The sequence below is a fragment of the Ascidiella aspersa genome, chromosome 7 (assembly GCF_963924565.1).
Source record: "Ascidiella aspersa chromosome 7, kaAscAspe10.2, whole genome shotgun sequence".
Classification (NCBI taxonomy): domain Eukaryota; kingdom Metazoa; phylum Chordata; class Ascidiacea; order Phlebobranchia; family Ascidiidae; genus Ascidiella; species Ascidiella aspersa.
The window spans coordinates 1,374,769-1,518,947 of NC_139453.1; the positions used below are offsets into that span (position 1 = coordinate 1,374,769).

Consider the following 144,179-nt stretch of genomic DNA (forward strand, 5'->3'; position numbering starts at 1 on the left):
CCACAAGAACCGCCGCGCGCTCCAATTGTTGCGAAACAATGCTGTGAGCGCGCAAAACTTCAAACAGAGAAAGCCAAACAAACCCATCTCTCAACTCACGTGAGCCGTAGCGCAGTCGGGGCTTTCCCTCCCGGGTATTCCCCCGCGCTCGCTACTGTGGGAATGTGTCACTGATCTGAGGTTTATATTTATCCGCGCATCGCGAACTTGCGCGTGTCTTGCATCATCGCGCGCTCACCATTGTTACGCAATAAACGGATTCAATCGCTTATTTTTTGCGGGTTGACAATACGTTTCGCTTCTAAGCATTTTTCGGACACGGGTCGTTTTGCCGTAATTTCGAAATCGTGTTTTTGGCGCAAGATTAGTCCAAGGGTCGCGAGTTCGAAACTCATTGAACACTAGATTGCATTTTTGCAACTTAGTCTGTTTTTATTTCATTAATAATTCATCATAGGAACTTTTTTCATCATTATTTCATAAACGTTTTGTACTTTTATTCAACTTAAATAATTATGCGAACTTATGCTTTATTTTGAATACTTGGTTTTATTTTAAATTAGATAATGAGAATAAAATTAACGTGTTAGCACTTTTGATTTATTTAATGCAGAAACAGGGCACATATGAACTCGACGAACTAGCTCCATCACCTTTGCAATACACCTCCGCACAAAATTATTAGTTTATTACTTAACTTCAGACTGCGACCTGCTAATATTTGATTTTTTAAGTAGTTTCGTATATTATTATTCATTGCACAAATCACAGAATAATTGTTCAATTGTATTTGTAACTGCAAAATACAACAAAGCATTTCCAGATTGTCCTACAAATTAGTGCTTTAAATATGTTTGAATACTATGCTTTACTCAACAAATCGAATAATTTAAACCAATGTTGTGGAGTCGGTTAAAAAGAAACCGCTCTTAATGCATGTCAGATTCAGGTAGATTTACGTGGTCTTACTTCGACTCCAGTAAAACAAACCGTCAAGTCCCGAGTCCGACTCCACAGCCTTGATTTAAACACTTGACAGGTTTAGGTAAATGTAAAGAAACAACATAAGTTTTAAGTTTTATGGCAATTTATTGCAATTCGACTGAGCACAGAAAACGAGAGAATCGGCCGCCAGCAGCCGCACGAAAAAGGCAAAATATCCAAAGCGGAAGAGTAAATGCAGCAAAAAACACAAAAGAAGCAAAAGCGAGAGATACATTAACAGCGGAATAATAAAGTGCAAATGCTCTGAAAAAAACGACAAATCTCGAAAAGGGAAGTGCTTTGTCGGTAACTTAATAAAGAAATAGATTATTTTTATGAGATACAGTCAAAAAGTTTTGGCAATTTTTCGTTTATCCACCTTATTTAAGTGCGATAAAAGTAAAACTAAGATTACATATTATCAGTAGAGTTGTAAATTAATGGGTTATCGACTTATATCTCGTTTATTTAAATAATTAATAACATAAAAGTATTATAGAAGCTTCGACTAAATCTGGTTAACAAAGCAGAAATTCTGCAACAAATAGTGTACATAGGAATCTACTACAAGGGTTAGTGCTTTAATACATCTGCTTGAGTTATAAATATTTTATATAATACCGGACAAGACAACATAAGTACGGCCACATTAGCATTGAAATGCACAACATAGAGGTTTAAGTGGGAAGTATAATACTGACGGGAAATGATGACCGACGCAAATGTACATTCCTAACATTTATTGACTAGGAATTACAAGTTCCACGTTTGAATGGTTGGAGGTTGTAACAAAACGTAGTAAGAATATCAAAGCCCATACACAAGTAGGTAGAATATTTAAGGATGATGAATATGAATAAAGATATATTCGACACGTTCAAAATGCTTCCTTCTACATGGGCGTTGATACTCTTACTAGGTTATACCCTTTAAAGTTTAAAAGATTAAGAACACTGGCAGACTGACTTATTGTAAAGCGACAGCTGTTTTAAACGTTACTTTTGAGCTCTTATTATGACAAACAGGATTATGAAGGCGCAGCCGCAACAAAAGTAGAGATTATTTGCAACTTTTAAACGTTCTGATAACTGTAATATACATTGGTCGAAATTAAAACGTGTGAAGCGTTCAAAACTTTAAGGGAATGTCGAAAAAACGCGAAAAGGAATGAACTTCAATCAGCAACAACAGATATAGCAACATATTATGCGTTATAAGATTAGCCTTCTTATATGCGACAGATTTGGAGCCTAATGATTATCTGTTACAGTTGGTGTGCAACAATTTTGTTACGCATACACAAATTAATAACTTTGTGTTAACGTTTCGAAAAAAAAACTTTTATTTTAGCCATGATACAGGGTTGCCAGACTATTATAGGGCTTTTCAAAGAAAATGTGTGGATTTAAAGACCAAAAGCATAAAGCAAAGAGAAAATGCCATGGTCAACATTAATTTAAAAACAGTTTTTATGTCTTTTTAACATCACTTTTTAAACACCTGGACATAAAATAAATCCAATGGCTATTAGACATAAGATTTTTAAATCTGTAAATCAATTCAAATATATTCAAAGATTAAAATACCTTGTAGCAACCTTGTGGTCGTAACGTGATGGTCAGTGCTGTACAACCAACTCCATTAGGCTCAATATTTTTATAGGTTTGCGTCATTTATTGGTTATGGAATGCTGGCAATTAAATATTCCATCAGTTTTGAGGTAGGCAAGATATTAGCAAATCTTTACATTCTGCAGCTTTACATTCTCAAGTCGACTCTAAACTTGCAAAGAAACGAGACGTGACATCACGTTTGGCAAAATACTTGGCGTAGAACATTGACCAAAGCTAAATTTAGTTGTTGGCATTTATAAAATCGACAGGACCGGTTTAAACCTGGAAATAACGTGTATTTGGTGAGCGAAACCAGTTCGCACACAAACGCGTTGCCAGCGTTAACGGCAAATTTCGTCGCTTCTAACCGAAAGCGTCAAAGTTGAAATATTTTAACTTTCCGCAACCGAAACACGATTTTATGTGCCGACGTTTTCCGTTAGAACAAACGTTGACGCTTTGCTATATTTTGTTCCTAACTTATTTATCTTTAATCTTCCAGACTATGGATGTTGCGGTGGTTGCTAGGCAACAAACGAATTATAGCTTTCCTGAGGCTTTTCCGTTAAAATCTAATCTTGTCGTATTTATGTTCTAAAAACTCCAGGACCTCGGATGTAGCCGTGGTTGCTAGACAACAAGCGCGCATCACATCTCGCTGGAAGCTTCGTAAGCATAAAACCCAGTTCCCTCCACGCCATCTCCCATGAATGGTGTGACGTCATCTTCCCTGGATAGTATGACGTCATCTTTCTTGGAATGTGTCACGTCATTTTCCCTGGATGGCGTGACGCCATCATTCCTGGAAGCTGTGACGTCATCTTTCCTGGATACTGTGACGTCATCTTTCCTAAACGGTATGACGTCATCTTTCCTGGATCTTCCTGAGGACACGAGTGATGAGGACCTCTCCAGGATGGGAGGTTCTTCCAGGGAGCAAGGTTGGCATGGGAGGTAGTATTCATCGGGGAGCCGGATGTCGTACTTGTTGTACAGGGAGGACACGATTTCGTTGAGATGTGGAGGTTGAGGAAGATGAGGAAGATCTTCTCTCATGGCTAACATCTCGAACCACGACTCAAGCTGCAGGAACGATGGCCTGGAACAATAGGATAGTTGATTTTTGCAAGTGACACTAAGGAAGTAATTTTTCTTCAGTAGTCAATATTTTCATGAAAATTCACCTACTGTCCTTCACCAAAAAGCAAATTTTCTTATATACAGGGTTGTCACACAATTTTACGAAAAACACTCGAAGACATTCAAAGAAAAATCCTGTCTTTTTTATGACCTAAACTTAGATCGCTTGACGATATTTAATTATAATCAAAACACACGGCAGTAAAAAAGCCATAGACAACACAATTACAAATAGTTTCAAACCTATTTTAATAAGACACTTTCAAAATACATAACATGACTTAAAATCCATTCAAAAATTATTAAAAGACTTTAGGGAAACCCTGTTTATAAATCTAAAACGTCCAATTAAAAATCCGTTTCAATTCAAACCCCGCCTCTGAGAATATTCACATATTTTTGAAAAAAAAAACAGGGTTTAAGAATTTAAGTAGATCAATTCAAAAACGTTGTTTAATTTTTTTTCGGTTAAACATTCTGAACTAACACCCCGCCTCTAGGCCTCCATGGAAGCATTATTACAAAACATCGAATATAAAAAGATGTTTTAGTTAAAACGTACCTCTCGTCCTGATCAAGACTGCTGCATTGCGCTGCTATTGCGAAGAAGAAGGGCGGACAAGTATCGCAAAACTTGTTGTGGAAAGTGACAACTGCCAACCCGAAGTCGTTGCTCCTGGGGAGGTAGTCAGGGTTGGCTTCCACACGCCCGATGATCTCACACAACACAATGCCTGGGAAAACGTGAATTTTCTACACTTTACCAAACAAATGGGGATTTTATTGACGAGTTGAAATACATTTTTTTCTTGCGGGTATGAAATTAATAATATGGAGGTGCTTGATTTTTACTTAAAAATTAATTTTTTTGCACTTTTCTATGAAAAACTGGCAAGTAGAAATGTTTGTTGCCTTTGCAAAGGGAAAGATTGTTTACTAAGTGTTTTTTTTACACAATGATAGCAAGGCTTAGAAATACCTCTTTTTTATTACACCACCGACAAAGTCGTTCTTGCGATTAATGGAAATCATTTTTTATCGCTGGTTAAATAGGAGTAAAATAAAGCTTAAAACGATCGTTCTTTTGTACTTTTTGGAAGAAAGTGAAAACTTATCTTTAAACTCGTACTAATGGCACTAAAACCTTAAAAAAACGTCCACTTACTCGCAAACTCACAATAATCTACTCGCTACTCACCGAATGAGAAAACGTCGACTCTTTCGTCGTACATATTTCCGTTCAGCATCTCAGGCGCCATCCAGTAGGGATTCCCCACCACAGTGTATCGTTTGCGTCTGCCCAGTGAGGCGGTTGAACGGGGAAGCACCCTTGCCAGACCGAAGTCCGCCACCACGACAGTGCCGTCCTGCGGCGAGAAAGCAGCTGTTACATGTCCGCTAGACGTCGGTAAAGGGTAATGCAGGTCAACCGAGAAACAGATTTTTTAGTAATGCTGAACCTGGTCTGGTGTGATTTTCAACACAAAAGTGCCGTTTTGCGCCATTTTGTGACTTTTCAATTACATTTCCCTATCCGCTAGATGCCGGTAAAGAGCCAAAAGCAACAAAATAGTTAGTCGCTTTAAAAAGCCATTAAGAGTAAGAGGCGTCTTAAATTAAAAAAGTTTAATTTAAGTAAAAATGTTTTAATCAGTGGTACTGAGAGATATCTTTGGTATCAGTAATTATTATCCCCAAAATGCACAAGATTATTCCTTTTCGACTTGGGATCTTAAAGTGGGAAAACTGAAGGATCTGAAACACGACTTTCAAGTTTTAAGGTCACATTTACAAAAACCTGCGCCTTACGATAATTGCAATTGTTCAAAATGCTCGAAAATCGCCTTAACGTGCTCGAAACAAACACCCCAACCCAATGTTGACAAAAATTAGGCAAGAAAAAAGTGATTTCGTGTTTTGGGTAAAATAGCTACTTTTAAACTGAATCTAAACAAAAAAATCCCCAAAACGTGTGGTTTTCCCCGGGGTATTCCCCGCCACACACAAACTGCTGAGTCATGCTTACCTCCTTGACGAAGCAGTTTCCTGAGTTGAGGTCCCTATGTATGATGTGCATGGAGTGGAGGTAAGACATCCCTGACGAGATATCACGCGCCATACGCGTGCGCTGTTGCCACGGTAACAGCTCCTGCTCGTTCTCAAGGAGTTCTAAGAAGGAAAAATTGAGAGAGTGTATTTCAACAATAGTTTAAGAGTTACTTAAACTGTTCAACATGCTTCCTATTTCTGTATAGGTTTTGATATTCTTACTACGTCTAACTACAACCTCCAACCATTATTTTAAGATTTAATTGAATTTTCAAACGGGTACAGAATCGAGTGTTTTTGCTGGTATTGGAAATTCAAAACAATGAGTCGTTCCTAGAAGGTTTATATTTTATTCGGATACACGATATTTTGGGCGATCCAATCTAATACCGAATGACGTCACTACTTTGCTCAAACAAGCTAAACTGAAAAAATTAAAACGTTTGATGGAATTATGTACTCTATGCACGGATCTGTAATGTAGCTTGATAATGAAATGCAAAGCCAAAAAGTTCGAGTAAATCGACATCATCTTGATTAAGATGTTTCCATACGAACTAGTATCATCTTCAGTTAATGTGACTGAGAAGGAAATCAAAACCTCACTTGTAAAAGGTTGAACGCACAAAAGAATGGAATTATTTCAAAGTTTGTCATTTCACCTTTCAAAGTCCCACACTCGACGAATTCTGTGATGATGTTCAACCTTCGTTCTTTGTAGAGAACCCCAATAAACAAAAGGACGTTCGGGTGGCACAGATTGCGCAATACCTTCACCTGCAATTGTGAGGTCATACATAAACAATCAACAAAGCTTCAGATGCGCAACAAACAGACTATGCTTGGGTTAGAGTTATTGAGATTGGTTCTGAGAAAGATTTATTCAATTTTAAGAAAATTGCGGAAACAATAGAAAGGAAATGATTATATTAATTAAATTCTAAGTTGTTGCCAATATATTATGTATTGCTCGCTTACAAAACGTTCAGTTGGGAGAATTTGGTCGCCGAAGCTTCGCTGTTAGAATTACGCTTAATATACGGTTCGCTGAGAAAAAGGTTCAGAAACATTCTTATTTTCATGATATCCATATTTAATCATTAGGCGTATGTCTAGGGCAGGGATGTGCAACCTTTTAGCCGAATGGGCCGCATTGCCACTTTAAAAACTTCGATAGGCTGCAAAACCTATCAAATTAAATGGGTGACGTCATAAGTTACGTCATACATTGACGTTATAAAACAACTTAACTTTAAACCGCTGAACCCGTGCTTAAATATGCAAGTAAATATCGCCATGCCGTATCATGTCATGGTACGACACCTTTGGGCTGATATATTTCCTTAAAAAGGTCCGCAAAAATACACATTCAGAAAAAGACCAATTTTGCTGAGCAATAATGGTGGACAAAAGTGTTCGATGGATGTTGAAATGCGACATTAGACTCGATTATATTCTTAACAAAAATAAGAGTAGGTCTACTTTAAACACTGCTAGTTCTACACGTTTTGAATATAGTGACAACAATTGCTACTGAAAGTGAGAATAAGTGGTGGGCCGCTCGTAAACATCAGGCGGGCCGCGGGTTGGACATCCCTGGTTTAGGGCATCAAGGAAACAAGCCGTTAAATTCTTCTCAGGGAGCTTTATTTCCTACCTCTTTGAGGAAGGATCGCTCTATTTCTTCCTCCAGTGAGTTCAGCTCCTTAAGCACCATAACCTCCCCTGTATCTCGGTGCGTCACTTTGATCGCTTTGCCGAAGAAACCTTGACCCAGAACCTCACCGTGGATCAAGTCGCAAGGTCGAAACACTCTGGGTGGGAAAATACAAATGTTCGTTAAAAACAACGTAAAAATATTTTGTTAGAGTAAAAAAACACAAAAATTTGGCTTATTTGGTTAAAAATACACGAAAAAACACACAAATTAGTTTATTTGGGTGAAAACAGATGAAAAACAATTTATTGAGGTAAACAAACCCTTAAAATTAGCTTATTTGATAAATAATCGTGAAAAAAAATTCAAAATTAGTTTTGTTTATGACGTGTCTTGGGTGTAAAAGCAGCATTATTTTGTTAGGCTTACAAAACAAAAATAATAAAAAAAAAACTTAGAAATGCTTTAGCAAGTAAAAAAGAACCTGGGATAAAAATGAACCATATTTATTTGCGTAAATATTCAATTTATTAAGTTCTCCCACCTGTGTGTTTGACTGACGTGTGCCCCATGCAATCTCATGGACTCAGACCTACTGAGATCAGCGCCACAAGGTCTCGGGTATTGGTGGAACGACACCGGGTTCTGGCGACTGCTGTACACTGACAAGGTTGATTTGGAAGAACTTACTGTAAGCTTGGATCTGTTGCAAGCAGAAGAAGTGGTTAGAAAAGCAAAAAAACAAAAAGCCGTCGCAGTAAAAAACTCAAAGCGCACAGAAGTAGGTTGCATTTTGAACGTTACGAATAAATCTTAAGATAATTGCTGGAGGTTGTAGTTATAGAATGAACATCAAAGCCCATACAAAAGTGGGTCGGTAGCATTTTGTAAACGTTTCGAATATCTCTTTATTCATTTTCAACATCTACTTCTGCATGAGTTTTGCTATTCTTATACGCCTTACTACAACCTCAACCAATATGATCCAAAAGTCGTCGGTTTTTAAGTTTTACCCTTGGCGTATTTATTACAAAACAATACTAGATTCAATAAAATACTTAAGTCATAATATTTGAAAAATCGATATTTCGTTGTTCACAGACGTTTCGGCAATAACTCATGCCTATCATCAGTGTAAAAATCAAGTGAAGATAAAAGCGATAAAACACAAAAAATTACTTGAACTTTTTAAACTTATAAAAAATTCTAGTGATTATTAAATGACTGCGAAACAATGAACGCTTTAAAGTGCGCTCAAGTATCAAAGGTTGTGAGCTACAATCGGAAAGTTAAATAATATTTCAGCACAACTGACTTTTCTCAATTCTTAACAGCATTTAAAACCATTTCAATTATCACAAAGTGTTTTTATAATGACTACAAACCTTGGCGATGTTTTCCTCATGATCACACTCGTCCCGTCATTACGCACAGAGTTGCTCCTCCGCGCCGGGGATTCCCCCTTCTTCGTGGTCACAATGACGTCATCGACCTGTACGGCCTGACCTTTGACCCCGTTCCGCTTGGCTGCCTCCTGTGCTGCCACCGCCTTCATGAGTTCCTCGACCCTCGCTGGTTTCCGCTTCACTCCCCCGCGCCTGCTCCGTGGCGACACCGGTGGACGGGTGACGTCATTTCGAACGGGAGTGACGTCATCTTGAGAAGGCGTGACGTCAGAGTTGTCGCTGGGGGGCGTTATGCCATTTTCACGTTTTCTTGCGTCTTCGACAATTGTGACTTCGTGATTTTGGGCTTTTACGTCATCGGGTGAAATTTCGAGGGGCATTTGAGCGATGTCGTCATCAGAGTACGTCATAATGACGTCATTATTCGCTTGCTTCGGTGTAGGTAGTTTAGCGGGAGATGATTGTACGCTATTGTCCGAGAGAATTTCGTCATCACTTCCGATCGAACTCACCTCAACCGAGCTGCCTACGTCATCATCACACGATGATGTATGCGACACGTAACACGTGACGTCATCAAGGTTCGTTACGTCACGTGTCTCGACCTCGAAAGAGTTTTGCGAGCAACAAACGTCGCCGGCGAGGAAAGGCGAGCACGTGACCGACACGTCATCGTCTGACGTCATCAGCAGAGGTTGTTGTGACGTCATAGGCGACGTCTCGCGACTGTGGGGTTGTCGGGAAAGCACAGGGGGAAGGGGGGCTGTGAGGATCTCAATCTTTAGCGACCTCCTGTGGCCGCACCCCCCGCTTTTTGTGACGGCATCCATGGAAAGTGTGACGTCACGCTGCACCGTCATCTGCAGGGGAATTCCCGGGTCTGCGAGCCGGTCGATCTGTAAAAGCGGATTTTATTAAAGTTTGACAAATTAAATAAAAATAATCAGATTTGCACTCGCCCGCTAAAAAAATGGGGACATGAAATATGTATATAGCTGTAGTAACAAAATAGAAAGTCACGTTAAGTTAAGTATTGGAAAAAAATCAATTCGATAGCAATACTCGCAGACGGTCTGTCGTCTTTTTCCGAGTGTTATTTCGCCCAGGCGAGTTGCGATTGTAAGACACCCTCCCAAATGGCGAGTGCATATTTATTTTTAATCTGTGTTAAACCCACCAGATCAAGTGCGTTGTGGTTGACCGTGAGTCCGTTCACTTGAAGCAGCTTATCGCCAACTTGCAGGGAATTCCCCTCACTTGGACTAGAAAGTCTGTCGAAAGGTTAAAAAAGTTTTAAAATGTCACCTGGTGTCGTAGGTCTGGTTGCGAAATAAACTTTTTAGGGGTGTTACTTGCAGAAGCAGTATATCTTAAATCATTATGAGGAAAAATAATAATAGATAAACATCAGGTACATTGTTTGAATTTTTTTGGGAAAAATAAGTTTATGGGTATTGCAATTTACATTCTAATATAAAATTGTAATTTGATATTTAAAAGCATTTATATTTAGGACAACAAATTAGAAGACCTGTAAGAATACGAAAATATAACTATTCTGTCCAACATAAAGTAATATTTTACATTTAGGGCTCTTTTATTAAGAACTGCTGAAATAACTAAATTAAAAGAAGGACCGTTCGTCTTTAAGTTTAAAGTTTCTCAGGAATAAACCTCCTTTATAATTTTGTTGATATCTGTTATGAATTTAGCATTACAAGTTCCAAACAATTTTTTATTAGGAAAACCAATAAAGCGAAAACAAAGCTACAAGTTAATTTCCAATAAATGAGTAAAAATGCGAAATATAAAGTATTTGTATCGAAACAGGGGCTTACCCGCACACAATCTGACCCACTACTTGAGCGCTGGCGCTTTCCGGTTGAACTATGACCGGAAGGTCACGAACTTTGACCCCATAACCTTGGGAAGGTGAAATGGCTGAAGAATAAAAGTGATGTTGAATAATAATATATATAAGTTGCGGTAGGGGTTATTTGGGTTGATGTAAATGTCTTGTTACGGCATATTTGAAAACATTTAGATCAGAGTCAGTTAATATAAGAAAATAGGAAAATGCTAATACCTTGGTTCAGCAAGCGCAGTGTTTCTCAACATTTTTTTCGCATCGAAAACTGAAGCGCAAGTAACAGCGAAGCTTTTGCGGCCCATTTTTATGTAAACTTTTTCTTTTAGTGAACAAAACAAATAGTATAAATCAATTCGGATTGAACCATGCCCTCGTATGTGTCCTACAGTTTTCTCAACTTTTGAAGAAATCACGCTCGAAATAAACAAATCCCAATAAATCTAAGCATGTAAACTACTTCAGTCGGCGGCCCAAGCAATCAAACCGCCACACAATTTCGGGCGTGGACCCATGGGTTTCGAAAAACTTGGCTAGTAACTTAAAATGTATAATGGTATTTTCACACAGGACAATAATATTCAAAACGTACAAACTATTACCTACTCCTCTATGGGTTTGCATGAATATGCTGGTGTACCAGGCATAGTACTATAAATAGAAGCTCATTTACCGTACGGTAGTTGTATAATGACCGGAAGAGCGTCTTTTTATAATAGGCATTCATATTTTCAGAATGACTGGTTAAAATTACCAGGGGTGTAGATAGATATAATTTGTCAGACAAAAATAACTTAAATTCGGTGAAAATAGCGGACTTTAAACAATAAAAAAGTTTTGTGACAGTAACGTCCAGTGTTTTATCTCATTGAATGTTCTAGTTACGTCAGTATAGCGGGTACATGACAACACGTGATTTTCGGATAATCAGTCATGGTGTAGCTGTAGCTTGCATATTGCTTCCTATACTGGTAAGTCTTGTGAGCCTTAGATAAACAGGAAGTGTCTCTAAAAGTTGCCAGTCTTGTGGCACCCGGTATGTTATCACAAGTATGCCTTAATGCTTGTTCAGTGCTACTGTTTGATCACAGTATATGCCAATGATCATTAATGGTTCAGTTTTTACAATGCTAAGGGGTTAATTACGTACAATCCATGGGCTACAAAATATAACTGTGGTGCCACATATATGCATGGAAACACTGGTCTGAAAACAAACATATATTTGACAAGTGCGTATATGGCTTTGTCCGGCAATTCTATGATTAACGCTATGTCAAATTGTATCGAAAACATTATTATCATGGAACACTATGTACGGATCTGTTCATAAGTTTAATGGTGAAAATAACGGCCCAAATAGACATAAAAAGCGACATGCTTTATTATTCAAACGTTGGCATGAGTATTTGCCGAAACGTTTGAACGACAAAGCATGTCGCTTTTTATTTCTATTTGGGCCGTTATTTTCACCATTAAACTTATTATCATAGTAGTCATTAAAAATTTAGTACTGGAAAATTCAATGTGTTCCCGTTATGATCTTGACACAGGATTATAATGCTTAATGACCATGGGAATAAGTCAGTGTTTCTCAACGTTTTTTCGCGGCGACGCAAAATAAGGCGTCAGTGTAACAACGAAGTTTGGCGGCCAAATTTTCCTGACTAAAGTTTTTGTAAGCGAACAAACACAAGACATCAGTGTAAACAAGGTAGAATTTAATTGCTGCAAGCCATGTCTTTGCATTAGTTTCTAAATTCTCTCAAATATTGGAGAAATCTTGCTCTGGACCGATCTCAATAAATCTAACCATGTGAGTTCAGTGGGCGAAGCAACCAAAAAAACGGGGCCAAACTATCTTCACTGAACTTTTTTAAGCGATAAAATGTGAGACAAATGGCATAAATACATTCGAATCTAATAAATGTATTTTCTAATTTTTTTGAGAAGTCTTGCTAAGGACCAATATTAAATATTAATACATCTATAAAACTACTGCAGTCGACGATCCAACCAAACACAACAGCCACCCAATAAAGGGTTGCCACCCATGGAATCTTTGGAAGACAAATAGCCTAAATACAATCGAATCTAATAAAATATCATATTTTTTTATTGGGGTAGTGAAATTGTAATTCTTTTTTTATTGGTGTTACGATTTCCCCAATGGTTTTGCCTGATTATAGCAGTTCTACTTCAAGTGTGCATTCACTTGCAATAAAAAAAAAACAATTTCTAAAGGACTTAAAGTTAAACACTACGACTGATTTGCTCTGGGTTAAAAAAAAGATTAGGAACTAACTATATAAAAACTGCCTAAAACTATTCATTAAGGTTTAATAAATTCCAATAAGTTCATGCAAAAATAAAATTTAATTTCCAATTTTTTGAGAAGTCTTGCTAAGGACCAATATTAATACATCTAACCGTATACAAATAGTACAGTCAGCGACCCAACCAAACCGAACAGCCGCCCAATGAAGGGTTGCCACCCATGGGTTGGGAATCTTTGGAACAAGAACTGTATTACCTTTAACTGGGAGGAAGTCTACCACCATGACCACCAGGCAGTTTTGTAGTGGTTGTGAGTCCGGGTTGTTCTTGCTGGTCTTTGAGCTCCATTCAACAAGTCCCTGTTGGAATATAAAGTATAAATCAACCTGTTTCAGGGGTAGGGTATAAATATTCGCTCAAAAAATCATAAACGTCAAAAGTTAAAATCGGACTGAAAAGAGTATTAACAAATCTTTCCAGTGTAAAAAATTCTGTTCGATATCTTATTTAGTTCTGGAGATATTACGCGGTGAAATTTCGAGCTGCGTGCTTCCCTTTGGTTAGCTTAGCTAACATGTTTACACAAAATCAGGCGTTCTTAGCTTGTTAAGGTGATATGGTGTTTTCTGGAGTGGAGGTAGTTTGATATTTTCAGGGGCAACTTTTACCGTGGTATTATATGTGGTATGTAGATGTTTACTGCTTAATAACCAAACAATAGTTGTAGCATTACAGTCTTTATATATTATAGGTGTAAATGCAAAACTAAATTTATTATATTTTTTTTGGAGGCATTGAAATCTATTTCCTTCGTCTCGGCGACTTGACTTGAGTCTTTCAGACACATAACTTGGGTTGAAATAAAGTATTTTTATTAGACAAATTCTCATAAAATTGGTTATTTTTTAAAACAATGTGGTAACGCCATTCCGACGCGCCCCCACCGCACAACACCCCTATAGTATTACCTGGTAGCAGTTCTGGCAGAAGAGTTTCGAGACGTGCTTTGTTGTGTCTTGTGTGAGAACAAGTGAGTAAAGGTCGCCATCAGAAATGCACTTCTTACAACATCCGCACTCGAAGCACTCAGGGTGGAAACGATAATTGCCTGCGATCTGATGATATTTGGGAGCCATTAGTTTTTGCAGCGCAGTGGCTTCCAACTAGTAGCGTCCGATATTATCGGATATAAGCCGATGTCCAATACGAAATGGTATTATCGGTAGAGATCGACCGATATCACTTTTTTGGACCGATACCCGATACCGATTTTTTTATATACCCGGAAATGTTTAAAACTTGATTTTTTTAATTTAAAATCAAAACCGTTTTAGTTTGCAACTTTATTAATTATTAAACAATTATTTTGCATATTAACTTGGCGTGATGCTAAAACTCAAAATGGGGAAGCTGTTTGTTGTACAGGAAAAAATTATTTTGTACTAAAAGATCGGCGAAAGTATCGGCCTACATTTACCGATACCGATATATCGGTAAAAGCCAAATATCAGCCGATACATATATCGGTAAACCGATACATAGGTCTATTTCTAATTATTTGTACATCCGATACTATGACAGGAGTAACTAAGGTTATGGCATTTGTTTAAGGACATTATTGTTTGTTGTGGCTTATCTATAGTTTGCCACGCAGAAATCACACACCTCTACATGAACTGCTTTCCCACACAAAACATTCGCTGTGCATATCAGCCATATGTTCTAGTGTTATGTATACAACAGAAGTAAATGTAGAATTTGCACGTAACGTTCTGCAAACCTATTTGAATAGTTTAACAATCACGCCAATAAATAAAGCTCGTTCAGGACAGGTAAATGACAATTTAAATAAGATGTTTAAGTTTTAAGCCAAATATTTTGCGACTTTTGTAAACACACAAACAATTAAAAGGACATTTTACGATATTTATTTTGCTATGTTATTCAACCTCACCACTCTAAGTATGCCACAAATGATCTTTTAACCGAAGCCTTTCCTATTTGACAAGAGCAAACGTGTAGCGAAGATATGGTGAAATTGATAACGGTTGCTTTCAAATAGCCAAACTATGTCCTATTAAAATCTCTTCTTCGTTCGTAAAATTAAATCCCTCTGAACAAAAGGCGTCAGAAATAAACAATTGTTCGGCGTACGCTTACCGAGTAAGTTTCAATATTCGTTTAAAATGGTATCATGGCTCGTATTTAAACTGTTATCTTCAATATCAAATATAGGCATTTAATATCTTGGTAGAATTTTTTTCTTTTTTAGAAGAGCCACTACAAAACGTTGTATTCGCAAAAAGCTCTCTTAGGATCGATTGATGACGATTTCCTAGCATTGTAAGCGGCCAACCAAGTCGTACATTATTTATGGCAGCGCTGCTTAATGGAAAAGGTGGCAGCTTTTAATCCACATGAAGACTTAATACACGCCTACTAGATGCAAGTCTTGTGTACTTGTGTAAAATTAACTGACACAAGTTAGTGTAACTTTAAACCTTGGATCAGAATGGTTCGAGGTTGTAGTAAGGGTAAGTAAGTAAGTTTTATTTGCCACGCATAAAGATAAGCACAAACAAGCAACCGTCGAACAAAAAAGTTAAACTGCATTCTCAACATTAAGGTCGGCTCAGCGAGGTACGAAAAAGACCTTCGTAGTAAGACGCATTAATAAACGTTACCTACCTCTACCTTTGATATTCTTCTACGTCTAACTACAACCTCCAGCCATTATTTTAGAATGTACTTAATACGTTTCAAATGTTACCTACTTCTATATTGGCTTTAATATTCATTTCAAGTCTAACTACAACTTATAAAGCCATTATGCTCCAAAAACTGTTATAAATGCATTTTAGTCGCATACAAAGTGTCAGCCAGCTTACCATGATAGGCCCAGTTATGATCCCACCACAACCCTTACAACGTTGTCCGAACTTATCCCAGTAATCTTCCTCGCAGTATAATGCGTTGTCCTTCTCGTACAAGTAGTTACTGAGGTAGCAACCGCACACGATGCATCTGAAAACACATAAAAAGAAGTGCAAAATGGTTCTTTGCAGCCTAAATGTTTAACTGGTTACATGTTGATTCATTTTTCGTTAGATTTTAAAAACTCGGAAATAACTCTTTTGAATTTTCGTTAGTCTTAACTGTAGGAATGCTCAAAGTAGAATATCGAATCCTTTTATTATCATATACAAATGTTAGAAAATTGTTTGGGCGATTTATTGCTGTGATTGAGGGCCCTGTGGGGTAGATTAAGATTCATCCCTTCCCCAAACAAAATTAAGGTTAAATAATTTAATAAAAATATACTAGGATTCGCTACTCTGGATTCGTTATTCTAGATTCGAAACCTATTATTCTAGAATACCTTGGGATTCTACTTTGAACATCCCTAGTATTAAGGTATTTTGCGTAAAACGGATTAGTCAACACTTTGTACGTGATTTTAGTCAACATATTTTCCGTTTTAGGAAAATAAATCTGCGTTTTGGAGTGTTCTAAACGAAGCAAGTCATTTCTCTCGAAAAACTATAGTCAAGTCACTGACTTAAGTCATTACCAAACTGACGTTTCCGAATGATCAGTATGTTTGGAACATTACAGTTATTTGGGAGAAAATTAATTTTTAACGAAAGTATAGTAAAGATATAAAACGGTGTTAAAAAATGTACCGCACAGCAAAAAACGTCTGTAATATCATCGACATAGATGGGAGACAATACAACACAGATATTTGATCGTTTCGAAACAGCATGGGAACATCGTTCCCACGCATATACACCACCTCTACGGAGAAAATGTCCTCAAGGTTTAGAGAACTTACGCCCGCCCACCAAAGCACTGTACAAGGAAGTTACGTAGAAACGCTGAAGAGAAAGGCTTGTAACATCGAACATTAAGCTCTACGAAGCGCCAAACCGCCCATGGCGGTTAACTTTATTATATTGCGGTCATTGAAGTCCATATTAAACCGATAGTGACTGTTTCTAGAAGCTCGCATGAACAATACCATAAACATGTAACGAACTGAACTGGACAAATCATAAAAGGGTTTCAGAAACGTGAGAAAGCACTGCAAATCCTTCAATTTTGGGACAAAATTTAGAGCCTTACGTCTAGGCTTGTAGTCCAATAAGACGGGCAGGTTAGGGCAACTGTGACTCAGATGCACAAGCTATCGCCTATAACTTAGTACGGGATTCAAGTATTCGTATATTTTGTTTAATAATTTCAAGGATTTGTATTCAAAAATCCTGTCTAGTACTCTTCTATTCATTTTTAATTTATAAAAAAATATTGTGCTGGCAAAACGGATAATTGGTTTTCGTGAGAAATTATTGACGCCAGCCAACATTAGTTTTATTCCAAATTCTCACCTTTTTTCTTGCAGCGATTTTGTGAAGTGCTTCTTTTCTCGTTTCTGCCAAAAGCTCTGCACAGCATTAAACTTTATGTTGGCTGGTTCCGAGTAGTTTCTCACAGGGGAAGTATTGACTGATGCTGGAGCCGAAACTGAAGGTTGAGCTTCTGATTCTATCGATAAAAACTTGTTTGGCTTCATTTGAGGCTGGTCTTGATTCTTTTTGGGCGAAACGAGTCCAGAATAACCCGACTTATCGGTAAATCGGTTCACCAAGGCGTTTACCGTCTTTATACCGCTGCCCGAACGGTCCGCCATTGTTTCCGCTTCTTGCGAAACAATGGGTGATTCTTTAAGCTGTTCTAAAGCGGCGTCGTTTGAATTTGCGAGTTTAAATCTTGCAGCTGAATTATTAGCCTCTTCAATGCAGCGCTGATCGCCAATAGACGCTACACTTGCATCCCTTTCTCGATGCAGCCTTCGACGCTCTGACGTCAGCGCCTTTTTTCCGCCGCTGCTCTGTGTGACGTCATAGTGGGTTCGCTTTTTTAGAGAGTCTGAATTCGTTGGTTGACTGTGCGTCGGAAGTGTTGTGCTGCTGCGCGGTGTAGGGATGTTTTGAAGGTGTTTGCCGACTTTTAGGGGTCTGTCGGTGCTTTTTTGCTGTACCACCGGGGCCTGGGGCTTTTGGGGCTCCTTGCGTTGACCCCCTGACCCCAAACGGGACTCCCAGAATTTCTTGATGTCCCCAAATCGCATTTTTCAGTTTTAAATGTTTTTGTTTTAATTTTTACATCAGTACATAGTTTTAATTAGTGACCTGAAATTAAAATAGCTTGTAGTTAAACATATCTTTTATCATTTAACTTGAGCAACGCATTGTTTCGAACAAAAACAGGCTGCAAGGCCTTAAACTTAAATTACAAAATATGCATTAAGTAAATGGCATTTATTCAAATGAATCTGTCGGAGGGCAGGATTCTGTTGTTGAAGAACATAGTAAGGTTATGTTTAATCACATATTTTAATCCACATTTCAAGTTTCTTTCTTGGGTTTAGCTTGGTGAACGCTAAAAATGTTCAAGAAAATGCAACTATTTGATTAAAGTATATAAAAACAATTATACCTGTAGATACAGTTAACATATTTTAATCGTGCGAGAAACAAATCGTTTTGGTCTCTTAAACCACGTTAAATAACATTGCATTTGTAAATTCATCCCAAGTATAACCATTTATACATCAGTATTTATTATTTTATATATTACTAAATGCAGCCGTAGTACTAGCCTTAATTGTAAAATTGTTCTTCCGACACATATTTTCTTTATTAAATGTACCGGCGTTTCGATAACCTATACATATACGGGAAATCTTCACCGGGGTAATGATATTGCAGCTGGGAGAAAATAGATATTCATTTAAAGCCTTAAATGTGACGATATTGATACACAGCGTATTTTCTCACATGCGCCACATCTTTAACCTCGAATAACCCGCTGTTTTCAAGATGTGTTTTTTATTAAAGCTAATGCGCTTTTTCCAGCAGCGCCATATTCAACTGCTGTGTTGTTCACTCCTTCGCTTTGATAACTGCACTTCACCTAATTCGACTTAATGGAGATAAATCAGCTAGAGGCGGGGTTGAGTTGGTCTATTTACGCCAACCTCAGGCAACTAAATTAAATCTCCAATAGCGTGGGCGAGTCAAGAGCCAATCAATTACTTGCGCCATTCGTTTAATGCAATTAAATCTGGTGACAGAGCGTTACGGAAATACACCGACATAAATGACAAACTTAAGTCGCACCTGTGCAACATATGGCTAGGTATTTCAGCATGGTTAACCCAGAAAGACGATTTCAATTAACCAATTCTAAAAAGCAACAAATATAAATACAAATATGATATACAAAAAGTTGAACAATTAAAAACATACTAAGACGTAATAATTTAAAATACACAATAGCTAAAAACATTAAGTCACATCTATAGAATATATAGCATTAGTTTTATTTTAATAGATGTTATTATCCCTAAATATATATATTAATTCGTAACTTACTATTTCAAACTCGCTATTATTAAATTAGACAACACAAAAAAGCCTGTAGTAATTTGCATAAAGCTGTCCATTTAAAATTTATACACTTGGAAGGCTGATACTATATTTTGCTGTATAATTGTAAAAATTACCTTTAAAAACGCCGAATTACCCTTGAGAGCCCGTTACCGACTGTTCAAGGAAACTTTGACGCAGATTTAACTTTAAGCTAGATGTGCTGGTTATAACTTTAACCGAAATGCCTCATGTTTGGCTCAAGGGCATCCATCTGTGATTTGACGCGCCTTGAATCTATTTTCGCGCATTTAGATTAAACCGAGTAATTTGTGGCACTTTGGCAACATGGATTAGAAGAAATCATCATTTGAAATAGCGCACTTAGCTATACAGCTTACGCGATGTAGTTATAACGCTAAATATAAAGACAGCTGTAATGCAAAATTCACACGTTACTTTTAATCATCGTTTTAAATTTTTACTTTTAAACCATCCTTTTTCGAAAGCAAACTCAGATAACTGTCTGAACGACTGTCTATTCAAGTAATACACAAGCAGTAAAACGCGACATGTTAAGTATTTTAACATTGTTGGCAGCTGGTTTTATTTTGGTTATGAATTCAGACAAACATAGTTAGTCAGTCCACGATTTGCAAACGCTTTAATGCAACTAGAATGCCCACTTACACTATACGCTAGTTATTTTTTTTTTTAGCTTGTAGCATACGATAAAAACGTTTATTGACAGTTTATGGTCATGCGGCAGTAGCGCTTTTAACCTCACTGTATGAGGATTTTTTAGTGTCTAGTTATCAGGATTACAAACGTCACTTTATTAATGTTTTTAACAAAATTAAATAAGTCTTAATCAGTCCGTAGATTCGAATGGTACCTATTTAGTGCTGTGGGCCTCATAAATTGCGTAACATTACAGAATGCAAGTGTTGATTCTGAAAGAAGTTTGACGTCATTGTGATTTGAAATGGAGGTATGTTGAATAAAAATGGCCGATTATAACGAAGTACACTTAAGGTTATATATCCATGCATAAACGTCTAATGCTTTTGGTGCTTTGCACACTTCAGACCAAAAATTTTACCTGGAGAACATTTTAAAACGTTTTCTTTGGAAAGTATTACGTGATTAAGAAACCAAAAATCTAAAAATGACGGTCCAACTAAAAAAGCAACGCCGCTGCACTTTTATCAACATGAGTGCTAAAAATAGAAAACCAGACTTCCACGCCCAATTAATCGCCTTGAGACCGGTTGTTAGTTTCTTCAAACAACGAAATAGTAAGAAAACTTTTCACATACTTATCCAATTATTATAGCCACTGCTTATATCCCAATAAATTATCTACAGTATAAGTTCTGTTAGCCCTGCATAGTGTTTTTCCGAACCGGTTACTCAAATATGTCCAACAGTACTTGAAAAAACTTGCCCTGCAACTGGTAATTGTGCTGCAAAATCAGCTTAAACATAACGCGAAGTAGCGACACAATTTGCGGAAAGCCTTCGTTGAAAGTACTCAGCAATTCGCTCATAATACCAAGCGATAGGAGCCGCCCATTCATAAGGAAACGTCTGCAACTTTCGACGACGATTGAAGTTTGAATGGAAGGACGTCGCGTAGACTGGCGGGCATTTCAATACAAATATTCGCGGGAAATATAAAATAAAATTATTTATTATAACTGGAATAAAGAATACATAAAACAGAGTGCTAAAAACATCAAGGAAACAAAATTTTGTATTTTTTTGCAAAACGTTGAGCATTTGTTTTCCATGTTGTTTTGCGACTTGTATTTAAGAATAGTTCGCATAAAAAGAGGTTGCTACTGTGTGTTCCAAAAATCGGGCTCTATGTTTTCCAAAAAGCATGATTTCTTCAAAAAACTGACTAGTTCTAATGTTTTTAAATATAATTACGTTCGCTTACCACAAATCCTTAAATACGTCTTCGTATTTTTCCAACAGCTGTCTCAAACTTCAAAGAAATATCCTCAAAAACTTATCTCAAAAAATCTAACGGTGTGGACTACTGCAGTCGGCGACCCAATCAAATTAAACTGCGAACGAATTCGAAAAAAACTCGGCTACAACGATATAACTTTGCAGTTGGTACATGCGATAACCCCCCTCTTAATACAATCTCACAACCCCTGCAGGAAATGTGTTCCACCGGAAAGTAGGGAAGCCAGACGTTTCACAGAACGGTGAATGTTGTTTTGAGAAAGCGGAGAGCAGATTTCCCACACAGAGCCAACCCTAGCCTCGCCTAAATGTGAATGGATTGGTTGCCTAGTGTTCCGGTGGTTCAATATGAAAGGAGATTCACAAGACAGTCATTTGTTGGAGCGTTTATATAAGTGTATCGTTAAGCCAGGGGACATTTTTAAGCTAAAAAAACGCTGCTACAGAAAATGTAGTTTGTTACCAAAATATCAGAACGCTTACATAGAACATTTAATAAACCTAATTATACTATTTTTTACGCATGACAATTGACTTCATAAAAGTTTTCAAGCAGATAAATAAAAACGTAGGTTTAAAAGGTTTACAAAATCAACAGTGTCAAAAAATGACGTCATAAGTGCAAAACCGCCGACACAAAATGTTAGCACCTGCTTAAAGATTAACCAACACACATAAAACTTATCATTATCACATTTCTATACATGTAAATTTCTTCTTCTTAGGTCCATACCTGTACACAAAGGCTGACAAATATATCTTAAGAATAAGTCAAGTGTGAACAAATATTTGCGCGTTTTTTAGCGCTAAGCTAGGAACCGCTAAGGCTGGCGGCTTGGCGTCAAATTGAACAAGTTACGTCATGTTTCTTCAATCGGCCGCTGACGCGACGTGATCACTGGACCGTGACACAATAAGCTGCACAGCAACAACAAATTGACTGTGAGAAAACGACAGGCTTTCCTTAGGCTTCAAGGGAACCACTGGAAAAATAGGAACTAAAAAGACTTATGGTCAAATCAAACTTGAAATATACTCTAATTTTACAAATTGTGGCAAAACGACGTTTTTTAATAATTTGTAAACGAACAAGTCAAACTAAGCGGCGGAAACGCACGAAAAGTGCGTTTTACCTTTTAAGCTTAAAACTATATTTATTACAATACAAAATACATTTTTACAATATAAAAAACAAATAATAACATGGACGTAATTCGTAAGGATTTAACCTTATCTAAACTTAAACAATAAAAAATGTGGGCCGAACATTAAGTGGTAACAAAAGTAAACTCGTATCAACGAACCGTTGTAAATGCTCTCATCCCTCTCAGTATATCGTAAAAAACTTGCGGTTTTATTAAACTTAGCTGCTGTAAGTCTGTATTTAGACTGTAACTTTTGTGAATAGCTTCTAGAGTTACCATAGTGTTGTTGTTGCTTTGTACAAATATTGACTGGCACTTATGCAGCTCAAAGGGTGAACGGTTGCCTATTATTCCACTGACAGCCTGGTGACCCTAAAATCACTGAATGGCGATAATATCAAAGCGGTAGGGTTCTGTTGTTGCGCATTTATACGTTAGGTCATTCTTAAGCAGTGTTTCTCATCATTTTTTCGCTGTCCCAAATACTCAGCATAAGTATAACAGCTAAGCTGTGGCGACTAATTTCACTTCACTAAACTGTTTTTATAAGCTAGCAAACAAACCACAATTAAGAAATTAACATAAATAAGTTAAAATTTCATTGATGTGATAACCTACATGTCTTCATGTTGTTTGTGCAATATTTTCTAGTTTTGTAAAACTCTTGCTTAGAACCAATGTTAAATCTAACCTTGTAAACTACTGCAGTCGGCGACCTAACCGAACTAAACGGCCATAAAACTCTAGATCACGATTCAAATACAATGTGTTAAAGGGTCTGGAATTTGGCTTACACTTAAGAATTTTAAAGCTATGGCATAACGGCATATTGAAAGCACGTTTATTAAATTATTATCTATAAAATAACCACTGAAATATATTCCAAGGCTAGTTCAATAGTGTTTATGTTATTACTTATCCAAAATAGTATAGAACTAAACCTACAGTGATACAATTTTCACCGCAACTTATTTACTTTTAGCAATACTGTCATCTCCCAACTATCACCTTTAAGTAATGCCAGAACATTTGTAGCATTTCGTCAAAACGATGAATGCAAAAACGCCTTAAGCAACTTAACATTTCCTGGCGTGCCACTTAGACGTTATTCCATCCATTCTGGCTAAAACATATCAATTAATCGATTTAAACTTGGACTGTTTGAACGTTGCGCAAACGGTACCCAGTAGCTTTCGCGACAGAAAAAGTCATTTTTCACCTTATATACGTCTTAGATGTTCTTCTAAACTGCTCGGTAATTTCAATATAGTAGCTTTCAAAACAGATTGCAAACCTGTATTTAGTTTGAAATGTTAAAAAACGCACCTAACTTTGCCTAATGCCATCAGAAAAGAAAAAGAACTTTTGGATCTTACACACAACCGAGTGTGGCCCTAAACCTGAATATGTGGGCTTTAAAACCAAAATTCACGGGTATTTTCCACTGTTCATAGAAACATAATTACCCTCCAGCCAAACTTAACTGAACGACAACATTTAAAGCACATATATCGTTTACAGCGGTCAAATTACGCTAAATGCTGCACTTTGGCAATACAAAACCACTTGTAGGTTTATGTTCATCTTGAAAAGTGCCAGCCCACAGTCAAAACGATGAAGGATTGAGCAAATTACAGCGGTGGGCGGAATAGTGAAAGTGGCTGGAGTCTAGAAAGTAGACAAGCCGGAAATCAAACTAGTTTTGGCCGCAATTTAAAGAATCAAATTGCCCTCGACTGAATTTCTGGGATAAAGCCAATTCTAAACAGATTCAAACCTTTTTGCTCATGTCCATAATAATTATTACTGGAAAATGTTTAAGTGTTTTAATTATTTTTTGACAACTAGATGAAATATCCGGCGTTGCCCAGGTTAAATAGATTTTCTAACTGATAAAAGTCTAATATAGCTGTACCGGTAAAGCACGATAATTTGCGAAATCAACCTGCATTTTTGAGGTTAAACAAAATAAAACAAGTCAATATGCTGTGGTCCGTATTGCATATTACGTTATTCTCAGGTAGACTTAATAAAGAGGTGGTAACACATGCGACATATATCGCCTTTAACGTTAGCGACTTTAACGTTGCACTACATAGCGACTTTATTTGGTTTTAATTAATTTTTTTTGTAGGTCACCCTCTTAATTTAAAACTTGCTAAGTTAAAGTAACAAATGTGAATAAGTCTGTAAACGAAGCTTTAGATACATTTGCTCTATCCGAAAGTATTTTATAAACGTACTTACTAAATAGTTGTGCAACCAACAGCAGTTAAATGTAGTATTAGTCACCAATGTTATGATTAATATCTACATTTGCACTACAAGTGATAAAAAATGCGTTGTGCATACAGTTACTTGACTTCGCTCTAATTGAAAATTCGCATAAAAATACGCCTAAATACAAGTTAAAACCGTCATTTCAGTTACAAGTGACCCAGAATTTACAACAGACCGAATCAGTTAATTAAAATCCATCATCCTACGAAAAGGGGTGCAACTCTTTTCGTGAAATAAGTCGATTCGAGCAAGAAAAAGCCAACTCTTCCCGATATTTGATGAGGCCGCCAGATAAGTACTTCGGTGTAGGATTTAAAATTGAAAACTCAACTTGTTATTGCGGCAACTGTGACGCAATAGTGGCATGATTGATGTATCGAATCCCGCCATTATCTCTGCACGTGCGAGCATGAAAGGCTGAAACTGCAATGTTAGTTAGATGGGTTTGCAGATAACGTTTGCTGTGTGAAGGCAAGTATTAACAAAACGCACTTGAAAGAGAAGCGGTATTTATTGAGTAAACATCGGAAATGACTGTATTAAATTAAATTCTTTACATGATGCTGATAAGATAAGGCAACGTTAAACTGACGTTGCAAGATAAAGCACTGTTTCAATATGAGAGGCAACATTTTAAAATAAATTAAACAGCAACAAATTTACTTAAACAAGAACTGCCTTGAAATAATATTTAATTATTACCAGAATAAACCTTTTACAAAACAAAATAACGATTATTGTGGGTAGCCGTATGTGTCCAATTCTATGAAAACCAAAAAAACATACTTATTATTTTCAATTTGCTTTCTAAATGACAAGACTAAAACTGTATTAGGACTTTTAATTAAATCGCCAGAGTAAATAAAAGCTAGACTGCATTAACTGACTGCAAAAATCAAAAGTAACAATACTCTAGAAACATTTATACCAATTCAACTTAGGTAGAATTAATATCTACGACATGTAAAGTACCTTTCTCGACTCCACCAAACACTGTTTGCAAAATAAACCCTTATGTACATTTCAATTAGGCCGACTGATATCTACGAGCAATAACTTCCCAGCACTCGTGTTGAGTAGGCGGATATGTTTCCAAGATAAGAAGTAACAGCAAGTTCAAGCGATGTAGCAGACAAGCATTTAGTGCATCCGAACTAAGATAACATTTTCCTTCGGACAATTTAATACAAGTTCTTAGTAACCACGACACGCTTTAATACAGCGCTTTTAGGCAGACTACGCGAAATGACAACAAAACTATACAGATCTGTGTTTGACTTTCACGATACAGTCATTTGATCACAGTTTACGATGCTCTTTAATGCATTTTAAGGAGACTCTCTGTCGTTGGTAGCTATAACTTACAATAGGTTAAATAACAACTGAACAACATAAACTTGCTTAATTATTCTTTTTTAAAGCAAAAAAAATGTTGTTTAAACTAACATTCTGCGCATAAGTTTATGAACCTAAGTATAAATACATTTACTCTTTCCAAAATCCATTTTTAAATTTAACTTAATGTTTCTCAACATTTTTTCGCGGCGAAACTTTGTCGACCATATTACTTTTGTAAATGGTAAAAAAATACATAGAAGGCACTTTTTGTAAGTGAACAAAAACTTAAAAATTAGCGACAACCAGTGCGAATTAATTAATACGAGCCATATGTCTTCGTAGTGCTTCCGCGATTCTCTCAAATTTCGGAGAAATCCATCTCAATAAATCTAACCATATATAAAACTGCTGTAGTCGGCGACCCAACCGAATGGAATGGCGACAAAAAATAGGTCGCACAACTAAATGCTAACATTTAAATTGGTGTGTTTAACATATTTACATGTTGATATCCTTAAAACGACGCTTTTAAAAAGAGAAAACGATATTAACTAAGGCCATACGAGGACCACGCTGTCAATAGGCTTAGTTAGCTTTACTTAATGCACCACAAGTTAGAAGTGTGACCGGCTTGTTTGTTGTATTCTCGTGATTGCATTATATGTAAAGCAGCTTTCCGTCTTGTGCCTTGTGGTGCATTCAAGTTAAAGCACTTCACATTGTATCAAGCTCTTTATGTATTATAACAACACGAGCGAAACCCCACAAACAATAAACAATATATCCTTTAAGACCTAGTAGAATGAATATTAAAGCCCAAGGCGCAACTATCATTTTGTTAACGTTTTCGAATATCTTTATTCGTTAAGATGTTCGAAACGTTCAAAAAGCTTTCTACTTCTGTATGAGCTTTGATATTTATTCTACGTCTAACTACAACCTCCAACCATTATCTTAAGATTTTACTAATTCGATGCAATTCAACTGAGAATTAGTTGATCACACCCTCTCGGTAAAAAAGAACCACTGCTGGTCTCAAACAAAAAAGTGCATTGGAAGCTTTGCCTTGTAAAAAAACACTTTCTATCGAGATGAATTTGCAAAACAACAGCAATTTTTAGAAAAAAATAATGGATATTCAAAGCAGTGTCATATTAGATCTCAACAACTTCGACAAATAAACCGATAAAAATGTTTTATCTCTGGCAGAGTGAATTCTACCTTCATTTTTTACCTACCTCTTGATCGAAATTCTTTCCAAGGCCCTTGGCTCCATTTTTACTGTGATAAGTGACAAGTAGAGCCCTTGGAACAGGACAAGAGTGCTGCTTTATTCGCTCACAATCACCTCTCACGACTTTCAAGGGCGCTTAATGACATCACAATGCGACCCGTTCATCCGTCACAAACGCGCCGCATTCTTGCCAAGGACGAATATTTGACCTTTGGAAGCACGGGGCGAATTGGAAGCACGGGGCTTCACTGTGAAACCAAGAAAAGGAATAACAGGTTTTGGCGAAAAAAACAAACAAAAAAATAAATTGTTGACTGATAAAAATATTCTTATACTCGTACATCGGACATACAACCGCACTAAAGTAACAAAACGAATCGCGAAATTTTGGGAAATTAATTGCATGTTGACTATTGAGGTACACAGCAATACAGATAACCAACTTAAATGGCGATGTAACGGCTAAAAAACAAGAAATATATTTTTTAAACGCTTTACTCGCAAACCCTTCAACTCGTTGTGCAACCCAATTTAGGAAGCTTAACCTTAAAACATTAGCGCTTGGGATGTCCGATACTTGACCGTTATTCCGATACCCGATATTTTTAACAAAAAGTATCGCGATCTGCCCGATACCAAGTGACGTCATTTCTATGCTAGAACAAAAAAAATAGAACACATTTAAACGTTTAAAAATTATTTTTGTAGGTTATTAGGCCAAAATTTGCTTCATCGCTGAGAAGTTTTTTTTTTATTTTTAATCCAGCATTTCTTGTTAAATTTACCATTGAAGATAGAAACAATTCCTTAGATCAAATTGCGACTAACATTCCTCTATTAATTTGGTATCGAATCGGTGCTGATATCACTCTATTATCGGACGAGTACCGATACTACCACTTGGCATCGGGTATCGGCTCCGATCCGATATTATCGGACATATTCAATTATCACTAAACCTTTTCCATCTCCGTAAAAAGATACGTCCTCGCGCTTTTTGGCAAGCTTGCGGATGGTACTCTCCATCTTGCGTAGAGTGCTTCTTGTATTTTCTCCATGGATGACAATAAACTTTGGAGGTTGTAGCAAGACATTGGAAATGAATAAAGAGTTATTCGAAACGTCCAAAATGATACCTACTTGTGCAATTCTGCATGGGCTTTAATATTCTTATTACGTCTTAATACAACCTCCAGCCACTCTGCTTCAAACTTTTCTATCTCGCTTCTTACAGTACGCACTCACGCCTATAGTAACACTCATAACTTTCTCCTCATGGTAATGCTGCAATCGAAGTAGTGCGGGTGATTTAACAATTTATCCCTAATAACGCACAACACACATCACAAGCCAAATAAAACCCAATGACGCCAATGAATTCGGCTGCGCGCGATGCGTCTTTATGACGTCATAAACATTCTGGATCGCGCGCAAATCGTGAATCAACATAACCGCATCACGCCTGGCTGCTCCTGGCGACGCGATATGTCCATTATGACGTCAATTAGCGTCAATAAAGGTTGTTAAGTCAACCTGCCAACTTAACGCAACCAAGACAGACGTGATTAGTAAACGTTGTAAAGATCTGTTTCTCATATAACCAGCAATAAAGTCATTATTATCGTTGTGTTATCGCGTCAAGAGTTATAGGTGTGTACATAACTCACATTCTAGATTGCGCATAGCGCAGTTTTAAGTTTAAATTAATTTAGTGGATTCAAACATGAACCTATAGTCAATATAAAAAGACTGTTTTAGAAATTTTAGCGTTTAAATAAAAAGAATGGAAATAAAGAGTAGACCGTTTTTATTGAGCTGGTTTTCATCCCATATAAATCGTTATCGTGCCAAGACTGCTAAATGTGTACACAAGTTCCAGACCGATCGGAACAATATTAGTAACTTAAGTATTTGGGGCAAATTTTTTACTTCAAACATACATTGGCAATCACCAAATAAGCCTAAAATAATATATAGATTTAAAACATAAACAAGTAAGCTGTTTAACAACGCTGATGTAGCTTCATTTCAATAAGTCGTGAATCTGATTGGTAGCCGGGTAACACTAATTTACGGAATGATGAATGGTCGGAACGCTCACAGTATTATTATTAAATATAATAACACTTGACCCACCTTCACCCAAACGCTAACCCCCACCCTAACCCAAATAATGTGCGTTGGTTTAATAATTGTTTTAACGGGGTAAGACTTAAATTAGTGAGCGTTCCGACCATTCATCATTCCGTAAATTAGTATTACCCTTTAGAATCCTACCATAGTTTTTTACGCAAAGAATACATTTTAGGCTAAACATTATACAATCAAAAGGCAACAACAACTACAAACGGTAATTTGCAGTTGCTAAATACACTCGTGTTTTTAACAATAACCCAGTGGTTCCCAACCTTTTATGTCTAGCGGCCCCCCTCAGAAATAATAAAAAGATTATGGAACCCCTACAAGATATTTTAGTTAATTCACTAGAATGTCGCAACAAACGGAACTGGGACAACACACACCAGCTCTTCACAACGTAGGAAGTTATAATTGGATTTATTTCACTCTAATCTCTACAAAAAAGTTGTAAGATTTGAGCAAAAATCAGAAATTAAAAAGTTCTCAAATATCTATCGTCGCCCTGAGTATTAGAAACGGCACCCCGGTTGAGAACCACTGCACTAACCTAATACAATTGTCAAACTACACAATTCTGCAAATCAAATCCGACAATCTCTGCAGAACCGTGCAAAACATAACTTATTCACTTGGTTGATGTCAGTGACGCCACTTGAATATTTTCCAACAACGCCCTGAAACAATAAACAGCACAACATCTCCAAGGCTGGACGTACGTACCTGTCATCTGTGCGTTTATAAAGTGGTTAACAAACACCAAGGTAGGAGGGGAATGCGTTTGTGTGCAAAGAGTTGAGGAGAAACTCCATTTGATTTTCGTACTTTAGGCCAATTTACAAGGACACTGGTTTGTGGGCTTTCTTATTTTCTTTAACCAAGTTTTCCTTTTTTATTAAGTTTTGGCTACATGGCTCATTTTGAGAAATATGCTCGGTTTTTTAATTTGGTTTTATTAAATTAAATTTTTGTCCAGTTTACATTTAGGAGCATCAAAAATTAACCAAACATAAACCAGTAGTAGCTAATCTTCTTTATAGCAAAAGTTTCGTTTCAAAAAATGAGCTGAAATATTTTATCCAACATAAAAAAGAAAAGCTCATTTTCTAACTACCTTTCTAGTGTTTTTATTCTGTATTTTTCCCTTTCGTTCTATATTTGTTGCACTTTTTAACGCAGTCGCGGTCCTTGTAATAGCGCCACATTTTCCTGCTCTTAGTGAACTGCATTTTTGCACATTTTTGATCTTTCGGCCCTGACGGCACCAAATGGGGGCTTAAAAACAGGGCCGGCTACTTTGTAAACGACCAATAAAGCTGGCCATTTGCGAGTCGCCGTCGTTCTCTCAACTCAGCAAATAACGATGGCTCGTATTGGCGCTTCAATAAACATTTGTAAATCAGGTCGTGCGTTGCTAATCAATTGACACGAGTGTTTGATTAAACTGTTACCCATTCGCAGACTAATAAAACGATCTCACCCATAAAAAATGAGTTCGGGGTCATGACGTCATTTAAATGGTGCGATTTATCTGTTGTTGAAAAGTAGAAACGGATATAAGCGCAGTGTAAAAAATATTTTGATTCTGCAGTGTCGGTTTGAATGACTCAACTTCCGAGGTATAAAGGTTTGTCTGAAACGTTTTCTCTTTGAACGACTCTCGTGTTGTTTTCCGCTACTTTTTTGGCTTCGTAGTTCATCACAGATTTAACAAACATATGAACCACTTCACTTCTAATAATCGCTTAAAATAAAAAAATATTACTATTTGAAACTATTTGCTTGTCTAACAACTACGCACGTGTAAAGAAAATGACATTTGTCGAGAGCATTTTCGGAAGATGCTTGAATGAAAGTTTTTATCGTGTAACATTTAACGATTTTAAACGGAAATAGTTTAAATCGCAATTTTTTTTTTGTATATTAGGTAAAATAGTGAAACAGTAATTAAAACAGTAACTTCGACCCGTAAGCAGGGACAAAATATCGGCGGTTTAGTCAAAAATTATATTTTAGAAACAACTTTGGAACACAATACACGTTTTTTAGTAATTTTATTAAAACTATCAAAGCAATAAAATTCGATATTATGGCTTTAATATTTTTATTAAAGAAACAGCTTATTCTTTACAAAAAAAAATAAAAGAAATGATACTTCAGGTGTAATTCACAGCTACGGAATCCTAGACATCTTATAGTGGTTCGCTCTGTTAAAATCTACCTACACTTTAAATTCAACAAACGAGTGGTAAGCATTTATTTATCGTTAGTTTCCTATAATATAAAGTTAGGAAGTCACTTAAACTAAATAGTTCAGGTCAAATAGCGTTTTGCTTCTGTAAAATAGAAAGCAAGACGCCGGTTTTTATGGAGTTTAGACAGTCAACTTAAGTTTCTGCAGCTAAACATTTATTTTTTATTTTTTTATAAAATCAGTAGCTATACAACTAGTTACAATTTGACACATGCGTCCATAAGTCAGTATCTTTCTTATACAATTGACTTTTTCTTAATCTTTTTTACCTCACGGCGCAACTTGCACACTTAAAAAACGTGGTGGCGCCACTAGCATGCTCGATTTTAATTGTTAGACCGGTATTTCTTATGAATTGCTTGCAAGTTTGTAATTCGTTAACCTCATAGTCGACTTATAACTGTAAGATAAAGGTATACATTTCGGCGCTGGTCTAGAATCCTACAAAAGCGTTGAAACAACAATTATTATTAAGGCACATTATTTGGGTTAGGGTGTCGATTAGTGTTTGGGCTAGGGTGGGCAAAATTTTAGTATTTAGTATGCTTAACCTACCCAAAGCTAAACGCTCACCCATACCCTAAGCCAAACAGTTTGCATTGTGGTAGGATTCCATAGCAGCGCCCATTTTTTCTAACTTGTACGCGGCGCACCAGTGAAGAAGCGCTGACTTCTACCTACAACACCAGCTTATGTTGTTGAATGACCAGGCGGCCCAGAACAACTATTACGAAACGACGAAGCAATGCTTGAGTGACTTTAACGACTCTCGATAGCTCCATTGGGTCGCATTCCACCTAATGACGTAATGCCCCTCAATGAACCCTGGGAGAAAATAGAGTTGTTCGCTGGGAAACATAACACCGCGATACACCGGTGGACATCTCGGACATCTGTGTTGTGTTTAGTTCACACAACAATAAAGAACACCTCGCTAAAGAATTTAATAGCGAGTCAACATATCTTAGTTCATAATCACTCTAAACTTCAACAATAAAGTTGCGATTATATCGCCGCACACATAAGTGAGTTCAACAATATACTTCAACAATTTCTTCACACAACAATAAGGAACACCTTGCTAAAGAATTTAATAGCGTGCCAACATAGTTTAGTTCTTAATCACTCTAAACTCGGCCCAGTAGGTTATACTTCTTAAGCGTTGCGCACAAAATAACTTATTTATATTTAGTGCTAATTGGGCATGGTAATCTGCTATGAAGCTTTTGATAACTCGGTAACCTTAAAGACTTAATACTTTTACATATGTGTATATAGGCCTATGTGTTTAAATTTTTTTGCCAAGTTAAACAGGTTGAGTAAATTGACATCTTAATAAAGACGATTCCACACGTTAATTGATGGTGATAGAAGTGCGCATCGAAACGTCTTTATCAACACAATGCTGATCAACTCGACTTACTCGGGTTCATTATTCAATTTCGAGTTACATTTCAGACCCGTGCATAGTGTACTTAAATATATTTATTTGTTGTTGTGCATGTTCTATTGCTTTGAAGTGTTGAATAGCGTGTCGCCATAGCACAATAATCAATCACTTAAACATCAAAATGCACGTATATTAATTTACGAACAAATTACATAATATTCACATAGCTTATCCTTGTTTTTGCCTCAATTTGAATGTGGATACACTTCATTCTAACTGAATAATAAATCTTGTGAAATAGCTAATTCAGTATAGAAAGCTAAGTGCAAGCGCAAATGACTCGATGATGCTGCGTATTTGCGCACCTTTGAGTGAACACTGACCACGTGTTTCCCGCTGGTATATTGCAGGCGTGGTCAAACTGAATTTGACATGTATTTTGGACTCTTTTATTCGAAGAACGACATTAAAAACGTCTTTAAAGAAGACAGTCTGTGGAAAACACTTGATATTTATTATTCGTTAGCTAGTTTTGATAAACTTTAATCTATTTTATGCGCTTCTTCAAACTTGTGAATTTCAGACAGGGGCTTGTGTTCTTAAAAGTTTGCGCACCCCGGGTGTGTAGTATGGAGGATTTTGTAAGCTGCTGTCACAAATCTACTGAAGTATGTACGACGCATTGCTTATCAATGAAAGTTACACACGTATACGTGTTTAACGACTGTGATCTAACCCTTCTGAGTCGTTTTTTGACCAACGATAACGGCTTATGTATAATAACAAAATAACGACGTAAGTGGATAAACAAAGCATGTGGATGTAGCAACAAATTAAACAAGAACACATAAAGGCATAGACAAGAAATAACGCTTTAGTTAGAGCTAGAGTTAGTAAATTTCCATTGCAAAACATTTCACTGTCTAAGTCACTTAGTCAAATATTTTACACTTTCTAGGTCTGCTTTTAGGTTTTAACTGTTTTATTTTACTTTATTTACAAGCAATTGAAATTTTTTAGATATTTTAAAACCTAGAAAATACAAAACTGTTTCTACATTCCTTTATAAAACATCTCAAACTGATTTCTACACAGCTTGATGATAGGATGTTAAAACACATTTGCTTGGCCTAGTTTAGCTGACCTATCTAGCACTCATTTGATGCCAGAGTGCAATTTAATTTAAATGCATGTAAGCAATCTGAAATGAAAGTCTAATCTGTATTTACACAGAACAGAACAATTAAGTTTTTACATCAGAGAAAAAAATAAAAAAATAATGCATTTTAACTTTTATAAAGCAAAATAACTTATTATACATTACATTTTAATTGATCAAATCTTACAATATTTAAATACAAATAAATATGGTATATATTAATTTAAATATATATCAATTTGTATTTAACTATTCTTAGAATTGACTGTGGCTTAAAGTAATGCTGCACAAATAATAAAACAGGCTTTGTGACTTACAGCAAAAATGACAAATCTAAATATCTCTTATGATAAACAAGGTTTAAAGCCACGGCAAAAAACATTGTTGTAACTATTAAACATTAACCAACTACTTAAAAACAGCAATACGATAAAAGTCAAACACACAAAAGGCCTTAGAAGTGTCATCAACTGTTTATTTTAATGGAGCCTCTGGTATGTAATGTTAAATTTATTGATTAAAACTTGAAACAAATGTTATAAAAACAATTTTACTGCAGTTTTTTATATTAAAAAATAATAATTAAGTTGAATAACAATTGGCAAAATATAAATATTAAAAAGCGTTATATCAAACTTTTACTAAATGATTAACTTTATAAAGATAATTGTAAGGTAAAATGTGCAGCGTCAAATTTCCAAGTGCGCAATATCCAGATTATCCTACCACAACTTAACAACAGATGTTAACTAAGTATAAATTTTGTAAATACACATGTGTAATTGATTTAGATGTGCACCAAAAGTGTATTCAATGAATCTTAGTTGGCACCTTCCACAGAATATAAACTGGCTGAAAAGTACATAAGATCAAACAATCACACTCAGCCTGCATTTCATGGCACTTCACGCCGAGATATCAGGAGTGTGCCTGCCACACAATGCAGACTGGGATCACAACAGGTTTTACACTTGAATGCAACTTGAATTCCTAATAAAAACAACTGTCGGTATAGATGGTTTGCCTTGTAAAATGTAGGCGGTTGTGATAGTTAAAAACTTATAGTTTATATATCGATTTAAACTACTTTATTGTCCGGGTTAATAGCCCCTTCCTATTAACCTTTATACAAAACTAAAGCATAATTTCCATGCTGACTGTTACATGCAAATATTTAACGAGGATCTTGTTACTTTTGCATACAAAACAAAGCGACAGGTTAAAACAAACTACCACAAGAAAACAATCTTTATACGCAAAGAACTAATTACTTTAATTACTTTGCAACTATAAACTTTAACTTTTTACAAGAATTAAATTTGTTTACATTTGTCAGCGACGTCATGGTAGTTAAATCCAATGAGGGCGACGCAATTTTATAATAGTTGTTTTTTCAAAGCAAGTTTAGTGGTTCATAGGCTTGATTTAAATCTCTTTGGTGTGTCAAATAAAATCAAAACTAGCACAAAGTAACTAAAATAATACAGTTAAAAACGTTATACTCGTACTTAACATATGAAACTACGAACAAAAATATGTAGTTGCCAATAAATATTTACTTTTATTCAACGTAGTGTAACGATTTTTGGCAAAATGTCTTATTTTTGACGTTATTATCGGCAAAATATCTGTCATTTATTTGCTCATTTGCCAATTAAATTGTGAGATTGTAGGGCTGATATGATGTTAGCCTTTTAATGTGTTGTGTAGGAACAAAAATCCAATTTTGGAAACTGGTTCGTAGCGTTTTAGTGACATCCAGTGGTAACATCTAAAAATATTTATTACTAAATCAAAATTGGACAAACAATCGTCAATTAGTTTATTTTGGCGCTTTATGTCATTGTTATTAAAAATCAAAATAAACAAACAAAACCTTCCTGTTGAGCCAAACTTTTGCTGTAGAACCTTGACACATTAGAAATGTCTAATACTTATGGAATGCACCTTTAAATAATTCTGCATAAATTTTATAAAGACTAAAATATTCCAATAGTTTTATTTAAAAATGAGAATATAAAACACGTGGAGATGAATATACTTTGAAAAAACAAAAAAAGGGTTTGAAATAAATATAGCACCTAGAAAAAGCAGCGAACAATTAACAAAATATCATGTACCCCTTAAATGTGTGGATTTGAAACGGTGATATTTGGCACATTTTGGCACGTTATATAATAAACAGAACACAACATTGGCAATTGATAAAATACACAGTAAGCTGACATGTCTTTCTTTAAATTCGGATTGGTTGGTGGCATTTGGCATCATTAAATGGCGTAAAATAAAGTAGAAAAGTAAGTAGTAAACGGCATTCATTCGTATAACTATAGGCCTATGTCGTATCGTCCATAATAAGCAATCGTAAGTACAAATAAATCATTAGAAACAATAAAAAAAATTAGCAATAACAAAATGTGTCATTTTAAACAAGAAATGATGTAAACCTAGTTCAATAATGTGTATAAAATGACATTAAAGTCTCGCACACAAGTAAAAAAACATACTGGAATCACTAGAAATGCGAAGCCATATATAAATAAAGAAACAGTTATATATCTAGAACGCGTGTAACAAAACAACAAAAATGATGCAAAACTTTAGGGTAATTAAGGAAAAAAAATAGCGTTCAAACTAAAATGGCGAACAAAAAAAAAACTTTAAAGAAGAGTTGCACACCTATAGCGTAATTGAAAGAAGTGCTGAAAAATTTGACTTAATTGCATTAAAATGCCTAAAAATAACGTTTAAACTAAAAGCATAAGAATGATTTAAACTAGAAAAAAGTGAATGAAATAAAATTAATAATGTAACCCTATTGCATTCAATAACATCAAAAAGAAATAAACAAACACTTTGGCCGCACCCCGACACTAAAAAAAAACATCAATGCTGCCGTCCAGTGGTGCGATTAGCATCTGGATTTTTGACACACTGGCAACTGATTGGAATCAACAGAAGGTGCGTTGAGCCGTCACGGGCCTCGAATATTACGCCACGAAGGTCAAACCTGACCGCGTATAGGCGCCGGGATAGGTGTCGGGCCCGGTGAACCGGGTCATGGCACCGTTCCTTGCACGTCACGGTCCCGTACACATCGGGATTGACGTCATCGCAGATCAGTGTTGCGTGACTGAAGTGAGCGAACCCACGATGGTTGTGCTTGTGACGCCTCGTTACTCTACAGTTGTGGTCGTGGAGAAAACTGTAAAAAATATGCTTAAAATTATTTATAGGACGATAATGATAGTATAAATGTAACATTTCTTAGCAAAAAAGAGATATTTTTTTTATAAAAAAGATTCTGTAAATACCTTTTTAAGATTTTGATACAATTTGTCTTTATATAGTGCCGTATCAGTGGATCACCCTACTACGGTCATTTACAAAGATTATGTAGATACCTTCAAACCAGAATTTGATCACGCCGTAATAAAATGGTTTGCTGTACGTTACAATTAGAACCATTTTGTTAGCCAAATTTAGATACTTTTAAAATATCTTAAAATTGATACATTCTGCGAACATTTAAAGGTCAATTATTTTAACATTATATAGCACAATATTATAAGTACAAAGTAATACTCCTTCGATTTGGTAATTTTGCTTTCGTAGCCTTATTATTCAGAAATTGTTAAGAAAGACCTTTTGATTAAAGTTGATTAAACCAGCATACAGGGCCTGGGCAACACATGAACTTCCGAAATCTCCCAAAACAACGAACCACTTACCTTAAAGTCCTGTTGTCGTCTAAACCGAAGCGCTTCCATTTGTCAATTGCAATGTTTTTTGACTTTCCAAGAGCTGGACTTGCAAATATAACCACCAAACAGAAAACAGCCAAAATAATCTGCAATGGGACAGCAATGTTAAAATGTAGCAATCATAAGGGTTGTTGTAAAATATGTTAATCAAAGCAACTTGTAGTGTCTTTATGCAACCCCACAAAAAACATAATAATTTTATTATAGTAACTCAATATTGAAATCTAAGTCAGCACTTTGGCGTCAAAAAAGTTGAACTATTCGCGCAATTGATGTTTTAATTTTGTCACTGTTCATTCTTTACTAAGTGATATCTCACACTAAATTTTAAAGTTTTCTCAATCTGTTTCAAAGCACCTGGCTCTGTTCGTCACAGCATGAAATGTGATAAAAAAAAATTTAACGCGTAGGAAATTATTAAAAGTGAATAGACGGTTGCTGCCAGGAATTAAAGCCTATCAATTGTAAAATGTTCTCACCATTTCTTCCCTTGCTGGAAGAGCAAGTTTTAAATTAAAATTATAATAAATGGGCCATTTAACATATCGAAATAACCAGAATTAAGTTGGGAAATTTAAAATAACGACTTATTCCATTAAAACATTACTAAAAAAAGTTTAATCCAAATTTAGCGCAGCTTCTTACCTTGATTGACATCTTTGCTTAAAATACTTCCTAATTTTATTTTCACACAAATAAATAGCTTTGCTCTTGCTGTTGTTCGTATAAACTTTCACCGAAAGATCTGGTATAATTTCCATGGCTGCAGCTGTCCGTATATATCCTTTATCCACCAAACCGAGATTCTAATACCGTTCCAGGGAAATTTGAAGCTTTTGTTTTATTTTCAGCAATTAATGAGGAAAAACACCGAGGAGCAGCAATTAACCACACACAGAACCACCCACGCTACTTGTAATGTTTGAATGCACCGGGCATTCTTTATTATGGACTCTCCAGCTGTTATGTGTTCTTGCATGCCGGCCTGTATTTGTATTAGCTACATAACGACTGTTTAAATCAACACGGCCTCGGTAAGCAGCGTGAGATCGTGAAAATCCAAGCACAACGAACTGGCTCTCGGGTCCAGCTATTGACACCTTACGTTTTGTGACCTGTTGGATTTGTTGCGTAATTTTATCGGGCAAGAAACAGAAGCGGGTCTAGGGGGAAAGGGATTTTTCACAAATGACGTAAAACCATGACGTCAAATAACTTAAATTAGTTGACGGTGCCTAAAGAAACTTCAAAAAAATAAAAAGTAAAATATCAAATTTTATTTTTTAATTTTATTTTCTTGGGTGGTATACAAATTCATCGATCCACCCTTATAAAAAACAATGGCTTAAATAAAACAAAGTAGGCTAACAAGCTTTTTTATATCATAAAAGTTTTTATTTCGACATTACCTGTACAGTGTAGTTAGCCATTGCTAAAAAGTTTGAAATGGCAGTTTTGCCCAGCTTCAGTCTGTGCACAAGTCTGTCTTGAGAAATTCCAAAGTGTGCCGCGAAACTTTTTGGAATATTGGAAAATAAATTATTCGTATATTACAAATGAACATGCACATTAGCATGGAAGGCTTGAATGGACACTATTGATGGGATAACTGATATGGCATTTATAGGTTGCTTTGTCGTGTAGTGAGGAAATTAAAGTAACTTGGTTAGGCAGAAAATTGGCCGTGTTGTTTTTATTTATTTGCAAGCAGGAAATTTTACCAGCGCTGTTTCAGCAAAAAAATCAAACAATGAAATTTATTTCTACCGCTACGAGCGCTATTTTAACAAAATATTTTTCGTTTAAAATCTAATTTATTAGTAGAAAATGTTTAAATCTTAGTATTTTTAAACTTTCTTAGCAAATAGTTATAAATTCCCTGATAATTTCAGATTTATAGTGATTTAGTTTTTCTGTCATTTCAGTTTTAAAAGTTTTGATAACAAATGTGTAAATCGAAGCCATTATGCTTGCCGGACGTTTTGGCGGTAAATTTATTCTGCAAATCCTTAAAAATGTAAACTTTATCCCAAATTTACACAATTTTGATTAAAAATCGAAATAATTTCTACCATAGCAAAATATTTATGTTGTAAAACACAAGGCCGTGAACACGTGATCATCAAACTGGAGGGTCATTGGTTGAAATCCCGACCAAGATGGCGACTCTGTCTGGCTTCGAACCAGCGATCCAATAACTTGCGTGCGATGTGAGTTTATGGGTGTTTTTCAAGTGTTTTAACCGTTTTTTGTGGCGATTTGCATTGATTTGGAGAATAAAATGTATTTAAATACACTTAAAGTGGAGATTTTTTTGATATTATGTTAGATTTAAGTTATAAAACACAATTTTAGCGTGCATGTAATACAACTAGCAGTATTACAGCATATGTTGTCTGTTTAATTTTTATTGGCCAGCCTTACTTTTTATTTTAAATTATGTTTGATTGGCAAAGAACAACAAACTGTTTAATTGTTTAGCAAAATATTGCTGAAATATAACTTTTATTTAAATAGATACAATTCTAATCTACAATCACAGTTTTTTATATTGCAGTTTTTCATTTATATCTTCTTGTATCATTGTAAGCTGCACAACATTATTACAGAATGATGGTCAAAATCTCCATGTTTTGAAGTGCAATTATTATTACAATCACTTTTTAAAAAATAAAATGTTTTTATATCATTTTTCTAGATTTTAATACAGATTCTTGATAGAACAGCTACAAGGAATGTCATGTGCTGATTAAACCCTTTAAATGTACAACTAACTTTCAAAAAAACTTCTGCCTGGAACTTAATTGCAGCCTGTCTTTCAAACATGGATATCTTTCAAATTTGTGTTGAAGAGGTTGCATTAGAAGGATTGGACGGTATTACATTTCCATCTTTGTGGAAAAGATTTTCGTCAAGGGAACCCACAATCACTGTTGTTTTATCGGACTCATTGAAGCAACATTTGTGGAAATATTTAGTTGATAACAAAGACTTCAGGTTCTATGTGCTAAATGAAAAAAGACCAGACGCGATTATTTTCAACAGGTAGGCTCAGTGTTTATTGTTGTGTTTAATTTGTTAATTTATTTGCAGATTGATTTAAACAGGGCTTCATAAACATAATAACCTGTAGCCATAATTTATGATTTACTAAAACTTTATGTCACTCATGCTAAGTCAGTTAGAAAAGTTCAGCTTTTGTAGAGAAAATAGAGTTCAGTGCAGAGTCCAGCTTCAGCTAAATTAACCGTCCCCATAGAGTCTGTATTACCCAGAGCCCTGCTTTTTGTTACCCTTCAGACTTCAAAACCTTGTTGTTACATGTATTAGTTGTTAAAATAGTACAATTTTTTAGTAGTAGACTTGATTTGCATTCATGTTTACAGATTTCAGTGAAATAAAAGATCATAGATAAAACATAAAAATAATGTAGCTCTTGGGTACACTATGCACGGATCGGTAATGTAGCTTAATAATAAATTTCAAAGCCAAAAAGGTGGAGTAAATCGACATCATCTTGATTAAGACGTTTCGATACGAACTTGTATCATCTTCAGTTAGTAACTAACTGAAGATGATACAAGTTCGTATCGAAACGTCTTAATGTATCTCTACAGGTGAATTGTAAGACTTTTGCGCGACCCCAAGTTTGTGAATCCCTTGAGCTTTAACCATACAAATATAATTAGGTTCACAGGTCACGACCCCTTAACTGGCAACAGGATTGCAGTCGCTCCTGATGAATTGGACGTAGCTGTTGAGGTTTACACTGTGAAGCCTATTGATGACATTGTGTTAAAAGTCAAGGTACCTATAAATGGCAATGTGGTGTATTTTGTTTGGTTTGCTTAACCCATTGATGCTAGTCGCATATCTTGGTAAACAACGAATGCCTATCTATACCACTTGGCATCAAAATTCATTTACAATCTTACACAACAGATATATAATATAAAATAGTTCAAAAATAGATTGCTATTAAAACATTCTCGTATAAAATTAATTCTTACAGAAGGCTGGGCAAGTCTGTTAAACAACCACTAGTGTAGTAAAAACATTTTTTAGGTAAAATGATTAAATAACTACCATTTCCCCTTATTATATATTCATGCGGTAATATGGTAATTATTTGTAAAATTAGTCAAAATAAACACATTTAAAATTTAAAAGGGTTCATGCAAAGAATACAAAACAAGAATGGATGTAACTGATATTCTCAAGAAAGAAAAAGTGGATTTAAAAACAGCGATGGATCGGTAAGCCACTGAAACGGTTAAATTGCTCAGAATAATTAAAACATAAATAAGAGACTGGTAACAATTATCTAAATAGAACTTTCAATTGTCCAAAATCTAAATCCTCACCAGAGTTTTCGTGTTCGATTGCTTTTTATTTCACAAAAATAGAATTATTTTTCAGACATGTTTGTTTGTATTCAGCAGTATGTTTAAGTAAATTTGAACAATTTTATTATTATTTGATCAAGGAATTTAATTTCTCGTAAGATTAGCTGTAATCTTTTTAGATTTGGAGCTCAATCTCTAGTCGTCGTTGCTTCACAAAGTGTGCGAGAATATTACTTGCTTCCTCCAGGACATAACCCACAGGTTTAAATCTTGTTCTGTTTTTAAAGGGATGTATGTTTTGCAAAGATAGCCTTATTGTTTCCCAAAAGTACTACTTTTATCTTGATTAATTGTCTAATATGTACTTAAAATATAAATGAAAAAAATAAATAATTTTGGAAATTTTAACTGATTGCTTCGTAAAAGTATTACTTGCGTTTCAAATAATCGTTTATCATAGAAAAAAAAAGGAATTAAAAAATTGTAACCTAAAATAACTAATATAACTGCAATGCTTTGAAATGATACTAGTTTACTCAGTAAAAAAGTATAAAAAGATGTTTCAATATCAACTGAGCCAGAGCTTTATTAAATTGCTTTTGTTTTTTAGTTGATAGAGAATTTATCTGAGATTGAGTATTGCATTCTGGAGAGGATCGGTCGCTCAAGATGGCAGGGCGAATTACAAACATATTTGAACACCGTTGTTTTTAAGTGAGTTTATTGGTAAAACTAACATAATAATTTTACGGTTAGCTGGAATTGGATCAAATTAATAAATATACATACATTTTTCAGTATATATATTTTTATACAATTTTATGTTAAGTAATAACGATGTGTTGTTGTCACTTAATGTGAGTTATTTGTGTTGTGATTTACCCATTACTAGCAAACTCTTTCATTTAGTTATAAAGACCTAACACCATTGTAAATCTCATACTTGCATTTAAGGCCAAAATCCTAATAATTTTAACATCTACATATTGTTTATCTAAACATAAGTTGTCATTTCAAAGTAATATGTTTTATTATTACTTTGCTTTGCCATAATTTTAGTGAAATTTGAAATCATAAAGCACAATGTGTTACAAAACATTAAATTTACCTAATTTATTTATTATTTTCTCCCCAGGAACCAAAAGACCTCCCATATCCATTACATTATGAAGTCTCTCTACAGTAAGGGGATTGTATGCAAGCAGAACTACAGCTACGAAAGGTAATGTTGTGTTCTACACATGCAGATGTCTGGAAACTTTGACTAACCAGTCATAATAATTATGTTGAGTCACGGTGTCTTAATTTGATCCATTTCTTGATAAGAAAGGTGCAGTGGTGTTGAGGCCAGTGACATTTTAGCACTTGCATATTTTTTTCACAGAAATACGCAAAAAAAACAAAAAAGGTAATTGTTATTTTTTTAAGTTTAGAACGCCAATTTTCTCATTTAGCTTTTGTTTGCCGACATCTGCATAATCTAGGGTTTCTGAAACTGGGTTCTGTGAACCCGTTTTGGGAACATAGACTAGTTTTAGGGAAGTCAAATATGTTTTTTCAAGGGTTGTGGTTAAGAAGTTTAAGAATCCTGGCAACCAACTAAAATATGTGTTTAAACAAACAATGATTTAAACCTGTAACCTTTTTTAAATTACTAGAAATAAGGGTCATTATCCCAAGGTCTGGATTATTGCTGTTATTCTGTTTTTTAATAGTTTATTTACTCACAGAGGCGATAAAGCGAATAAGCTCTACCAGCAAGTCCTTCTCAACCTGAGCCACTATAAGCCAGACGTTCGATCAGGTTCGGACAGAAAGACCGATGAGATTTGTAGTTTACTCGAAGCTGCTCCAAACCAAACCATGTCTGTGTTCACCATAAAAGCAAGCATCGTAAGTCTGTCTGTTCGCCACTTTTCAGTTTCGTTAAATTTTCTAGTAATTTTTAATTTGGTGGAACCTGCTGTGAGAAAATTTTTCAGGCCATTATATTGTTTCATATAAATGTTTTTATGTGTTGAATAGGTATTTGTGCTATGACACATTCAACTCTTATCCTTCTAGAAGAATAACCAAAGTTTTGGCTGTTTTTACCTGAGCCATTTTGTTTTAGTACTGCATTATAATTTTGTTGAACGGGTTTACAATTACAGCCTATAGAAATGTCTTTTTGGGGAATTTTTTTATTTTTTTATATAAATTGTTGTCATTCTGTGTTTTTGCAGGAAATAAGCGACTCGACTTTCAAAAAGCTGAAACGAAAGCTGCTATCGCTCGGAGTTCTTAAAGTTCTCCCTAAAGGAAAAGAGAAACGGAAAAGGGGCGACGTCGACCTGCAGCTTATTAAGGTGACGAAAATGATACAAACATAGAATTTCTAATGTTACCAAATTGCTGCACCAGGCTTTCAGTTTGGGTCAGTGGTCAGGTTCATCCAAGTCACCAGTTCTAAATGTTTAGTTACCTTCAAGTTTCAAGCAGGTTAAATCAATTTGAGCTATTAACATAAATGATGTCATTCGGACTTTGGTTTTCAGAACGTTTTTATTATTTTATATATTGCAATGTCAAACGTTTTATAAAATTTCATGCTAAAGGTTTAACTGAGGATGGATTTGGCTTTTCAGTTTGGCTTCCCACAACTCTGCCTTTAAGTTAATATAGTAATATCAGTAATTTCCTGAGGATGTTGTAGGCGCTACTGCTTTGTCCCAAAGTTTATTTGGAATGAAATGTTTTATAAAGTTTGCTTATATCAGGCTTCAGTAACCTATTTTAGTTTACTGATTTTAATTCTTTGAAGTGGAAGTAATATTACATTAATGTAAAATGAATATCAAAGCCCACACAGATGTACATCACATATTTTTAATGTTTTCAAATAAATCTTATTTTATCCAACATCAACATTTACACTTTTATCCTGTAAAATTTCCATTAGGAATTTTCAAACAAAAAACTTTCTTTTTTTGTGACAGTGGCCGACAAATGTGAAACAAGAAGAAGTAGAAAATGACGAGGACAATGACCTCTCTGTGGTGGCCTCTAGTGGCAGCGGACCAGGTCTTGTCGCTGAACTTCCAATTGTCTTGCAAGGATTCAGATATCGTAAGTAAAAAAAAAATGTTTTTTTCATATGGAAATTTTTCCAACCTGTGTTTAAAAAAATAGGTGCAATTGCTTAGTCCTATTGAAAATATTAAAACAAAATGTAAGAAATAAGCAGGGCTGCTGAGTCGGACTCGGGACTCGAGTAAGACCGCGTAAAACTACCCGAGTCCTGAGTCCCGAGTCCGATATGCGCATTCGCAGTACCAAATTTTAAAGGTGAAATTGCCGCCAACGGTAAATGGTAAAGGTTGGAATAGCATATTGTGGATATTTTCCATGTATTGTGGGTGGATGAATTTTATGAAAACCCTATGATTGGTTTGCTGAATATCCACTTTATTAAGGCAGTCGGACCTGGGACTTACAAAGTCACACATTTGGTCAGAGTTGAACTCTGGACTCCGCAGCCCTGGAAATAAGTGCAAAACAATATTGTTTTTCAATCGTTTTATTATGCCGTTTTTCAAAAATGGTGGTGAAAGGTGCATTAATTCATATGATTAATTAGATGCCAAATTCACCGCCATATAACAACAGTACAGGGCAAGTTATACCATCAACATTACCATTCCTATTTGTTTAATTTTCAGTTGTTTCCACGGGTGAGGAGGGATGTTCACAAGTTCAGATGCTCAATGTACTGAAGGGATACGGATCTCTGGAGGGAAGACACATCTGTAGAAAGATTGAGAAAGCTGGGATCGTTAATGTGAGGATATAACTGGTTAAATTGCCAAATATTTTGTTAACAGCTGTTTAAATTACCGCGACTCCTTAGAAGTGTGTACTACATTATTACGAAGAGTATGATAATAGCAAATACTTTGCATTTGTAAATTCGTAATTGGCGAAGATGTTTCCTATGAAGCACATTTTACTATTTTTAGTAGGTTAAGTGCTGGTCAAAATGAACTTTACACATACATGTACTAAACAATTGTAAACTAGTCCTTTAATACTTGTTTTTGACCAACGATAACGGCTGATCATAGCACTCGGTAGGTGACGGTCCCGGAATGGTCGAGGTCAAAGTGTTTTTTGTATTATTTTTATAAATGAAAAAAAGGAAAACAGTTTGTAATTTTGTATCGAATTTTTTTTTTCATTTTTTGTGTATTTTTAGACGATAATGGTGGAGCAGGGCAAACAGCGTGTTCAGAAATACATCGCCAAGCACTTCGCAAGCAACAGTTTGCTCACCAAGCAGTTTCAAGCAGAGAAGATAAAGATGCAAGCGATGTTCGAAACTTCAGGTTCAACTATTAGCGGTTTATTAAAATACGTTGCTTACTAAAAATTTTTATACACACGAAAAATATAAAAACATGATTTAAAGTTACTCTCGCGCTTAGACATTAATTCTCATCAAAAACTTATCTTAACCAAAAGGCTTCTTGATGTTGTAACTTGTAAAACGGGTCAGTTTTTTTTACTCTGTTTAATAAATTAAAAGACGGATAAAAAATGTTTTTTTGTAAAAGTTGGAGAATGGTGAAATAATATTTCTGCAAATATTCAGTGTACTAATATAAATCACGCTATTTCGGCCTTAAATCTATTTATTTACTTTTTTTTTAATATTTTAAATCAACTTTTTTTACTAAAACCTATTTTTTCGTTTGTTTTCAGTGATGTCAGCGATAAGCGCGGGTGAAGAAGAAAGTCAAAACGCGAGCGAACTTCAAGCCATTGTTCTGTCACAATCACAAGGGGAAACTCCCTCTCAGAACGATGATACGACAGGGATTACGTCGTGAGTCGATTAGCACTTTGAATATGACATCAGACGATAGTTTATATATTTCGATAGTTTATATATTATTCCTTCTTGTTTGATTCTGTGAATATACTGTTGCTGCCAGGCATTGTATTAATTATAAAGGGGTTCTTCTGACAAATATTGATCGCCGACGTTTCGATCACCTATACGGGTAATCCTCTTCAGGGCAATAAACTTGTAATTTTGTAGAAAGGTGTATATGTATACAGGGAGTCAAAAGATAAACAACAAGGTGGCAAAAAACAAGGCTAAAAAAGGAAACCCGTATAGGTAATGGAAACGTCGGCGCTGAATACATATTTGCCTGAAGAACCCCTTTATAATTAATTAAATTGATTGATTCTGTTATCAATAGTTTATTAAAGGAAATGTTTGCCAGATGCGAATTAAAGCTAAATTTTGTTGCAATTTTAAACTAATAGACATTTATAAAGCTCACTATATATTTTGATAAATAATTTTTTACGATCTCTTTGTTTAATCAAGTAGAATAAGTGTGAAACAATTTTTAAATTATTAATTTTTTATTGTTGTAAATTATACCAAGTTACGGATAAAATAAATAAAAAGGAATAAATATAGCGGGTCAAAAAATAAGAACTTTTTTTACTTGGTTATTATTAAACGAAGGAAACATAAAATAATGGCGGACAAAATAATGTGTCGCTTAGTTTAACATTTCATTTAAAAGTTAGTTTAGATTTGCAACCGACAAACATTTTCGTTAATAAACTATTTATGCAGGTATTTTATTTTCATCTGGGCAAAATTCCGCGGGTCGTATCTTGCAGTAGTTTGGTGACCAATGCTTAGCTAAATTCTTAATAAAATTAACATTTTTAAAATTTAATTCTTTATTTTTAGTTTCAGCGAAAGTTCGATGGCCCTGATGTGTGTTAACTCTTCAATTAACGACAGCACCACTTCGGTGAGTAAGCGGTGAAAAAAATTGTGGTTAAGCAAGATTCGAACTAACACCAGTAGTGTTATTTAACATATATGTTTAATTTGCACATGTTTGCACGACAATTTAAACCAAATGAAAAATCTGGAAGTTCCACAAAATCTACTAATTTTTACAATTTATTTATTTTGTTCGGTGATTGTACTGCAACCGCCTTGTATTTTTAATTTGTAGAATTTGGACGATTCGATTTCAAGCCTCGTCACTGGAAAACAAGGCGGTTTTATGGTAAAATTCTTGTTTAAAATAATTAAAAAATTCCCTTTTAACTTGATGATAATCATCTAAAACATAATCACTGCTAGTTTGACAAACATATTGCAATACTCGATTTTTTGTCACAATTTCAGTGGAATATAACTACGTCTACAAGAATATTAAAAAAATCATTTTTTCATTTAAGTAAATATAGCTTTAAGATTTATTACATATATAAATTTATGTAGTTTTTATTGGGAACTAGTGTTTTCACAAATAAAACAATTTTTAAAACAATATTTAGTGCTCGTTTCTTTTGTCCCCAAGGATCGAAATAATTATTTTGTTTTAACATGGAAATTTGGCAGTGTTCTGGTGTTTCTGATAATTTACAAAACAAATCCGCTTTAAACTTTTTGTAATAAAAAATCAACAAAAAATAAAAAAAAAGTCGTGTATTTTACCAATTCATCGATTCCAACAAATAAACCTGTTTTAATTTCTCATTTTTTTATAAAACAACCAAGCCGACCAAATGTTACTGTTGTACCGCGCAAACTTACGCTAAGTCCAGGTCAGTGTATTTTCACAATGTATTTTCACCCAGGACTCCCCCCTATCGTGCGGGGTGAGGGGAAACCACCTAACCGCCCGCAAGATGCGACGCACCAACCTGATCCTGGGTTACGTGAACGAACAGAAAGTGACTGAAGGCTTATTCCCGATCCAGAAGTATCTCATCACTGAGGAAACTAGATTGGGTGAGTGGGAATAATTGTAGATGGATGGGCGGTAATACCGGATAGGAGACGATACCCAATATACCAAGTGGTAGTATCGGTGCTCGTCCGATAATATCCCCGATGTAATGTGAAAGTATTGGCACTCGTCCGATACTACAGTTTGGTTGATTATTTGGTATTTACATGAAAGTTGCTTACGTACCGATAGTGGTCTGAACGAAATACTAAAAACTAAATTGGGTAGGTGGTAATGCTTGTTGATGGATGGGCGATAATATCGGATCCCGATACCAAGTGGAAGTATCGCTACGCGTCCGATACTACTGTGGTATCGCTGCCGATTCGATACCAATTTTATATCGAATGTCAGGCGATGGCTTGCGATCTGATGCAGTGATTATACTTTAAAAGGTAAATTAAATGAAAATAGTTTGATAACAACTGAAGGTAACTAAACTTACTCAATATTCATGTTAAACAAATATTGGCTGATAACCTTGAAAATTAGTACCTTTGAGCATTTTAATTTGAGTTAAATTTGTTTAAGCCTACTAACTAATGACGTCATTTAGTATCGGTTCGCGATAGTTTTTGTCTTAAGTATCGGGTATCGGAACAAAATGAGTATCGCACATCCCTAAATGTTTAGAATGGTTGGTGTTGACACAAGATAATTATTAAGTGCGGGTTATTGGGGTTTGGTCACTGGAAAGTGTTCACCTGTACCAAGTTAAACCAATTGCTATTGGTCTATCAGTTCAACTCCAAAACGACTTTTTTACCATTGCAATTAAAAAAACTACCCATGAAAGGTGCACTGCAAATCTCTGGTATTGGGTTAATGGGGTTTGGTTACTAAAAAGTTAAATCCTTGGAACAAAAACATAAACTACAGTTTAGAAATGGCCAAATATAATTTGTCACTATATATGAATGCTAGACAGTCATTTTCAGTGGCTTGGAAAAAGTCATAAATAAAAGTGCTTAGCTGAAACGCTTGCATATTTTGCTTTTGTTTCTTTGCTAACCTCGGCGATTTTACACGTGTGGGTCTGAAAGCAATAGAATACCTTAAAACTAGGGATGTTCAAAGTAGAATCCCAAGGTATTCTAGAATAATAGGTTTCGAATCTAGAATAACGAATCCAGAATAGCGGATATAATAATCCTAGTATATTTTTAATAAATTATTTAACCTTGATTTTGTTTGGGGAAGGGATTAATCTTAATCTACCCCAGAGGGCCCACAATCACAGCAATAAATCGCCCAAACAATTTTCTAACATACGTATATGATAATAAAAAAATCTCCCATATGTTTAACATTCTTAACAAGTGTCATTTGAAGCAGTTCTGTAAACTGTAATATGTTAACTGTCGAGGTTGTTAAAAACTTATATTTTTGTCAATAGTGAGTACAATGAAACACTGTCCAGTGTCCACAGAACTCTTTAGCAATTCGGTCCTGTTTTTTAAAGCATTGTTGGGTCTTAGTGCTTTTTTGACTAACATGATCTGTTATGCAGTCAAATAATGTACTGCAAAGAATACAAAGTTATTATTGACATAACGAATTCTTGACAATTACGTTGTGCATAACTGCATAACCTCGCTGAATATTGGCCTAAAGTTGACCTTAAGTAACCCTATAGCGCATTTTGTGGACGGCCAGCACGTTTTACAACGTAATATTACTTTTGCAACTTAACGCATTGCGAAACACACCAGACATTACACGTTGATTGCTCGCCCAATAACGCTTGATTGACACTTAATTATTAGACGAACGTTATCGCGAGACGCGGTAATTGGTCGCCCGAAAAAACGCTGAAACTGCACTACCAGGTTACATTTAAAGCAAGCACTGTAAATTGGTCGCCGCAGCGACAGGGCAACTTACCACACGCGTTTGTACAATTAGGCGCAACAATCCGCGGTAAAACATTAAATTATATCGGTTCCAATTACCCGAAATAAACGGCAGAATTGGATTCGAATCCCATCTGGATTCGAATCCAAGGATTCGATATTCTACTTTTATTTACTCAGCTAAACGTTTGAAATTAATTCGTGTGTTATCACAGGTTCAACGAACAAGATTTGCAAGAAGACAGTGCTTCGGGCTGTGCAGAAGATGAACGATGATGGAATGCTTAAGTACATGATCATTCCTATCACGTGCAATGGGAGGACTCACGATGTGAGTAGCAGTGTAACGTATGGTTTACATCCATTAAACAAAATCGTGTATTTTGTCAAAAGTTTTGCCAAAACTGCAAATCTTAGTATTGGACACAATTTATTTGAATTGTCCAGTAATTTGATTTTCTTTGGCTGGTTGAATTAAAAAAACGCCTAGAAAAGTAAAAAGCAGACGATTAGCAATTATTATTTTATAGAAATTGAAAAAATGATTTGACCGATTGTGATTATACACATCACATGGCTTGCTACTCCTTTAGGTTGATTTCGTGATGTCGTTGGATTGTACGGCGAACCGGGTGAAGACCGCGATGGACCAAGCGCAGTTCAAGATGCTTTCTCATGAAAACAACCGACTTTCCAAGGATATAGCGCTTAAGAATGCCAAGGAAATGGTGAATATTAAAGCGTGGCTGTCTGTAGATGGTGGTCGGTATTTAAATACTGTCACTTATCAAATCTACATCATGCAAAATCAACGCAAGAGCTTGATATATAATAGTCACAGTTGTTATTAAACACATATGTTTGTGTGTGTCTTTCATTGATTGATACGGACTGATGATCCCCCAGTGTGAAGTTGCTTGTACTAACAAAATGTGCAAGTATTGGCGCATGGTCGTTTCTCGACTCGCTCCTCTCTGAGCCTGCATAGCTCAGTTGGTAGAGCGACGGTCCCGGCTTGACCGGAGGTCGTGAGTTCGAACCTCACTGCAGGCCAGTTATTTTTCTGGCTTGCTCTGCTTGCATCATGGATCGACAGATTCGGCGAGTCTGCAATGACTTTTCGGTGTACTTTTTCATTAGTGGTGATTTTGCTTCATTTTATTATTTGTTAAGTTAGCATTATATTTTCCATTTACGCCATTTTTTTGCGCTTATTCTTCTTAATGTAATTACAAAAGCAATGAATAACGTCCTTAAAACAAACTGCATTAGTGCTTCGATTAAATTAATTACTAAGCCTGAATTTAAAGAGCTGCCACTGTGCTTGTTGAAGTGGCCAATGCTATAAAAGTATTGAAATTAGGTAATAACCAAATATAAGTCGAAAAAAAAAATAATTTCGCAATACGCAGAAAAATGCAGGAAAACTCAAAAGACTGTTTTGAAACCATATACCACGTTTTTCTTTATGTTTTGTCCGGTTTGGCGATGGTGCATATATGTATCTTCGACTTTTTTCTTACCGAACGCATTGATTTTATTAGTTTAGTGCAGGGGTTCTTAAACTTCTTTTACCGCGGACCCCTAAATTAGTTTTTTGCTTCGCGTGAACCACGTTGGGCAGGAAATGTTAGAGATGACGTCTTAAAATGATGTCACATTACACAAAAAAAATCTGTTGTTTTCGGCGTTTTCCTAAACTAGTCCACGCATCCATGGACCCCAGTTTTAAAACCCCTGGTTTAGTACAATCTAATTGATTACCCCTTCAACAGAACCACCCAATTGGTGTTGGAAGTAAACCATTCTGTGTTTCTTTGTTTAATATTCTTTTTCCACCAGGCCCCCCTGAGTCTGCTGGGTATCGACCCCTCATCGGACGACCCTCCCCTGGATATTAAGCCCGAGCCCCTTCCCCCCTCAGCAAGTAACCCCCTGAATGCGTTCCAACCAAAGCACATGAGAGCTAAGGTGAGTTAAATGACCGACGTTCTTCGTCAAAACGACGACTATAGAAACCGCCCTAAAAAGAAAGTATAAAACTGTAATTGTAGCACAAAACAAAAACTTGCGTTTTTAACTATTGTGACCCTCCCTCCCTGTTTTGCGCACTAGAAAAATACAAAAAACTACAAAAAAGAAATTCTCTTAAAACGATTAGTCCGCTTGCATTTGTGTTTATTTTTCCCTAATTAGCTTCATTTCACCGCACATAACGTGAGCACAACCAGGGTGCTGTCCATAAGGCCAATCTTTCCCCTAAAACAAAGGTTGCCAACCAGCCAGAGACCAATAGACACATTTCTTACTTGGTTAAGCAAAAATATCCACGCCTAACACATGGGTAGAAATAAAACTGATCTAAGTACCGCATCAAACTAATTGAAGTGCTGCATGTGGCCCGCAAGTCCCGGTTTGGTCGTCCCTTCCCTAATACTTAAGGCCCGTTTACACTACAGCTGCACTGAGCGGAGCTGAGCTGAGCTGGGCGTGAAATTGTTTTCACTACAGCTGCAGTGAGCTGCGCTGGGCGTAAAAATCGCTCCAAAACGTAACGTTTTTTCTATAGCTGCACTGGGCTTGAGTTTAGCAAAGCGTGGAAATCGCTCCAAAGCGTATGTTTTTCCAGCTGCACGGGGCTTGAGTTCGAAGCGTAACTTTAAGCTAGCTGCAGCTGCTGCACGGGGCTTGAGTTTAGCTTATAATAATTAATGAGATGTACACGAACTATGAAAGGTTGAGAACCAATAGATTACGCATTGAACAAGGTCGCAGCTATCATACACAACCTTGTACTTCGTGTTTCTAACGTTCAGATCGTCCATTCGTTCCTGTGGTACTTGGCTTACGGGAGACCTGGAACCGACATCGCAAATAACATCGATTACGATGAGGTGAAGGAATATTGCCAGGAGAACACATGGAGGAAGTGAGTTGGAACAAGTAGAAGTGAAAACAATAAAATAATATAAGACAGTGGGTTGTGCCGAATTCATATAAAACCTACAAGTAAAAACACATTTTTCTTTTTTTAAATGAAAAGCAGAATAATTGTGTGATACATGCGTTTTCATAACACAGCACGTTATTTTTTTAATTTGAAAGAAAATTAGATTTAATTGACATATTTTATCTTACTCTAATAGCTACGCAATGCGCTGACTTGTATTTCTGTAATCTCGGTTTAGATTTTTATAATAACGAAAAATGATATTTTATTTGTTCGTTTGTTAAAAGAAAACACATTTTGCTTTTTAGTCTTCAGGATATTAATTGAAGCTTTCCAACCCAAAATTATGGTTAGCAAAAAAGTAAATGGTTTCAATCACCTACGATATAAATATTAACTTTACATTTGCGAGCCCGTACACTGGTGTGTATCAAGATGTTAACAATGCCCAAATTAATCTCTAAAAAACATAAATTCGTTTTTTGGTTTGTTTTTGCCCGCGTTTTATAGGACCCCATACACTAAAGTGTACTAAGATAATGTAGATGTCAAAATTGATTTTTAAAAACCATAAATTTCTTTTGGGATTTTAATTACTCACTTTTTGGAATATATATACCCCTTATTTAACCTCACCCCTATTCACCCAGGTACTTACCCCCTCTCTCGACCCACCCCACTTACGGCCCTGGGTGGCTCCAGGTGGGTGAGGCTGGATTCCTTCTGCCCCTATCAGTCATCTGCCAGTTCCAACGATACGCCTACAAGGTGAGTTCGCAGTTGTGAAAAGTTGGTAAATGCTGTTCAGTTTATCGGGTTTTCGTTGAATTGGGTTCGAGGTAATGGTTGCGGAGTCGGTTAAAAACAACCCAAGTCCGACCACTCTGCGGATTTCGGCCTTCCACTCCACAGCCTGCTGTGACCGCCCATTAACGTGCCATATAACTTATCAACTTAAGTACATGTTTGGAAAATATTTCACCCTAGTTACCATATGGCATATGTTTTTCCACCTTTGTGATTTACAGTTTGCGGCCCTAAAACTTTGAAATGTAATACTTCGCATGCGCAAGTCGGGACTTAGGTACTTTGTTCGCAGGCAACACATAGGCTATGTTGGTCGGCATCAAAACAGTTGTTCTAATGTTGGGCAGTTTGGGCTTGACTTCAGCCCATTAACTTGTGCAAGCCTTAGTTTCTCACGTCACACTTTTACTCAAACCGGCCTAGAATTAACATTTGTCGACTCCTCTCTGTTTCTAGCAGTGCTTGTTGTCGCAATATTGTTGATTTTAATGATAACTTTCTCCGCTCTAGATCGACGATATTGAGGAATACATAAACGACCCCGTGAAGTGCCATTGTCTAGTGCGCCACCTACCGACCAAGATGAAAACCTTACTGCTACATAAAAGGTAAAAAACAACTGTTGTATATTATTCCGTCGTTATGCGGTATTAAAGAAGTTAAAATCTGTTTAACAAATCTTTTTGAGTTTAACCAGCAATGGACGATTTGTCAAAAAAAATATTGTTTTTGGTTTAATTCCTTCGAATTCGTCTTTTTAAAACCTGCTATATTTTTTTTAAATTACTGAGGCAAGTATTTTACAGAAAGTTAAAGGTACTTGGTCACTGTTTTTTGTTTTGTTTTTACATGTTTTTAATCATAGCTAAAACAATAAAAACAAAATATAAATATGGTACTGCTACGTACGTTTTAGGCAGAGAATAACTTTGCGAAAACACTATATATATTTCTGACAAATCAGTTCCTGTCGTGTAATAATTGAACTAAATAATAGACTCTGCAACATTATACTTAAAATGTTTGTGTTTTTTCCAGAAAATACCTGTTTTCGTTCACTCAAATCATCGAGATGTTGTGCTTTATGGGCCTCGCCACACTCAGTCAGCAGAAATCAATGAACAACGTTTGCCTCAAGAAAGAACAGGTTAGTATTCTGTGTAAAAAACTTGTGGTGACACTTTCGGGGTGAAAAACTAAACGTTCTGTTGGCACAAACACGGGCGTGCTATCATGGATAACATGAGTAGTTCAGAATGGTAGTTTTGCCAAAAAAGCACACAAAAAACTAAGAGATATTTGGAATATTCTACATTCTTCGCAAACAAAGAAAAAGGGTTAAATAAATAAATAGTTGGGGGCATCAATGAAATGACGAACTTTAAAATTATAAACATATACATACTTTATGTTGTTCTACGTAAAGTAAAAATTGAAACAACTCCCCAAAAAGGTCGATTTATAAAATTACATTAACCTCACTTCTGTGTAAGTGTTGTAACCTAAACACAAACTTGTGTGTACATTTGGGTGTATGTGTTGTAGTATTACGATCAAGAAAGTATGCTTTTAATGTAAGTTTTGCAACTAGGTTCAGGGCGATTTTATTAAGGTCACTGTGTTTTATTTTGTGAAAATTGTCTTATAATTAGTTGATAAAGAATGTAGCCGCAAGCATTTTAGGAGGCCCTTGGTCAAAAATTGTTCAAAAATACTTTGTATCCAAGATTTTTTGTTAATTTAAAAAAAAAAGAAAATATTTTGTATTTTTTAGGAAATGGTTTACATTCATCGAAATGTGTCGGTCGTCGATACAAGGAAATCAGAGAAACAGTAAGAACTATGTTAAAATAATAACGTCGTTAAAAATTAATACGATGCTATACATGTTATTCTAAAGACGTCATATATCAACAATTTTTATTCACAAATATATTTGAAATAAAAGGTTATTTGAAAGGTTTACATAATGTTAATTACCCCTCCTTAAAGTGGAATGTTTTTCTCTTGTCAAACCAATCATTTTTTGCCACGATAATTTTGAATACAAAAAGATATATTTGTTTATTCATTCACACATAAAAAAAGTTTTAATAATTCTTTCAAATAAAGAACTAAAGCAGTTTATTCCACAAGTTTTGAAACTCGTTGTTGATAACAGTCTAATTTTATATATTTTGCCTTGTTTAACCATTGCATGTATTCCCAGGTACATGTTCATTTCCGAAGACGTTGATTACGAGCGACTAAATTTCTCGCTGAACTCAATTTACGACGTCGAGCAATATTGGGGGAGGGTGAAGGACATTTGCCTCATGACCCCACTGGGTGAGTTTAAAGGTAAACTTGCGAGGAAGTAAAGATGTTTAAAGTAGAATAAATCTGCCAGCTCTTTCAGGGTTTTCCAAATCTGTGGTCCGCGACGACTGCACAGGTGGTCTGTGGCGATATGACAAGAAATTTAAAACTTACACATATAAGTTGTACAGCAGTGGTCGACAACCTACGGACCGCGAATGTATTTTATCCGACCCGCAGCCTCTTTGACAAAACTAGACAAACTATGTAAGCGCGAAAAAATTTCGCGCTTAGCGTTAACGATCTTCATACAAAAAGTTTGTTTACGTTATGATGCTGTCATTTGAGCTAGATTAGCGCTTCTTGCGCTGTGGAAGACTGACTGCCAAGTGCCAAAGTGCGTCGCGCACAAACGGAAAACGTATTCAAAAATATTGGACATACATTTTTAATTTTTATTTTTGAAATGTAATAAAAACTTTTTTGCGAAGAAATTTGAAAGAAATGCCGGTATACCCCCCAAGAAAAATAGCGCTTCCTTCGCTCGCAAGGTGCACTCCAACTTAAATAGCTTAATAAACACTGAACTAGATTAACCATTAAGGTTAGCGCGTTTTCTCAAAGTGGTTTTATTACACTTTTTAATATCAATAACGACGTGTGGACTCGAATTTTGAACCAAACAAACGCTTTTTTTGCGCTTTGCGCCAACACTTCACTGCCTTCTTAAAAGTAACTAAACACGATTTTAAGTGCAAAAACATATCCGAAGCCCGCCTGATCAACAGTTGTTCTAATATTTTAATAACATAATTCTTAGTTAACATTTTGTGCGGCCCACAGAGACCTTTCTGAGTTTGGTTTTAGCCCACGACTAGAAAAAGGTTGCCGAAAACTGTTGTACAGCATGTGTACTATTTCAAAGATAATTAAATTGCCACAGTTATTCACAACTTATTGATTTCGAAAGCTCTTGCTATCCAGTATCGTAAATCTTACGTGTTGCGCTTTGAATTTATGATGAATAGATGATTTAAGCAGAGGGAAGCAATCCCATCCGTCCTATTGATGTTGTCAGTTTTGTAAATATATAAGATTTGGTTTTATTTATTTTTTGCTTTGTATTGCGGTCCGCGAAAAAACAGATTCACAAATGGTGGTCGGTGGTCCAAAAAAGTTTGGGAAACCCTGTTTTAGGGCGTAATGGTTAGAGGTTTTAGTAAGATATTTATTTAAAACGTCTACAAATGCTACCTACTTCTGTATGAGCTTTGATATTCTTATTACGGCTGTCTACACTGATGAAAACTATGGTGTTGCAGATAACGCCTTAGCAATGTAAAAGCTTATTTGTTACGAAACAGACAATATTAACTCACAAGAGGCGAGAAAAAATATTTCATTACGGACAGTAATGCGCTGAGTGAACATTTAGAAATAGCATTGCAAATAACTGTTGAAAAAACAATTTGTCCATCAGGCAACTCCTATGTCACACTAATCCTTCAAATCATTCTTCCAAATTATTTGTCCTCCTGTAGTTCATTAAGCGGCATGTTGCATGAACTTTAAATTTGGCCCCTAACGTACTTTACGATAGAAAGCACGACACTAATTGAACACTAATTCGTCATCGTACCTCGCTACAGGATTAAAAAGCACAATATTTTATGATTTTTTCACCCTACTTATTACCCAGGTGTGAACAACAACCACACATTCGACGAGGCCCACAAACATTGCACTCTCACCAAGAAGTTCATTCAAGCACAAGTTAACAGGTTCGACGCTTTTAACTATTTTTCATTGTTGCTTTATTTTAGATGGCACCGGTTGAACACAAAGTGATCCAATTACATGTGATTTAAGGGATTTTCCTGAATCCTTTTTTTGTTAAAGCTGGCTTATATCATTTAATTTTGTGCACGCTAACATTACTAGTGGAAACCGTAACTCATTTAAAATCGAACTAAGAGCAAATAGTGTGGAATACTGTTTCTTTAAAGACTGTTAATCGATAAACTAAAACTTTAAAACCTAATAACATTTTTACAAATATAATTGTCAAGACTGTTCAGTGACTTAAATGTATTCTTAAATTATTTTCCTTTGAGCTGGTTTAAATTGACCTTTTAGCTGGTTCCCCTAATTTTGCGCCCGTTAACAATTCCACTTTATTAAGTCGGTTGCTTGTTTAGGGAGATCCAAGCAAAACCACAAACGTTGTAAAAAAAAATCCAAAACAACTTTATTCAACAAAAGATAGGTTGTTTTGGATCTTTTTTACAACCTTTGTGGTTTTGTTCGGATCATATGATTAGAAAAAAGATCAACAACTAGAAATGTGGGAACACGCTTAGATCCCAATATTAACATAAAAATAATAATAATGTTATTATTTCATCAACTTGTTTAGGGAAGTTTCAACCCCGAAGGATGACGGTTCGATTCCCGGCGACGGCAGAGGTGCTGGAGGTTTCGATTCTTCACTTTTCTCGCATCTTTACAGGAATTGGTTTCGAAGCATTCGCTCAAAAAAGGTAAGGTTTTAAGAAGGGGGAAAAATGAATGAAAAACTAATAAATTGTTCCTTAAAATAGCAGTATGTTTGCATCCTGCTTTCGAAGTTTATAATTTCACCCTTTACCATGGTTAATAGTTTTAAAGCATGAGTTAAATTATTCGTTGACATAATGATGGAGCAATAAAAAATATTTCTTCTTGGAAGTATAGGTAATTGGTTTTAAATTCCATCGGTTGGGAGTTTAAGCCTCACACAAGAGTCAGTTTTTCATTTGGCCACTGTTGAAGCTATAACATCATAGGTGGAGTATTTACAGAGGCTTTAGTTCAAGTCTTAACTAAGAACTAATACGTCATTCTTTTTATCATTGTGGGATGCAAAACACTCTTAACATTTTGTTTAATCTTATCTATTGGCGTATTCGGAATAATAATTGCAAGTTCCAGTGGATGCATGTTCAAATTTCACCTCAGTACAACATTTCGCAACAGTTTTGCTTTAATTTGAGTTTTATTTTTATTTTTTTTTAGCACCATCCAAACTTCGGCAACGAGGCTTACGCAGCTCCGCCTTCGGTGAGTTTATTACAAAAGTATAAAGTTATATGTGTCCGATAATATCGTTCATGGTCTGACACCAGGCTGTAGCATCGGTTGTTCTGTATTTGGTTGTAGTATCGTTTCTTACGCCATATGTTCGTCGTATTATTTTTTACTCACTGAAATCATGCAAATCTGGAAGTGCTCGCGAAACGCTTTGTGATTTTCACTTTCACTACTGGGCAACGCGTAGTTTGCACAAAATATACGAAAGCAGCCGGATCACATTGTTCTAAAATATACCCTTTGATGTCTGATAATATCGTTTCTAGCTTGATACCCTGAGAGTATCCTTACTCGTACGACATTTGGCCTATTATCAGCTTTTTACACACGTAAACATAGTAAAATTAATTCGACATTTTAAATTTGTCATCATGTTAAAGATGCTTTCTAAACCTTATTTCATTAACTTATATTTTTTCCAGAGAATCAGAAGACTCCCCAAGTTGGTTCAATCCGAGATCGGCAGTTTGGGGGAAGCCCCGAAACGCAAACGACGAAGCGGTAAGTTAAAATCCGAACCTTCTGAGAATTTGATCCGAAGCTTTAGGAGTCGTGTAGGAATTTAATCCGCACTTATTCAGTGTTAGGGTTGCCAGTTGCTTCTATTATATTTTGTAGTTGGTTACAATGTGATTTTTTTTTAAATTAAATCGCAGCTTAAATTTAACTATATGTGTTTATTACTGGGTCAAGTCTAGCAATTAACGAACTCCCCAACGTTTTTTATGGTGTCATTTGGGCTACTACTACTCTTAGCATAACGTTTGCTTAAAGTAAGCCAATGAATCACTTAACAGTTAATATTCTAAATCGCGCGAAACATTTGACTTACTTGCGTACAATGTACAAAATTACCTCTTACTTACCCCAATACACCGAGATACATATTTTAAATGCACATAAAATAACTAACTTTTAATATTTATTCTCTACAGTTGCGAACAAAAACAATTCACAAAATGGCGTCGATTCCCCAGCGAATAAAAGGAAGAGAGGTTGGTAGCTTAATTAGGGTTGTAAATATTTATTTACAAGTTTTTCTTTTAGTTTTCAGTAAAATTTATGTTTAATGTTATTTTACACAACTTTATCAAGATTTGCAAACTCAAGATTATTTTATGAACTGGTTAATATTAATTCATGCTAATGTACTCTGACATTATAATCGAAGGATAAGTCCTCCCTAAATTTATCCTATTTTACAATTAATTTAATTCTTAGGCGCTGCAAAGAAAAGCAAAACTCCTGTTGTCTCACTTCCCAAGACTTCAACACCAAACGTCAACAAAAAAAGTTTGTTCTTTTATTTTTAATACAATTACCAATTTATAAAAAGTCCATTTACTTTAGAACAACTAGTTTACGCTATTTAAGGAAATACCTCAACGTACATGTGTTGTCTAGTGAAGCTTCAGTGATTATTATGTATTTGTGTTGAGTGCAATGTTTATTCTTATTTGATTGTGTTGATATCAAATCACGAGGCTTGCAAACTTTAGGACTGGGTTCGATTCCCTGCTTAGGCGACGCGCGGTGATTTTGAGTTAAGCATCTGAAAGAAACAATATACCTTTAAATTCCGAAAGTCGTGCTTTAAAAATTACAAAAAGAGTTTTTTAAAAGCTTTTTAAGTCTCAACCCTTGTGGCACTTTGCTGAAACTATAACGACAGATTACTCGTTAAGTAAAACTAGTAAAGTCCGATAATATAGGGGCCGATACCGGGTGCCAAGTGGTAGTATCGGTGCACGTTCGAAGGTAAAACATGAAAGCTGTCCTCGTTTATTTTTTAACTTGTTGTTTTTGCAGGAAAACCGTCATTAGCCGAGCCAGAGTTTGAGAAAGTTATCGTGGATAACGTTGGAAGGAGCGAAAGGGTAAAAGTAAGTTGAACTTTTAAATGTATTTGTTTACAAAATAGCATGTTAACAATGAATTCCGCTAAGCAAATTTGCTTTTTGATCAACAGTTCGAAAAAAATGACAGCGCATCGTTGACTGTAGTTGTGACGTCATTTGATATCGGTATTGGAATAAATACAAAGCGTCGGAGACCCATAATGCCAACTATTACGCAATAATTTGTAGTTTTTATGTTGATTAATTCTCTACAACTATAATCAGGATTAAACTTTATACAAATCTCTACAAACTTATACAAATTAGAAACGCGCTTTTACAATGGTATAAACAGTAATATACTTTGGCTAAAATAAGGCTTACCTCCGAATCTCCGATTGCAAAATTTGACCTTTATTCTTCGACAAAATATCTTGCCGAAAGGTCGTTTTTCAAACTAAATTGCTTAAATTAGTTTGGCAATAGTTAGGCGCCAATGTCACTCTACCAGTTGTTATAAAATATTGTCATTTTTGATATCATTCAAACCAAAAACAAGTAACTTAAACCAATTCCCACATTTACAATATGTTATACGATACATCACTCGGACGCTTTTATAACCTTTCTTACGTTCCAGGGTGGCCGTGGTTCCAAGCGCAAAGCAACCCCCGAAAAATCCCCACAAAAGTCCCCAGAAAATGACCCCGACACCCCCAACCCTCCCCCTGGTAAAAGAAAGAAGAGACTTGGAAATGAAGAAGTCAGACAAAGAAAGGTATTTCTCAGAAATATTGTTGTTATTTTATTTCCAGTGATTCCTGAGATGTTGATTATTATCTCCGTAGAGATAATTTCGAGTTGTTTCATAGTTTTTTATTATTGGGCAAAAAACGCTACACCATAAATAAAACCTTGATTATTTAGACTTAAACTGGGTGATCTAGTAAACGAGTTTCAAATAATGTTTAAGATTGCCAGTTTTATTTGTTGTTTTCCATTGTTATTCGTTTTAAGTTGTCTTCGGTTATTGCAAGGCATATTTGATCAATATGGGTCCTTTTTAGAATTTGTGTTTATTTTTTGCTAGTTTCAAGAAATTTTGGTCTTTTTTATCGATTTTAGACATTTGTGAACTCTGCGTAGGTATTTTTTTTATGTATTTAGACGATTTTTGATAGTTTTTATTTTTTCAAGCCCCCAAACATACCTTGAGTTGATAGTTGCATGTTGTTGTTGCAGAAATACGTCGATCCCCGCGACATCAAAGCACTCAAGCTCCTTGTGCAGATGACGGGAAAGCAGAGATCGTTCTTCACTCCTGAGGAAGATGGACTCCTCCTCATCTGCAGGATCGCATCAACTATCATCATGAAGAAGGTGGGAGATGTTTGGAGGAAAGGTTTAGCTTAGTGCCGGGGTCGCCAAACTTTTACATAATAGGCCTGATAATCGTTAGGATGCAAGATCGCGGCCGGATTATGATACCGATATTTTTAAATTGCCATAAGGAAATTTACTTGTAGACCCAAACCCCCCAAAAGGTCAATGGACCCCTATTGCTCTGATGGTTTATAATGATATGTCCTATTTGTAGAAATGTATAGGCTTGATGCTGGTATGTCGTCGTCCCAGTATTGCCGCTTAAGACTATGTCGAACGTTATCAACTTAGCGACCTTTAACTAAGGAAATGCAAATGACTATGTACTGAGAACATTTGGAGAGCGGGGTTCAGCTTAGTGCAGGGGTCTTTTTTTCATAAAGTATTTGTTTTTATAAAGGGCCGAATAGCATTTGAATCACGGAAATATGCCACGGGCCGGTAGATGTGTGTCTAAAGCAGAAAAATTTATAAAACCATAGAATTAAGATCAACGACATAATAAAGCCAAATGCCCAGCAATATGCAGCACAGAAAAATAACTTAGTCGTCTGAATGAGACCTGCCGAAATCAGTCCTAAATTCATCGTAATAAGGCCTAAAACTCTTTAGATTTGCGACATTAGGGCGCCGCTGTTTTGGCATCGTTTCCCCCTTGTTTGGGGATATTGAGGGGTAAATTTAGAGGCGTTATTACGTCTATCAAGGATTGGTCCTATCTTTGCCTTATTCCGGCGATTCATTATTTTATTGTTTCGGTCTTATGGTTGTAGTCCGGTTTACAGCATACAAGCCATTCATAAATTAGATTAGAATTAGTTAGAATTGCAAGGCAAACTTCAACCAACCTTTAGTGCATTGGTTCCATAACTCAACTAATAAATTGCTTGGCAGTAAAAAAGTCACTACAAAAAAGATAGCCAAGAGAAAAAAAATGAAAAAACACGTATTAAAAAATACATGATATAAAATTACGCGAATTTTGAGAATATCTCTTTTAAAATAAGTTTGTTTGGTTTTATGTTTTTTTAGAATCGCTGTATTTTTAGGCAACATTGAAAATTTTGTTTCCAGGTTTGTCCGAAGAAGCCAGTGTCATTGTTATGCGTCCGTGACGTGTTGAATGCCCATTGTTCGGCATCAATGACTAAGACGTCATACGCATGTGGTAGAAGGATAAGGTTGATCATGAAAAACGACCACAACAGGATTTCACATCAGTAAGTTTGTTTATTATTATTACTTAAATTTTGCCCAAAATACCTCTCGGCAACGTTATGCATTAGAAATTCCATCCTGGTTTGAAATCGCTGACATAGACAATCAAAATGCGCAAAAAATATCTTTCTCTATAAAAACACAAACCATTACAACAAATCATGATTTGGATATGTTGTAATTTAGCAATGTATTTAGTGAATATTTTGTAAGCAGTCTTTTGGTAATTATATGTTTGTAATAAATTGAAATATGTCAACGGTGTGGCAAGTAGTAACCACCTTGTGACGTATAGATCAAGAAACTTTTATTTTAGGTTGTCAGTGGCTGATGTTCTGGCTGACAAGAAATTCATGCTTTCAATATTCGGCGATGAACCCAAAAAGAAGGCGGAGGTAAAATATTAAAGTGTTACCAATCGCATATCACCTTTTTATCGTGGAAACAAAATTCATTACGGGTTATAGGCGTACGACATTTAGGCTTTAATACGCTTGGCTTGAAACAAAACTTGATGGTAATCATCTCGACTGAATCTCTGAAGCGTGTGGTAGTTTGACGAGCACAAGCAACTTTGCGTTGAGGGAATTTTCAAAAACATATATTTTTCACCTGCGTTGTGAGAAGAAGGCGATTGTTTGAGCAGTTTCACTGCGTTCCTCGCTGTGTAAAGGCTTCGAGAGGTTTCATGATGAATCTTTTTAATATATATATTTGTTTTAAATCTTTTTACTTGGTTGGAAAGGCTGCATAATAAAAAAATCCTTGATTGTTAAAGCTAATAAACAGAAAATCGACCAACATAAGTTTATTTATCACAGAGCCTGGCAGAAACCTTCGCTATATTCGTGAGCAAACTGCAGGAGAGACTCAAAAGGCGAACTGGGTTATTTGAGCAAGTTATTCCTGATTCTGTGGCCGAATTGCACCAAAGGTAGGGACGTGTTGGTTTAAATCTATATAGGGTTAATTTTAAGAATTATGAACCCTATATTGTTGGTCAAAAATGCGTAACACTGTAGCGTTTTTGTTGCCTACTAAATCTTAATGAAAAATTAAATGCCCTACCTTTTGTACCTTTTGGGTAAAATATGGATGAAACATAATATTGTAAAAAAAAATTAAACCAATGTTTGCCAAATTTTGATAAAAATATAAAATATCGCATAAAATCCATTATTCGAACTTTATTTGCTGTCCCTTTGCGTCAACTCGCAAAATTAAGGTTTTATTCTTGCAGCACATAAAGAAACGTTGGAGTATTTTATGAAAAACAAATGCTGTCAAACATATAGTGTTTAGTTTGCAGTGCTAAAAACCCCAGCACCGATAAAAAAAGTACAAAAACGAAATTTTGCCTAAAACTTTAAATAAATTTAAAACAGCTTTGACATACAAATGTCCTTATATATAATCTCCATGATTTATTCACTCAGCTACGAAGCCCTCCCAAACGTGCACGACTCCGAACCCAAGTTCGGAAAAGTTCGCGATCTTTCGCTGATCCGAATCCCTTCGGATATTAACAGCTGTGTGCTGGAGATTATGATGTACGCAACTCTGTACATGACAACACATGTCAGAAGGCTACAGGTAACATGTACTAAATATTTTGATTTTTTTTTTTCCGAAGGTTCTTGTATATAAAGGGATAGTTTTATCTATTCTGTTTATTAAGATTTCCGAAAAGTTATTTTTCATTACGGTACTTATGCCGAATATTTTGAGCAAAAGTTAGGGTGGCTTATTGTTTCGCTACCAAGGCAGATTCCTTATGACGCGGGCTAGACCTGAAACGCCTGCTTTTGTTTAGAATTAGATCTGCGCCGATATCAGTAGTATCGGACGAATACCGATACTACCACTTGGATTCGGGTATTGTCTCGGATTTAATATTAATAGTATATGGTTCTTTTGTAGTTTTTCATGTTTTTGTAGCTGTAAATGGCAGGATAGCTTTTCCATACTGTTTGAACTTTAATGATTTCACGTTGGTAAATATTCACACGATTCTGTCTTTTCTGGATATTATTAATTGAATCTAACTAAATTGAAAAAAAAAAACTATAACAACAATAAATTAAGATCAAACTAAGAATTTCCATTTTCTAAGTTGTACTTGGTTTTAGATAATGTAAGAAAAAACTACCTTGCTGTGGGATTCGCACCCAAGGCTTCAACCATAGGTTACCGTTGTGCAGTATAGTAAACACTTGCTACCTAATAGTACACTGAAAGCCATTACAGACACACCGAATCTGTTGATCAATGATGCAAGTAGGGCAGACTAGAAAAAAAAAACTTGCCTGCAGTGAGGTTCGAACTCACGACCTCCGGTCAAGCCGGGACAGTCGCTCTACCAACTGAGCTATTATCTACATTGATATTTCCTCTTACTGTTGATTTTCTTTCCTCAGGCGCACAAGTTGTTTGAAACTTACCCACAAAAACTTCTACATGAGGTTTGGGAAAGAATACAAAAATCAGGTAAGTTGCTTTTTAAACATTTTGTCCACACAACTTTGACATCACCTCTGTATTTTGGCAGAGTCAACTTTTTATTAAGAACTCAAATTTTATAGAGTCATCTTTTTACAGACTTAGTATTACAAAATTTTATAGTATTAAATGTTTACGGACAATATTTAATATGACAAAATAAATATAAAAAGGTGGGCAATAATTATTTTGATTACTCTTGTGTAGGAAACGTTAAGCTGAAGGTTGATGCTTGCCTGGCTCCACGTAAATCTCGCTTACCTTTCGGTGTTCCAGCTTACCAACTATCAAAAGCACACTTCAGGTAATATTATGCTTGCACATGTTTAATACTTCGCGTTTGAAGCCGATGCTCGATATTTTCGACAAATATATGACTTGAACACAATACACGTTTTTTTTATATAATTTCTATAAAAATACCAAAGCCATAATATTCGATAAAATCGACATTTCGTAATTTACCGACGTTTCGGCAATAACTCATGTTCACTGATTTTTACACTGATGATAAAAAAATCAGTAATATTTACACTGATGATGGCATGAGTTATTTCTGAAACGTCTGTAAATTGCGAAATGTCGATTTTATCGAATATTATGGTTAACATGACTTATTTCGAGAAAGATTAGTTTAGTAAAATAAATTTAATAAATACAAATTGGTTTTTTTGAAGGAAATCCTATTTATGGTAGTAAGTGATAATTGCTGTTGGGAAAACAAATTTCTGTTGTTAAATTATTGTTTTTGTTTTCACACAATGAAGTATCTGGGCAGGGTTGTTGTGTTTCAATTACCGCGAAAGATTTCGCTTAAAGATTTTTCTAGAAAATGTTAGTTTGTTTTAAAGATGATAGCGCAATGTGAGAATTTCAGTTGATAAAATATAGGGCAAATCCATGTTAATATGCCGTGTCTGTAGAATAAATATATGTCAATGATGTTTTTGTAAAGTATATTATATTTTTTCGGCACGTATTATATCTTACTTGATATCATTAACAATTTGAATACTTGATTATGAGATTGAATTTAAATATATTTATCTTTAATTTCTTATCAAATTTCAACCTGAAACACGAACAATTGTTTAATCTAGAGATTTTCCAACTCTGCATCTCGGCTTTTCCTATCGAACTAATTTTGTTTTTCGTAATATTTAAAGTTCTTTCTTTTGCAGGTTGTTCGACAGCGCCATGCTGCCCACCGTTTGTGACGACACACTGGAAACCGCGACGGAACTCGATTCGAGTAGATCGACCGAGTTTGGAATCAACTCGAGTCCCGGATCCGTCGTACTCATGGCCAGTGAGTTGTCTTGCACCTTACGTAAAGCAAAAGGTTTATGTTAATATCGTGCATTGGAAGAATACAATAGGCTTTGACCTTTCTCCTAAGGACTTAAAGACTGTAAATCCGAGGGTTAGGCGTTTGATTCCCGACTAAGGGAACACAAGTTTTTTATGGGTTGGGACAGTAAATCCATATTTCCAAAATTAAAAAAAAACAATCGTTTTTAAGCTGACAGGATATATAGCTAAAAAGTGTTAAAATATCAAATATAGAATAATAAAAAAAAATGTGATTTTGTGCATTTAAAAGTTTAGCGTTTACTATAAAGGTCCCGTGATACTTACCAAAACAAATTTCTCACCTAAGGCCTAATTTCCGATAAAAAGCTTCTCTGAACTAATAAATTCAAGTGTACGGCAAAATATATAGCCTATTTTTTCTGTAAAGTAATCGGATAGTTTCTTCAATTTCTTTGTCTCTTAGCCGAAATACCAATTACCAGCTACTGTCTGCTGATAAGTTGCCCACCCCTATAGTTTTACAATTAAATTGATGGGTGCGTCTTATTTAAAACTACAAATACGGCCCAAACAGTTAGCCCCTTGTAGTTTGGTACGCTATTAAGTGTTTTACGAAAACACCTTTCAATGAATCTTTTATCATTTATTTGGGCCACTCTTTTTCTAATTGTTTTTCCACAACCTAAAGGGTAAACATTCCTCCACCAAACTATTGTTGTTCTTTTTGTTCAGTGACGTATCTATCGGGCAATACTGACGTCACAAAGCATCTTCCTGAGCGGATCACTGCCCATCCTCGTCGCTTCAACGAGTGAGTACAGGGATCGAATTAAGTAAATTAAAGGTTGACAGCAAGGGTGGAAATAAGTAAACTAAGTTGGGGGTCGTAATATTGCAGGGTTGCCACAAATTCTTGGAACTGATTTACGCATTAAAAAATCTTTAAAAGTGTTTTTCCATAGGTATTAAGTTTAGCTAAAGTTATGTAAAGGGTTGCCGTCTGCCGTGATACAATAAATTTGTAAATTGGTATACGGAAGTTCCCTTATATTGGTATTCTTACCGAAATTGGTAAAAAAAAAAACTTTTTTATTTTTGACGATTTTTTGCCACAATGCCATTTAAGTTGCTTAAAGTAACTGTATGATGCTTTCTAATTTAAAGCTTCTGTGTTATTTTCGTTTATATACAATATACATGCATTTTCACCACAGTTCATCGAAGGAACGCAAATCCCAGGACAGTGACGACGATACGTTGGACGAGGTGGGTTGGAATCATGGCTGAGTCCGACCAACGTTAAACTAACAACTTTCAAAATAATATAGAAATCTCTTTGTTATTTTTATAATACTAAATAACCACAGTTTTACCTAAAATTTCTTAGGTTTTTATTCATCTAAAATAAATTCAAATTCCTCATCCTAAAATCTCTTTAATTTAAACTTTTTTAGCTTTTTAACGAAACCCGAAAACCGGAAAAAAAAATTTTTTCAGCTTTTCATCCATTGAATCCAGAACAATATTCTAACCAATGTTAAAGCGAACTCCTTAAAAATAACGTCGAATCCTTGTAAAGAAATATATTTAAAAGAAACTTTAATTTATAAAAGCGTTTGAGACATTATTCGCAAAAGGATGAACATTCCCACTTGTTGCCATAACCTTATATCTAGTTGCTTGTTGTAGTTGTGTTCGCACATTTAAAAACAATTTTCGCTATTTTATTGACATTTATAGTTGATAAAGCCAACATAAGAACATAACTATATGTAGGTGCAACAAAACTTGTTCCATAATCCACCTGCTCAACCACAAAGATAACGCAAAAGTGTGATATGCCAAATAAGTTCCTTATCTTAAAAAAGTATCTTCTTTTTCCAGCTTTTCAACCACTGCAATGAACCCCGTAAACCGGGTACAGCCCCCTACAACCGCGAGGCGCTCAAACTCAACCCCTGCCTCATCACCCTTCGTCTCACCGAGCCCCGGGGGTCCGTAACGACCCCCCAGGTCAAACGTGGGGTTGAAGATGGCGTCAAAATGCTGCAAAGCCGGGTTCTTAAGGACGACGGTCACGTGGTTGCTGAGGATATCAACGGTGCAGTGAGGCGTGACGTGGACGCACTGGTGCGTGACCGACCTGAGTTTGGTCACGTGGCTTCGGATCTCTTGGATCACGTGATCTCTATGGGAGTTCTGGGTGGGTTTTAATCTAAATTATGTTTTTATCTTTATAGAACACCCGCCGTATTCATGTTTTTCTTAACTTGGCTATAGTTATGGAAATCAATTTGATGTGTATTATGTTGTGATAAATCTTACACAATATAAGACCACCATAATATATAATATGCTATTTTTATCGTAATTTCTTTAAATTTGACCAAATAAAGTTTAAACATGATTAGGACAAATATTAAATGCGAGTTTTTTTTCACGCTGTTATATATCGACGTATTATCATTTTCTTTTTATTATCACTTAAATTTTGACTTCTTTTATATGCTTTTACCAAAGTAAAGTTGACGCAATTTTCTCTAAAAACTGTGTTATTCTAACACATATTCCAACCACGTGTTGCTTACTTTAGGTTGTCCCGAGTCTGACGTTGAAAATCACCTCCGCACAATCCACAAGGTGTCGCTAGTGCGGTCGTGCATCGCTGAGTTTGTTCGTCGATGTATTTTCTACAAAGTTGGACACAGCTGGTGGGTTTAAAGAAAATTAAGGGTTTTATTTACAATTTTACGTGGATAGATTTATATCAGTGTTGTTCAACCCATAGGTCGCGGTGCAATATTTTGTTGACGTTTTAATTTGGTTTGGTTTTGTGTGCTAAGGTTTATTGAGATTGCTGTTATGTACAATTTCTTCGATATTGAGAAAATTGCGGAAATAGAACGAAGATATAACAAAATATTACTTGAATTCGAACTTTTTCGTTCTGTCTTATTTGTGTTTTCTTTACCTTGGACTTATACAAGGTTCAGTGAAATGAATAATTTAGTCAGTGTTTGGAAATACCGAAACGTCCTCTTAAATTAAAGCCTACTTTTGTAGTTTTAACAAATATATGGTTATTTTTGCAATCTTGAATGAAATAGTTTTCTTCACCGAAGCCACACGTTTCCTTTTCGGGAAATGTTAATTGATTTGCGGTAAAGTTTAATATAAATTAACGATTCTAAAAAAGTCTATCATAAACTCATTGGGGTTTAAAAATATGTGTTAACAAGGTTCTCACAAAGCCTTTAAATTGATTAACGTTTTGTCTGCAAAAAAACATGTTTTTTTTCCTAAAGTTTTGAATTTATTTTATCCGTGTCTTACGTTATGTGTGCCGCAGAAATACAAACTTTTAAATTATTAAAAAACAAAGTCGCGCTATTCAATTTTAAGTTTTTAAAAAACTACAAATTTCTTCTATAAATTTTTTAATTTTTTCTTATAAAAGTTCGTGGCAACCCTATTGATCATTTACTCCTGATTTTTTTTTCAGTTTTCGTCTGGTGGTGCGCTCTTACGCCTCCAAGTGGTTCACGAAGGGCTTCAGGTTCAAGGGAGCTGAAGTTGAATTGTCGGAAAAACTGTTCGAACAAGCCGCGTAAGAATGTTGCCTGTTCTTGTATTATTTCATTCATGTCTCGCCCTTCGCTACTTTTGTATTTTGGTGAATTTCAGTATTTTGCTTTGATTGGGGCACGAAAGCTGATCTAAAGTTTATTTCTAGTAATAATAATTTTATTTGAGTTTTTTAAAAATGGCCGCATTTGTCTATTTCTAAATAGGATAACCAGGTGGCACTATATAAAGACAAATTGTGTCGAAATCATGACGAGCTTTCCAATAATCGTGCTTCACCAAGTAAATAATTTCTACTTTGATCTGATGAAGCACGTTTGTGCGAAAGCTTGTCGAGAATTCAATACAATTTGCCTTTATATACATTTGCCTTTATACCCTTTATATATCGTCGTCATAGTATTTCACGCTCTGTCATGGCAATGTTTTTTAGAGTTTCAGACCTTCGATATCTTACTATTTTACCTTATCAGTTTTAAATATATTTTTCTAATAACTTTCTGTTTTTTAGTATAATACAATCTCACAATTGACCTTGCTTTAATCTCAAGGTCAAGCCCTATCGTCATCAAAGACGACACAACGTCACAAACGAAGGACTGTGACATCACAGAAGATGAATGCGTTAATCTGTGAGTACATTTTTGTTTTTTTAAACACTTGAAAGCTTCTTTTAACTTTGTTTGTGACTTAACTTGATCGGATTGTTGATTTAATTATGCATCAAAATTAAACTTATTAACTTGATATTAGAGCCTGAATGAACTTGCTCGAATTTTCATTCAATTTTAAACCACATGTAAACTAAACTAGTTATTCACGATATTAAAAGTTAAATATTGGAGTGGTTATGTGTTTTTCCGCCAATGTTTTATTAGGCGATATTTCCAAAAAATAGGTATTAGCAGTTAGTTTTTTTGGACAGTGGTAGATATTTGACCTACTTAAAATAGGCACTTTTTATTGATTTTAGCAAATATATAACTGATTAAATATATTTGTTTTAATAATGTAAAATACTTCAAAATTCTTTAAGTGTGCCATCAACATTTATTCTTTTCCAGATATGACCTCTCGAGATTTGACCCCGTGACCTTTCTGTGCCGGCCCTGGCATGACGTCACCGGCACTGTTGACGTAGCAACTTGCGTCATGTTCGTCACAGGGGTGTTCCAGCAGGTGGGTGTTGTTTTACTTTTCACTTATAGTATAGACAGTTTTTATATATGTTTTTTTTTACATTTCGCAGCCGATTTGCGTTTTTAGTTCAGAGGAAATTGCATTTTCTTATGGGCCACTGTGAAAAGTATTGCAAGTGCACCCGCAAGTTTTTTTAACAGTTTAAAGCTGTATCTAGAAAATAAAGCATGCTCCACGATTCTCTCATGCGTTAAGCAAGTTGTTGAACTTTTGACCCTTGTTCCACTCGGTCATCCTGATTTTTCGGCCGTGCAACCGCGAGCTTCGCCATTCATGCTAAAAAAAACAAAAAAAAAAACAGTTTTATGGGTTCCTAACTACTAAAAACATATGCGGAAGGATGTTTGTTTGTTTGGTTGTGCAAATTATATTTTTTGCAGATTTACCAGTTGGTACATATTTTAATGAGACTGAATTAACACACAACGTAAAGTAAATTTAAATTCATTTGATAAAGTATATCGCAGTATCTTTTCAGTATGTAATGTCCCGCTTCTTGTTAGTATTTTCTTGATTGTGTCAGGTTTTGTGGCACCCAGGAATCACCGAGGAAGCGATATTCGAGTACTTTGGCGAATGCACCCCAGGAATCGCTATCCTGGATGTTTTAGAGGTACAAGTGTAAAATAATAATTAAAAAGAATATGTCCTGCAGGCTGCTGTGTAAGAATAAACAGTAATAAAATCACGTAAGGCAGTCATTTTTTTTTGTACCGCTAATATGAATATTTTTTTTTCAAACATTTTGGTAAAATTTTTATCATTATTATAATGCTTAAAGTTGCATTAACATGGACTTGAGTATTTATTCTTCTTTACCATTATGTTAATCTCAATGCTGAGATATCCTTCTAGATATGCTTAATATAACAAAACCATTGTAATTTTATACTTATTCAAGTAACTGATTACACAGTAACAAAATACAAAAATGTGTAACACATACCCCTTTGGGGTTTTGAGCACTCCTGGTTAAGAAACCCCGCCTTAATCAGAATTAGACCTAAACCGCCAGGATTATAGAACCTACCCCCAAGTAGTATTTATAGATAATTTAACTTTAACTTTTGTTGCTTACAGGTGTGTTTCCATTTGAATCAAGCCTACCGACCCTTAAGCGTTAAATTTATGATTTTTGTTTTATTTTCCACAAAACAGGTTTTAAGTGAATCGAAATGCATCGAACGTCATGTGATACCGGTCGAGCCAACATGGACGCTTTTTGGGGGTGCAGACGAAAATAACCCCCCTAAATCCGGGGGAGACCGCGTCTATTTCACCCCCAGGGTGGACGCCATTCTTAGGATGGCCAAACTTCGAGAGCTGCTCACAAAGCGCAACTGTGACGTAACAACAGAGTCGATGACGTAACAGCTAAAATCTTCTGTGACGTATAAAACAGTGTTTTCGGTGAAGAAGTTTGTCGGACGCAATATTTTCGCGTTTTTTTCGTGAAATTAAAAGAAGCTATACACTGTGACGCGTATTTGCTGGTATATTTAACCAGGTCTACTGCAGTTATTGTCATTTTTTTTCTTTTTGTCCGCCTTAACCCTCATCATCAATGCACAACCTAGATTTGTTTTAACGCCTGCCTTTAATTTGCATTTTTGAAATTATTTGCCACGTTTTATGTAAAAAGCGAAAACAAGTTACAAAAAAAAAGTTTATCATCTTGAATGTGGCATTTTATACGAACCTTGATATTTTCCCAAGATAGTTAACTTTTAAAATACTTTTACACCCAGAAAGCGCCCCATGTGTGTTGCAGATGTTTGCTGACCTTAGTTATGGCCTAGGTAAAAATTAAACATTGTACAGTTGGTATTTTGGCAGAAAAACGCTACCAAAGTACAAACGTTACCCCACCCACCATTTTTTAAGTGTTAAATTGTCACAAATCCCATGTATAGTTAAAAAATCATTTTGTGGTACAAAAAGTCACAACTTGACAGCACAATACATTCTAGTTATGTAAAGACCCAGTGCAGTGATCTTTGGCGTCGTTTCAAGTTAGAGTTTCGGCTTCTGTTGTTTTGAATTCAGCTTTTCGATGAGTGAATTTTTATAATAACGTTGACACTTTGTTTTAAATTGCGCGAAATTAAAAATCAATGACCCGTAAAAAGGGAACTGAAGTCTTTCGTTTCCATAGTTACCAGATTGACCTTATTAGAAAGTTGGCGGCAATTTTTGTTTGATTTTTTTTTTTTTGGCTTCCGTGGTTTAATTAAGCACTGAATAAGAGTAATAGATAAAGCATTAGGTTACTATAGTCTGCAATTACGCTATCAATATACCCTTGGTAGAATTTTAAAAGTCGAATTTAAAGTTTAGGTTAAACATGGTTTGCAAACAAACACATTCAAGTGGTTTTTGATACATTATATATTCAACAAATTAAACTTAAACTGTGAAGCTATAGGGATTAAAGTATTATATTATGTGCCCTAAACAGAGACCAAGTTTGGCGCTGGTTTAGAATCCTACCACAACGAAACACCTTTTGGGTTATGGGTGCGGGTTAGCGTTTGGGTAAAGGTGGGTCAAGTATTATTATTAAATAAAGAATATAATAATACTTGACCCACCCACACCCAAACGCTAACCCGCAACCTAACTCAAATTTTGTGCGTTGATTTTAGAACTGTGGTAGGATTCTAGACCAGCGCCCCAAGTTTCCTTAGCAAGTAAATTAAATAAAACTTGAGAAGCTATTGGCGTTAAAAAGACAGACTTGAAGATGTCAAACGACAGCAGCAGTAAGTTACTTGTGTTTTATTTATATTGTCACTTGAATTGAATTTTCTCACTGGAGAGGTATTAGTGATCCTTACCTTTGTATGAGCTTGATTAGAACTTCTACAACTTATTACAATCTAATCTACAGCCAGTAGGCCTCAAAACAACCAATATAATTTATCAAATTCACTCTGATTTCTGAAAACCTGTATAAAATCTTGGAATCATATTCCAACATTGCCATTGAACACCAATATAATTACCTGTTCAATATTTAGCTTTGTGTTATTGGCATCAGCAACTGAACTTATTGGTGTGTAGAAGTTAATTAATGTTTGAACTAGGAGCTGGAACCTCAAAAACCCGAAATGAAATCTCCGATCAATCTGGAGGAGTGGCTTTTCAAGCGGGAGGTGAATTACACTGGTCAACAGCAAATTTTAAACGGATATGTGATAGATTGAGTCTTAATGTGTTTTCAACACTGATTCTGAAAATGCCCTTCTATTTTTCTAGCACATCAGGTTTTTAAAATACTCACATTTTATTTTTTCGATGTTTTGCTGTATTATTAATATAGGCACATTATAATGTGACTCACGCGCCATTATATCTGTTTTTTTACTGATATTTCTAAAAAAACAGTAGAGGAAAGATCTTTCATTAACGTTTTTTTTAATTAAGTAGTTAATTTCCAGATGTAAAATCACTTCCTGAGCTGAACATAAATGTTGTTTAAACAAGTTCTCATAGCAAACATAAATGTTGTTTAAACAAGTTCTCATAGCACTACAGCAGAACAAAACGAATAAATGTTCGGTAATGCCATATTTTAATCTGTAATATTGTTGCTAATTCTTAAATTTGTGTGACTAAAGAAAGGAATGAATCACTTTAGATAAAAGTTAGACAATTGTACTTGAGCTGTTAGATTTAGCAAGAAGACCTGTACCACATATAATGCCCCAATGCATGTTTCGCTTCCGTCTCATGGAAGTCTTGAATTCTCCCTGATAAAGTTTAAGATGTTGATGAACGGAGTAAATAGAAAAAAACATAAGTTCAAAATCAATTATGTTTTCCAGGCTGATTTAAACAGACTATAGATGAATGTTTTTCTAAATAAAAGTCACAACTGCTTGTATTAGGATTAAAACACAACAGTTTGCTTGAGATTGATGAGGTAATAAGACAACGGAAATAAAACTTGACAACCTGTGACAGTAGATGGTCCTTCTTGGTACAAAAGCCGTGTTACCAACTGCATAACTAAGAGAATATTAGCCTATAAGGAACTTTAAGTGGCTAATATCACAGACGTTATACCCCTTAGAAAATATTTTTGCTATAGTAATAGAAAAGTGGGGTTCTATGTTTAGCATTCCTCTACAAAAGTTTTCACTACTAAGCAAAGCCAAACGATAGGAATCTTGATGAAACAAAATATTTGTAAAATTCAAAAGGATGCACAATATATAATTGTGGAACTACATGCTTGGCTGGCATTTAGTGACTGTGTGCTAACTATTTAAAAAATGCAAATTGCATTTTTTTCCATTCGTTGTTGATAGTCTGCTTAGCTTAGCATTTGTGCGGTTATGTTGCGACGTAACTTTGTGACGCCATCTTTGAAAGCAACCATGGCCACCCCATACAGACCCAAGAACTATCAGACACGTCTTTAAAATCCATTAAATTTTGTGCACGGCGTATTCCCCGACTGTCTGCTTTTAATAAAAGAAAAGGAAATGTTTCTGTCTCATAACCCACTGTACAAAATACTTAGCTTAGTATATAGACTCAAAGTGCATTCTTTGAACACTGTATTTTTGAACACTTAGTTGAACTTATTTCCAGAAAACCTGGTTTCAGTTAGTGACAAACAAAAACAACATTTTAAGCTATAAAACCCCGTCACCAAGGATTTTATAAAGGGGAATAGTTAAGAATTGCATCAGAGAAATACTATTGTGGTGAATCGAGATATGTGTATAAAAAATTATTTTTCAGACGTTTTTAAGGCCATGTATGACAGCTGTGTATTTTTTTCAAAGCGCTTTTTTTCGGAAAATTAAAATTCGTCGATATCTTAAAAATGTGATATGCTAGAGAAAAACTAAAGGTATATTCGGAATCAACATGAGAAATACATCTAAGATGAAATACTCACATTCTTATTTACAAAAACAGTGAAAGTTTGTTGACCAGTGTTATTGTTGCTCAACAATAAAGTAAAATAGATTAGTAATAACCAATTTCTTTTAAAGTATTAGCTAAAGTCAAACATTGAGAATGACTAGCAGTTCTGTATGCCATCTTTCGAATGCAACTTTGTCTAGCAAGCAAAATTTTTGTTTGTATTGTTTTAATTTATATTGACTATAGTTTAAAACATGCAGACAACGAATGAATCGTAATCTTCTAAGCTTGTTGTTTATTCAGATAACACAAACATCAATAAGAGTATATTCGCCAACGATGTCCACATCATTAACCAACCTAATGGTGAGTAAAGTGATGCATTGTGTCACACATATAACGGATTGAACAACACAAAATTGTATATTTATTCTCATGATTTACTTAACATTAATTCATGTATTTGGCATTGTGCATTCAGATTTATCAGCTAATTTTAACTTAGGTTTTACATATTTAAAGCAAAATTGCTAATCAGCACTGCTAAGAGCTGAGTAAACTGTATTAATGTTTCTGTTAACTGTTATATGGTGTTTAGTGTATGCAATTCACGTAATCTAATTGCACAATCAGCAAGCATAACCTTTTAAACCTGAACAGTCCTTAAAGTTAAAGTTCACTACCATAAGTAAACACATAAGATTGATTTGTAATGTTTATGTGGTTAATGACGTTTTATAAACCTTGGTATTGTATATTTTTAGCTGCCGGCAAACCTGATGAACGCTCCATTGCAAAGGCAGGTGAGTCATAGATATTTTACTGTGTTTAATACATTTGTTAATAGGTGAGGTGGTTTTGTGGAAAGCATCCACTGGATGTGGACATTGTGGTTTAAACCACAGTTTAATATAATGAAGATATGTTTTGACATATTGCAAATCTTCACTGTTGAATAATGTTACTTATAAATATGTGAAAAAATATCACAATTTAAAGCACTTTAACTTCATCGTTTTATGGTATTTTTATCAATTCCAAGTGGTCCAGGACATGTAACATAAACCTATAAAGCAGTGGTTCCCAACCTTTTTTGTTACATTCCTCCCTTTGCTCATTTTTGAACTATTCATTCCTCCTCATAAGACGAAAAACAAATATAACGCAAAAAATTGTAGCAATTTGAAATATCAATTTATTTCACATTACAACTCAATGGGAAATTTTCTCTTGTTTGCGCCCTAAAAGTAGTTGTATACGCGGCAACGCAAGTCATCCTCAACACCAAGTTTATTATTTGGTTTGCTCTTAATCTGTTTCAAATGTGAACCGGATCTAAATTATAATGGACGGTGTTCATCTTGGTTATATTGTAGTTTAGTTTTATAAAGTATAACTAACTATTTACCATATAATGTGCTTATTCGGTACGAATTAGAACTTGTACCAACAGTCTAAATCAGTGGTTCTCAACCTTTTTTAGCTTACGGACCGGTAAAATTACAAAAAAAGTTTTGCGGACCGTTGGACCTTCAAAAATCAAAATCAACTCAAAATGTAATTACGACAAAAGTATATGTAACTTAAAGCAAGGATAAACGTCAAATAAGCAATTTGCTTCGGTCTTTTTGATATCATAGGCGTTTTACGTACAACACTTGCACCATTGTGACCAACAATAAAGTCCCAAGTAGACTATTAACGTTATGTTGCGTTACAAAGCAGCAAATTACGGAAATGTCAAAGTTCTACATTTAATGGACAAGCTTTTAACATCTTATATAAAATTGTAATATATTTGGCGGACCGGCGGTTGAGAACCACTGGTCTAAATGCGTCTACAATTGTATGACAATAGGCTTAAATCTACCAGGTTATTTTAGAGGCAACATGTTAATTTTGTAATTTAAAGGTGCTCCATAGATAGCCAACCTACAATGAGGAATTTGTAAACTCAAACTGTTGATTGATTTCGATTGCTCATGTGTGTCATCGTGAATAATGTGAGAACCACTGATTAGACCAAAAAATCGAATTTAAATAGGTCAGTTATTGTCCCGTTTTCATTCCTAATAAGGATATGTGAAACACAAAAAGACAGTTGAAAAAACACTGGCCTAGCCCATTAGGCAAATAAATATTGACATGCCTATATTTTACATGGTAGGAAGTTATCTGTGGCCAACATAATGGACATCCCTAACGTATATACAAAAATATTCTAAACAAATTTCCAATGTAAATTTTTTTACTGTTTTTATGAAATTCCTCCCCTGAACTCATAAAATTCCTCCCTAGGGAGGAATTCCTCCCCGGTTGGGAACCACTGCTATCAAGTATCTCTCCTGTAATCACGCAAAACTCCTGTAATCACGCGTTGTTTATTTACTGTGCCATAACATATCACTGCTGGCATACCTAGGCATATATATACTATCCATTTTGTAACATTACTATACTAGTAATAAATGAAAAACATGTAAGTAGTTACTTTTAAAAAAACAAATTGCTTTTATACATTTACTGTTTTTTGTTTGAAAACAGTTTACAGAGAATGTTATTTTGTGTTTCCAGATGCAGCCTTAAGAGAAGCCCTCAATGAATATGCTGAGAAGATCATTGGAACTCTGCCGACTGATCTATGTGAACTTGAGGCCATAGTGGAGCGTCAATCAACACCGGAGAAATTTGGTGCAAAAGGATTGATTCCCAGCAAAACATCAAACTCTACCAGGGTTACAGTGGATGAACTGGGTGCTACTGCAAAGGAAAATGCAGTTGAAAAGGCTAAAAGTAAGAAATTCAGCAACAAAGCTGCGTTTGACGATTATGTTACAAGGTATGGCAACATTATTACTTTGATTGGTTCCGCTGGAATTGGCAAAACTACATTTGCTAAGCAGTATTTCAAGCATAGTAGAGACATATTAAAAAAGCATGTCAGAGATGCAATAACTGCTCACGATAGTTCGTATTTGGCATTTCTATATCTTAAGGAATTAGATAATGATAAGGTTATGAGTGTTCTTGAATTTCTTACAACCTCAACTAGAAATTCCAATCTGAACTGGAAGAGTCAAGCAGGTTTAGAGAAGCAACTTTTGGCCAGAATTTCTAAATCCAATAACGTATATATTGTAATGGATGGTATGGACGAATGTAGATTTAAAGACCTTTCATTTAATGCTCCAGTGATTGGTTTGTACGATAGCGCTAAGCCACTTGTCATTCTCCAAAACCTTCTACGAGGCGACATTCTTCCAAATGCTCACAAGCTGCTTGCTTCACGACCGGGGGCTTATCACAAGCTACACCCTAGTTGCAAGCCCCACTTTCCAGTACGGGTAATTGGCTTTAATGAAAGCTCCCAAGATTGTTACTTTAAACAGATTTATCCAAACCAAGAGGATAATGAAAAGATCAAAATGTTACTCGAACAAAACCCATCAGCTAATGCTTTGTGTTTTATTCCAATATTTGCCAAAACCATCGCACCATATATCATAAAATATTGCACAAATGATAGCTCATTCACTCTTACTGATGTTTTTGCCTCGTTTGTTGACACTTGCATTCGCTCCCCAAAGTTTGAAAATAACCCAAATATTTTACATAAACTTTCGCACTTGGCTGTTATCGGAATGCTCAATGACAAGGTTAACTTCGATATGGATGATTTTGCCAAAGCTAATCTTGATGCTGCTGGGTTGGAAGATTTTATCAACATGCAAGTTTCTTCCACAGACCCTGACCTCAAAATACTGGAGGGGGACAAAGTTTTCTTCTTTATCCACCTCCTTTGGCATGAATTTTTTGCAGCACTCCATCTGATGTTTGATACTGACCTTGAAACTTTTTCTAAACAGCTTCAAATCATGAAAAGTGACGAGTGGGAGATGGTTCTACGATTTCTTTTCGGGTTGCTGAACACGAAAATTTATCGTAAGCTAAAGCCCATATTTAAAATCTCTTCTGCTGATGTTGCCAGCAAGAAAAGTTTGCTCAAAGATGTAATCACTTCGTTTGGGTCCCAACTTTCAACAAATAGTAACAGCTTTAAATCAAAATTATTTAAGCTTTGCAGTTTAGCACAGGAATCCAATGATGAAGGCATCACCAGGTCTCTGGCTGATTCCCTCCCTGGAGAGCTTGATATAAAGGGTGGAACGATCGTTCCCAGTGAAGTGTCAAGTCTCTGTCACGTGCTTCGAGCAACACAAAGGGAGTTGGTCATCAGCATTAGCCATGTCACATTTACTGGCAACGGTTTGGAAATGTTGATGGATACAATGGCGCTCACCAATCACAAGGTTTGTGGTCAATAATAATAATATCTATCGACGTTTATAACTATTAGGTACCAGTCACGCATGAGTTAATTCTAGTGACGTAATATTGCGGCCTTTCTAATAGACTGGGATCCAGAATTACTGCGAGTTTAGTTGGTTACTGCTGCAATGAAATATTTGCGTTTTTGTAATGCTCCTTTAAGGCAGTTGTTTTAACTTATCTCTCATATACAGATATAGCAGGGATCAAGGAACTATCGTTTGCTGCATCTGGCTCGGTGTTAAATGTAATTTGGCATTCATTAGGACAATTGATACGAATAAAAGTTTACTACTACGTGATAGCGTATTTTTGAGGAAATACTTGAGCCTAAAGGCACAATACAAAACCATTTCGTACAAATGATCAATCCATGCGCTTCTATTGCAAAAGTGGATAGCGAAGCTTATAGCAAATATCTTTGATTGTGAAAATAAATCATGACGTCATCAACTTAAAACGTCGTTCTTACATTCAAACAACGTGGCGTTTCAGTAACTACACGTTCTTACATTTGCGACAAATTCATGAAATATATCGTAAAATATAACGTAAATCTCCAATTTAATTATTTTATTGTGATTTAGTTGGTTCCATAAACTTGGCAGACCAGCAGACCCTGTCGCTACTCTCGGCCGCTCTGATGGCAGCCAAACATTCATTTAAAAATCAACATTGTTTTATTCATTCGCTGGAATTTTGGCACCACCTTTCTGTTTTTCTAACCTACAATTTAATATTTATTAGTCTTCCATATGCAGTCATATTCTAAGTTATTGTTATGTTAACGACGCTATATGTTTAATATGTCTCATGTTTTCAGTAAGGTATAAAAATGCATCTTTTACTTTTGTATCCTGTTATTAACTTATCCTAGTTGCTCGTTACATGAGAAAACTAGAATGCGTTAAAATAACATATTATTTGTTTACAATTTTATGTGAAGATATAATGTAAAGGTTAACAGTAAATAGCGACGCATTCAATAAATCCCCAAATTTCCATTAATTGAGGAAAATAAATTATGACGTCATCAACTCAAAATGTCGTGTTTATTTTAAAACAACGTGGCGCCTCTGTAGAGGGCGAGTGTGTAATAACTCAACTTTCTTATTTTATAGATGAAGGTTTTGCACCTGGGTGGAAACAAGTTGGGGTCACGTGGGTTGAGTTGCCTGGCAACAAGTGTAAGCAACATAAACGAGCTGAGGTTGGAGGATTGCGAAATCGCTGGATCCGATCTGCAACCTCTGACTGACGCCATCTCACGAATGGATCGACCGGTAAAATATTAAACAGAGTTGCGGTTGTTGGAAGTGTGACGTCACTACATGTTAATTACGTCATTCAGGTTATGTGTCAGCAATTGTTATCTGGCAATGCTGTTTCTCCGCGTTTCCGCCACAATACAAACCAGCTGGTGTCATTTTAATAAAATAATGAGTTCCAAAACGTACAAAATAGTAAAATCCGATGTCCAATAATAATTTATTTTGTAAAAGCATGAATTGTGTTCATCTTCGGTCAAGGTGTCTTTGTTAGTTTGGAATTCCTGTTGATATTTCCCGTAAATCAACACAATTAAATTAATATGAGGCATCAAAATGACCCAACTTTTGTTTACATCTCAGCGAATGCACGTTCTAACATTTGCGACAAATCCACCAAATATATCGTAAAATATAACGTAAACCTCCAGTTATTATATTGTGATTTAGTTGGTTCCATAAACTTGGCAGACCATGAGACCCCGTACTTGTCGCCACTCTCGATGAAACTCAACAAATCTCTTTATATCCAGCAATTGTTAAAAATAGACCGTGGCGTCATTGAATGTCGTTTTTACTATTAAGATAAAGTGGTATCTTAATTATATAAAAAGTTGTTCTTATTTTCAGACAACGTGGCGCATCTGTAGAGGGCGAGTGTGTTATAACTCAACTTTCTTTTTTTATAGATGGAGGTTTTGGACCTGAGTAGAAACAAGTTGGGGTCACGTGGGTTGAGTTGCCTGGCAACAAGTGTAAGCAACATAAACCAGCTGGTGTTGGGGAATTGCGAAATCGCTGGATCCGATCTGCAACCTCTGACTGACGCCATCTCACGAATGGATCGACCGGTAAAATATTAAACAGATTTGTGGTTGTTGAAAGTGTGACGTCACTACATTTATTACGTCATAAGGTAAACAAAACGTTATGGGAGTGTTGTTCGTACGCGTTCCCGCCACAATACAAACCAGTTGGTGTTCATTTAAATTGAGAAAAAAATCAAATAATCAGTTAAAAAAATACAAAATCGTAAAATATAACGTAAACCTCCAGTGATTTTATTGTTATTTAGCTGGGTTCAATAAACTGGGCAGACCAACAGACCCCGTGCCTGTCGCCACTCCGGCGGCTCTGATGGCCGCCAACCATTTACTTGGAAATCAACAATTTATAATGAATTTTACACATTTAATGTTTTATTAAATCGCTGAAATTTCGGCACCGCCTTTCTGTTTTCCTAACCTACAATTAAACAATTATTAGTCTGCCATATGCATTATTTTCAAGTTTTTTTTTTTATGTTTACGACGATATATGTGTAAAATGTAAAATGTCTCATGTTTTCAGTAAGGTCTAAAAATGCATCTTTTACTTTTGTATCCTGTTATTAACTTATCCTAGTTACTCGTTACTTGGGAAAACTGGAATAGCGACGCATTGATTAAATTTATTTATAATAAATCATGACGTCATCAACTCAAAATGCCGTGTTTATTATTTTCAGACAACGTGGCGCATCTGTAGAGGGCGAGTGTGTAATAACTCAACTTTCTTGTTTCATAGATGGAGGTTTTGTTCCTGGGTGACAACCAGTTGGGGTCACGTGGGTTGAGTTGCCTGGCAACAAGTGTAAGCAACATAAACCAGCTGGTGTTGTATGAATGCGAAATCGCTGAATCCGATCTGCAACCTCTGACTGACGCCATCTCACGAATAGATCGACCGGTAAAATATTAAACAGAATTGCGGTTGCGGTTGCTGGAAGTGTGACGTCATTGCATGTTAATTACGTCATTAAGGGAATAGGTAAACAAAATGTAATGGAAATGTTGTTCCTAAGCGTTCCCGCCACACTACAAACCAGCTGGCGTTTATTTAAAGAGAAAAAAAATAATCAGTCCAAAACACACAACATGGTAAAAGTGTATGTCCTATAAATGTTTTGTTTAAATTATAAATTGTGTTCACTTTTAACATTTGCGACGATTTCGTGGAATATTTCGTAAAATTAAACTTAAACCTCGAATTATTCTATAGTGATTTAGTTGGTTGGCAGACCAGCAGACCCCTTACCTGTCGCTGCTCTCGGTGGCTTTAATGGCCAAACCATTTAGCTGGCTACTTTTAAATTAAATTCCTTGATTTTACGGAATTTTAATTGGCACAAATTTTCTTTGGAAGCCTCAGCAACATTTTCAATGCGTTGGTAGTAAGTCGACATATCAGCATCGGACAAGTACCGATATTACGGGCTGATATTATACGATCTGTTTCTAGTTAGAAACCCTAATGCAGCCAAACACGTGCTTGTATCTAACATTATGTTGTGCTTATGTAGATGAGGAGGTTGGACCTGGGCTACAACAAGTTGGGATCGCAAGGACTCGCTTTCCTCCGAACTTGTGCCCACAATGTACAATACCTGAGGTTACATAGATGCGGCATCGATGAAGCTGATGTGGATTCTCTGCGCAAGGTAGCTTACAAATATAAGTGGCATGTTGTTGGAACAAATACATACGCGTGACGTCACTTGTTAAACTGACTGTGACGTAACACTCGTCCATTGTGAACCAGTCATTAAGCACAGCGGCGCCGAACAAATACAGCAATACTTCGTAAGTGAACAAACACAACTTTAGTAAGTTTCATCAGGTTCAATTCGGTTGGACCTTAGACCTTAAGATATTTGTCGTTGTAATAACATTCAATTCCACTTAAGCGCTATCTGCACTTTAATAAGAATTGTTAACAAACTAAATCCCCAAAGCTATAAACAATTATTAAGCTTAAAAAGTTAGCAACTTTAGATTTATGAATGGGTATAAATTGTTACAAATTTCTTATATTAATAACGGTGAGTTGTCTTCCACTTTTTGTATTCTCACGGTGACTTAACTGATGTTGGGGGTGAAAACAATGGTTTACCGACAACGCTGGTCGTTTGTGTTCTTTTGATGCCCCTGGGTTTGATATCCGGGGTATTTCCCGTCTGTACCCCACTGTATGCACTACACCAGTGGCCGGCAAACTGTGGGCCGCGTCCCAAATGTGGCCTTGGTCATTTTAGTGAACCGCGGATCCATTATTATTTCAGTTATATCATATAGTTGTGGGCCGCGTGATTGCCGTACTTTCACTGTATTTAAAAAAGTTTGTGTGGCGAAGATTTTATATTTTGGCACAATGTTGCATCAGAGGGCCCCTATATTATAAAAACGTACGCGCGATTAGATTGATTTCAGCTGCACATTTGCGCACGAGTTCGCTCGAGAACAACAGGTTTTTTAAAGATTTTATGGCAGCCCCAAACAAAAAATTGGGATTGAAGAAGGACAGTACACAACCCACAACACTAAACAAAGCCTTCTTTTTTCTCGCTAAAAACGCCGAGTTTGGCGCAGTTGATGGCTGTTCGCTGTTTGCGCTAACAGGGTAACAGGGTTATTTGACCCATTAATTACAATTTCCCGCCTAGGTATAATTGCCCCCTGTGAGGCAAGTAAATCACTTTGTGAACCCGGTTCTAAGTTGTTCTTACAAATTGTATTTTCAGCAATATCAGAAGAACCGTAAAAAATGCAATATTCAATGAGGATTAGTGGGACAATACTGCTCTTATGACATCACACACACACCAACAGTTCCAGATTGTCAACAACCAAAACACAGGAAAAAGACAAAAGCAAGCTTCTGAGCTGGTGATTAAGCTGGCGATTCATGTAAGAATATTTGTAAGTTCTCCTTCAACGTAATATCCACTCACTGGCGCACGCAAGTCAATCAAGTTTAAGTTATTTGCAGCAATCAGCTAAAAACATGAAACTTTACCGATTATGGATTGAAGGTATCTTTTCATATCTTGCTGGAACTTTGTAAACTGAACCTGAAAAATAAAAATCAAGTAAATATTTAGAAAAAGTGATTTTTCAACCCATAGGTAGCGAACTAAAACTTTGTCGCCATTTGATCTGGTCGGGTAAAGTTCATTTGGAAATCACATCCAACTTTATTTTGACCAGTATTTAGACCAGTATTTGATAATAAAGCAAAAAAGTCATTTGTTGGTTAAATATTAAATAACATGCAATAGGTAACATTTTGTGAATGTTGCCGCAATTGTTTATAGACGATGTTATTCGAACATAATGTTACCTCATACGTATAATCTTTTCATTTCTTGCCTTACTACAACTTCCTAACATTATGCTCCACGATGTGGTTTCTTGGTTAATGTATATTTACTCCAACAGGAGTCGGCACAAGAACTCAGGTGCTAAGGTGGAGACAATGTTGGACAATTCTAACGGCGTAGATCGCTCACTGCAACAGATCAGTGTGCAGCAGAGGGAACACCCTTCCTGTGCCCCCCACTCCATCACTCATGCAAAGCAAAGTTTAATGAAGCAGCAAAGACGCAATTTCGCCAGAACATTTCGCTTTCCGGTGTTTGAATCTAGCTTATTTTGTGTTGCGCTTTATGTTTTGCAGATTTTACATTTAGTATTTTTTTATATTTTGTTTGTGTTTGTATTGACACGTTCAAGTTTTACAAATATTTGTCCTCCTTGAGGGTTAGAAATGGCAGCCCAGGTTGCCGCGGCGGCCCGGATGGGAACCGCTGACTCAGGCAGATCACGCGTAATCAAAACAAATAAGCCAACTGGTCTTAAAGGGAAATTATGCCAATAATTTCATTTGCGTCACGTTAAACCTCGAAAATTTAACGTTGATTTTGGCATTCGAAAATAGCAAACCGTTTTAACATCCCCGGCTGAATATTTTCAGCTCGCTTCAAATTCAACACTAAGCCGCCGCCTACCATCGCTTAAAACAGGAAACATATATCTTACGTTAATCTCATCTCGCGCGATAAACCAAGTCGTAAATGTATGACGATGACGAATACAAAGCGAAATTATTTGTTTTCCACTTTTTCTGACCAAACCTCAGTAACCTGAGCAATAGCGGTTCTAGCAGCCGTATCCTGCATAAGATCCCAGAATCGAAACGCAGCGACCGTTTCTGTTCAGGTATTTTCCATACGGGCAAGTGCATTGCTTGCGGTATCGCTACGAGGTGCAGGTTGTAACATAAATACTTGCAGCCAACACTTTATTTTCATCTGAACTCTTTAAACCTTGTATTTTGCTTTTATGTGGTTACCTAGAGTTGTGGTACAGGGGGATCCCCACCACCCATGCATGTACACTTGCAACAATTCCTTAAACCAGCGAATTTATCGGCTACTATTTGTAGAACTCCCTATAAGCCGCAGTGACCAACTAATTGCCATGTGTTCAGGATATCTAAGCTAAAACGGCTAAAATGTTCTAAACCCTTCCTTTATCCCTAATGGCATAAACACTTATATGCAGTGACGTGCGGTGAGGTTCCTAGATTTTTTTTTTCTTTAACAACCACAAAAACGGTATCGTAATAATAAAAAAATAAAACTCAAAAACAAAACGACTAAAAAGTAGTAAAACTGCATTAATATAGCAAACGTATTAATGACCACATCGTTTATGACGTAACAGTACAATTGAAGGTGTTTATGTTTCCACTACAAAATTGCGTTCGTTGCTGTTATTGTGAATGAGTTTTGCGTAAATCCCCTTGAACTTTTTGGTGTGAGTAATTGTTTCGTTGTTTTTGCACTGCGTTTTTCGTCGTTTTATTTGCTGTTATTGTTGATGCTTTTCCTTTCAATCTCTTTTGTTATGTGTAGGAATTTTTTTTTTATGTTTACTGTGTTTTCCTTATTTATGATTCTGAAAAAAAATGAGCTTTTTGCTGTTATTGTAAGTGAATTTTGCCTCAATCTCCTGAACTTTTGGTATGAATAATTGTATTACTTATTTAAGCTGTAAATATATCACTGCGTTTCTTGCTATTTCTTACAGTAAACTTTCGTTTTCGTTAATGACTTTTCGTTGTTATCTTATATTTATTGTCAATTAGTTTTGTGTTGGGTATATGTTACTTTTCGTTGTTGCATCCTGGAACAAACAACTGTAATTTTCTTTGTAACTTTGTATTGCGTTCTAGTTGTTTCGGTTCCAAAAATAAAATCTATCTATCTATTTATCTGTGATCGACTGTTGTGGTAGGTTACTGCTTATAAAAGCTACAAAACAAATTATTATTAAGAGTCGATATTTATAATTTTTGGGTGGCCATGGCCCCCCTGGCTGAGCCTATGACAGTCACACATCCACTCCTTTTTAACCAATCTCTTTGAAAGTTGCGTGTTATTTTTTTGTCCAGTCGTCTGATACAAAACTTTTAAATTTGCAATAGGTCTGCCTTTATTTATGACTTCAACGTTAGAGCTTTAAACTACAAGAAGTCAATGTACACGCACTATGCGGGCATTCAAGCTGGACGAAGAAAGGTTTCATAGCGTGGACGTCACAATTGAGGCATGCCTCAATTCATAGCTGAATCGTTCGTCATGTTTTCTGAGAGAATTAGCGAAAGAAAAAGGCACGCATAATGCAGTACATAGCACTTTTGTGATCTGAAGAGAGGCACGGCTTGGCAGTTGGCACTGCTTCACTTCGCGATAAATTAAACAAAGTTGTGAGGTGGACCCGACATACAAAAAAACCCTTAGAATTAAGCAGTAGCGAAACCAGTTATAGTCACGACTATTCCAAATAAAAGTAGCTAGGATTACGAAAGGGGTATCATTGTAATTCGAGAGATAAACGGACGCTATACAGGCCGACGAAACTTTGCGGGAGCCACGTTTGCAACAAACTATCGGTGCAAGAAATGAGGTATAGCGTCACTTGTGTTTATTTCAAGCGATGATCGGGTGGCGTGGGTTTTAAATTGAGCTTACCCACGTCAAAAATTTGGCTTATTTTCAAAGAGCCTTACACTGTAATTGCAGCACAAGTGGAGACCAAACTTTTAGAAGAGAAAAAACAAATAACTGCCAATATAATGATCCAAGCTTATTTTAAACATGTTTAAAATTTCTAGATCTATCTTCAAAAGTATTTTTTGACAATATTCGTTGCGGAACTGTTTGTTAAATTTTCGGGCAACACTTTTAATTTCATATTAGATTGGTGACAAAAGCGCACATATATATATGATAAATACCCAATTATTTATTTACTGATATTTTTGCCGAAAAAAGTAAAAGAAACGACTGGCCGTAAATTGCTTTTTAAATTCGCAAAATTATTATTAATCTAGACCACAACCATAATTGACATCAAATCGCAATTATAATTCCTAAACAAAAGTATAAAACTAACGTTTGGTCGCAAATATAGACGGTAAAACAAAAAACCATTGTCATAAACACAACGCATCACTATGACGTCACAACGCACCATTCAACTCGCATAATAAGGCAGGAATAATACAGAGAAACAAAGTTTTCATCATTATATTCTTTAAATCAGAGGTTCGCAACGTGGGTGGTACCGCCCCCCCTGTGGGCGTTGGCGAGTTCCAAGGGGGCGTTTTGAGTCTTTTCATGATTTGGGGGGCGCTGAACGCACATAAGGGGGCGTTACATGAAAGTACTTATATCAAAATTTTATAAAAAGTTCACATACAAATAGTAACAAACAGCACTGTAGGACGTAGGTAACTTTTAACCTTGGCAACTTCCGTACTGCGAACTAGTAGTAGTTTCCCGACCATTGTTACGTAATAATTGGCTTTCTTATGTAAAGCTGTTGGTTGTTGTTGCGTTTCACCGTTTTATACGCGGCAAAATGTTTGTATATTTAAAGCAGGGGTCGCCAATCTGCGGCCCTCTACCCGCCGACTCTTTGACAACTAGACACGAGTCCATTTTAAACACTTTTTGACTATTTTAACTTAGTACGGGCGAAAATTTTTCGCGCTGCGCGAATGATCTTTCTACGTCCAGTTTGTTTACGTTTTGATGCTGTATTTGGACTAGATCAGCGCTCCTTTACCGTTGGGACGTGGAAGGCAGCAAAGTGTGTCGCGGACAAACGGAAAACGTATTAAAAAATATTAGACATATATTTTTTAACATTTTTTATTTTTTCGCCAATGTAATAAAAACTAGCAGGAAATTTAAAAGAAATGCCGTCATACCAAAAAAAAAAATGGCGCTTGCTTCGCTCGCCAGGTGCGCCCGGACTTCAAAACATTAACAAACACTATTACACTTTTCATTATTAGTATGGATAAAAAAAAATCCGAGGCCCGCCTGATTCACAGTTGTTCTAACATTTTTCTTAGTTAACATTTTGCGCGGCCCACAGAGACATTTATGAGTTTGGTTGCGCGACTAGAAAAGGATTTAAAGTCTTGGTGCAGAAAGATATGAATTTTTCCTGGTAATGACGTAACCTGGTGAAATAATGCATGTATAAATTCCAATAGTGAATGTATGTATAGTAGCCACTTCGTCATATTGTGTTTACACAGAGAATTTTTGTTTTAATCGATGTGTCGTAACGGAAAATTTTCAGTAAAAAATCTATGGCCTAAATTCTTTGCAATCCTTTCAATGTTTGCGTTACTCCTTGCAGCCAATGTGCAAACGATAAACGGAAAGTTTTCGGTAAAATTCCGTTACGTAGATTTCTTGCAACCACATTCTAATGTTTGCGATATCCTTGCAGCGAATTTGCAAAAATTCAAATTGCTGACACCAATTTTTATGCGTCAAGGTATTTACATCCGTTTTTTTGTATATGTTTCAAAACACCGCGGTCTGAACATTAGTCGGTTTCCCCGGTCGTTTGATTTTCAAACTGTTGACATTTAACTGGAGTCAGAGGCTGTTTCGCAATCGCATTTTGACGTAAAATTTGTATGTTTCGCGTCAGAAATAAGTGAGAAAAAGGTTTAGACCACGCCTTGTTATCACGTGATATTTTGTTAAGTATTATAAGAATTAATGACGTAAATCTTTCCTTGTTCGCAGAAATTTTCTTAACTGATTCTCGTCTATAAATAGCGTGTTCAATCAATATAAAATGGAGAGGCTTTTACAGCTTTGACTGAAGACAGCAAAATTGACTGTTCATGTATCTGAACTAAAGGAAAGAATTGGACCTGAATGGCCTCACGAAGACAGGCCATCTCAAATCTTGTAGGAGTGTGGTCGATTCATCTTGGCAATTATATAAATGAAGACTCATTAATCGGACCCACACCCCCTCATATGTTAGACAGCCTTAACTATGACTGACAGCTTATCGAAACGAAAGTGCAGACAATATGATGTTAGACAACGATTAATATAATACTTAAAAAAAGCAAAGATGAGGGGGGCGATATGAAATAATACTGAGCCCAAGGGGGCACTAGTGTAAAAAAGGTTGGGAAACACTGCTTTAAATAAATACATAAAGCAGAACAATAATATACCGGGCGCCTTCGGAAAAAACATTACAGAAATTAGTTGGCCTAATCAGGATTCTAGTGTAAGGCAAGACAAGGCTAGAAAATCTGCCTGCGGTGAGTTAATGAGTTTACCTTAATCGTTGGTCAGTGCTACTTCAGCAGGGCTAGATCACAGTATATACAAATGTGGATTCCGTGACTTAGTAGCAGAACGACTACTCACTATTACAGGCATAAAAATATTTAGAAAAAACAAAGCTTACCAAGTTAGCAACAATTTCGGGCATCCACAGTTCCAGTGCTCTTACAGTTGCCACAAACATCTGCAGCCAACAATAAATAGTTGCCACAAACATATTCCAATAGTTCAATACTTTGACAACTTAAGTTTATAGCAGTGTACTTTACCAGTCAACAACAAACAAAAAATTGAAAGATTTTGCAAAAATTCCGGACGACAATGAAGGTCATGAAGATGCGCGGTCATGCGTGGAATATTTAAAAGGAATATTTTCTGTCATATTTTAGAGTACGACTTTAACCGTAATTACAGTCCACACAAAAAACCTAAAATTATGTGGAAACAATCCCAGTGAATAAATATAAATTACAACAAAAGCTGAGGTATATGTTGTCCGGTGTTGTTAGTGGAAAAAGTAACTTATTCCGCTCGAAACCAAAAGTTACTAGCGGTGTTCGGGAAAGCACCTTAAGGGGATTTACCATTGAACGTAGTGTTGTTCAGCAATGATCGCAACCTTCACAAAATCAACAACTGTTGGTTATAGTTGGGTTAACGAGATGAATGAAATACATAAAACAACGTAAGGTGTGCTTGTGAACTCCAAAGTTGAGTTTCTCTATTGCGGTTGGTCGCCACATTAGATATATAAATTTTTAGCAAGAGGCTATTTACCCGGACAGCAAATTAGTTTAAATCCACATATAATTACTAACGGGTGCAAGCGTAAGCCGGTCAAATAGCCTACAGGCCAGGTTGGAAAGTAAGGCCTGCGCGGGGGGATAAATCCCCCATGCAGTTTCCCCCTCAGCCGCGGTCATAGCCGCGCATTATATGTAAAATCAACGTGAAATGCGGTCAGCCGCGCAAAATTACTCCATTTTCAGCCGTGCAAAATTTACCAATAACGTTATTTCAGCCGCGCAATTTCAAGCTGCAAAATCGTCTCCCCCGCGCAAAGTCCAAGGTTTCCAATCTGGCCTACAGGCACCTACTGAGGCTATTTACATGTCTAACTAAGTAATTTAAATCAATTTTCTGAAACAAAAATCAATTAATTCTTATACTACCGTAGGGTACACGTATTGTTATTTGTTGGTATTATTCAAACTTAATGTTTCATAACAAACTTTTTGACGTGGCCAAACCGCAGACCTCTCACTATTAAACATTTGACCGTGTCTATAAACAAGTAACACGGAGATGTCAACCGTTAACACGCCTCTGCTAAATGCTTCTATGAACAGACGATGTGTACAAAAGCTGTGGGCATTAAGCCAAACGGGGCTAACGAAACTAATCAACTGAACGCGGCTGCACAAATGGCTCAACTTAAATAATGTAACGGATAGAAAGTATTATGATGGATTGTTAGTACTGTACCATGGACCTTAGGCTATTCCTGTAAGTTGATTGCCGTTCTGATGTTGTTCAATAAACTCAGATCCGTTTAATACCTTGCTGTGGCTAATTTGTAGGAACACGCAACTTTCGATCAACCTTAACAAACTGAGCCAGACTCAAATCAGCGGAAACTTGCATCAGTGCTTCAAACGAAATCAGCTTTAGCCCTGCACTACCAACCAGTGCACCCAATCCCTAACCCAAATTAATAAATAATCGCAATTAGCTACCGTTATATTTTATTTTACCGCTTGTAACAAACGTACAACAATAATTACTTGATATCTTGCAATTTTCAAATGATATTCAGTTATTTGAACATTAATAGAATTGTGGCATGTTTAAGACTTTTTTTGCTTCACAAAATGGTTTCAATGATTGAACCAAAATATAATGAACCATACAGCAACTATTTTTATTTGTCCTGTCTTTATCCCCACAAAGCGTCTTAAAATAAACACAAGAGCAGAGGTTGAAATTAGTTGTAAACTAAGTTGTTGAAATTGTAACAGCGACGGAAATCAGTTTGCGCTTGTGATTATAGCGTGTTCACCTGGTAAAGTGTTAAATATTTCATCTTGATTTCCCATTCCTTGCTGGCCCCATCTGTAATCCCTGACACAGTCGCTCTTGTGCTATATAGTTCAACGCGGCTGCTGGAAAAACTGAACTAGACACAGCAATATGATTGTCATACTTGCGAGACGTGTTTGTGCTGCGCTGTTGTGGACTGTATTCATTGAAAGTGTAGTTATGCTGATTTGTTGAATGTAGTAATAACACCTATCAAGGTACTTTGAAATACAAGGACAGATTGTGTTTAGTTTTGAACTATTGGAGTCAGATAGAATGGTGGTCAATGTCCCCCTGTTGAAATATACAACATAAATGATTAATATGAGAATACAATAGGTAAAACAGGAGATTGTAAGACGTTTCTTGGAATCCTGTGTCAAAGATACCTTTGTAATGTTATAACTTATGGAAGTTTCACCAATATTGGCTGACAAGTTGCAGCAATTACTTTCATTATTTATGTGTGTTTTAGATAAGGTTAAAATATGTATCATTCAACGTTTTCCCCCAAAAAAAACTTTGGATCTCCAGCTGTAAAAATAATGCATTAGAGTTTGTTACCCTAGAAACAACAATTGCTAAAATTATTTATGTTCATCAATTTTCAAACATGTTTTCAATATTGTTAAAAAATAATTTGTTTTCATTCACCCTGAATAAGGCTGATTGTGAAGGAAAACGTTGGAGAAATTATCAGAGGAGATGTTTTAATTATACTAAGCCTAGTAAAAACAGTTAATTTTCTGTATATATATTTATATTTATTCTTGTTTGTGTTTGGCTAATTTTTTTGTCACTTTAAACTACAAAAATAAAACAATTGTTTTCACTTTGCTTTAACCTAAACTTTATACCAGTGCAGGACAAACTTTGTACTTTCAGTTTGTAACTGTTCTATAATGTATAAATTAAAAAATTGTCAACGTCACTGGTTTTATTTGTTTTCCAATTTGTCATTTTTTTAAACCAGCACAAAAAAACATGTTTGTCACCAAACTTGGATTTCAATCTGGGATAGCAGCTCCTTTTTCTTGTATGGATAGTCAATATGTGTTTCATGTTTTTGTGGCATTCAAAAGTCTTTCCACCTTTATATGCCAAAAAGGCAATTTTTGTGGGTGTAAAAATCTGTGTTTTTATCAGTATTTTAATGAAGTTTTTATGAGTATTTTAATGAATTCCGCAGTTCTAAAGATATTTTTTCTAAATTTGAAAAATCTTTTTTTTTAGTTAAACATTCTTTAAATATAACACAGTGTTGTTTTTAAGTTGAATTATTTGTTACTTATAATTACATACTTGCATTATGCACTAAAACAGATTACAAACAAACTTTTATGTTCTAGGTTTATTCAAAAGATGAATATGCATTCAATTTAATTGGAAATGAATGAGATTACAAAGGATCAACTAAATTTATTTACCAACACACCGTTTTATTGTGTAATTGTTGTTAAGTATCACAAAAAATAACGAAGTATCATTCTGGTTGTGTATTACAAAATATTGGAATGCTTGAATCTGTTAATAAAGATATAATGCAATCCACAAATGGTGATATCACAGTGTGTGTGGTACGTGTGGCAGTAGAGAGGTAGCTTATTGTTCAATTCAAAAATTCCCCTCTGCGTTTGTCGGAGAACAAGAAACAACACCCACATTTTCCTATTGGTTCACATTTGTCATATGACACAAATTTACAGGCTGAAATGTGAACAATAAACTTTATAGGTTCCTGGTACTGTGATTCTGGGAAAAGTTTCATTGTCCAACCATTTCACCTTTGTGTGCTTTTTGATGTAATTTATGCCAAAGGTACATACAGACTTTGCCTTGCTGGATTTGCTTTGGATGTGCAGTGGTATAAACAAGTCATTTTGATATGACCTAAGTCCAAGTTTTTTTTATTTAAGTCCAAGTTTTTTTTATTTAAGTCCGAGTTTTTTTTATTTAAGTCCAAGTTAAGTCATTCATAACTTAACTTAAGTCCCAGTCTAAGTCATTAGTTCCCAAGTTAGTCATAATTAAAGCAAGTCAATTCCTTATCTTAAAAATAAAATGTCAAATTATTAAACTGATAAATTTGTCTGATTATAAGCAATATATTAACTAAAAAAAAACATCAACATGTGATATAGCCAGAATTACTTTATTACATTTTTTTTATATTGTCACATGACACAAATTTATTGTCTGAAATGTATATAACAAACTTTATAACAGGTTCCTGGTACTGTGATTCTGGGAAAAGTTTAACGTCCAACCATTTCATCATTGTGTGCTTTGTGATGTAATTTATGGCAAAGGTAAATACAGACTTTGCCTTGCTGGATTTGCTTTGTATCTGTGATGTGCAGCATTGGAAACAAGTCATTTTGATATGACTATAGTCCCAGTTTTGTTTTTATCTTCAAATTATTGGTAACATAACTCAAGTCTCAGTCCAATTCATCGGTTGTCCAAGTTAAATCACAATTAAAGCATGGCAAGTCCTTGTCATAAAAATAAAACAACAAACTATTAAACTGATGAGTTTGTCCGATTATAAGTAATATATTCAGTAAAAACCAAAATAACCGCATCATATAGCCGGAAAATTGTTTTATGGGAAAAAATCTAAATAAATATTCCAATTTTATAAAAACATTGCTTAATAAAAAGACTTCATTTCAACCCTAGCCATTTGTCCAAAAGACTTTAGGTCAAGTCAATCATTTGAAAACGGTGACTTAAGTCATGTCATTACAACTCTAATGATGTGAAACTTAAACCACCGTGGATGTTCACTGAGCCTAGAGTTGTATAGTCAGCATTTCTAACCACTTGACCTTTGCACAATTTCATATATACTACTATTTTTTGGTGAAAACTACAATGTATAGGTTTTATTAAACTGTGATTTAGGGAAGATACATACTTTCAAAATATAACAAATTATGGAGCATAATTGTTGGAGGTTGTAGAAAGACGTAATAAGAATAAATTATATTTTCTTGGTTGTTCAGAATAAATTTTGGGTTGCATGTACAGGTATAGATCATTTTATTTTAACCGAAAAAATTATATGTTAAACTTGTTTAAATATTAAAAATAAGTTGCGTTAAACCTATTGTTTTTCCTTTTAATAATAACACATCCAACAATAGTAATATAAAAACAACTTCCTTTTCTTTTAGACAAGTGATGTATTGTTATTAAAACAGAAACTATTTTTATTGAATAATATTGTTAAACCTCTTATGTTCATAACATGCTTTGAGTTGACTAAATTATGCCAAAGCAAGGTTAGTATGAGATTTGTCTTTTGAGTTTTAATGGATATGCTGTTGCTGCCTGGCTTTGTATCAATTATAAAATTGTTCGTCCAGCAAATATATATTTTTTAATTTATTTGTATTTTTTTTGTTGGATTTAATAAAAATATACATAGAGAACTTTTAACATTTATTTTGAGTTTCAGTCACATATTTTCTTAATTTTAATATATAGTTGTGTTTAACTGAAATATTGATTACACTTAGTTTGGCAAAGTGTGGTTGTAATGGTGCAAGTCTTGGTGTGATACAGTTCCAGTCTCACAACTATTCAGCTCATGTTTATTTTACTCAGCATCCAGCTTTTAGGCAGCAACTGAAATGTGCTGCTGGTGTAAGCTAGCTTTGTTAATGGTTAACAACTATGCTTGGGTGTGTCAGTAATGTTACAACTGGATTGAGAGGTTATTGTAGCTGTGATAAGTTATCTGGAGTTGTCTGATGTTAACAGAGGATTTGAAAAATGTTCTTGTTTGCGGTTATTGCAGAGTATAACAAAATGTTAATTACACTGTTCAGTTTTTGTAGATAAGTTAAAGATAATTAAATTACTTTTTATTAAAGTATTATAATATAAAAATAATTTGTTATTTGGTCAATTATTTTTATTTGAAACAGTTTTTTTTATTAGTTCGCATAATATGCTATATTTATTTACTAATGTACTATTATATATATTTGCAGATTTAAGCAAGGAATAGTAACTTGGTAAAACCTGGGATGTCATCACCGACAAAAAAGCCAAGGATGTCGCAAACAGACAGTAAGTTATAAGTCTGCAATGGCACATTTATATTTTGCCATGAAGTTGGCTAACATGTGTTTTAAATTGTTGGTCTTCAACTCTCTTTTGAATTGACTGTATCAATAAGATTTAATTAGGCGTAGAACCAAACTGGGCTATGTCCATTTTCAACGTTTTGAGTTAAACGCCAAAACGTTTTTTTAACGGTTTATGTCTGTTTCATAATATCCACTCAAAAGCAATGCCAATGAAACTATTCATGGTTACCAATGCATACTATGTGAAAAATGCTACATGGGTTTCATATTTATCAGACACCCCACCCCCCCCTTTTTTTTGCCCCCTTTTTGGACATAGCCCAATTTGGTTCCAAAATTTTTCAAAATGGATAATTTCGGTTTAGGACTTAGCCCCATAGTTTACTAAATAACTATTACAGAAACCAAAAAATGTTTAATGCTGTTATGTAAAATGCTGTTATGCGCGTGAATTTGTTTTTTGTCATAGCTTACTTGTGTATTTTAATTTAAGCGCTAACGGAAAAATAAACATTACTTACTTACTTATGTAAATAAACCTTCAGAAATACATATGGGTGCTCCGTGCCATTTGGGTTGAACAATTTTTATTCACTTATAAATTTACGCATTAATCACACTATACCTACCTATTGGCCATGTTTTATTTACCGAGTAATACTGAATACATTACCGGTGCCCAGGTTTTTTTTTAAGGTTAGGTTTGGTTTGGGTGACCGCTAAGTAGTTTTAAGAGACCGCAAGTGTTTCATTTAAATACCAAAAAATTGGAAGTCCAAAATCTGGGAAACCGCTGGAGAAATTTTACCGCTTCGGTCCATAAAAACACCTTAAAAAAACACTGGCCGGTGCCTAACATAAAACCAGTTGTTTTAAATAAAATCTTTATAGTTATGCATGGTATAGTTGACTGACCAGTTAAACAATAAGATTGTTACACATTTGACATTAACACTCTGATGCCCCATGAGGACACCTGGGTTGGGGAAATATGTCACAAACATTTTACACCTAGAAGATGCAAACCAGAGATGTAAAGTGAAACCAAACGACAGATACACATGCATTTCTTCTAAAAAAATATTTTTTACTGCAAAAATCATTGTAAATAAACAAAAAAGGTAAATAGGTAGAAGGCTGTAATTCAAACTGAAAATGAATATCACAATTTATAAATGAAAATGGCAAAAAAGAAAAAAATACACGCGAGAAAAAAAACCTCAAACTATATCAATTAACAGATGATATGTAATTCAAACTGAAAATGAAACGCAGTGTTTCTCAACCGTTTTTCACTGCGACCCAAATATTATCAACATAGAAAAAGTGTTACAAGTTTGCCAACTTATAAATAAAAGCTATCTCACTTTCCGTAAGTTTTCCATTAGCGAAAAAATTATCTTCACTGAACTTTTATATAGGTGAACAAAACAACAAATTAGCATTAATATCATTACAGTGCAAACCTAATTACATGAACCATATTATGTTCGTTTTGCGTCTGAAATTTATTGAAATTTAAAAAAATATTGCCCAGAAGGCAAAAAAAGGCCAAAAAAAAATTAAATAATATATACAACTAGAGTCGACGACCCAAATGAAATTTTGAGTCCGGTCACATGTACCAAGGCGGAAAAAAATGTATTTTATTATCTGGAATGTCCCGATTTAAGCCATAAGTATGCACAAGTACCTAGATTTGCGGCTTAAGATATGTTTAACGACTGTTTTGCCGCAAATAAGAAAAATATGCCACCCCCAGGTTGGGAACCACTGATTTATTCTACCCACACCTGTTGTCTCACAACCTAAACTTATTTTGTAGTTTTGACGTTTTCGTTTCTGACTTCCAACTTTAAGGTGCTTTCCATTCCCCAGTAATCTTACATGGTTAGATTTATTAGGATTATTTCTGGACAAAAATTATCCAACATTTGTAAAAACATATGGATGCGTAAGAAGTGGATCATATCAATTAAATTCGAACTTGTTTATGCTTATTTCTTATTTTTTGTTCGATTACAAAAATTTCAGTCAAGTTTTGTTTAACCAGGGTAATACCCACACCTGTTGTCTCACATATTGTTTATTTTTACCATTAAGGCTTGACAACCGGAGAAAAAAAGTTGTTAAACGCGTAAAGACCTGTTTGAACTTCTGTAATTATTTTTGTTCTCCAAAGTGTTTTTGTTTCTCTCAAAAATGCCTGTAGAATTAACAATACATAACAACAACAACAGAAAAATGTAAAAAAAAATAAAGAAATAAACATTAAGCTTGGTGATAACAAATTACTGTAGTTTATAAATTTTTAGCAGGTGTTCGAATGATCTTTCAGCCTTCCCAATATTCAGTCTGACAATTTTTTGTGCATCTTATGTAGAAGACTTCAGCGTTATTTATTCCCCCAAAAAATTATTACAACCCAAATTATGAAACAACATTTTGGCTAATTAAACACATTTAAGCACCTCTTTGATTTGTCTAAGTGCTGTTAAATTATTCTGAAAAAAAATGGCTCCGTAATGCAGATCATTCTACATTTAATTTTCAACAGTGAAAGCCACATTAGCTTTGTGGCTCATGAAACATTTTATTAATTTTAGCGCAACTAACCAAATAAAATAAACAGAATCTGATTTTTCCTTCTAAAATCAACAAATTTGCCCTTTGGGGGTTGATGGTCCCCAGGTTGGAACAACTTGATCTAAAGAAAATTATTATTTTTTTAACTTAGTAGCTGGAACGTCAAAAACCCGAAATGAAAACTCCAATCAATCTGGAGGAGTGGCTTTCCAGGCTGGAGGTGAATTATTGTTGCTCAACCATAAGGTAAAATGGATAAATAACAACCAATGTTTTAAGTATGAGCTAAAGTCAAACATCGTGACTGATTAATTATTAGTTCTGTATTACATCTTTTGATTTGCTTAGGATGCAAAATTCGTGTTTGAAAGCAAATTGATGTTTAAATAAAATCAAACTTTGCCTAAAATCCTAATTTTCTAAGCTTGTTGTTTATTCAGATAACGCGAATCAGTCCTTGCAACAGGATGTCCACATCCACCTACCTAATGGTGAGTAAAGTAATGCATTGTGTCACAAATATAACGGATTAAACAACAAAAAAGTTGTATACTTGGAATTTACTTAATATTTATCCTCTATTTGGCATTCTGAAATTCAGATTTATAAGCCTCTTTTAACACTAATTGTTACATATTTGAGGCAAAAAATGCTAATCAGCACCCAAGAGCTGAGTAAACTGCATTAATGTTTCTTTTCAACTCTTATATGGAGTTCAGTGTATGCAATTCACATAATCTAATAGCACAATCACCAAACATAACCCTTTAAACCAGGGTTTCTCAACCGTGGCCCTCGATCCTCTTTACCGAGTGGTCATTCGGAGACCAGGGGCATAACTCTGTAGCTATAGGTAGTAGGTATTGTTAAAGCAAAGTGTCATTATGTTCGAAATTTGCAAGTTATGTAAGACTTTTTGTAACATTTCGTAACAAATTTTTCTGACACGTTCTTTGACGTGTCATTAGGCATGTTTAAAGTATAATATTGGATTTGTTTTATCACGAAAAGTTACGTTGGTCGAATGTTCGCCATTAGTAAGTTTAGGCCTGTCATTGTTGGTAAACAATTACTTTGCTGCTTTATATGATGTAGCCAAGTGGTGGGAAACCAGCGTTTTTTCGACCAAAAGCTAGTCAGCAAATAATTTCTGGCAGATTACTTTACCGCCAAAATAAACCTATTTACGTATAATTTTTTCCAAAAAAAATTTTACCACCATCTTAAGACCGGTCTATATTTTTTAAATTTAAAAAAAATTAATATTCGAAAAAATAATAAAATTCAAATAATTTCATATTAATATATTAGCTATTGCTGCCAGGCATAATATCAAGTTTGTAGAGCTCTTCTGGCAAATGTAATTTTTATTCCGACGTTTCGACGTCCTATACAGGTCGTCTTCATCAGGGTAATTAACCCGGATGAAGACTGTGTTGCAACATAATTAAATATTGCCCAGAAGGCAAAAAAAGGCCAAAAAAAATTAAATAATATATACAACTAGAGTCGACAACCCAAATGAAATTTTGAGTCCGGTCACATGTACCAAGGCGGAAAAAAATGTATTTTATTATCTGGAATGTCCCGATTTAAGCCATAAGTATGCACAAGTATGCAAAAGTACCTAGATTTATGGCTTAAGATATGTTTATCGACTGTTTTGCCGCAAATAAGAAAAATATGCCACCCCCAGGTTGGGAACCACTGATTTATTCTACCCACACCTGTTGTCTCACAACCTAAACTTATTTTGTAGTTTTGACGTTTTCGTTTCTGACTCCCAACTTTAAGGTGCTTTCCATTCCCCAGTAATCTTACATGGTTAGATTTATTAGGATTATTTCTGGACAAAAATTATCCAACATTTGTAAAAACATATGGATGCGTAAGAAGTGGATCATATCAATTAAATTCAAACTTATTTATGCTAATTTCTTATTTTTTGTTCGATTACAAAAATTTCAGTCAAGTTTTGTTTAACCAGGGTAATACCCACACCTGTTGTCTCACGTATTGTTTATTTTTACCATTAAGGCTTGACAACCGGAGAAAAAAAGTTGTTAAACGCGTAAAGACCTGTTTGAACTTCTGTAATTATTTTTGTTCTCCAAAGTGTTTTTGTTTCTCTCAAAAATGCCTGTATTAACAATACATAACAACAACAACAGAAAAATGTAAAAAAAAAATAAAGAAATAAACATTAAGCTTTGTGATAACAAATTACTGTAGTTTATAAATTTTTAGCAGGTGTTCGAATGATTTTTTAGCCTTCCCAATATTCAGTCTGACAATTTTTTGTGCATCTTATGTAGAAGACTTCAGCGTTATTTATTCCCCCCCAAAAAAGGCCAAATTATTAAAACCAAAATTATCAAACAACATTTTGGCTAATTAAACACATTTAAGCACCTCTTTGATTTTTCTAAGTGCTGTTAAATTATTCTGAAAAAAAATGACTCCGTAATGCAGATCATTCTACATTAAAGATTTCAATAGAAACCACATTAGCTTTGTGGCTCATGAAACATTTTATTAATTTTAGCGCAACTAACCTAATAAAATAAAGAGAATCTGATTTCTCCTTCTAAAATCAACAAATTTGCCCTTTGGGGGTTGATGGTCCCCAGGTTGGAACAACTTGATCTAAAGAAAATTATTATTTTTTTAACTTAGAAGCTGGAACGTCAAAAACCCGAAATGAAATCTCCGATCAATCTGGAGGAGTGGCTTTCCAGGCTGGAGGTGAATTATTGTTGCTCAACAATAAAGTAAAATGGATAAATAACAACCAATTTATTAAGTATGAGCTAAAGTCAAACATCGTGACTGATTAATTATTAGTTCTGTATTACATCTTTTGATTTGCTTGGGATGCAAAATTCGTGTTTGAAAGCAAATTGATGTTTAAATAAAATCAAACTTTGCCTAAAATCCTAATTTTCTAAGCTTGTTGTTTATTCAGATAATGCCAATCAGTCTGTCCACATCATTTACCAACCTAATGGTGAGTAAAGTAATGCATTGTGTCACAAATATAACGGATTAAACAACAAAAAAGTTGTATACTTAGAATTTACTTTATATTTATCCTCTATTTGGCATTCTGAAATTCAGATTTATAAGCCTCTTTTAACACTAATTGTTACATATTTGAGGCAAAAATTGCTAATCAGCACCCAAGAGCTGAGTAAACTGCCTTAATGTTTCTTTTTAACTCTTATGTTGTGTTCAGTGTATGCAATTCACATAATCTAATAGCACAATTACCAAACATAACCCTTTAAACCAGGGTTTCTCAACCGTGGCCCTCGATCCTCTTTACCGAGCGGTCATTGGGGGACCAGGGGCATAACTCTGTAGCTATAGGTATTAGGTATTGTAAAACCAAAGTGTCATTATGTTCGAAATTTGCAAGTTATGTAAGACTTTATGTAACATTTCGTAACAAATTTTTCTGACACGTTCTTTGATGTGTCATTAGGCATGTTTAAAGTATAATATTGGATTTGTTTTATCACGAAAAGTTACGCTTAGTCGAATGTTCGCCATTAGCAAGTTTAGTTACAGGCCTGTCATTGTTGGTAAACAATTACTTTGCTGCTTTATATGATGTAGCCAAGTGGTGGGAAACCAGCCTTTTTTCGACCAAAAGCTAGTCAGCAAATAATTTCTGGCAGATTATTTCAACGCCAAAATAAACCTATTTACATAAAAAAAAATTTCCAAATAAAAATTTACCACTGTCTTAAGACCGGTCTATATTTTTTAAATTAAAAAAATTAATATTCGAAAAAATAATAAAATTCAAATAATTTCATATTAATATATTAGCTATTGCTGCCGGGCATAATATCAAGTTTGTAGAGCTCTTCTGGCAAATGTAATTTTTATTCCAGCGTTTCGACGTCCTATACAGGTCGTCTTCATCAGGGTAATTAACACTTCAGTGTTAATTACCAGTGTTATTTACCCGGATGAAGACGACCTGTATAGGACGTCGAAACGTCGGAAAAAAAATTAGATTTGCCAGAAAAGCTCTACAAACTTGATTCAATATTAATATTTGCCATAAATATCAAATTAAAATGTTCATCCCAGGTTGAAACTAAATTTTTTTTTAACGGTTTCAATGATGCCTTGCTTGCTATAAATTTAAAATTTTGTAGTGGAGTAAGGGTTTAATTCGGCAAAACCCGATATTATTATGAACATTTTAACCTGATTTTTATGGTGAATATTATTATTGAATATTAGTATTTTTTCGAATATTATTTTTTTTTTCAGAACTTAGAGACCGGTCTTGAGACGGTAGTAAATTTTTTTTTGGAAAAAAATTATACATAAATAAGTTTATTTCGGGGTTGAAATAATCTGTCAGAAATTATTTGCTGACTAGTTTGGTGTTTTTTCGGGCGGTCTATTACTTACCGATGAAGCTTTTCGCCTAATCATAAAGTGTGCAGTAAATGCTGTTGGGCGAGGTGTACCCCAGTGGTCGGCGCACTGTGGACGACAGAGTCTTATCTAATGGGCCGCGAGTATATCCAGTTTTATTTTTTTATTAAACTTGTAATAATGTATCATGAGTAACATTTATTTAAATCTTAAAAGAAGATTAACGTAATGTATTCCTTTTTATGTGTTTCATGCAAACTTTTTACGCGATTTTTTTGCGTTTGGTGGAATAAACTTGGTTTAGCATAATACCACACCGGTTACCTCAAGAACACCACGTATCTTAAATTACTTCAACCATACAGTGTTACTTGCGAAGTCAAATGTAAGGATTTTTATGCACTTTTGTAAATGTTATACTAAAATCTATTTAGCAAAAAAGCGATATTTTGTGATTTCTTGCGTTGTGTGACTAATAACTAACAGTTATATTTCTGTTAAACTTTACTATAAATGATTCAATTGCTATGCGTCACGTAACCACTGTTTTTGTTTTCGTAGTGGTTTTATGTGTGGGCCTCTAAAAAGCATACTTTGGGACTCGACAAAAAAATTGCCAAACACTGGTGTGGCCTAGTGCCAGTTGCAGAGATTTGCAATTTTCTTAAAGGGCATTAACTTGCAAAAGAAACTAAAAAAACTCAAGTTTGGTGCAGAGTTACTCTAGGTCAATTTTAGGCCAAAATTCAGCGTAGTTATTTCCCAAGTAATAGTAGCGCATTACTAAAACGAAAAACCATAAATCATCTCGACAAATGTAACAAGGTTCGCTTGACTCAGTACAAAACATAGCCTAATATAATAATTTAGTAAGACCAAGCTTTGCAATGACTAACTTAAAATAAAATGACTGACTTGTTAGTTTTTTAGAAAATTACTGATTTTGTTGAAAACATCACACCCCCATCTACACCTCCAGCATTGCCACAGGCAGCATCGTCATCTTTTTTTCTTATTCCTATTGTTTCGGAGGAAGTGGAAGAAATTATTTCCTCAATTCCGTATAAAAAAGCTTTACCTGTTGATGATATTCCCATCAAATTTATAAAAATCTGTCATCTCCCCTATAGTGATGCATTCTTCAGGGGGTGTACCCAGACTCTCTAAAGGTTGCTCAAGTTACACCAATATTTAAATGGGGGAACAAAGAAAACTGCACAAACTATAGACCAATTTATTGCTCAACTTTACTATGATTTTTGAAAAATTACTTCATGGAAGGTTGGTAAATTATTTTAAGAAATTCCACCTTGTCTCTGATCATCAATATGGATTTAGAAGCGATTATTCAACCAATTTGGCATTATACGATATTTATGAAGATCTTTTAGGTAAAATGGATAAAGGCCTTGTTGCATGTGCTGTGTTTCTAGATTTATCAAAAGCATTTGATACAGTTAATCACTCAATACTTCTAAAAAAATTAGAGTATTGCTGTGGAATTCGTGGCTTACCTTTACAACTCTTTAAAAGTCATATTTCTACCTGTAAACAATTTACTGTTGTTAATGGAGTTAAACCTACATGTACTTCAATAAAATGTGGAGTGCCTCAGGGTTTTCAATAAGGACACGTGACTGAACAGGGACTATGTAGAGTTTAAATTACATGACGCAACATGTCATAATATGCTTAGCGATTCAGATTTCTTAAAACAAAACATTAAAGAAACGGATTAGAAGTTTTGCGCGGCCATGGCGCTCAGCTACAGCGATGAGTAGATGTCCCGAAACCAACCTTGCTTCAATAAAAACAACATCTTAACTTCTAAAAGATCGAAAGGCATTTAAATTGCGATTAAGCTTCACAATATACTCTAGCATCATCACTAAATACTAAATTATTTGCTGATGACACATACCTTTCTTTTTCTGATATGGATTTACAAAGTTTACAATGTAAAATTAATTTGGAACTAGCAAAAGATAGATGTTTGGATGAGACATAATAAATTATCCCTAAATTATTGTAAAACATCATATTTGTTGATGACACGTCAAAACATAGTAACAAAGCATAATTTTAGAATAAAGATAAACAACACTGAAATTCTGTTAAATATTTAGGAGTTGAAATTGATAATAAACTAAAATGGACAGAACATTTAAAACAACTTGAAACAAAACTAGCTAGGGCTTCAGGAATAATATGTAAACTGCGACACTATGTAGATACAGAAACATTAAGACTGCTAGTATATTTTAGCTTTGTTCATTCCCATTTGCAGTATGCCATTTTAACATGGGGTGGAGCCACCCAAGTAACACTTCATGCAGTCAATGTTATTCATAATAAAATAGTTAGATTGATAACTTTCAGCAAATATGATAGCCACATCACACCACTTTTTAGAGAATTGCAATTACTTAAAATTTCAGAAATATATCAATTAGAATTTGGGGAATTTATGCACAAATTCCACAGCAATGCTCTACCTCCCACATTTAGCCTTTACTTTACTAAAATTTCTGATATACATAATCATTTAACTAGGTTAAAGGATACTAGGCAATTATTTTTACCTCGCACAAACACATCACTAGGGCAGAAATCACTTGGATATCAAGGACCAGTGGTATGGGGAAATATTAATATCAACTTAAAATCATTATCATTTCACCAATTTAAAATTAAATATAAAACTACATTGCTCCAATTATTTTAACTTGCTATTTCACTACTGCAGTAATATTTGTTTTTCTTTAGCGTTATTATTTGATATAGTTTACTTCCTGGTATATATGCATTTGTTTTTTTCAACTGCATCATTTATTGGTGTCGTGATGATCTTTTCAGAGTCTTACTAATAAATAATTTAAAAACTTATAATAATTTAAATAAATAGTATTAATATGTTTAAATAATTCTTGTGTTTGCTAATATATATTGTGAAAAGGGGCACCTGGACCGGTAAACCTGTTGGTTGTATCGGTGCCTCCCGGCGTAGTAAATAATCTTTTGCTTTTGTTGTTGTATTAACGTTATGTGCCAAAATAATAATAAAAAAAAAGAAATTGAAATTGAATTTTGTTGATTTTGTTTTTTAAAAATCTTTCGAAACTAAGTGCATTTATACGTTGATTAATAATCGTATTTGTTATTAACATAAAGAAGTAAAACAAGTGAAAACACGTTCACTGCCATTTGCAAACACATAACATTGATTTGTAAGGTTTGTGTAAGGTTAATGATGTTTTATAACCTTGATATTGTATATTTTTAGCTGCTGGCAAACCTGATGAATGCTCCATTACAGAGGCCGGTGAGTCATAGATATTTTACTGTGTTTAATACATTTGTTAATTGGTGAGGTGGGATTGTGGAAAACATCCAGTGGATGTGGACATTGTGGTTTAAATCACAGTTTAAAATAATGAAGATATGCTTTGACATATTGCAAACCTTTACTGTTAAATAATGTTACTTATAATTATGTAAAAGCATCACAATTATCGGCACTTTAACTTCATTGTCTTATGGTATTACTGTAATTCTGCTTTATATAAACCAAATTGCATTTTGGTTAACTGTGTCATGACATATTAATGCTGGCATCACCAGGCATTTATAATTTCCCTTTTTTCATTACAATACCGGTGTAAGTGGATACGTTTGCAAACGAAAAGACAGATACATGACGGAATATGCAGGCTAAGCGAGTAATGGAAACCAAGTGATTTTTATTCACTGTGCCACAACATATAACTGCTGGCATACCTAGGCATATATATACTATCCATTTTGCAACATTACTATACTGGTAAACAGAATACAGGCGTGTGAATTGTTACTTTTAAATAAAACATAATAGCGATAATTGTAAAATAAACAGCATTAAAATAATTTTAAATTGCAACGATAAAATAATTTTAAGTTTGTAACAATGAAGCCATGTTCTGTGTTTTAAGCATTGCTAGCTCCGATTTATTGAAAGTGGTGTTAGGTCAATAGAGTGTTGAAAGACAAACATAATGGTGATTTGTGCCAACAACTAATGGCATCTGGTCGGTTTGTGTTTGCCTGAGCTCAATAGATTTACCCCTGATTCGACTCACAGTGTTTTAGCATATTCATATGATTCCGCCATAATCGTACAAGCATCCATGTAGTGAACAACTATTTAATTAAAACTTGCTTTATACATTTACTTGTTATTGTTTGAAAACAGTTTTACAAAGAATGTTATTTTGCGTTTCCAGGTGCATCCTTGACAAAAGCCCTCAACGAATATGCTGAGAAGGTCATTGGAACTCTGCCGACTGATCCATGTGACCTTGAGGCCACAGTGGAGCGTCAACAAACACCGGAGATGAAGGAAAAGGATTGATTCCCAGCAATACATCAAACTCTACCAGGGTTACAGTGGATAAATTGGGTGCTACTGCAAAGGAAAATGCAGTTGAAGAGGCTAAAAGTAAGAAATTCAGCAACAAAGCTGCGATTGACGATCATGTTAAAAGGTATGGCAACATTATTACTTTGATTGGTTCCGCTGGAATTGGCAAAACTACATTTGCTAAGCAGTATTTCAAGCATAGTAGAGACATATTAGAGAAGCATGTCAGAGATGCAATAACTGCTCACGATAGTTCGTATTTGGCATTTCTATATCTTAAGGAATTAGATAATGATAAGGTTATGAGTGTTCTTGAATTTCTTACAACCTCAATTAGAAATTCCAATCTGAACTGGAAGTGTCAAGCAGGTTTAGAGAATCAACTTTTGGCCAGAATTTCTAAATCCAATAACGTATATATCGTAATGGATGGTATGGACGAATGTAGGTTTAAAGACCTTTCATTGAATGCTCCAGTGATCGGTTTGTACGCAATAAGCCAGTTGTCATTCTCCAAAACCTTCTACGAGGCGACATTCTTCCAAATGCTCACAAGCTGCTTGCTTCACGACCGTGGGCTTATCACAAGCTACACCCAAGTTGCAAGCCCCACTTTCCTGTACGGGTAATTGGCTTTAATGAAATCTCCCAAGATAGGTACTTCAAAAAGATTTATCCAAACCAAGAGGATTATGACAAGATTAAAAAGTTACTAGAACAAAACCCATCAGCTAATGCTTTGTGTTTTATTCCAATATTTGCCAAAACCATCGCACCATATATCATAAAATATCTCACAAACGATAGCTCATTCACTCTTACTGATGTTTTTGCCTCGTTTGTTGACACTTGCATTCGCTCCCCAAAGTTTGAAAGTACTCCAAATATTTTACAAAAACTTTCGCACTTGGCTGTTATCGGAATGCTCAATGGCAAGGTTAACTTTGATATGGATGATTTTGCCAAAGCTAATCTTGATGCTGCTGGGTTGGAGGATTTTATCAACATGCAAGTTTCTTCCACAGACCCTGACCTCAAAATACTGGAGGGGGACAAAGTTTTCTTCTTTATCCATTTACTTTGGCATGAATTTTTTGCAGCACTACATTTGATGTTTGATACAGACCTTAAAACTTTTTCTAAACAGCTTCAAAGCATGGAAAGTGATGAGTGGGAGATGGTTCTACGATTTCTTTTCGGGTTTCTGAACACAGAAATCCACTGTAAGCTAAAGCCCGTATTTAAAATCTCTTCTGCTGATGTTGCCAGGAAGAAAATTTTGCTTAAAGATCTAATCACTTTTCTTGGGTCCCAGCTTTCAACATGTGATGATTACAGCTTTAAATCAAAATTGTTTAAGCTTTGCAGTTTAGCACAGGAATCCAATGATGAAGGCATCACCAGGGCTCTGGCCGATTCCCTCCCTGGAGAGCTTCACATAAAGAGGGGAACAATCGTTCCCAGTGAAGTGTCAAGTCTCTGTCACGTGCTTCGAGCAACACAAAGGGAGATGGTCATCAGCCTTGGGGTTGACGACTCAGTGGGCGAGGGTTACTACTCAGTCATATTTACTGGCAACGGTTTGGAAATGTTTATCAATACAATGACGCACACCAATCACAAGGTTTGTCCAACGCAATACGTGCCAGTTACGCATGAATGAATTCCAGTGACATAATCTGAAATATTAATAATGTAAAAAAATATTTACTCAAACTAAATCGTCTTTTCAACTTATTAAAGGGTAGTACAAGCAATGTTTTGTTATCCTCTATTGAAATAGCTCAATGTTTACATGGTGTTTTTTGAACTAATAACTTTTTCCGTGTTTTGCGATTCAACGTGAGTTTCTATTTTTAAATAAATAAATATACAAACAAGTTCATTAAAAAAACAAGATAATAAGACTTTGTAACGCAAAATATTTTTTTGCGTAATAGCCTACACCGAAAATTAATTGCAATTATTAATTTATTTATTTTTTTGCTTAATTGGCCTTAGCAATGACTTCACTTTTCTATCGGAATGTATTTGTATTTGCGGAAATGCAGTTATTCTATCTTGAAATGTAAAAAATATATTTTTTAAGGTTAAAGGTAATTTTGGCCAGATAACTTAAAAAATCGAGCTTTTACGTATAAATATGATATTTTGCTTGTGCGAGCACGATATTAATAAAGGTTCAAAAATGCATGTTTTACTTTTGTATCTTTTTTTTTGTATATTACTTATCCTAGTGGCTTGTTACTTGGGAAAACTGGAATGCGTAAAAATAAGCATATTTGTTCACAATTTTATGGTTAGATGGGATGTGTCGGTTATAAGTAAGCAGAGACGCATTTAATAAATCTCTTTATTTCCACCAATTAAGGGGAAACAATCATGACGTCATCAACTCAAAATGTCGTGGTTATTTTCAGACAACATGGAGCATCTGTAGAGGGCGAGTGTGTAATAAGTCAACTTTCTTGTATTATAGTTGGAGTATTTGAACCTGAGTTGGAACAAGTTGGGGTCACGTGGGTTGAGTTGCCTGGCAACAAGTGTAAGCAACATAAACCAGCTGGTGTTGATGAATTGCGCAATCGCTGGATCCGATCTGCAACCTCTGACTGACGCCATCTCACGAATGGATCGACCGGTAAAATATTAAACAGAGTTGATGTTGTTGAAAGTGTGACGTCACTACATGTTAATTACCTTGTTAAGGTTGTAACAAATTTAATTATTGTAGGATTGTAGCCCTTTTGTGCCGAACTAATGCGTTTGGCCGCGGGCATCGCCGTTCGTAACGGCTACTAGCCGATACCGAGAGAATCGGACGCATTTTGAGCTATGTTTGCAAACTCGTGGTTAGAAACAAGCTGTAGCGTTATGCGAGCACTTGGTGTGCATGGTTATTTGCCTTATACTGATTGTCGTACTGTCCGATAAACGTCTTGCTCGACAAAGTAAAGTCATTCCTATCCTTAGCAGCTACTTTGGTACTTTGGGGATTGTGTCCCGAACTAGTCTGCGACAAAGGTTATGTGGAAACAAATTGTTATTTGGTAATGCTGTTTCCACGCGTTCCCGCCACAATACAACCCAGCTGACTATATTTTAAGTACTAAACATTTTATGACAATAAGAGAAATACTTTTTAAGTCAAGGTACTCAAAGTCCGGTTGGCGAGAATTCCTTCTAAATAACTAAATAATACAACCATGAGTCCAAATTGCACAAAATACGAAAATAATACGTCTAATAAAGTTTTGTTTTTTTATTTACAACATGAATTGTGTGCACCTTCAGCCAAAATATCTTTGTTAGTTTGGAACTCTGTTCATGAGCCCGTAAATCAACACAAATTAATTACTATTGTCAGGCATCAAAATGCCCTAACATTTGTTTACGTATCAGCAATAGCACGTTCTTCCATTTGCAAACTAGTCATTAAATATTTCGTAAAATATAACGCAAATCTCCAATTATTTTATTGTGATTTGGTTGGTTCCATAAACTGGGCAGACCAGCAGACCCTGTACCTGTCGTGTTGGTGGCTCTAATGGCAGCCAAACATTTATTGAAAATCAGCTACTTTTATTGAATTTTACACATTAAGTGTTTTACTCAATCGCTGTAATTTCGGCACCACCTTTCTGTTTTCCCAACCTACAATTAAACAAATATTAGAATGCCATTGTAGTCATTTTCAGGTTTTTTATGTTTACGACGCTATATGTGAACAATGTTTCTTGTTTTCATTAAGGTTCAAAAATGCATGTTTTACTTTTGTATCTTTTTTGTATATTACTTATCCTAGTGGCTTGTTACTTGGGAAAACTGGAATGCGTAAAAATAAGCATATTTGTTCACAATTTTATGGTTAGATGGGATGTGTCGGTTACAAGTAAGCAGAGACGCATTTAATAAATTTCTTTATTTCCACCAATTAAGGGGAAAAAATCATGACGTCATCAACTCAAAATGTCGTGGTTATTTTGAGACAACATGGAGCATCTGTAGAGGGCGAGTGTGTAATAACTCAACTTTCTTGTTTTATAGATGGAGCTTTTGGACCTGAGTCACAGCGCGTTGGTGTCACGTTGGTTGAGTTGCCTGGCAACAAGTGTAAGCAACATAAACCAGCTGTGGTTGTGGAATTGCGCAATCACTGGATCCAATCTGCAACCTCTGACTGACGCCATCTCACGAATGGATCGACCGGTAAAATATTAAACAGAGTTGATGTTGTTGGAAGTGTGACGTCACTACATGGTAATTACCTTGTTAAGGTTGTAACAAATTTAATTATTGTAGGATTGTAGCCCTTTTGTGCCGAACTAATGCGTTTGGCCGCGGGCATCGCCGTTCGTACCGGCTACTAGCCGATACCGAGAGAATCGGACGCATTTTGAGCACAGTTGCAATCTCGTGGTTAGAAACAAGCTGTAGCGTTATGTGAGCACTTGGTGTGCATGGTTATTTGCTGTATGCTGATTGTCGTTCTGTCCAATAAACGTCTTGCTCGACAAAGTAAAGTCATTCCTTTCCCTAGCAGCCACTGTGGTACTTTGGGGATTGTGTCCCGAACTAGTCTGCGACAAAGGTTATGTGGAAACAAATTGTTATTTGGTAATGCTGTTTCCACGCGTTCCCGCCACAATACAACCCAGCTGACTATATTTTAAGTTCTAACATTTCATGATAATAAGAGAAATACTTTTCAAGTAAAGCTACTCAAAGTCCGGTTGGCGAGAATTCCTTCTAAATAACTAAATAATACAACCATGAGTCCAAGTTGCACAAAATAGGAAATTAATACGTCTAATAAGTATTTTTTTTTATTTACAACATGAATTGTATGCACCTTCAGCCAAAGTAACTTTTCTAGTTTAAAACTGTTCATGAGCCCGTAAATCAACATAAATTAATTATTATTATCAGGCATCAAAATGACCCTAACATTTGTTTACGTATAAGCAATAGCACGTTCTTACATTTGCGACGAATTTATTAAATATTTCGTTAAATATAACTAAGTCTAAGAAGCCCTCTCAAAAAAAAATATATATACTTAAGGGCAAAGGCAAATACGACTCGCGTGAGGGGCGAAAATTTTTTGCATTTTTCCATTTTAGCATAGTTAAAAATATGAGGCATTACCGATTAGCCATGTCCACTGTCTAGCATGTTCAACAGGTCGCGGGCCGGATGATTTTCACTGGCCCGCGTGCCATAGGTTGCTGACCCCTGTTTTAAACCGTGGTGCATGGCAGCATGACACGCCTGAAGCTGACCCTGTCTGGTTGTCAAGTTTAGTTCACCTGGCGGAGTTTGGCTTGCAATAAAATTATTTATTGAATGATGTACTGTAATGCCTCTAGCAATTTGTTGTTGTTGTAACATTGTGTTTTCGATTGCCTCTGGGCTGATTTCACAATCACAATAACAGCAATGATCGTCGCTCTTTTCTTTTCGACTTCTTTGACATTGGAAAATTCATTTTCATGTTTATCACAAAAAACGTGAATATGTGGACTCTCTCAATAACATTTTGTCTGTACTGACACAAAATGCCAGTCCTCGCGTCAAGCCGAAAGTTAGTTGATTGCTAAAGCAAGCTACCGCATTTCTATCGGCTACAATGTACATTTTAGATTTAGAATAAACCATCACAATCCATTGTTATTATGTAATTTAATGCATTACTGTTATAATCTGGGTTAAATAACTTGGTAAATATAAATAAATTTCTCTTACTCCACCGTCAATTTTAAAATAATTGATAAAGAACGCTTTTAAAAACTAAGATAAGGCAACTAAGCATACAACTCTAAAATAAACACGGTATGTCAGCGCTGCCTATAAACTATTCGGCGCCTCATGCGCAAATTATGTTCAAGTGTCATTAGATTTTATCAGTTACTTTTGTGGCCCACGAACGAACTGGAATGTGTTAAGATAAGCTAATTATTTGTTTGTAATTTTATGGTTAGACGGATTGTGTCGGTTAAAAGTAAATAGCGACGCATTCTACTAATCTCATTATTTCCGCCAATTAAGGTAAATAAATCGTGACGTCATCAACTTAAAATGCCGTGTTTATTATTCAGACAACGTGGCGCATCTGTAGAGGGCGAGTGTGTAATAACTCAACTTTCTTGTTTTATAGATGGAGGTTTTGAACCTGAGTGTAAACAAGTTGGGGTCACGTGGGTTGAGTTGCCTGGCAACAGGTGTAAGCAACATAAACCAGCTGAAGTTGGAGTATTGCGAAATCGCTGGATCCGATCTGCAACCTCTGACTGACGCCATCTCACGAATGGATCGACCGGTAAAATATTAAACAGAGTTTTATTTGCTGAAAGTATGACGTCACTACGTTTATTACGTCATTAAGGGAAAAGGTAAACAAATTTTTATGGGAATGTTTTTCCTACGCGTTCCCGCCACAATGCAAACCAGTTAGTTTTTGTTCAAAACAGCGGTGGGGACCCACTTATTGCTGCGGGAATTTGAAAAAGTAAGTGGACCACAGGTTTTCCAAGCATGGTTTAAATCACTTTCTAAATACAAACGTTGTTGAATAAGTTTTTGTTTCTTTGCGAACCTCGTCTAATAGCTCACAGGGCCGTGGCTTAAAAATCCTGCACTTCATCATTGATAAGTAAACAAATATGCCTTTTAGGAATATAGTAAATACATTGGTTTGTAAACTTGGGTTTGTAAATCTGTACAAACTAATTGCGTGGTAAAAAATATAATGTCACTGGTTACGCTGAAATCTAAGTAAATTTGCAAACATATCGTAGTTTGAGTCACATGTTAATGTTACTCCAAATCTCAAACCTGGGCTCTTTCTGGAGCTAATGCAGCTAGCAGGATCGTAAATCAAGTTAAACAAGGAAACCAATAATAATTTACACAACATTAATCTCTAGCAATCGCGTTGGTAGTAAGTCGACGTATAAAATACAATGCGTCAATCATATCTGGTTCCAAAACATCGCCGTTTTGTGTTGAGTTCCTTTGTAATAAAATGTCCGTGATTTTATGAAATTTTAATTGGCACGAATTTTCTTTGGAAGCCTCAGCAACAATTTATTATATCAGCATCGAAAAAGTACCGATATTACAGACTGATATTACACGATCTGTTTCTAGTTAGAAACCTTTATGCAGCCAAACACGTGCTTGTATCTAACATTATGTTGTGTTTATGTAGATGATGATGTTGGTGCTGAGCCACAACAAGTTGGGATCGCAAGGACTCGCTTTCCTCCGAACCTGTGACCACAATGTACAAGTGCTGAGGTTAGGTGGATGCGACATCGATGAAGCTGATGTGGATTCTCTGCGCGAGGTAGCTTACAAATATAAGTGGCATCTTGTTGGGACAAATACATACGCGCGATTTCACTTGTTTAACTGACTATGACGTAACATATTTCCATTGTAAACCAGTCATTTAACATAGCGGCGTCGAACAAATACAGCAATACTTTGTACGCGAGCAAACAGAACTTAAGTAGTAAGTTTTCTCAGGTTCAATCCGGTTGGACCTTAGACTTAAGATATTTGCCGTTGTAATAACAAATTCTGCTTAATTAGGCGCTATCTGTGCTTGATGATTGTTCTTAAACTCAATCCCCTAACCTAAGCTATAAATAAAAAAATACAATTATCAAGCTTAAATGTTAGCAACTTTTGATTTATGAATGGTAATAAATTGTCTCAAATATCTTCTTATTATAAACGGTTGGACCTTAGACGATTTTGTCGTTGTAATACCATTAAATTCTGCTTAATGAAGCGCCGCTATCTGTACTTGAATAAGAATTGTTAACAAACTAAATCTCACAAGCTATAAAGCAAAACAATTATTGAGCTTGAGTAAGTCACAAAATCCTTCTTATTATAAGCAACGCTCAAGTGTCTTCCACTTGTTTGTATTCTCACGGTGATTTAACTGACGTTGGGGTTAAAAACACCGGTTTCATGACAACGCTAGTCGTTTGTTCTTTTGATGTCCCTGGGGATGGATACCCGGGGTATTTACCCTCTGTACCCCAGTGTATGCACTAAACTGTGGACCGCGGCCCAAATGTGACCTTTTAGCAATTTTTAGTGGGCTGCGAGCAATTATATAGTAGCCGTACATTCATTGTACTGTATTTTAAAAGTGTGGATAAGAGTTTATATTTAGACGTTTTGTTGATTCCACGGCCACAAAGCTAAACCCCAAACAATAAATCCAAGCCAAGATGAATTATGTAATTTTTTTTATCTATTATAAACTATTCCGTTTTAATTTAATCTACTCACCCAAAAGACGCCATGCATTCTAGAGCATGTTGCGTCGTGTGAGGATCAACTTCTGAACAATTAGTTGCCATCCTTCATTCAAGGCGACCCTAAATTTAAGAAAACATCAAGCTGGGAAAATCTCGCGACCGAAGCCCATTCTGATGTATTAAAGGCCATTTAATGAAATCACTCCAATGTAATTATACACAGAAAACCTTTCCACGATAGTTGCAATGTTTTATTAAGTGATAACAGACTCATAAGCCGTGGTAATTCCTGTGCCTAACTTCTTGGTGGTCCTAGTCGTAACAAAAACGAAACAAAAAACAAAAGCTGAGGTAAAAAGTGGCCCATGTAATAACAAGCTGAAAATACCGTGGAACAGTGTTGCGACTTTTTCGTGTCTAGTTTAGATTGTTAGATTGTAGTTCTTAGTTCGGGTTTTAGATTGATTTAATAATAAGAAAAATAACCTGACAATCACAACATTTAAGCCAGTATACAAATTTATTAAGTATCACGCACCTTAGTCAATTACTACGATTTAAACAAAGCTAATTACATTCTAAACAAAAAAAACACAGCATCAAACCGCGATCGCTACCTAAAATCCTAACTCATAAAAAAAATATCATTTCCTATAAATTTAAACGACTTACCCGCGGTACTCCGTCAATTACAACAAATTACCAATGGTCAGTTAACAATGATCATTTCAAACATTGGTTAACAATGGTAATTTAAAACATCTATAAGTTATTTTAGGCGATTTTTGAAAGGGAAAATAAATACGTCAGATTTGAAACACAGTGAAACTACGTATATCGAAAATTAGCTGGAATCTTAACCTCACGCAAATCATAAAACATTTTTCACTTCGAGATATGAAAGTTTATCCTAACCCTATATTAAAGAAAAGAGCGAGAATTATATAATTATTAGAAACCACAATTGGCATTTTGGCAAATGATATGTTTTGGGTGTTAATGCAGAATTGCACACGTAAAAGGCAGGAATTGAGAACCACTGACTCACAACTTTTTGTGTAGCTTTTTTAACTTTTGTTTTCGTATCATACTTTTGTGTACTTCCTAGCGCTGTGTGGACTTACACTCCTTGAAAATTGCATTTTACGACCAAATTATCTAATTAATGCATTTTTTGCTGTGTTGCTCAAATCTTGTATGGCCATTGTAAAGCGCCGGCTTGGGCAACCTACGTCACGCCAAAAAATCATCCGTCCCTCCGCCTCTTTCACCTTTCTTAAACTAGGCGCAAGGCAATTCCACTTACATTTTAACTTTCCAATTTAAAACAAATAAACGATTTTTTCGATTGGACTGTTTTTCAGCCTTATATTTTCGCACGAGTTCGCTGGAGAAACAGCTATGTTTTTAGATTGACCTGACTTTGTAACTTCATTATATCATTTTTATGACAGTCCCAAACAAAAATGCTGGCATTGGTTTTTACGTAGTGGGCCTTTTATAGCTCCTAAAAGGGTGTTTTGGGCGGCGACAAAAGAGTTTGCCGACCGCTACACACACTTGGGATGCCTCAAACACGAGCACAACGAATTCAATTCCACTCTTACAACTCGCTACACATTATATAAGAGCATTTCTTGTCGGTTTGGGGCTAAATTCGAAAGCAGATGGGATTAATTAGAGTTTTACTGAGTAGTTCTAATTACTGGCTGTGAGGCAAGGGAATTTGTGAATCAGGTTCTAAGTTATTTTCACAGCAATACCAATCTTCCGACGAAGAAAGCCAATTTTCCGACGAAGAAAGCCAATCTTCCGATCAAGAAAGCCAATTTTCCGACGAAGAAAGCCAATCTTCACACGAATTTGCGTAATGAACGTCAGAACCGAAACAGATACGCAAAAAACAGTATCAGTGGGACAAGACTGCTCGTATGACATCACAAGTGCACCGTTCCAGATTGCCAACAACCAAACCGCAGGAAAAAGACAAAAGCAAGCTTCTGAGCTGGTGGGATTAAGCTGGCGATTCATGTGAGAATATTTGTAAGTTCTCCTTTAAAGTAATATACGAGTTTAAGTTATTTGCAACAATCAGATTAAGCCCAGCTTTGCTTAATATTAAAATTACCTGCGGTCCTTTTTAAATTTAGTCCAAGTTCATTTAAATCAGCATTTTGACTCGTATTTGGTAATAAAGCAAAAAAATGTCTTTGTAGGTTAAACCTAAACTACAATGAAATTTGAATATACAAAACAGCATAAAAAAGTTGGTAATATTGTGTGAATCTATAAATATTGTAAACGTTGTTTAAAATTTTATTCTAACATAATGTTACCTTATCATGTATAATCTTTTCATTTATTGTCTTACTACAACCTACAGGCATTATGTTCCACAATGTGGTTTCTTGTTTAATGTGTATTTACTCCAACAGGATTCGGCACAGGAACTCAGGTGCTAAGTGGATAAAATGTTGGACAATTCTTACGGCGTAGATCGCTCACTGCAACAGATCAGTGTGCAGCAGAGGGAACACCGTTCCTGTGCCTCCCACTCCATCACTCATGCAAAGCAAAGTTTAATGAAGCAGCAAAGACGCAATTTCGCCAGATCATTTTGCTTTCCGGTGTTTAAATCTACCTTATTTTGTGTTGCACTTTATCTTTTGTAGTGTTTTATATTTTGTTTGTGTTTGCATTGACACGTTCTAATTTCACTAATATTTGTTCTCCTTGATCGTTAGAAATGACAGCCCAGGTTGCCACGGCGGTCCGGATGGAAACCGCTGACTCAGGCAGATCACGCGTAATCAAAACAGACAAGCCAACTGGTCTTAAAGGGAAATTACGCCAATAAACAAATTCATTTGCGTCACGTTAAACCTCGAAAATTTAGCGTTAATTTTGGCTTTCGAAAAGCGCTAATAGTTTAACATCTTCGGTTGAATATTTTCAGCTCGCTTCAAATTCAACGCTAAGCCGTCGCCTACCCTCGCTTAAAACAGGAAACATATATCTTACGTTAATCTCATCTCGCGCGATACGCCAAGTCGTAAACATTTGGCAATGACGAATACAGAGCAAAATTATTTGTTTTACACTTTTTATTGCCAAACCTCAGTAACCTGAGCAATAGCGGTTCTGGCAGCCGTATCCTACATAAGATCCCAGAATCGAAACGCAGCGACCGTTTCTGTTCAGGTATTTTCCATACGGGCAAGTGCATTGCTTGCGGTATCGCTACGAGGTGCAGGTTGTAACATAAATACTTGCAGCCAATACTTTAGTTACATCTGACCTCTTTAAACCTTGTATTTTGCATTTATGTGGTTACCTAGAGTTGTGGTACAGGGGGATCCCCACCACCCATGCATGTATACTTGCAACAATTCCTTAAACCAGCGAATTTATCGGCTACTATTTGTAGAACTCCCTATAAGCCGCAGTGTCCAACTAATTGCCGTGTGTTCAGGATATCTAAGCTAAAACGGCTAAAATGTTCTAAACCCTTCCTTTATCCCTAATGGCATAAACACTTATATGCAGTGACGTGCGGTGAGGTTCCTAGATGGTGATGCACAAATTTTTTCGAGTCCCGTATTTCTTTAACAAACACAAAAACGGTATCGTAATAATAAAAAATAAAACTCAAAAACCATTCAGAGATCAAAAACAAAATGATTAAAAAGTAGTAAAACTGCATTAGTATAGCAAACGTATTAATGACCACATCGTTTGTGACGTAACAGTACAATTGAAGGTGTTTATGTTTCCACTACAAAATTGCGTTCCTTGCTGTTATTGTGAATGAGTTTTTGCGTAAATCCCCTGAACTTTTTGGTGGTAGTAATTGCATTGTTGTTTTTGCACTGCGTTTTTCGTCGTTTTATTTGCTGTTATTGTTGATGCTTTTCCTTTCAATCTTTTTTGTTATGTGTAGGAATTTTTTTTTATGTTTACTGCGTTTTCCTTATTTATGATTCTGAAAAAAATTGAGCTTTTTGCTGTTATTGTAAGTGAATTTTGCCTCAATCTCCTGAACTTTTGGTATGAATAATTGTATTACTTATTTAAGCTGTAAATATATCACTGCGTTTCTTGCTATTTCTTACAGTAAACTTTCGTTTTCGTTAATGACTTTTCGTTGTTGCATCTTGGAACAAACAACTGTAATTTTCTTTGTAACTTTGTATTGCGTTCTAGTTGTTTCGGTTCCAAAAATAAAATCTATCTATCTATTTATCTGTGATCGACTGTTGTGGTAGGTTACTGCTTATAAAAGCTACAAAACAAATTATTATTAAGAGTCGATATTAATAATTTTTGGGTGGCCATGGCCCCTCTGGCTGAGCCTATGACAGTCACACATGCACTCCTTTTTAACCAATCTCTTTGAAAGTTGCGTGTTATTTTTTTGTCCAGTCGTCTGATACAAAAGTTTAAAATTTGCAATAGGTCTACCTTTATTTATGACTTCAACGTTAGAGCTTTACACTACAAGAAGTCAATGTACACGCACTATGCGGGCATTCAAGCTGGACGAAGAAAGGTTTCATAGCTGGGACGTCATAATTGAGGCATGCCTCAAATCATAGCTAAATCGTTCATCATGTTTTCTGAGAGAATTAGCGAAAGAAAAAGGCACGCATAATGCAGTACATAGCACTTCTGTGATCTGAAGAGAGGCACGGCTTGGCACTGCCTCACTTCGCGATTTTTGCCGCGTGAACGCTTGATATTAATAACGCAAGTGAAATAGAAGAAAAAATAATAAAGCACGCTTTAGGTATAGAAACGTAAAATTTCCGGTAGAGATATAACTGATATATCTTTTGCTTTGCCAGATGTTGACAGGTGGGGCACTGCCTCCCCTGACTGCCCTGACTGCACGTCCCTGCTTATATGTAGTAAATTAAACAAAGTTGTGAGGTGGACCCGACATACAAAAAAACCCTTAGAATTAAGCAGTAGCGAAACCAGTTATAGTCACGACTATTCCAAATAAAAGTAGCTAGGATTACGAAAGGGGTATCATTGTAATCCGAGAGATAAACGGACGCTACAGGCCAACGAAACTTTGCGGGAGCCACGTTTGCAACAAAATATCGGTGCAAGAAATGACGTATAGCGTCACTTGTGTTTATTTCAAGCGATGCTCGGGTGACGTGGGTTTTAAATTAAGCTTACTTACGACAAAAGTTTGGCTTATTTTCAAAGAGCCTTACATTGTAATTGCAGCACAAGTGGAGACAAACTTTCAAGAGAGAAAAAACAAATAACTGCCAATATAATAATCCAAGCTTATTTTAAAGATGTTTAAAATTTCTAGATCTATCTCCAAAAGTATTTTTTGACAATATTCGTTGCGGAACTGTTTGTTAAATTTTCGGGCAACATTTTTAATTTCATATTAGATTGGTGACAAATGCGCACAGATATATATGATAAATACCCAAATATTTATTTACTGATATTTTTGCCGTAAAAAGTAAAAGAAACGACTGGCCGTAAATTGCTTTTTAAATTCGCAAAATTATAATTAATCTAGACCACAACCATAATTAACATCAAATCGCAATTATAATTCCTAAACAAAAGTATAAAACTAACGTTTGGTCGCAAATATAGACGGTAAAACAAAAACTATTGTCATAAACACAACGCATGACTATGACGTCACAACGCACCATTCAACTCGCATGATAAGGCAGGAATAATACAGAGAAACAAAACTTTTATCATTATATTCTTCAAATCAGAGGTTCGCAACGTGGGCGGTACCGCCCCCCTGTGGGCGTTGGCGAGTTTCAAGGGGGCGTTTTGAGTCTGTTCATGATTTGGGGGGCGCTGAACGCACATAAGGGGGCGTTACATGAAAGTACTTATATCAAAATTTTATAAAAAGTTCACATAAAACTAGTAACAAACAGCACTGTAGGACGTAGGTAACTTTTAACCGGGAACACACAAAAAGACCTAAAAAGCAAAAATACCTAAAGCAGAATAATCTATAAAACCATAGTATTAAGACCAACAACATAACACAGCCAAATACCTTGGCAACTTCCGTACTGCGAACTTGTAGTAGTTTCCCGACCATTGTTACATAATAATTGGCTTTCTTATGTAAAGCTGTTGGTTGTTGTTGCGTTTCACCGTTTTATACGCGGCAAAATGTTTGTATATTTAAAGCAGGGGTCGCCAATCTACGGCCCTCTACCCGCCGACTCTTTGACAACTAGACACGAGTCCATTTTAAATACTTTTTGACTATTTTAACTTAGTACGGGCGAAAATTTTTCGCGCTGCGCGAATGATCTTTCTTGTTTACGTTTTGATGCTGTATTTGGACTAGATCAGCGCTTCTTTACCGTTGGGACGTGGAAGGCAGCAAAGTGTGTCGCGGACAAACGGAAAACGTATTAAAAAATATTAGACATATATTTTTTAACATTTTTTATTTTTTCGCCAATGTAATAAAAACTAGCAGGAAATTTAAAAGAAATGCCGTTTAACCAAAAAAAAAAAAACGGCGCTCGCTTCGCTCGCCAGGTGCGCCCGGACTTCAAAACATTAGCAAACACCATTAAACTTTTCATTATTAGTATGGATAAAAAAAATCCGAGGCCCGCCTGATTCACAGTTGTTCTAACATTTTTCTTAGTTAACATTTTGCGCGGCCCACAGAGACATTTATGAGTTTGGTTGGTGCCCGCGACTAGAAAAGGATTTAAAGTCTTGGTGCAGAAAGATATGAATTTTTCCTGGTAATGACATAACCTGGTGAAATAATGTATGTATAAATTCCAATAGTGAATGTATGTTAGACAACCTAAAATATCACTGACAGCTTATCGAAACGAAAGTGCAGACAATATGATTTTAGACAACGATTAATATAATACTTAAAAAAAAAGCAAAGATGAGGGGGGCGATATGAAATAATACTGAGCCCAAGGGGGCACTAGTGTAAAAAAGGTTGGGAAACACTGCTTTAAATAAATACATAAAGCAGAACAATAATATACCGGGCGCCTTCGGAAAAACCATTACAGAAATAAGTTGGCCTAATCAGGATTCTAGTGTAAGGCAAAACAAGGCTAGAAAATCTGCCTGCGGTTAGGTTATGAGTTTGCCTTAATCGTTGACCAGTACTTCAGCAGATCTAGATCACAGTATATACAAATGTGGATTCCGTGACTTAGTAGCAGAACGACTACTCACTATTACAGGCATAAAAATATTTAGAAAAAAGAAAGCTTACCAAGTTAGCGACAATTTCGGGCATCCACAGTTCCAGTGCTCTTACAGTTGCCACAAACATCTGCAGCCAACAATAAATCGTTGTCACAAACATATTCCAAAGGTTTTCCAGCACTTTGACAACTTTAGTTCATAGCAGTGTAGTTTACCAGTCAACAACAAACAAAAAATTGAAAGATTTTGCAAAAATTCCGGACGACAATGAAGGTCATGATGATGCGCGGTCATGCGTGGAATATTTAAAAGGACTATTTTCTGTCATATTTTAGAGTACGACTTTAACCGTAATTACAGTCTACACAAAAAACCTAAAATTATGTGGAAACAATCCCAGTGAATAAATATAAATTACAACAAAAGCTGAGGTATATGTTGTCCGGTGTTGTTGGTGGGAGAAGTAATTTATTCCACTCGAAACCAAAAGTTACTAGCGGTGTTCGGGAAAGCACCTTGAGGGGATTTACCATTGAACGTAGTGTTGTTCAGCAATAATCGCAACCTTCACAAAATCAACAACTGTTGGTTATAGTTGGGTTAACGAGATGAATGCAATATATAAAACAACGAAAGGTGTGCTTCTATGTGAACTTCAAAGTTGAGTTCCTCTATTGCGGTCCGGACACCAAAGTAGTTTAAATCCAAATATAATCACTAACGGGTGCAAGCGTAAGCCGGTCAAATAGCCTACAGGCCAGGTTGGAAAGTAAGGCCTGCGCGGGGGGATAAATCCCCCATGCAGTTTCCCCCTCAGCCGCGGTCATAGCCGCGCATTTTATGTAAAATCAACGTAAATGCGGTCAGCCGCGCTAAATTACTCAAACGCGCAAAATTTTTGTCGCGCTAACGGTTTTCAGTCTTGTACTCCATTTTCAGTCGTGCAAAGTTTACCAATAACGTTATTTCAGCCGCGCAATTTCAAGCTGCAAAATCGTCTCCCCCGCGCTAAGTCCAAGGTTTCCAATCTGGCCTACAGGCACCTGAAGCTATTTACGTGGCTAACTAAGTAATTTAAATCAATTTTCTGAAACAAAATCAAACAATTAATTCTTATACTACTGTAGGGTACCGGTATTGTTATTTGTTGGTATCATTCGAACTTTATGTTTTATAACAAACTTTTTGACGTGGCCAAATGGCATACCTCTCACCATTAAACATTTTACATTAACAAACGATGTGTACAAAAGCTGTGGGCATTAAGCCAAACGGGGCTAACGAAACTAATCAACTGAACGCGGCTGCACAAGTGGCTCAACTTAAATAATGTAAAGGACAGAAATTATTATGCTGGATTGTTAGTACTGTACCATGTACCTTAGGCTATTCCTGTAAGTTGATTGCCATTCTGATGTTGTTCAATAAACTCAGATCCGTTTAATACCTTGCTGTGGCTAAGTTGTAGGAACACGCAACTTTCGATCAACCTCAACAAACGGAGTAAGACTCAAATCATAGCGGAAACCCGCATCAGTGCTCCAAACGAAATCAGCTTTAGCCCTGCACCACCAACCAGTGCACCCAATCCCTAACCCGAATCAATAAATAATCGCAATTAGCTACCGTTATATTTTATTTTACCGCTTGTAACAAACGTATAACAATAATTACTTTGTATCTTGGAATTTTTAAATGATATTCAGTTATTTGAACATTAATAGAATTGTGGCATGTTTAAGACTTTTTTTCCTTCACAAAATGGTTTCAGTGATTGAACCAAAATATAATGAACCATACAGCAACTATTTCTATTTGTCCTGTCTTTATCCCCACAAAGCGTCTTAAAATAAACACAAGAGCAGAGGTTAAAATTAGTTGTAAACTAAGTTGTTGAAATTGTAACAGCAAAGAATGTCTGTTTGTGCTTGTGAATATAGCGTGTTCGCCTGGTAAAGTGTTAAATATTTCATCTTGATTTCCCATCAAGATTGCTGGCCCCATCTGTAATCCCCAACACATTCGCTCTTGTGCTACGCGGCTGCTGGAAAAACTGAACTAGACACAGCATAATTGTCATACTTGCAAGACGTGTTTGTGCTCCATGTTGTGGAATGTATTCATTAAAAGTGTAGTTATGCTGATTTGTCAAATGTAGTAATAACACCTATCAATGTACTTTGAAATACAAGGACAGATTGTTTAGTTGTGAACTATTGGAGTCAGATAGAACGGTGGTCAATGTCCCTCTGTTGAAATATATAATATGAATGGTTAAGATGAGAATACAATACATGAAACAGGAGATTGTAAGATGTTTCTTGGAATCCTGTGTCAAAGATACATTTATAATGTTATAACTTACGTAAGTTTCACCAATATTGGCTGACAAGTTGCAGCAATTACTTTCAGCTGTTATGTGTTTTTTAGATAAGGTTAAAATATGTATCATTCAACGTTTTCCCCCAAAAAAGCTTTGGATCTCCAGCTGTAGCAATAATACATTAGAGTTTGTTACCCTAGAAACAACAATTGCTAAAATTATTTGTGTTCATCAATTTTCAAAATATGTTTTCAATATTGTTAAAAAATAATTTGTTTTCATTCACCCTGAAGAAGGCGGATTGTGAAGGAAAACGTTGGAGAAATTATCAGAGGAGATGTTTTAATTTTACTGAGCCTGGTAAAAACAGTTTATATGCTATTATATATATTTTTAGACGTGTTCATTCTTGTTTGTGTTTGCTTAATTTTTTATGTCAACCTAAACTACAAAAAAGAACAATTGTTTCCACTTTGCTTTAACCTAAACTCTATACCAGTCCAGGACAAACTTTGTACTTTCAGTTTGTAACTGTTCTATAATGTTTAATTCAAAAAAATTGTCAATGTTACTGGTTTCATTTGTTTTTCAATTTGTCATTTTTTTAAACAAGCGCTAAAACCCATAATGTTTGGGCAAGCCAAGTCTTTAAAGTTTATGTTGTAGAAATGTTTGGGTGGAGAAGAGTGAGATGTGAGCATGTGTCTTAAATGTTGTTTAAAAACATCATTTACAAATTTGCAATCCTGATTACTTGATTAATTTCTCATATCCCGAATTTGTCAATTTTTATGTTTGTTACCAAACTTGGATTTCAATCTGGGATAGCAGCTCCTTTTTCTTGTATGGATAGTCAATATGTGTTTTATGTTTTTGTGGCATTCAAAAGTCTTTCCACCTTTATATGCCAAAATGACAATTTTTGTGAGTGTAAAAATCTGTGTTTTTATCAGTATTTTAGTGAAGTTTAAATTCTAATAGTTGTGTTTAATGTTGTTTTATATTCCGCAGTTCTAAAGATATTTTTTCTAAATTTAAAAAACTTTTTTTAGTTAAACATTCTTTAAATATAACACAGTGTTGTTTTTAAGTTGAATTATTTGTTACTTACAATTACATACTTGCATTGTGCACTAAAACAGATTACAAACAAACTTTTATGTTCTAGGTTTATTTAAAAGATGAATATGCATTTGATTTATATGGAATTAAATGAGCTTACAAGGATCAATTAAATTTATTTACGAACACACCGTTTTATTGTGTAATTGTTGTTATGTATCATAAAAAATAACGAAGTATCATTCTGGTTGTGTATTACAAAATATTGGAATGCTTTTAAGTGAATCTGTTAATCATGTTTTACTGCAATCCACAAATGGTGATATCACGGAGTGTGGTATGTGTGGCAGTAGAGAGGTAGCTTATTGTTTAATTCAAAAGTTCCCCTCTGCGTTTGTCGGAGAACAAGAAACAACGCCCACATTTTCCTATTGGTTCACATTTGTCACATGACACAAATTTACAGGCTGAAATGTGAACAATAAACTTTACAAGTTCCTGGTACTGTGATTCTGGGAAAAGTTTAATGTTCAACCGTTTCACCGTTGTGTGCTTTGTGATGTAATTTATGGCAAAGGTAAATACAGACTTGCTGGATTTGCTTTGTATCTGTGATGTGCAGCATTGGAAACATATCATTTTGATATGACTGAAGTCCCAGTTTTTTTTTTTATCTTCAACTTATTCGTAACATAACTCAAGTCTCAGTCCAATTCATCAGTTCCCCAAGTTATTCATAATTAAAGCAAGTCAAGTCTTTGTCAAAAAAATTAAACAACAAACTATTAAACTGCTAAATTTGTCCGATTATAAGCAATATACTAAGTAAAAAATACATCAACGTGTGATATAGCCAGAATTCCTCTGCTACATTTTTTTTTCACATTTGTTACATAATACAAATTTATTGGCTGAAATGTGAACAACAAACTTTACAAGTTCCTGGTACTGTGATTCTGGGAAAAGTTTAACGTCCAAGCATTTCACCGCTGTGTGCTTTGTGAAGTAATTTATGGCAAAGGTAAATACAGACTTGCTGGAGTTGCTTTGAATCTGTGATGTGCAATGTTGTAAAAAGTCATTTTGATATGACTCAAGTCCCAGTTTTTTTATTTAAGTCCAAGTTAAGTCATTCATAACTTAATTCCCAGTCCAAGTCATGGGTTGCTTAAGTTAGTCATAATTAAAGAAAGTCAATTCCTTAGCTTTAAAATAAAACTTCAAATTATTAAACTGATAAATTTGTCTATAAGCAATATATTAACTAAAAAAAACATCAACATGTGATATAGCTAGAATTACTTTATTACATTTTTTTCATATTGTCACATAGTACAAATCTACAGGCTGAAATGTGAACAACAAACTTTACAAGTTCCTGGTACTGTGATTCTGGGAAAGTTTTATTGTCCAGCCGCTTCACCGTTGTGTGCTTTGTGATGTAATTGATGGCAAAGGTAAATACAGACTTTGCTTTGCTGGATTTGCTTTGTATCTGTGATGTGCAGCATTGGAAACATATCATTTTGATCCAGTTTTTTTTATCTAAGTCCAAGTCAAGTTATTCGTAACATAACTCGATCCAGTCCAATTCATCAGTTGCCCAAGTTAAGTCATAAAAATAAAACAGCAAACTATTAAACTGATTCATTTGTCCGATTATAAGCAATACATTAAGTAAAAAGTAACATCAACGTGTGATAAAGCCAGAATTGCTTTATGTTCAAAAATTAAGATAAATAATCCAGTTTTATAAAAACATTGCTTGATAAAAAGACTTCATTTCAACCCTAGCCATTTGTCAAAATATTTAAGTTAAGTCAATCATTTGAAAACAGTGAATTAAGTCATGTCATTACAACTCTAATGATGTGAAACTTAAAGCACCGTGGATGTTCACTGAGCCTAGAGTTGTATAGTCAGCATTTATAACCACTTGACCTTTGCACAATTTCATATATACTACTATGTTTTGGTGAAAACTACAATGTATAGGTTTTATTAAACTGCGATTTAGGGAAGATACATACTTTCAATATAGAACAAATTATGGAGCATAATTGTTGGAGGTTGTAGAAAGACGTAATAAGAATAAATTATCTTTTCTTGGTTGTTACAGAATAAATTTTGGTTTGGATGTACAGATATAGATCATTTTATTTCAATAGAAAAAAATGTACATTAAACTTGCTCAAATATTAAAAATAAGTTGTGTTAAACATATTGTTTTATCTTTTAATAATAGCACATCTACCAATCGTAATATAAAAACAACTTCCTTTTCTTTTAGATTAGTGATAGATTGTTATTACAACAGAAACTATAAAATAAAATGTAATATAATATTGTTTAATCTCTTATAAACATAACATGCTTTGAATTGATTGAATTGTTATGGGATTTGTCTTTTTAGTTTTAATGAATATACTCTTGCTGCCAGGAATTGCATCAATTATAAAATTTGTTCTTCCAAAAAATATATTTTTTTAAATTATTTTTTTATTGATTTAATGAAAAATCAATTTAAAAAAACATATATATATATATACGAACAATTATATATTTGATTTTTAGTTTCAGTCAAATATTTTCTTAATTTTAATATATATAGTTGCGTTCAACTAAGATCTTCATTACACGGTTACCAACAAATAATCATGACGTCTTAAGTTGTAGGAAGTGCAGTAAGTTAGTAACCAAACGGTATTCATAACAAGGAATTAGTGTTTGGGAAAAAAAGAGGAAAAAACACGACATTTTGTCGTTATAAAGTTACATTTTAGTGGGCGCGGGTCTAGAATCCTACCTTGTATAAAATGAATACAAGACTTGCTAAAGTGTGGTTGTAATGGTGCAAGTCTTGGTGTGATACAGTTCCAGCCCCACAACTAGTCAGCTACTGTTTGTTTTACTCAGCATCCAGCTTTTAGGCTGCAACTGAAATGTTCTGCTGATGTAAGCTAGCTTTGTTAATTAAACTGCTAAATTTGTCCGATTATAAGTAATACAGTAAGTAAAAATACCATCAACGTGTGATATAGCCAGAATTACCCTGCTACATTTTTTTTCACATTTGTTACATAATACAAATGTATTGGCTGAAATGTGAACAACAAACTTTACAAGTTCCTGGTACTGTGATTCTGGGAAAAGTTTAACGTTCAACCATTTCACTGTTGTGTGCTTTGTGATGTAATTTATGGCAAAGGTAAATACAGACTTGCTGGAGTTGCTTTGAATCTGTGATGTGCAGTGTTGTAACAAGTCATTTTAATATGACTCAAGTCCCAGTTTTTTATCCAAGTCAAGACATTCATAACTTAAGTTTAATCCAACTTTTTTTGAATAAATAACAAGTCCCAGTCCAAGTCATCAGTTGCCCAAGTTAAATCACAATTAAAGCATGGCAAGTCCTTGTCATAAAAACAAAACAACCTATTAAACTGATGAATTTGTCCGATTATAAGTAATATATTCAGTAAAAACCAAAATAACTGCATCATATAGCCCGAAAATTGTTTTCTGTGAAAAAATCTAAATAAATATTCCAATTTTATAGAAACATTGCTTAATAAAAAGACTTCATTTCAACCCTAGCCATTTGTCCAAAAGACTTTAGGTCAAGTCAATCATTTGAAAACAGTGACTTAAGTCATGTCATTACAACCCTAATGATGTGAACCTTAAAGCACCGTGGATGCTCACTGAGCCTAGAGTTGTTGTATAGTCAGCATTTCTAATCACTTGACCTTTGCACAATTTCATATATACTACTATGTTTTGGTGAAAACTACAATGTATAGGTTTTATTAAACTGCGATTTAGGGAAGATAACATACTTTCAAAATAGAACAAATTATGGAGCATAATTGTTGGAGGTTGTAGAAAGACGTAATAAGAATAAATTATATTTTCTTGGTTGTTCAGAATAAATTTGGGGTTGCATGTACAGATATAAAAAAAAAATGTTCATTAAACTTGTTTAAATATTAAAAATAAGTTGTGTTAAACTTATTGTTTTTTCTTTTAATAATAACACATCCAACAATAGTAATATAAAAACAACTTCATTTTCTTTCAGATTAGTGATAGATTGTTATTATAAGAGAAACTATATTTTATTAAATAATATTGTTTAACCTCTCATGTTCACAACATGCTTTGAGTTGATTAAATTATGCCAACGCAAGGTTAGTATGGGATTTGTCTTTTGAGTTTTAATGGATATGCTGTTGCTGCCTGGCTTTGTATCAATTATAAAATTGTTCGTCCAGCAAATATATTTTTTTTAATTTATTTTTATTTTTTTTGTTGGATTAATAAAAATATACATAGAGAACTTTTAACATTTATTTTGGGTTTCAGTCACATATTTTTGTAACTTAATTATATAGTTGTGTTTAACTGAAATATTGATTACACTTAGTTTGGCAAAGTGTGGTTGTAATGGTGCAAGTCTTGGTGTGATACAGTTCCAGTCTCACAACTAGTCAGCTACTGTTTATTTTACTCAGCATCCAGCTTTTAGGCTGCAACTGAAATGTGCTGGTGGTGTAAGCTAGCTTTGTTAATGGTTAACAGCCATGCTTGGATGTGTCAGTAATGTTACAGCCAACTAGATGGAGAGGTTATTGTAGCTGTGATAAGTAATCTGGAGTTGTCTGATGTTACAAGCGCATATAAAAAATGTTCTTGTTTGCGGTTATTGCAGAGTAGAACAAAATGTTAATTACACTGTTCAGTTTTTGTAGATAACTTAAAGATAATTAAATTGCTTTTTATTAAAGTATTATGATATAAAAATAATTTGTTATTTGGTCAATTATTTTTATTTGAAACAGTTTTTTTTTATTAGTTCGCATAATATGCTATATTTATTTACTAATGTACTATTATATATATTTACAGATTTAAGCAAGGAATAGTAACTTGGTAAAACCTGGGATGTCATCACCGACAAAAAAGCCAAGGATGTCGCAAACAGACAGTAAGTTATAAGTCTGCAATGGTGTTACGACTTTACTAGTAATTCTAGAAAATTACCTAGGCCTCCTGTAAAGCCGCTGTGAGTTCTTATTTCCGGGCAATAAATAACCCACCAAAGAGAACTTATATTAAAGACCACAACAAGAAAACCCAATGTACAGATGTATTGGTTGCATGAGTAGAATATTTCCACACCACAAACAATAATGACACTTAGACACACACAATTACTTACAAAGGCGACAGACAGAGCAAAATGAAACTTAAAGTTTTACTCGCTAATTTCACAAGGCTACACCCAGACGTCTCTCTCCGCTGTAGGCGGTGAGCCGCTCGTAATATACGCTAAAACAAAACTCCTTTTCACGGGAACCGATGCGCTCCCGGAAACCCAGGCCTGCCTTACAGGGCGGCCGTTTCGTGGAAAGATAACATTGGGCGGACCTTTTAGTGAGAAGTTAAACCGCGCCGGAAAACAAGCGATAAATGATTGTGAGATTTACAGAAATGTTTGGAGACAGGAAAAAACATGTCTAAAGTCCAATTAACGGCGAACACCACAGCACACAAGAATATTACGTTAATATACAATTATACATGTCTCGAAATGCGAAAACCTAATTCCTAGCCCTACATTTAATAACAAAGGCGCTAAATTAATAATGAATGTTAGAATTTACAGTCGGCGTAATTAGCAACCGGTGATAATTTTGTAGTGCTAATTAAGCATGTAACAATGGCACATTTATATTTTGCCATGAAGTTGGCTAACATGTGTTTTAAATTGTTGGTCTTCAACTCTCTTTTGAATTGACTGTATCAATAAGATTTAATTAGGCGTAGAACCAAACTGGGCTATGTCCATTTTCAACGTTTTGAGTTAAACGCCAAAACGTTTTTTTAACGGTTTATGTCTGTTTCATAATATCCACTCAAAAGCAATGCCAATGAAACTATTCATGGTTACCAATGCATACTAAGTGAAAAATGCTACATGGGTTTCATATTTATCAGACCCCCCCCCCCTTTTTTTTTTGCCCCTTTTTGGACATAGCCCAATTTGGTTCCAAAATTTTTCAAAATGGATAAATTTACTAAATAACTGTTACAGAAACCAAAAACTGTTTAATGCTGTTATGTAAAATGCTGTTATGCGCGTGAATTTGTTTTTTGTCATAGCTCACTTGTGTATTTTAATTTAAGCGCTAACGGAAAAATAAACATTACTTACTTACTTACTTATGTAAATAAACCTTCAGAAATACATATGGGTGCTCCGTGCCATTTGAGTTGAACAATTTTTATTCACTTATAAATTTCCGCATTAATCACACTATACCTACCTATTGGCTATGTTTTATTTACCGAGTAATACTGAATACATTACCGGTGCCCAGGTTTTTTTTTAAGGTTAGGTTTGGTTTGGGTGACCGCTAAGTAGTTTTAAGAGACTGCAAGTGTTTTATTTAAATACCAAAAAATTGCAAGTCCAAAATTTGGGAAACCGCTGGAGAAATTTTACCGCTTCGGTCCATAAAAACACCTTAAAAAAACACTGGCCGGTGCCTAACATAAAACCAGTTGTTGTAAATTAAATCTTTATAGTTATGCATGGTATTTTTAACTGACCAGTACATATTACACCTACCTAGAAGATGCAAACCAGAGATGTAAAGTGAAACCAAACGACAGATACACACACATTTCTTCTAAAAAAATATTTTTTACTGCAAAAATCATTGTATGTAAATAAACAAAAAAGGTAAATAGGTAGAAGGATGTAATTCAAACTGAAAATGAATATCACAATTTATAAATGAAAATGGCAAAAAAGAAAAAAATACATGCAAGAAAAAAAACTCAAACTATATCAAATAACAGATGATTTGTAATTCAAACTGAAAATGAAACGCAGTTTTCTCAACCGTTTTTCACTGCGACCCAAATATTATCAACATAGAAAAAGTGTTACAAGTTTGCCAACTTATAAATAAAAGCTATCTCACTTTCCGTAAGTTTTCCATTAGCGACAAAATTATATTCACTGAACTTTTATATAGGTGAACAAAACAACAAATTAGCATTAATATCATTACAGTGCAAACCTAATTACATGAACCATATTAGGTTCGTTTTGCGTCTGAAATTTATTGAAATGTAAAAAAATATTGCCCAGAAGGCAAAAAAAAATTAAATAATATATACAACTAGAGTCGACAACCCAAATGAAATTTTGAGTCCGGTCACATGTACCAAGGCGGAAAAAAATGTATTTTATTATCTGGAATGTCCCGATTTAAGCCATAAGTATGCACAAGTACCAAGATTTGCGGCTTAAGATATGTTTAACGACTGTTTTGCCGCAAATAAGAAAAATATGCCACCCCCAAGTTGGGAACCACTGATTTATTCTACCCACACCTGTTGTCTCACAACCTAAACTTATTTTGTAGTTTTGACGTTTTCGTTTCTGACTCCAACTTTAAGGTGCTTTCCATTCCGCAGTAATCTTACATGGTTAGATTTATTAGGATTATTTCTGGACAAAAATTATCCAACATTTGTAAAAACATATTGATGCGTAAGAAGTGGATCATATCAATTAAATTCAAACTTATTTATGCTAATTTCTTATTTTTTGTTCGATTACAAAAATTTCAGTCAAGTTTTGTTTAACCAGGGTAATACCCACACCTGTTGTCTCACGTATTGTTTATTTTTACCATTAAGGCTTGACAACCGGAGAAAAAAAGTTGTTAAACGCATAAAGACCTGTTTGAACTAAGACCCACGTGATAATATTTCGGGGATTTTTCGCCATAGAGGAATTTGGCTAGCGTACATAAAAGCCAGCATAACTTCTTCAGTTTTCAATTTGTTAATCTTTTATCACATGGTGACTTGGTTTGTGTAGATATAAAAACAAAAAAACTGTACCTAATACATGGCACTGAATGTTTTATGTTCTAACATTAACAAGCATGATTTAGATCAGTGCTTTTTAACCTTTTTGCTTGAGTGGAACCCTATGGAAACATTTTCACCTCAATTACCTAAACAATTTAAAAATTGTGGAACCCCTGGACTGTACTAGCAGAACCCTGGTTGGAAACCACTGATTTAGATTATTTGTCGGATTTTACCCAATATGACAATTGTGTGTACAGTGTACATAAGTATTAAATGGTATAAATACAATTTATGTAGATTGTGATATTATGCTTAAAACCACAATGTATTTAAATGTTGGTCACCAAATCCAAAAATAAGTTAAACTTTGTGGACGCCAAACATGTTTTGCTTAGCACATTGGTTTATGTCCACACATGGAAATAGACCAGTTTGGATCTGAATTTTTTTTTGGCAGAAATTCCATTTGGACATAGACCTTATAAACTTGAGATATAGGCTATGAAAATATATTTTTTTAAAATAGCTATGTCCATAATACAATAAAATTAAAAAAAAAAAATTATCAAAATTGTACACAGCCATGTTTGGTTCTACACCGACGATATATGCCTGTTCTCCAAGGCATAATATCAATCAAAATTACTTCTGTAATTATTTTTGTTCTCCAAAGTGTTTTTGTTTCTCTCAAAAATGCCTGTATTAACAATACATAACATCAACAACAGAAAAATGTAAAAAAAAAAAAAAAGAAATAAACATTAAGCTTTGTGATAACAAATGACTGTAGCCTCTAAATTTTTAGCAGGTGTTCGAGTGGTCTTTCCAATATTCAGTCTGACAAATTTTTGTGCATCTTATGTACAAGACTTCAGCGTTATTTATTCTCCCCCAAAAGGCCAAACTATTAAAACCAAAATTTTCAAACATCATGTTGGATAATCAAAACATTTAAGCACCTCTTTGATTTTTCTAAGTGCTGTAAACTTAATCTGAATAAAAACTGACGATGTAATGCAGATCTTTCTACATTAAATTTTCAACAGTGAAAGCCACATTAGCTTTGTGGCTCAGGAAACATTTTATTTATTTTAGTGCAACCTAACCAAATGAAATAAGCAGAATCTGATTTTTCCTTCTAAAATCAACAAATTTGCCCTTTGGGGGGTTGATGATCCCCAGGTTGGAACAACTTGATCAATTATTATTTTTTTAACTTAGAAGCTGGAACGTCAAAAACCCGAAATGAAAACGCCAATCAATCTGGAGGAGTGGCTTTGCAAGCTGGAGGTGAATTATTGTTGCTCAACAATAAAGTAAAATGGATAAATAACAACCAATGTTTTAAGTATGAGCTAAAGTCAAACATCGCGACTGATTAATTATTAGTTCTGTATTACATCTTTTGATTTGCTTAGGATGCAAAATTCGTGTTTGAAAGCAAATTGACATTTAAATAAAATTAAACTTTGGAATCCTAATCTTCTAAGCTTGTTGTTTATTCAGATAACGCTAAACAGTCTGTCCAACAGCATGTCCACATCAACCTACCTAATGGTGAGTAAAGTGATGCATTGTGTCACAAATATAACGGATTAAACAACAAAAAAGTTGTATACTTAGGATTTACTTTTTTTAGTATTTTTAATATTAATCCTGTATTTGGCATTGTGAAATTTAGATTTATGAGCTTATTTTAACTCAGATTGTTACATATTTGAGGCAAAAATTGCTAATCAACACTGCCAAGAGCTGGTTAAACTGTATTAGTGTTTCTTTTTAACTCTTATGTGGGGTCTACTGTAAGCAATTTACAAAATCTAATGCACAATCACCAAACTTAACCCTTTAAACCAGGGTTTCTCAACCGTGGCCCTCGACCCTCTTGGGAGCCACCGAGCGGTCATTGGGGTACCAGGGGCATAACTCTGTAGCTATAGGTATTAGATATTGTTAAAGCAAAGTGTCATTATGTTCGAAAATTTTAAGTTATGTAAGACTTTTTGTAACATTTCGTAACAAATTTTTCTGACACGTTCTTTGACGCGTCATTAGGCATGTTTGAAGTATAATATTGGATTTGTTTTATCACGAAAAGTTACGTTGGTCGAATGTTCGCCATTAGCAAGTTTAGTTACAGGCCTGTCATTGTTGGTAAACAACTACTTTGCTGCTTTATATGATGTAGCCAAGTGGTGGGAAACCAGCGTTTTTTCGACCAAAAGCTAGTCAGCAAATAATTTCTCACAGATTATTTCAACGCCAAAATAAACCTATTTACGTATAATATTTCAAAAAAAACTTTAACCACCGTCTCAAAACCGGTCTATATTTTTAAAATTAAAAAAAAATTAATATTCGAAAAAATAACAAATATTAAATTTAAAAGCCACAAATATCAAATTAAAATGTTCATCCCAGGTTGAAACTAATTTTTTTAAACTTTCCAATGATGCCTCGCTTGCTATAAATTTGAAATTTTGTTGGGGAGTAAGGGTTTAATTCGGCAAAATCCGATATTAATATGATCATTTTAATTTAATTTTTATTGCGAGAATTAATATTGAATATTAATATTTTTTTGAATATTATTTTTTTTAGCTCAGTTGATAGAGCGACGGTCCCGGCTTGACCGAAAGTCGTGAGTTCAAACCTCACTGCAGGCCAGTTGTTTTTCTAGCCTTGCTTCATTTGATCGATAGATTCGGTGAAGAGTCTGCAATGGCTTTTGTTGTACTATGATATGTAAGCCGTAATCGTTGGTCAAAAAGCAGCTTCAGAAGGGCTAGACTCCAATTGTAACACACATATGTGTGTACATATGTTTCATTGAATGTATCATGAGTAACATTTATTTAAATTTTAAAAGAAGATTAACGTAATGTATTCCTTTTTATGTGTTTCGTGCAAACTTTTTACGTGATTTTTTTGCGTTTGGTAGAATAAACTTGGTTTAGTTGCATAATGCCACACCGGTTAGCTGGAGAACAACACGTATCTTAAATTACTTCAACCATACAGTGTTACTTGCCAAGTCAAATGTAAGGATTTTTATGCACTTTTGTAAGTGTTTAACTAAAATCTATTTAGCGAAAAAGCGATATTTTGTGATTTCTTGCGTTGTGTGATTAATAACTTACAGTTCAATTTCTGTTAAACTTTACTATAAATGATTCGAATGCTCGAAATCCTTTCATGTGCCATATGCGTCACGTATCCACTGTTTTCGTAGTGGTTTTATGTGTGGGACTCTAAAAAGCATACTTTGGGACACAACAAAAAAAATTGCCGAACGCTGGTGTAGCCTAATGCCAGTTGCTTTCGCTATTTTCCTAAAGGGCATTAACTTGCAAAAGAAACCCGTAAAACGCAAGTTTGGTGCAGAGTTACTCTAGGTCAATCTTGGGCCAAAATTCAGCGAGGTTATGTACAGCGTTTTTCAAGTAAGAGTAACATACTAATAAAACAAAAAACGCAAATCATCTCGATAAATGTAGTAACGTTCGCTTGACTCAATACAAAACAGAGCTTAATATAAAAATACTTTTGTAAGACCAAGCTTTGAAATGACTAACTTTGTTAATTTAAAATAAAATGACTGATTTGGTAATTTTTAAAAAAATTACTGATTTTCTTAAATTTTAAAAAATCTTTAGAAACCGAGCTGCATTTATACATTGATTAATAGCCTTATTTGTTATTAACGTAAAGAAGTAAAACAAGTAAAAACACGTTCACTACCAATTGCAACCAATAAGATGGATCTATAATGTTTGTGTGGTTAATGCTGTTCGATAAACCTTGATATTGTATATTTCTAGCTGCCGGCAAACCTGATGAACGCTCCATTGCAGAGGCCGGTGAGTCATAGATACTTTACTGTGTTTAATACATTTGTTAATCGATGAGGTGGGATTGTGGAAAGCATCCAGTGGATGTGGGCAGTGAGGTTTCAATTCACAGTTTAGTAATGAGCATATGCTTTGACATTTCGCAAACCTTCACTGATAAATAACTACCTATAATTATGTAAAAGCATCACAATCAATGACACTTTAACTTCATTGCCTTAAATTGCATTTTGGTTAACTGTGTCACAACATATCACTGCTGGCATACCTAGGCATATATATACTATCCATTTTGCAACATTACTATACTGGTAAACAGAAGACAGGCGTGTGAATTGTTACTTTTAAAATAAAACAAAATAGCGATAATTGTGAAATAAACAGCATTAAAATGATTTTAAATTGCAACAATAAAATAATTTTAAGATTGTAACAAGGAAGCCATGTTCTGTGTTTTTCCCAGCATTGCTGGCTCTGATTTATTGAAAGCGACGTTAGGTCAACAGAGTGTTGAAAGACAAACATAATGGTGATTTGTGCCAACAACCGATGGCATCTGGTCGGTTTGTGTTTGCCTGAGCTCAATAGATATACCCCTGGTTCGACTCACAGTGTTTTAGCTTATTAATAATATTTGTACAAACATTCCATGCAGTAAAGGAGTATTTGTTTAAAACTTGCTTTTATACATTTAATTGTTTGAAAACAGTGTTACAGAGAATGTTATTTTGTGTTTCCAGATGCATCCTTAAGAGAAGCCCTCAACGAATATGCTGAGAAGGTCATTGGAACTCTGCCGACTGATCTGTGTGAACTTGAGGCCATAGTGGAGCGTCAATCAACACTGGAGACGTTTGGTGCAAAAGGATTGATTCCCAGCAAAACATCAAACTCTACCAGGGTTACAGTGGATGAACTGGGTGCTACTGCAAAGAAAAATGCAGCTGAAGTGGCTGAAAGTAAGAAATTCAGCAACAAAGCTGCGATTGACGATCATGTTACAAGGTATGGCAACATTATTACTTTGATTGGTTCTGCTGGAATTGGCAAAACTACATTTGCTAAGCAGTATTTCAAGCATAGTAGAGACATATCAAAAAAGCATGTTAGAGATGCAATAACTGCTCACGATAGTTCGTATTTGGCATTTCTATATCTTAAGGAATTAGATAATGATAAGGTTATGAGTGTTCTTGAATTTCTTACAACCTCAACCAGAAATTTTAATCTGAACTGGAAGCATCAAGCAGGTTTAGAGGATCAACTTTTGGCCAGAATTTCTAAATCCAATAACGTATATATTGTAATGGATGGTATGGACGAATGTAGGTTTAAAGGCCTTTCGTCGAATGCTCCAGTGATCGGTTTGTACGATCGCAATAAGCCACTTGTCATTCTCCAAAACCTTCTACGAGGCGACATTCTTCCAAATGCTCACAAGCTGCTTGCTTCACGACCGGGGGCTTATCACAAGCTACACCCTAGTTGCAAGCCCCACTTTCCAGTACGGGTAATTGGCTTTAATGAAAGCTCCCAAGATCGGTACCTCAGAAAAATTTATCCAAACCAAGAGGATTATAAAAAGATCAAAAAGTTACTAGAACAAAACCCATCAGCTAATGCTTTGTGTTGTATTCCAATATTTGTCGAAACTCTAGCACCATATATCATAAAATATTGCACAAATGATAGCTCATTCACTCTTACTGATGTTTTTACTGAGTTTGTTGCCACCCGTTTTCGCTCCCCAAAGTTTGAATCTGACCAAAATATTTTACATGAACTTTCAAACTTGGCTTTTAACGGAATGCTCAATGACAAGTTTCAATTTGACAACGAAGAGCTTGTACAAGTAGGGCTTGATTCTACTGTGTTGGAGGATTTTCTCCACTTGCAAATCGACATGAAAGTTTCTTCCACAGACCCTGACCTCAAAATACTAGACGGGGACAAAGTTTTCTTCTTTATCCACCTCCTTTGGCATGAATTTTTTGCAGCACTCCATCTGATGTTCGATACAGACCTTGAAACTTTTTCTAAACAGCTTCAAATCATGGAAAATGATGAATGGGAGATGGTTCTACGATTTCTTTTCGGGTTGCTAAACACGGAAATCCATCGTAAGCTAAAGCCCATATTTAAAATCTCTTCTGCTGATGTTGCCAGCAAGAAAAGTTTGCTTAAAGATCTAATCACTTCGCTTGGGTCCCAACTTTCAACATATGATTACAGATTTAAATTGTTTAAGCTTTGCAGTTTAGCACAGGAATCCAATGATGAAGGCATCACCAGGGCTCTAGCTGATTCCCTCCCTGGAGAGCTTCATATAAAGGGTGGAACGATCGTTCCGAGTGAAGTGTCAAGTCTCTGTCACGTGCTTCGAGCAACACAAAGGGAGTTGGTCATCAGCATCGGGCCTTACCCAGTCACACTAACCGGCAACGGTTTGGAAATGTTGATGGAGACAATGACGCTCACCAATCACAAGGTTTGTAGTTAATAATAATAATTCTAGATTTTTATAACCATTAGGTGAGGTCACGCATGAATAAATTCCAATGACGTAATATTGCGGCTGTCATAATAGACTCGGATGCAGAATTACTGCCAGTTTAGTTGGTTACTGCTGTAATGGAATATTCGTGGTTTTCTAACGCTCACTTTAAGGCAGGATAGGAAAGGATAATATTTTATTTGGAACG

At 35.2% G+C, this 144,179-nt stretch overlaps 3 protein-coding genes across 3 annotated transcripts in view; 2 read left to right on the forward strand and 1 right to left on the reverse strand.

The window, feature by feature from the left end:
- Positions 1-1,081: 1,081 nt before the first annotated feature.
- Positions 1,082-18,850, reverse strand: LOC146137201 (LIM domain kinase 1-like). The gene is made up of 14 exons (XM_083393920.1): positions 17,382-18,850; positions 15,882-16,017; positions 13,962-14,108; positions 13,250-13,352; positions 10,688-10,790; positions 10,027-10,120; positions 8,825-9,745; positions 7,988-8,139; positions 7,444-7,600; positions 6,449-6,563; positions 5,764-5,906; positions 4,936-5,104; positions 4,300-4,471; positions 1,082-3,696 (listed from the first exon to the last, which is right to left on the reverse strand). The coding sequence occupies exons 1-14, from the start codon at positions 18,122-18,124 to the stop codon at positions 3,246-3,248; spliced, it is 3,606 nt and encodes a 1,201-aa protein (XP_083250046.1). The 5' UTR covers positions 18,125-18,850; the 3' UTR covers positions 1,082-3,245.
- A 22,078-nt stretch (positions 18,851-40,928) lies between these two features.
- Positions 40,929-75,078, forward strand: LOC146137202 (general transcription factor 3C polypeptide 1-like). The gene is made up of 49 exons (XM_083393765.1): positions 40,929-41,149; positions 41,794-41,905; positions 42,275-42,360; positions 42,630-42,711; positions 43,061-43,164; positions 43,586-43,672; positions 44,181-44,343; positions 44,676-44,798; positions 45,429-45,558; positions 46,152-46,270; positions 46,685-46,814; positions 47,191-47,314; positions 48,206-48,269; positions 48,480-48,533; positions 49,111-49,264; positions 51,331-51,446; positions 51,709-51,843; positions 52,958-53,086; positions 53,932-54,044; positions 54,716-54,833; positions 55,383-55,480; positions 55,911-56,019; positions 56,647-56,705; positions 57,082-57,200; positions 58,870-58,951; positions 59,587-59,710; positions 60,225-60,269; positions 60,722-60,800; positions 61,235-61,294; positions 61,521-61,592; positions 62,109-62,182; positions 62,778-62,915; positions 63,380-63,517; positions 64,595-64,740; positions 65,055-65,133; positions 65,560-65,672; positions 66,175-66,331; positions 67,156-67,225; positions 67,445-67,541; positions 68,419-68,546; positions 69,284-69,362; positions 69,766-69,817; positions 70,436-70,754; positions 71,145-71,262; positions 72,054-72,158; positions 72,688-72,768; positions 73,201-73,315; positions 73,860-73,949; positions 74,495-75,078. Exons 1-49 carry the CDS (start codon positions 40,929-40,931, stop codon positions 74,705-74,707), a joined length of 5,523 nt encoding a protein of 1,840 aa, XP_083249891.1. The 3' UTR covers positions 74,708-75,078.
- A 66,925-nt stretch (positions 75,079-142,003) lies between these two features.
- Positions 142,004-144,179, forward strand: part of LOC146137203 (NACHT, LRR and PYD domains-containing protein 3-like) — an 8,772-nt gene continuing 6,596 nt past the window's right edge. Inside the window, exons 1-2 of the mRNA XM_083393766.1 lie at positions 142,004-142,040; positions 142,218-143,965. Coding sequence (XP_083249892.1) covers positions 142,004-142,040; positions 142,218-143,965 — 1,785 coding nt within the window. The remainder of the gene's footprint in view (positions 142,041-142,217; positions 143,966-144,179) is intronic.

Excerpts from the sequence above, each read along its gene's own strand:
- LOC146137202 (XM_083393765.1), top strand. The coding sequence starts at position 40,929 with ATGGATATCTTTCAAATTTGTGTTGAAGAGGTTGCATTAGAAGGATTG. Across the intron at positions 54,834-55,382 it reads TCCAACGATACGCCTACAAG|ATCGACGATATTGAGGAATA; the intron begins GTGAGTTCGCAG and ends TCTCCGCTCTAG. Across the intron at positions 70,755-71,144 it reads GATCTCTATGGGAGTTCTGG|GTTGTCCCGAGTCTGACGTT; the intron begins GTGGGTTTTAAT and ends TGCTTACTTTAG.
- LOC146137201 (XM_083393920.1), bottom strand. The coding sequence starts at position 18,124 with ATGCGATTTGGGGACATCAAGAAATTCTGGGAGTCCCGTTTGGGGTCA. Across the intron at positions 8,140-8,824 it reads GGAAAACATCGCCAAGGTTT|CTTACAGTAAGTTCTTCCAA; the intron begins GTAGTCATTATA and ends AACAGATCCAAG. Across the intron at positions 6,564-7,443 it reads AGCGATCCTTCCTCAAAGAG|GTGAAGGTATTGCGCAATCT; the intron begins GTAGGAAATAAA and ends TCACAATTGCAG.